We start from the raw sequence: 115,544 nt of genomic DNA, 5'->3' as shown, positions 1-115,544 counted from the left end.
TTCGCGCTTCCGACTACGCTAGGTGGTATCAAAGCCCTGCTACGTTCCATAATTGGCTTCCCACGGAGAACGACAAAATCAATCAACCGTGATGGTGGAGATGTTTAACACTCTTCTCTCTACCGTTAATCAAATAACGGAGCAATTGGCACGGTTGAATCCTATTGAGCGCGAGCAACCCCAAATCGGCGACGGTGATCGGCAACGGGACACTCAAGCTCTAAATTGAGTTCAACGTCCCCGCACAAGAGTTTCATATTTTTCCGATGATGATTACCCTAGCGAGAAGGAATTCGAAGACGTCATCCATCCGAGGCTTACCCGTGGTCGTGTTCCGCAAACCGCGGCTCATGATCGCGAATACCGTATTAAGGTGGATTTGCCCGAATTTAATGGCCAACTCCATTTCCATTTTCTTGATTGGCTTGCGGCGGTCGAGAGATTTTTCGACCACATGGAAGTTCCTGAGGAGAAAAAGAAAAAAATATGGCGATCAAACTTAAGGGAGGTGCTTCGGCATGATGGGAACAACTACAACTTTCTCGTACAAGGATGCGAAAGAGACTAATCCGGACGTGGGCACGGATGGGTCAAACCCTTCGTGAGAGATTCCTTCCTATTGATTATGATCAGGTACTCTTTCAACAGTATCAGAATTGTCGCCAAGGTGGTAGATCGGTTCGAGATTATACGGAAGAATTCTACCGGCTATCGTCTAGAAACGATATTTTGAAGATCGAGGCACAACGAGTAGCACGTTACAGAGGAGGCCTTCATCAAGCGATCTATGATCAAATCCTCTCCACCCGATTTGGACATTGTTTGAGGCAGTAAAAATGACGGAACAAGTTGAGACCATGTTCTACCGTTCGCCTCAAAGGGATTTTTACATGAGTCAAACCGTGCTAGAGACATCACAGACGACGATTCCGACAGCAAAAGAGAAGGCGGTTTTAGATCTTCCTGTTGGGGTGGGTAAATCTGCTTAAGCATTCCCGACATGGGGAAGAGGATGTGGGGATGTCCTTAGTACTTCGACGGCGACCAACAACGGATCATATGCTATAAGTGCAACCAAGTGGGTCACAAATCCAATCAGTGTCCCCAAGGTGGCCGGCGTACGACAAATCTAGTCGTTGGTGACGAACATGAAGAAAATGAAAAAGAGCATGAAGAGGAAGAAAATACGGACGATCCCATTCCTACTACTTGTGCTCCTGGGCAATCCTTGGTGATACATCGTGTGATGTGCACATCAAAAGTAGAGGAATTTACGCAACGCAACAATCTCTTTAGATGCAAATGTATGGTCAAAGAAAGGGTTTGCAACGTCATCATTGATGGAGGTAGCATGGATAATTATGTGTCAAATGACATGGTGAAGAAACTCAAGTTAAAGATAGAAAAACACAGTACTCCCTACAAGCTCGGTTGGATTTCAAAGGGTAACGAAAAGAAGTTAAGCGAACGTTGTCGTATGCCTTTTCAAATTGATGCTTTTAAAGATGAAGTTCGTTGTGATGTTATCAATATGGATACATGTCATCTTTTGTTGGGGAGGCCTTGGCAATTTGACAGGGATTCAATGCATAAGGGAAGAGATAACGTCTTTGTTGTTCGTTATGACAACAAGAGTTATGCGCTTCAACCTTTAACGGACGAGAATGACACCAAAGCTTCTCAAGTGGAGGGGCAATCATGTTTGATGGTAAAGGAATCCTCTACCAAATCCACGAAGAAAGTGATGTGTGATGGTGTCAAAAAGAAGCAAAAGAAGCCTACTCCGCCTACAGCTAAGTACAAGGCGGAAAGAGAAAAGCATCGAGGTGCCAAAGTTTTTAAAGTTGGAAAAGCTATGGAGACAACACCATTGAACTCGATGTCGAGTTCTCCTCAAGTGGAAGGGAATGACGCAGCACACGTCTCTATTGAGGACACGACTTTTAAATTGGATAAATCATATACAAAGCCTCATGCAACACCTCTGTTACTTGTTAAGCCATTCCCAAAAATCAGAAAAAAAACAACACGTTTCTACTTTGTTGTTAATCCAATATGCATAGTAGTTGAGTCCAAGTATGCCTAGGTTGTTTAGGAGTTTAATCTCTATCATTAGATTAGATCTATGGTCAAAGAGGAGTCTTACTTAGAGTAAAAATATTGCATTCTTTTATTTTAGGCAATGAAACAAGGCGACTGATACTCGCACTACCATGTTTTGATATTACCTTTCTTTTTATAATTTAATTGGCCGCTGAGAGCATTTTGGGAATTGTAATAGGTTTTGGCAGCTGGTTAAATAATAAAAGACAAGGTCAGTTAGTCCCATTATCAAAATATGATTGTGCAAATACTAGTAGCCCAAAACAATCTAAAGACTAAAATGGCCATTTTAGAAACTAGGCTGGTCAACCATGAGCTAGAGGAAACACAGTGTAGAAGAGATGCTGCTTTTACACGACTTACTGTGGAGAACATATTGCTAATGACTACCTGGAAGGACTGAATCAGATTAGGAAATATCATCATTCGTATGGTGGAAGTTTTTAGTATCTTTTTCTATTACTTAATATAAAAATTCAGTAATATAAGATATAAGAGACTACTTTATTAGGAAACACTGTTCAAAGTACATGTAGGCAAACATTAATGATGTCAATAGTACATGCTCTATGCAAGGTTTCAAATTTCGGTTTCGGAAAGCGTTTCGTTCCTCACCAGAACTGAAATTTCAGCCGGAATTTCAAAATTTCGGACGAAATCTAAAGAAATCAAATTAAAATAATATTTTATCTCGTACAAAATTTAAAATGAAATTACTGAAATTTCGGGAAAATATTAATTAAAGAATAAAATCCAAATTTTTTTGGAGATTTTCCTTAAATTCTAGACCGAAAATTTTGGTCAAAATTTTGTAACGTTTTGAGTTTACCCAATTTCGGTTTCGGGGTTGACTGAAACTCGAAATTTAAAACCTTAGCTCTATGCGAGTATATAGGAAGATTCTTCACTCTTTAGTGGAATCTGTTGTGGTGGTCGCAATAGCTAAGGACTCTGGCGTGGCAATGACAGTGACACCAATGGAAGCTGCAGGCATGGAGGAAGTACCACGTGACTAGGGCTACGGGGAGAGGATGTTGGACAATACTTATCTGACAATTAATACTTTCTAATACCTGATATAAAATGAAGCGGCCAACAATATTAATTATTAGAGCTCCAACTGTATTGTTCCCGGTCATCACCGCCCATTGCTGTTGCAACACAGTCCTCCTTGGTTTCTTTTTTTTTAGTCTTTATGGTCTATTTCCACAAATCTCTCAACGCAATCTCCCCCCCCCCCCCCCCCCCCCACACACACACACACACACACAAACAAATCCTTTCAGGGCCTTCAATATCTATCATGCAAGAGTGTAGAGAGGAAGAGAAAGGGGAAGGGGGTTTGATCCCTTCCATTTATCTTTTTTGGTAGGTAAGCTGGGATTGAACCCCCGGGGCTTAAAAACAAAGTCTTGACCATTGAACTAAGGAGGGTAGGGGATTTGAATTTCTAACCTCCTTCCCTTCCAATCTCTTTTTTTGTAGGTAAGTTGGGATTGAACCTTCAACCTCCAGGTTGAAAAATAAAGTCTTTGACTCTTCACCATTGAGCCAAAGGCTCAATCCATACGCCGAACAATGTATTAACTCTTCCATTCTTGTCACCGCCCTCCCTGTGTGACAAGGTATCACACATTGCTCCAAGTATGGTTATCCATTGGCCGAACAATGTCAACATATTCAAAACACTTCTTACCCTTATTTAATATAGAAAACTTTTCTTTGACGAGTTTACTCTTTGAAAAGCTAAGTGAGCATTGTGATTGGACCCACCGACATCATTTCAACATGATATGCCCCACATTGGGAGATGCCGTAGCTTGAAAAACTCATTTGACAATTCTGATCATGGTGTGGGGTGGACCAAGGTTTTATTTTTTGTCACCATCAATCAGACAGGGTCATGTCATGTGATTAGTGGGAATCATTTTCACAGCGGTCCCCACAAATGAATGGTCTAGATCATGCTTATGTCACATGGGTGAATCTCACCATAGGTTGATCTAACCGTCCATCAAATGGGGCCCACCACTAACATGACCAAAACATTGCTTGATCAGGTAATCCCGATTGTCCATATCAATGGGTTGTGCCAGTTGAACAAGGAGTATGCTGGTTTCTGTCTTTACAGTATGGATTGGATGGTCAAGATTGTTTGAAATATTCCATTTTGGGGTATGGCCCATCATGGTGAAGCCCACATGATCTACAAAATTTGAATGACCGTAGAAGGGAAATGTTATCAGCACTAGTGTATTTTGATAAGGGCACTCCTCACTTTATTAAAAGTACAGTATGGCCCGCACCATAGGATGATCCAAACCGTCCATTAGATGGGCCACACCCTAAATAGGTTGTGTCCCAAATCTTATTTCCATAGGTTGATCCTGGTCCTCATCAAAATACACTAGTGCTGATAACATTTCTCCATTAGAAATGTTGATGACTCTGCGTTTGACAAAGACATGTCCAACGCGTTGGATTCAAATCATTCAGCAATTAAGAGCGAGCCAAAAATCGAAAAATTCGTCGCCCGCCTTAATAAAAATATGTGGGATTCCTACAACGGATGGATGCTGAGCAGGATCCGGTCATATGGAGTGAAATTACGTAATGCTCCTTATCCGATTGACTTCATGTTTCGATTATTTAGTCCTCATATCGAGGGGTGAAATTGTAATTTCATGAGATGATTCCACCGGTTGCACCGGTGTATTCCGGTAACTATATGGGAGCGGTGTGCTCTAACGGTTGAAAAGGTGAAATTACAGAATTATCCCCAATTCTTTAGAAAAGTAAGAAATGAAAAATAACAAAAACACCCTTCTTATTGAAGGTTCTTAAAGATGATCACCATCTAGCCTTAAGATCACTCCTCTGCCCTACATATGCCACGTGGAAATGATTGCTCATGATAGGTCACCAGATCAACGGTCTTGATTAGATATATGACTCCATGTGGGAACCAATATGATAGGCTGCGATTTATTGTAAGTTTCCAGTCATTCATGAACTGACCAAAACGCCCCTAATTAACACATTTTATATCAGAAAGCTCAGTATAACCCGAGGAGGGCATTGTGGTAATATTAACAGACGTTTCATCTTTTTGAAAGAGTAAGTAATCTTCTCACGCAAGTATAACCAGACCGACAGGGGGTTTAGGGTTTAATTTTGTGAAGGTTTTTAGTAAAGATAATCTTTCAAAGGTCTCCGATTTTTTCCCGATTATTCCACTTATAGCAAGCAGTATTTCTAATTTCTTGGCGGAAGGAGTTTAGGGTTTAATATTCATTCCGATCCGTAAGGTAATAATCGCCGATTATCTTCTTTTTTTTTATTTTTTATTCTCTTCTTTTTTTATACCCCGAAAATCATGCGATTTTCCGTTACTTTGCATTTTGAAAACCCAGAATTTTCTCACAGTTAACGGTAATTTTTTTTTGTTTGATCATTCAATTGAAAGTAATTTATTGACGTAGTAATTCAAGATTTGGAGGCTTTTCTAAAGGTTTTGATTTTCTCTATAGTTGAAAAAACAGAGGAGATTTCAGAGCCTGGTTCATGCCAAAAAGAGCAGAGGTATGCTTCATTTTCCTCTTTTCAAAATTTCTATACTCATTTTTTTGTGTACCGGATTTTCTTTTCCAATTTATTTGTATTTCCTTGTTCATTTCACATTTTTGGGTTTCTGATTTTGGTGAAATTCAGGGGTTTTACTTGATTTCTTAGAGTGTTCTTGGTTTTTTACTTCTTGGTATTAAATCTTTCTTTTTCTGGTTTTTTTGTTTTTGTTTCGGACTTTCATTTGAGTAGTAGAAATGTTTGTGGAGTTGATTTTAACTGGAATCCCAATTTTCTTTGGTTACTGAGATTTTTCCTTTGAATTTTTTGAGGAAATTTTCAAGAGCGGGCTGTTTTTCTTTTCCGGTTAACATCGATTTTGAAAAAATTGGTATCTTTGAAATTTGTGCAAATTACAATTCTACATACTCTAGTTTTGAAAAGCTTTTTTAAAAAATTTCCATGGATTCTTAGGAGTTTCATGAGTTTTGATGAATATCCCAATACTTGTTTTCTTCCATGTTAGAAGCCATTGTTTTGTATGTCATTTGTTTATGAGAATCTGTCAGAGCCCAGATTCGCCCTTTTTCTTCTTGTCAGAATAATTTATCCATTTTCCTTGTTTTCTTTCTGGAAAGTAAAGTTGCTGAAATTTATGTAGTACTTCTCATTTAGATTTCTCACTATTCTGGTAAATCTTATTCATGCAAATCTTCTTCTATTTTTTCAATAGGGTTACAGTGTGAAGATTTTCTTCTATTTTGAGCTCTTTCTTGAGATTTTGAAGATCTTTGTGAGAACTGAAAAGATTCTTTTTAGGGAGCAGTTTCCGAATTTATATAGTTCCTTTTCCAATTCAGGTTTTGAAGATCTTTTCCTTTTATACTTAATCTCAAAGGTCTAATACACGATTTTGAGTTCTAAAAAAACCCATGTTTTCTTTTGACCTTTGGAGGTTGTGAAGGTTTTTATGAAGACATAAAGAACATCGAGGTCTAATACAACTCATTTTTGAGTTCTGAAACCCTTTTTATTTTATGAGCTTTTTGAACTTCTGTTCTTATTTCGTGTGAGTTTATGTTATTTCTAGCAACCATAATAATGTATATATTATAGGCCTTATTAGCCTTATTCGTTTTGGTCTTGAAGGTATTCTAAATCTATGAGAGGATTTATAATTAGAATAGCTCCTGAAGTTGTATGTTTTGTTCTTTAGTATGTGTTTCTCTTCTACTAGTCCTATCTGTTAAAGTATAAAAGATTAAATAACACCATCTCTAACAGCTTAAACTTTCGGGGTAACTGGTAGTTTCACACTATCCATCATCAATCATCTTTTGCTTCACGCATCCAAAACACATTTATGTTCCTCACGTTTGAAGTTTGTAGTGAGCTGATTCATGTATATATCTGTTTCTCAAGTTACATTGTTCTTTTCAGCATTCGGGTTCTCTTATTCCATCATTATGTTTATGCATCTCCTTGTTCTGAATCATAAGTTTACATGATTTTTCTGTTTTGAGCTTTGCATTTTGGTCTTAAACTTTCATGTGAAAATTTATGGAATATAACAGAATCATGAGTTATACTCTTTTCTTTTCTTTTCTTTTTTTCTTTTCTGATATCAATATTAATTTATTAGATGATTTATCTATCATATAATGGTTTTGAAGAAAAGGTCGAAAATCCCCAATTCGTTTGAAGTTACTCATGCATCTTTTTTTTATCCGTAGCAGAGGTCTAAAATCAAGCATTTGTTCTTTTCTGTCCATACTCAGGAGCTATACTCCTTCATGTTGGAGCTTGAGTTTAAGTGAGGTGTTCAAGAGTAGATCGATAGGTATCTTGGCATTCAATTGTAATCGAGAATTTTCGCATGAGGAAGCTATTTTTCTTTAGATCTTCTGCATCTAGCAGTGGAAATAGTAATCCAGTTCCTCCACCACCCAATAATGAGAAGCTTTATTGGGAGAACCCTTGGGAAAGTGGTGCAAAAAATCAAGAAAATGACAAGGTTCGAGATAGCTCCCAAAGCCCCAAGGACTTGGTTTTCGTACCAGAAAAGCAGTGCCCAGAAAGACAGGGATTTGTTTCAGGTCTCAGGAGAAGCCGTTCATTTTCATCTTCAGCCTTCTTCAGTGACCCAAGTGGATCTCCTTCTACCAGTAGTAATGCTCCACATCAATCAGCTGATTACCCAATTTGGTAAGTTCTTTGAATCTGCTACATGTTTACTTGCTTTTTTTATCCTTGAGTTTCACTTGAGTTCAGTGATTAAGTGGCATGTGGTTTTATCCTACTAGAGGCTTGTAATCCTTTGGTTCATAAATGTGCCTTTTTTCTCTAACCGGTTACTCTTTGGATTTTTGTGGTTTTCTGTGTATTTATCATGATTTTCATTTCTTTGTTTGCTGCTTTGTCTGCACTGATTGTCGCCAATGTGTTTTGCGGAAATTTTTGTATTTGCAGACACAACTTTTGTTTTTCTTTCTAAGCCTACGCACCCACACAACTTCCAGAAAGAACAAAATTGTTTTGATATTCAAAACTGTTAGCTGCACTAATCTTTGAACCTCTGTTGAAGTTCTACAGAAGTGTGCTATGCATCTAATATTTATTGTCTTTCTTCTTATCCTTTCTCTATAGCCTCCATTCTCTGACTCCAGAAAGGTGCCGCAAGCCCAAAAGAGGCGACCGAACAGCAATTCGAAAACCACATGGAGTAGAGAAGCTCGATTCTCCTATTTCATCAAGAGGTTATGTTGATTCGTCGGGTAACTCACCTTGCAGTTCTCCAGTCCCATTAAAATGTAGAGCTACTCGCTTAGCGCAAGCCTCAAGCAAAGTCCTAGACCTGTACATTGATGGGGAACAACAAGAAGAGAATTTACGGCCCAAAAGTGATTCTCAAAGAATTTCTCCCTCTACTGGAAATGATGGTTGTTTTATGGAGAACAGAAAACTGCCAAATTCAAGGCGGCCCCCACGAGTGCAGAATACAGCACCTTCTTCGCCAACCTATAAGAAAGAGTGTCTAAGATCCTCTTCATTTAAGGATGTTAGAAATGCAAATCCTGGCCATTCAACCAGAGATTGGACAGGAGATGATGTCAGGCCTGCTACACCACAAAAGCTTGCGAAGAACGTTGTTGAGAGATTATCCCAAGTATTTCCTCGAGGGCTTAAAATGAAATCCCAAGATTTGGACTGTGAAACCACTACCACGGTCGAAGATATCTTCGAGGATTACTCGGAGCCACAACCCAGCTTGAGTTCAAATGGCACCGTCCAGAAAGGTTTTTTATCTGAGCGTATGTCTCTTTATGATGCCCCTTGTGAAATTTCGAACGATTATGGCTTGAAGGAAATCCCAGGTTTCCAAACGCACGGTTATTTCCATGGTGATGATCCAGTGGGCATTAAGCATGAAAGTTCTCTGTACTCGAGGAGAAAGGAAGAGGATCTAGATGCCGAGTTACGTAGAAAAGGAAGGGAGGCTGAGGAGAGGGCCATGCTACTCTCAGAAGAGCTTGAACAGGTGAAACTTCAGAATAGCAGTTTTAGCGTATCTGCCTTGCTTCAAACGATTAGAAATATAACTGATGATCGGAGAAATTTAGCTGTTGAAGTGTCTTCTCAGATACAAAGCCGAATTGCTGAGAGGTCTTCTGCAAGTGAAGCACTTAAACTTGCAAAAATAGAATTAGACTCGCGAACGACGAGGCTGGAGAGGGAAAAGAATGAATTGCAGATGAGTTTGGAAAAAGAGTTGGATAGACGGTCAAGCGATTGGTCATTCAAGCTCAAAAAATACCAATCAGAAGAGCAGAGACTAAGAGAACGGGTAAGAGAACTAGCAGAGCAAAATGTCTCACTTCAAAGAGAAGTCTCTTCCTTTAACAGCAGAGAAGTGGAGGCTAGAAGTAGAATAATGCAGTCGGAGCTACAATTGAATGATTTGAGAGAGAGAATGGGGGAAGCAAAGGGGGATAATCACACTCTTCAACAGGCCATATCAAAGCTTCAAGAGCACACTAAAGGTTTAGAAGCAGATCTAGATTGCATCAAAAGTAACTACAAAGAGAAGGAGAATGAAAATAAGGAATTGCATAAAGCTATTGCGAGACTTCTAAGGATCTGTGGCGAGCAAGAGAAGACAATTAGTGGGCTACGACAAGGACTTAGTGAAGAAATCGGAAAGCAGTCTTTGGAGAAAGGTGATCTTGTGGTTAAATTGCAAATGGAGCATGTGAGATTGACTGGTGTGGAGCAGGTGCTAAGAAGGGAGATGGAATCTTACAGACTCGAAGTCGACTCCCTTAGGCACGAGAACATTAATCTCTTGAGTCGCTTGCAGGGTTCTGGAAATGGTGTGAGGTTTTCATCATTCAAACTTGACCATGAGCTCCGTGCTCGAGTTGAATGCCTACAAAATCAGTGTTTTTCATTGGTCGATGAGATTAGCCAGCTTTCTGGCAACTTGATAGATTTTGTAAAAACATGCCACATTCCTGAAATTCCTGGTTCAGAACTGGGAAAAGAAATTATTAGTAATGGGTTTGATGGGTATTCAATTGTTGAATACGATATGAAATTCCAGAGTTTTAAGAGGGGTTTTCATAATCTTAGGCAAAGTTTACAGATGACATTCGATATATTGCAAGAAAAGTCAGAACTTGATGCTTCTGAATCTCAGTCAGAGAGTACAGATGGTGGCATGTCAGGACATCCAAAGGTTCGTCCATTAAAGGTAAACCCTCAATTATAGTCACAAATGTCATCCTTAAGAATATCTAAGCAAAAGTTTTATTTGGGTAGTTTTAAATTTTGTACTTTCTTCTATTTTTCCCCAAAAATTACCAGAAAAAAATTATATAAAATATAAGATATTAGAACAAAATATGATATAGGCTTACTATTTTAATTTCTTTATAAATTTTTAATCTTTTTTAATAATTTTTAGATTTTTGTTTTTATAGTAATTTGTGAAAAAATTAAATAGAGAATATGGTGAGAATTTTTGACAATATTCTTGTGATAGAAAATATGGTGAGAATTTTTTTATTCTTGTGAGTAAAAATGTAGATCTCATGAGCTTTTCAAGATTGTGCAAACTTCTAGTTTTATTGTTAGTATTATTCTCGGTCTCTATGATATTATTCTCTCCTGTTTTTGCATCTACGTCATCACTCGAAGCATTTTCCATCATAGAGTGGCTTTTCCTTAAGAATAGATAATGTTAAAATAATTTTGGCATTATCTTGTTGATAAGAATCCATGTGCTGATTTTTATTATATTATAATAGCCTACTCTGTGAACAATGAGTTATTGATGTCTGATGATAGCTGGGTCAATGTTGTGAAGTTTCCATATTAATAGCCTTGATATTTCTTTTATTTGGATATTTGAACTTTACCATTAAAAAAAAAGATATTTGATTTTTGAGCTTGATGTTGTATTTTTGTTTATCTAGGAGAGTGATGCAGAATTTGACCTCAAGGCTGAAATCCTACTCACAAAAGTGTTACGTGAAAAGTTGTATTTTAAAGAGGTGGAACTTGAGCAACTGCAAGCTGAGCTGGCAACATCAGTCAGGGGTCACGACATCCTCAGATTTGAAATCCAACGGTCACAAGATTCAGTTTCCTGCCTGACACATAAGGTGAAGGATCTTGAACTTCAGGTGAGCACCTTAACTTTTATATAATAATTGAAATAATTTCCGATCCATCAAGATCATTTAATTTCGTTTTAAACACTTTTTAGTATTTTATTTTAATATTCAATTAGATTTTTAATTTACAGTTGCCTAATGCAAATCTTTGGTAAGAGGACTTTCTTATAAGTTTTTTGTAAATGAGTTTTTTATCTCAATCATCCATCAAGTAAGTCCACACGTATGGTATAGAGGTGGTCCACCAGATCGTTAGTGTCGATCCCCTCATGGACATGCCATGCGTACATAAGAGATAATGTCATTTGTGGTAACTTAAATGTTGATGGTTATTATTCAAAATTTAGGGGGATTTATCATTATTCAAAATTTAGGGGGATTTTACAAGTTGAGAGCAAGGGTTGTTTTTTTGTGCTTTTCCCTTGCTGTTATTTGCTGCATACTTTTTCCTTAATTTCCATATACTTTATCACTGATGTAATTCAGAAAATATAATTGTTGATTTGTCGTGATGAGTTCTCAGTTTATCTGTTTTGGATATTTTTCTCATTGTTTTCTCTTGTGGGCGTAAGTTTCTGAATAATTTATTGCTTTTATAGTCCAATTCTACTAGCTGCGTTCTTCTTCACCCATCTGCAACAAAATGTTTGATGACACAAGCCTAGTAATTGTATAACAATGCATTTATTTGGGCGATGGCATTACTGTATATGTCGTGACTGTATGATGTGATTCAATTTTTATAACATTTATTTTCAAGTAAGGATGTCGGCTGACATAACAATTGCTTGGTAAGGAAAAGAAATGGGCCTGAGTCTGGGCCTAAATGATTACGCCCGAGTCTCAGCCGGAATGATTACATGGTAAAATTGTATCCTATTAGCTGTGGACAGGCCTATGAAAGTAGCCTAAATCTCAATGGATGCATTAACTCCTTAGTTGTTTTCTCTATATCATGTGGCATAAAACAAAAGACGAGAAAACGTATATGAAATGTAATAGTAGAAAAGAAGTGAATGCAAATTTGAACCAAATAGTTAAAGCAGACCAAAGATGAGATTCAAGGAATACTAGCTCAACATTTCCATGGATGCTTGATTCCTTTGTTAGTTGTTTTCTCTTAATGAATGTGGCATAAATCAAACAATGAAAAAATGGTATATAAAGTGTAATAGTAGATAAGAAGTAGTCCATTTCAAAAAAAGTAGATAAGTAGTAAATGTAATAGTTGAAAAGAAATGAATGCATATCTGAACCAGGTATTCAAAGTTTTAAACCAGACCAAATTAATTCTGTGTGTGTTGTGTGTGAAGATTGGACTGCTTGATTTCATTTTTATTAGTGTGCACATTCTACATGATTTAGAAGAATTATGATGACTCCTGAATTCCCAATTAGTAATTATCCAGAATCATTAATTTGGTTTCTGTTGAAATAGATTTTATTTTCCTCTATGTATCACCATTATAATGGTTGGAACGGATTTAATTACTAACAGATGATGAGGAAAGATGAGAAGATAAATCAACTTCAAAATGATTTACAAGAGTGTATGAAGGAACTGACAATCACAAGGGGGATACTGCCAAAAGTTTCGGATGAGAGAGACTTGATGTGGGAGGAAGTAAAACAATACAGTGAGAAGAACATGTTACTCAACTGTGAAGTGAATTCATTGAAAAAGAAAATTGAATCTCTTGATGAAGACATACTTATCAAGGAGGGACAAATCACAATCCTAAAGGACAGCATTGACAAAAAGCCATTCGAAATTCTGTACAGTCCCCGTGCAATGAAAGAATTCACTCTAGACTGAACTACAGAGCAGGCAGGAAACCTGCATTTTTTTGGCAGACTTTGTTCATAGTCTTGTTTTTGTGATTTGTTTTGCTTTCTGCTTTGTGAGGTGGGGTTGAAGTTGTAAATCATCACATCAATATTCTTTGTAATAATCTCAATTTGTCTTTCCTTTGTTGATCTGGTTTGGAAGGCTTCATTTCCCATGTGGGGTGCTGCTGTGCTGGGGGTCTAATACACATGAACAAATATATTTTCTGCATTATTTTGAAATGGAATTGTGAATGGTTTGCACTGCTACCTGTTGGGTTTGACCTTAAAAACTTTTTTAAGACCTCAAAAAGACTTTGAAATAATATACATAGGTTCCTCTTGGATAGTGCACTGTTTGTTTGAATTACAATGGCAGCTTTATTGCAATTGCTAATTCGTTTGCCAATCTCAGTTTCTGATGAATTGCTGGTTAATCTTGAAGCAAAAGTAGTCTGCAATGACACCAGCTAATCTCCATGGCCCTTCTTCTACTTTCCTATTTGCCCAAGAAATTACATTGATTGAATCTGCTTCTATGATTAAATGTTCACAAAGTGAGGAGACAAAAATCTTCAACACATGTATTAGTTCCCTTGCTCCTGCTTCTTCAGAATCGCTGGTTTTGAAAACGCCAACCCAATGTGCCCATTTGGATAATTCTCTGTTGGGTTTTTATGTTTAGATTGAAGCTGGAAGTCTTAAAATTTGATTGAAATTAGTGTGAGTGATTCTCTGATTCTTACAGGTAGCTCCATAATTGGTGCTGTAAGTACGGAATTCTCCTCAAATTTTGACTGAATTTGGTCTTCATTGACGTTGAAACTCTAGGACCTTTTTTTTTATGCCACCTACATTGTTCCTTATTTGCAAATAAGTTGATATGAAGTTAATCTGACTTGAAAATGGGATATTAAGGCCTCTTTGGAAGTTGGTCATTGCGTGATTCCTCCGAAGCGGAAGTTAGGGACTGATTGTGAAGATGTTAACTCTGGATATCTTGGCTGATGCCAATAGACAGAGGGTGGCCAATTTTTGCAAGGGCGGCCGTCAGTTTAGCATTCCTCAAATTATTATAACATGTAGATGCAAATAATCATAGTTAACTTAAAAGCCATTTGAATATAAGATTCAGAGCAAATAATTCTTTGGGGCATATAGAAAGGCCCTAAAGATTTTTGGTCTTATTATTTCATTATTACAAGTTACAAAGACTTGAATGCAAAGCTTTTCTAATGGCTTAACAGACTTTAAAAAAAGAAGAAGCTGTGATAATTTCTCCAATATTTTTAAACTAATTTTAATGCACAAATGAAGGTTGCAATCAGAGGAGACGACACCAACATTTGAGGTTATTATCAGGGCCATAGTATGGAAATACAGATTTGCATATTGTTTAGTTTTTTCCCCCTAATGTTGAGTCCAATAATCAATTTTGGAGTCAAAACCAATTCTCAAAATCCAAAGCAAACAGGGCCTTGGAATTAGATAATCAATTCCTACAATGTTTGTTTACTGTAGTTTTTACATGAACCAATATTCCTTTTGCTTTCCTTGCACACCATTGCTCGCTCTTTTCTCTTCTTTCCACTCTCCCGTTTGGGACTCACTCATTTAAAAAATTCTTCGCTCATGACTAGTTAAAACTTAAAACACGCCATCCAACATATTTTCTCTTATATATATAAAAAGTGTGTAGCATTTTTGCACCAACATATACGTGTGCATGTGTACTTGGCTTCAATAAGGGCCCACAATTGGTGCATTTCTGGCATGTGGCCCTTCTACAGTGGGTCTCAACTCTTGAACGGTTTGGATCAAGAGGAAGGCCACAATCTCAGGAGGTCCCATGTTACTAAATCAAAAACCTTAAAATTGTGAGAGGATCAATACTGATTCCACTTACAGAGCCAAAAACGTAAAAACAGTTTTCAATCTGTGACTGCTACACAATTACTTACTAGAGATTAGAGTTCCAAAACACCAGTGTTTTCCATTTTACTGTTTGCATATAAATTGATCTACTAAGATAGTGATAAAGAAAGCCCAAGCGGCGGGACAAATCGCTATCCAGGGGTCATCCAAAAGCTGATGGGGGAGCTACCATCGGTGAATGGCGATGGCGGCGGTGGGTCATATTCTCTCATCAAACGCGGCATTCGGCGTGAATAGAGTTGATCCTTCCGTGCTCCTACATGGCGTTAATACAGACATAATTACACTTAGAAATTCTTCCTTCTACAATTGACACCGATTAGTAAGATGATCTGAAATTGATGAAAAAAATGATTATGATCCAATGCAGACATAACATATGTGTTTGGTGATCGCGATGATTGATTTGATGTGCTGACAAAGAGCGACCTGTGAGCCTAGGTTTGATGTCAAATGTTGGGGGTTCCATGCAAAAGCAAAGATCCCACATCGGAGATGTGGATGGGCTTATAAGGGCTTCGCACCCTCCACCTTAACTGCTAGCTTTTTAAGGGTGAGTTCTACCAGGGTCCCAACACCAAACAGGCCCCATTTGCAAGATTTGAGGCATAAAAAAATCAACGGCTTGAAGATATCTTTAAGATTTTTTTTTTTTCATCATGCCTGGTCAAAAGTCTAGAATCATCCGATGAGGATGGGATCAAGGGCAATTATAATGATATTCATAGACCAGATTGCGATAGACATGGTCATTTTTCTTAAGGGTCCGGTTTCTTTTGATGTAAAATGGGCAAAAAACAAATTTTGCATCCATTTTAAGGAGAGAAAGGGTATAAAATTTGTTTTAGACCTATTTTTTGTCGAAAGATAAGGAGATTAAGGGAGTGAAAAATAAAGGCTTCTTTAGATAGCTCAAGAAATTATTTGCATGTACCCATATATGCTAATATGCTAATGGTTTTGAAGTTAAATATGAATTATGGGATTTGCTAGGTCCATTGCAAAAGGCATTTCGCAGATAGTCAGTTGCATCTGACAGCAGCCACCTCGTGAATGAAGACAAAATCTGCTGAAAAGTGAGCCTGTGTGGCTGCTTTCACATGCAACAGACCATCTACGAACTGCCTTTTGCGATGGACGCTAGCAAATCTCTATGATTATTTGCAAATAATAATTTATAAAGGTTTTAGAAATGGTACAGGTAGTAATGGGTTCCAAAGAGGCCTTAATGACCCATTTGCAAATAAAATTAAATTACAATAATCAAATTTGACAATAAGTAGCAATTTTATTAGCATCCAAAGAGGCCCTAAAATAGCAGAATTTTCAGTAATACAGAGCAAAATTGAATGGTGCTTACCTGCTAAAGCCATAGCTTCTGTTAGCAGCATGACAATGAGGAGCAAGAGGAGGAAAGGGAGAAGGATAGAGTATTTCATTGCAACATCTAGCTTGCACTTTGTTTTAGATTCATACATGTAAAGGAGAGAATATGGCCTTCTCTGCTGCAAGTGTATGCATTGCTTTAGTAATTGATGATGAATGGCAGTTTTGAGAGGTGTTTTTCTTAGTGGGCTGTGGACTTTGGCCATGGACTTGGGGGTTTTAAATTTGGGAATGGACCCGTAGTAAGTTTCTTTTGTCTCATTCTCTTCAACTTATTTGACTTTCAGAGCATTTTCTTTGACTTTTTTTGAAGGGGATTGCCAATGGAAATTTGGTAAAATGGAGGACACCCCCCTTTATCCCATGATTGGGCCCACTTGATGAAATCATTCTTATGACACAATGAGGGTTGCATACTGGTAGTGGCCCACCATATGAACAACCCTAATCACTGTACATGTCTCATGTTTGCAACCACTAGCGTGGCAATCTTCAATACTTTATATGGTGTCTGTAAAGAATGGAAATGATATAATCACCCTTTTCCTTCTTTGGGAAAACCCCCTTGTAGTATAAAGGGAAGTCATAAATATACTACGGGGGTATGAAAAGGGGGCGAGCACATCACTTCCCTTTTAAAAAATACAGTGGGGCCCACATTGTTCTTAGATCCAAATCATTCATTTGTTGGCCCCCATGTAAATAGCATGTCCCCAAAATCACCTCTGTAGGATGATCCTAGCCATCCGATCTATTGAGGGACAGCATTACAGATCAGAGGGCTAGGATCATCCTACGGAGATGATTTTGCGGCACGGGTTATTTATATATAATTCTCTAATTACTTGGACCAACCATCGAATGAAGATCATAGAAAAAAAAATTAAAAATTCCACTTGGTGGTTGTTACTACACAATGACTAGAATTCCAAAACACCAAACAAAATCACCTCCGACAGTTACCTTTCAATCCATTTCCTTAGATAATAGTAAATATAAATCAAGTGCCTTAAAAGTGCTAGGCCCCTGCCCTCCCTAAAGCCCAAATTCCACATTAGCAGAATAATAGTTCTTTCAGAGCTCCTACTTAAGTAACAGATACAGACATAAACAGCTGTCTAAATCTAAGAATCATATTGTGTCCCATTCAGTGGTGACATGGGTCCCAGAGGTTGGGTTTCTGGCGATGGAGGAGGTGGTGATCTATCCCTTAATGAACGCCGAATTCCCCATGAAAGAAATACTTCCTTCTGTGCTCCTACATGTTCAGCAAATACTGATATAGGAACATATGGAGAAATCTAATAAATACAGATAGATATAGGCACATATGTAGGAATCTAACAATCCTTTTTCTGCTAACCCTTTTTGGAGGCACATATGTGCCTTAAGAGTAAACAATTGTAAAGCTGCTCTCAGTAGGGATTGAAATCCTAGGATAAACTGTTCCTGGGATTGGCTACCTTCACTGTATAATTTTATCTTGAATAAATCCATTGGATTGGCTACCCTGCCTGCATAGTATACTACGATTGGAGTATATCAAGCCTGCTTATTAAGCAGACCCACGTCATTTTTTTTTTTGGAAAGGTAACAATTTACTTCATTTGTTCTGTTAAGGGGTAATTAAAGGACGTGGGTCTGCTTAAAACATTCGGGTTGCAGAGGAATGCCTTGGTAGGATGTCAAATGTGAACCCAGGGGCCCACTAGCTACGGCGCTATGATTTGAACTGGCCACTTGATGGACCTTGCCTTTGACCTCCTATGCCCCAGAAATCAAGCCAATCATACATCCAATGAACATGATTGTGAAAAACTACATATAGCAAAGACTGGTGTTCATCATGTAAGAAATGCACATTGGATGTTAGATTTGCATGATTAATGTAAATTTTCTGCCAAGAGAGATCTAAAGGAAGGCCTATCCAATGGACGGTTCAGATCAATCAAATATAGTACCCACCGTGCCTTTGTGAGCATACCTCTTATAGTCTTATGACAAAGAGGTCGCGCCCTACTGAAGGATTCCTCTTAGTTGCATGATGTTGTTTGGTGGTTAGCTCTGTGGTAAGCATATAGAATTTCTTACCTGTATAAGCCATGGTTTGAGTTAGCAGCAAGACACCCAATAGGAGGTGGAGAGAGATTGAGTATTTCATCATGTAAGATCTGGCTTTTATAGATTTAGATTCAGACGGGTAAAGGAGAGGCCTACCCTTCGTCTATTTATAGGGTGTCTGCAGCTTTCTTTGCATCAGTAGTTGAAGAAGAACGGCAGCTTTGGAAAAATCCATGTAAGAGTCTTTAACAAGGACCACACAGTTTTGAAAACAGGGCTCAACTACCCCGCTTGTTTTCTTATGCCATGAACTTCCAAGTTTCAAATGACTATTTAACAAGCAATTGGACTTGACTATAGCCTTCTTATCAACGTCTGATCTTAACGAGACAATGACAATGCATTTCTGTGAAGAATTTTACAGGTAGGACGTCCACATTGGATTATAACCTTTTCTTATGCCATGAATTTCTAAGTTTTAAATGACTTTTTAACAAGTGATTGGATTGAATATGGCCCACTTATCACTGTCTGATCTTTAATGAGAAGATGATAAGCAATTTCTACAAAGACTTTTACTTGTAAGAGTTCCACATTGTCTTATAACCCTTTGTTTTCTTATGCCATCAATTTCTAATTTTCTAGTGATCAGTTCTGTTTTCTATTGATACCATAAAATTTCCATGTTTCCAAATGACTGGATGGTTAATGCCTTTTGGCAAGCCTAGACTTGCACCACATTCTTTCAGAAGTCCTAAAAAATTATTTAAAAGGTTCAGCTGCCTACCATGTGGGCTTCCATTGGTAGAAATGATAGGATCCACCTGTATACAATTGGGGATCCATGCAATAGTGCCTTCCTCTTCCCAAATTGTGGTTTGATTGCCTAAACGTTTTAGTTAGCAATGTCGGTCTCAACATGTCAAAGTGGTGGTTTGAATTGTATTTCTTTGGTGGATGATTTTAGGAAATGATACTATGAGATGCACCTAAGCTAGATGCGCATGAAACACAGTGACTGGCATACTCTACGAAGTTATGCTTGATCCAAATTCATTTAGTAGGTCCCACTGGAGATGCTGTAGACCTTTAACCATGCTCATTGGGCAATCCTAACCATCCAATTGGAGGACTTGAATGTGGTCCAATGCTCAGTTTCTTCCATCTATTTGGAGCCCAAAAGTGGAAGGTTGATCATCTGATAAGTGTCACTCTTTAGTCTTACGACATCTCCATGGTGGGCCCACTGGATAAGCTATCCAAATCATCCGGACTTAATGTGGATGGAACACTCAAAAAGTGTCTCATACAGATGATTCTCATAATGTCATCGCCATGGTTTTAAATTTCGACCGAAATTCGACTTAGCCCCGAAACCGAAACGTTACAATTTTTCGGCCGAAATTTCGTTTTCCTGAAATTTTAGGAAATTCAGCCGAAAGCATTTTTTAATTAAATAATATTTTCCCAAAATTTCTGCCTGCCGAAATTTTGTATTACACAAAGAGTAAAAAGACAATCCCTGAACCAAAATTCAACCTTCTGATTCAGCAAAGATTTAAAAAGAACAAAATAATAATCATGCCTTACCTTTTATCATTGAGAGATCCGAACTGGTCTATGAGGCTTTGGAGCTGAAATACATAGAAGCTAAAGTCTAAGGAAACATTTACCGAGTAAAAAAATATGCAGTAATGAAAATAAATTGCGTCTTAAACCGTGTATAAGGTGGTCATGGTATTCTGCTCACACCATTGACAAAGTCAAGCCACATATTCTAGCCTTCTATACAGACAGAGAAAGTAAATGAACAAGCGACATGAAAAATATCACCCATGTTTCTCAACTCAAGTCAACTAAGCCTTTGTCCCAAACTAGTTGGGGTCGGCTAAATGAATCCTTTAGAAAATTTTCATGAAGGTGAAAAGACCTACCCGGCATAAAAATATCACCCATGTTTGAGTTTTTTTTCTTCATGAAATTTTTTTAAAGGATTCATTAGCCGACCCCAACTAGTTTGGGACAAAGGCTTAGTTGAGTTGAGTTGAGTTGAGTTTGTGTTATTCTGTTTTTTGAAGATCTTTTTGCATGACACATGCCACCCTTGTTCATTTTCGTTCTTGTAAACTCATTCTTCCTGTGACATGTCGCCTAAAATGATGATACGTCATACGTGGCATGAGCAAGGTGCCATGACAAGAGAAAAGGAAAGAAATTTTTGTAAACTCTGATCATTCTCATGTAGGCAAACATCCAATATACCAATGCACAGCTAACAAAACTTAAGAAAACCTTAAATACAGCTACGCTAGCATATAGCTGGAGCAAAGTAAATAAAATATATTCAGAAAATGATAGAAATACCATTGTACAAACATGGAATCAATAAGGGGCACATTTTTACATCGTATGGCACTGAATAGCATGCTATGCCAAAAACCTCCTTTTGGCTCAAGGAATGCTTGCTTGGTCCACACCATGCACCACAGCACAATGCGATCCCTTGGAACAGGATTGTGAATATAACATACAAGTGTAGTATAACATTTTTAATGGACAATTGCCCCTATCGAGGCATGCATGCAGACTTCATGGGTGAGTGAGAACTCATGCTTTTTTTTTTTTTTTAGTTGGGTAACTTACACTGGATGGTAATGACATTAAAAATAGAGAAGTGCTATATGGATGCCGCAGGGAGGGATGACAGGCTAGGATGCCTCTGACTGTGGGCCCTGCACATGGGCCAGATTGCCAGCACGTGCAGGTTGTATGGTCCACACGCAGGGCATGTAGCTAGAGGCCGCCCTGTCTTGGCATCCCCTTATGGTGTCCTCAAATCATTTTCCTTAATAATACTGTTGTATCGAACTAGGGTGAACACAGATCAGGCTTTTGGAAATGATGGGTTCAGTTATGAATCCTTCAACTGTGGTGAATATCTCATTTGAATAATGACTGAAGTGTCTGAAAGAGCAGTAATATCTGTTCTGACATTATGACAGGTGTTTCCTTTCCTTTCTTTTCTCTTTTTGGTGCACTTTTGAAATGGAATTTCTTAAGCCTGTCAGTGATGCAGGCTAGGGAGAGAAGAATAAGAGAAGAGAAGGAGAAGAGTAGAAGAAGAAGAAGAATGGGAAGAAGAAGAGAAGAGGAAGAATAGAGGAAAACCAGAAGCAGGAGAAATTTCAAAAGCTGTAACTCAAATCAAATCATCAAAAGTGACTATAAAGTCTACAACTGGCCTACATATAGGCATCATCAAATAAAAAAAAGACTAAAATGTCCCTAAAATCAGTAAAAGACCAAAATATCAATACCCCACATCTCCATCAGTCAACCAACCTTGTGGTATCACCAGTCATCAATTGCTGCTAGGAGCAACCCTCTATAAAGTTCCCATGTAGAGATTCGAGCTTTCAATCATGCTCTGATAACATAGTTATTCCTCATCCATCAGACTTGGATGCATGTTCTTAGAATTCTAGAATGCATAAGAATGAGCAACAAAACAGACCTGTTTCAGCAGGATCATAAGATGCTTTTGATCAAGCTTAGCTTGACTTAAAAGGGAGTGTATGTAGTATTTAATGGTCCTTATAGGGTTGGAATCATTGTGCCACCATTTCCCTGTTGGAGTTCAGTATGTCCTGATATACATTGTCTATTGTACTCCAGTCGGCTTTGTGGGGTGCATGATTGTGGCTTACTTAAGGTCAGAGTTCCCTCTGGTTTAGCTGTTTTTTTTTCTTATTTTACATAACCATTTAGACATTTGTAAAATAAAAAAGGCATGAACACTAGACAACAGAACTGAGCTTTTTAATTGGGTACAAGAATCTGGAAAGCCCATTGTGGAGGATAGAAGTTGAAAAATTACTCTACTCAATGTTGCTCTACTTCTGACTGGTTTCATAGGCTTAGAGAACCAAGTTAAAGTTGACTCCAAACACCACCAGATAGGTCAACTCTCAATCCATCAAATCAGTAGACAACCTTGTCTGGAATTCACCCCTCAAAAGGCTATATTTGAGTATAGTAGTGGACTCATGAAGATGAAGTATGTGTATACCTACCGGGACATTTAATCACTAAACTTTACTGAAATGGTGTAAGGACATGTTTTTTGTGAAGCGCTTGACGACATCTTTGATATTCTAAAAGGACAAAACACAAGTTGATTTTTTTCAGAATCTAACTTACTTCCAGTTCCTGAACTGGATTCAATATGGACAGTGGTAGTATCAATAAAAATATGCACTTGTTGGCATGTGAAGCAGTATATGCATTGCTAGTGTATGGACGTAACTTAAATATAAACAATTAAGTTGTGACTAACACCATTCGTCGTAGAAGAGAGACAGCCTCCAATGCCATGATTCCACCAGTACATTTGAAGCCCTTCCCCTGAAAAACTTTGCTGTTGACACAAAAAGAGAATTTTAAGTTAATTATAGTGGAAGCTAGATGATTAAGGTTTCATGAAATAACATGTTTATGCAAACTATTGCATATATGATATACCATCTATTAAAGAATAAGCATAAGAGGAAAACATTTTCAAGCTAGGGTCATGAAATCCGAAAAGATATATTACACATGTTCCAGAATCTTAGAACCAAGCATGACAGCACACCGGTAGTGGGTTTGCCAAGCCACGGCCAACTTGCAAAGGTAAAGGAGATATAAAATCAGATATTAACTGTTGGAGAATCTAGTTGTTAACAGAACTCAGAAATGAAACCTGTGATTAAGTTTTATGATTTGAACTTTTGATATAGAAATTAATTCAGTAACTTTTAACTCGTACTACCTCATATATATGTTTTTTTTTTTGGAAGATGACAATTTTCATTAATTCTCAAACTGCATTCGGGACCAGAAGTCCCAGCCTGCAATACAAGAGATTAACATGTTTTGGCATGGGCATACCCAATACCTATTTGAAATAAACCATACAAATATAAAAGACAACCATAAAATCCCATTTCCTTCTTTTCTAACCTGCTTACTTTGACCTCATATATATGTGAGAAGACACTCCATATTTCAAAATGTTGTTCCAGACACGTAGTTGGATGTGTGATGCGTCTCAAGACAACGATTAAGAAAAAAAAAATCTATTTAACTTATCCTTTTCTTGTTTATGTGCTACCAATATACTTTTAACATATTTTATAAGTACATTTTCTTTTATATCTCATGCCTTTACTGATTAATAATTATATAATGAATTAATGATACAATTCTATACAATCACAAAACCGTAAAGATTTATCAGCATGTTGGAATTAACAAGGCACCATGCCTAAGATGTGTCATGTCTGACACCAACAAATATGTTCACATAACAAAGTTTTGTAGATTCAATATAAGTCGAACCTCGGCTAAGTACTTCTAGAGGATACTTGGAATGAAATGAAGGTTACACAGAAAGAAGGAAAATAGAATTTCACAACTGTTGGGGAAGGGAGATTCTCTCTAGTGGTGAAATTCAAATCTGTTAATGACGGTTTTATTTGGATTTCTACGACTGGCCCAAATGATATTTGATCTAGAGAAGGTATTATGGCCGGAGTTAGATGCGATGAGAGAACATTGGGTGTTCCTTCGTGCTTACGTGGCGACTTTAATGCCACAACATTTAGTGAGGAAAAAATGGTTGAGCTAGAATTGCTGAGTACGTGAGATTTTTAAGATTTTTTTGGAGAAATGCCTTGGTGGATTTGCCATCAGGAAGGGGTGATTTCACCTCATCGAATGATTTTATTCAGATGCCGTTTGATTGGTGATCTAAATATAATTCGATGGGCCATCGGTTTATAATGAAGGTTAAGCACTTAAGGCTAAGGAAAAGGAGTGGAAGAAAACTCCTTCGAGGATGTTGAAGTGAGAAAGATTGTACTTTGTAGTGAGCATTTATTTACAGGAGGGGGGCCTCTAGATGAAAATGACAGAATGAAGGGAGCATCTAAAGGAGGAGTATAAGAGGCAAGTAAACAGAAAGGACACACGCTAGCGACAAAGGTCAAGGATAAAGTGACTGAAAGAAGAAGACAATAACAAAGGCTTTTTCATAACATTGCAAAATGTTTAGAGAAGGCATAATTGTATAAGCTAAGATGAAGTTGGATGGCTCTAGGGTCGAGGAACTGGAGGCAATCTTTTCTTCTATTGTCAATTTCACAATAATTTATACATTAAGGAGATCTGGTGGAAACTGATGTTAGATGGGGTCATAGTTTATAGGTTAGATGAGCAGGATAAAGGTAAAGGCCTTTTAATGGAGGATGAAATGGAAAATGTTATTTTTTCCACGAGTAATGAAATGGCTGTGGGACCTGATGGCTTTTCATTGTGTTCCATCAAAGGTGTTTGGAGGCTTTCAAAGTTTGTTCATGTTCATTGGTTTCGAAAACCATAATTGGCTTCTTACCAGTGTTCGATGTGCTTCTTCGTTGAAGTGACAGTGAACTATTTATTGATCTCTTACCCTTTCACTGCCAACCTGGGGGGCCTTGTCTTTTGTTTGTTTGGTATAAGTTGACGATGCCAGATTGGGTAGGGCTAGGTTGGCTTTCTATAGGTCGATCCATGTAAGAGATTCTAGAGAAGCAATGATTCTAACTTTGCTCTAGGGGTTGAGATTAATTCCCTCTATGATCCAGGGTTCATTAGTGATGGAAGGTGATTTACATAATGTGATTATAGGTGGATGTCTAATGGACTCAGATACTGATGGATGCTTGCAAATCAGCTTGAAGAGGCATTTGATTTATGTTCTTCTATGAATATCGCCTTGAATCACCATTATGTGGATGTCGAAAGGCCAAATAAATTACAGATCCCTTAGCTAAGGAAGGAGTGGGATGTGAGCATTTGGTTGTTGGGTCCAAGTTTCCATTATAATCTTATGCTAGTTGGTGAGCTTGTTTTTTCTTTTTCTTTTTGACCATTTCAGCCAGCTACCTTGTATCTTTCTTTTGTCTTCTAATAAATTTATTATTGCTCAAAAACAGGGAAAAAAAAAACGAAAGAAAGGAGGAGACTCTAGCAGCTATACCTCAATTAAAACATCATCACTTATTTACATAATTATTCTAGAAGGGATGGAAATAGCAAAATCTCCTCTCTCTTTTTAAAAATATCATATTAGGTAGTAAGACAACCAATTTGCAAGACAAAAATGATAACATACAACATTCGAATAAGGTAAAATGATAGTGAAATTAATTCAATATATGGTACGCAGTTCTGGAAGCAAACCTAGGGAACTGCTCAGAACTACTCGTATGCAGTGACAAACCGACTGATGTTGAAGAATCAGCGGATGAGTTGTGGTTAGGGGTGAAATGCCACTCGAACCCAGAGCGATTGATCCACATCCTCCAAATTTATCACTAGCGCAGCCATAATAAACTGCTCTTATTCCTTCCAAAAGCATATAAACAAATAAAAAAAGGAAGGAAGTGATTCCAAAATGTAAATTAGTTTCATAACCAAATTAGGTTGAATGAGCAAACCAAGAATAGATAAGGCTGTTGCACACATTATACACGGTTCACATGTAACATAAATATCACATCTTGAGAATTTCTCTGCAACATCTAAATGTGAGAGTCCATTTCTCAGCCACTGCTCAAGTAGAACATCAATGGCTTCCATTTCTGCATGTCTGGTAGCCTGCATATATATGATCAATTGATTGAAAATAAGCAATTAGCTCACCCAAAAGTGAAATTTAAGTATTTGACAGAGGACTTCTGATTAGTTTAGTATCTATGATGCCATTCAAAAAATAAAAAAGTTTAGTATCTATGACATTCATAATTGGGTGTATACTGTTACCAAGTGCTGCTTTATTCCACACTAGACATATATCTTATGTATTGTGTAAGGCTCTAAAACATTAATATTATCCATTACCATTCAAAAAATAATAATAAATGTATAGTACATGGAAGAGAAACTATCCGCGTTACTTCAAATAAATGCTATCAGAGGGCGAGCCTCGGCGCAATGGTAAGGTTACTCCATTGTGACCTGGTGGTGACGGGTTCAAATCACGGAAACAGCCTCTCAGCAAAGCAGGGGTAAGGCTGCATACATCTAGCCCACGCCAGACCCCGCAATGGCGGGACCTTGTGCACTGGGCCACCCTTTTTTATAGGATATATGCACAGACATAATACATGAAAGTGCAACTCTTAATCAATTCTGAAATTATTTGGGCAAATAAGACAATTTTGTATCATTATCTCTCTTGACTTTAGGACAAAATTAAGTCTGCTAGTTATGGTGGCAAAGCATTTAAATCTGCACACAATATGATTTAACTAACAAAATCATGAAAGCAGAAAAATGGAAGAAGGGAAACTATGTAATAAATAAAAATAAAATTATATTCATATATAATTCCAAATTCGTTATAAATATGCAAGGCATATAGTTGATTTCTATCATAAGTTCTGAAACAATGATATTGATGGTCAAAATAAAAGCATACGCAGGGAAAAAAACCTTGTAAATGCTGCTAAAGTAGGTTATAAGGAAACAAATATGAACTGGAAAAACCTTATTGCAGGAAAATCCAGGCATCATTTTCATGAAGCATCAAAACGTGAATAACATTATTAACTGGGCATCAACATGCAGTCAATTGATACACCAATTCATAGGTGTGGAGAAAATAGCAATTAGATTTTCAGACTTTTAAAAGAACATATAGAGCATTATAATTGATTAATATGTGCATATTTCTGAAAATTAAAAAATAAAAAATAAAAAAAATAGAAGAGTAAATACTCGCATCTCTAACATCATGGAAAAACACAACAAAGAGATGAACATGTAAAGCTGAACCCAAACAATTAGCTAGAGAATGCCCTAGTTTATCAATTGCCTGAGTAATATTTCTTGAAGAGGTAACAAGGTTGAAACTCATACATTTCGTGACTCAGTGGTTCGGTTACACCCAGAGGAAATGACCTTTCCTTCCTCCACAATCACACAACTGGTGAAGAAATTCAACGCTGGAAACATGAGCATAAAAAGCATAAGCATCCTCTCACATGGAGGCTATGGAGCTAGAGGGAGAAAACATCATCGAGAAAAGTTTTGATATCAATGGATCATATTAGTTCAGAGAAAAGAAAAGAAAACTCAAAAGAACCATGAGCAAACTGAAATGAAAATATACATGATCTAGGCTTCCGATATTTTCTCACCAAGGGCTTATATTGAAAAAGACAGCACCCACTGTAAACAAGTTAAACTCCCAAATCCGAACTAATAGTCACATATGGAACCACTATATATATTAGATCGTGCGATAAGAGGAAGCCTAATGACATCAATAGGTGCAATATTAGATTAACAGGACGTAGTTGCCGAGATGAAAATGTACAGCATCAACCAATAAAGACGGAAACATAGTTTAGCATCTTAGCATATACTGCTGCATGACTAGTTACTTGCTCCAGTTCATATTTTCCATTTTGCAATTCATATTAATAAAGGCAATCTTTTCTTTATGATTTTTTTAATGGCTTTTTTCTTTATGAAAATAAATGGAAAAAAATGTGTTAGCATCATGTTATGGTAGTGACTCTCCTTTTAATTCAAAAAATAATAATGTCAGTGACTCTCCAAGGATTTCAATTTTACCTGATCGATAAATCCACTTTCAAAAAGTTTCATTTCTTCAACTGGTGCTTTCCCTCAGTTTCCCTCACTGTCATTTTCTTTAGATGCCTTTCAGTTTTAATCTCGAACAATGGGCCTAACGAATCTAATTTCAAGTCAATGATTTTGCCCGAAGCTGAGGAAATCTCTTTTGAACCATTGACATGTCTTAACTACTAAATATACATTGACAGACCAAGTCATGGACCATAGGCCATGCAAACAGCACTGGACGAAATGGCCCCGTGACACATGTTACATTTGGTTGCAAAAAGGAGCCAAAACCTCGGAAGATTACTTACCCACTACACTACCTGTCAGCCCCTTATATGATGAGGTGACACCATTTAACTCTACTACTAAAAATCCTTTAAAAATGTAGTTTTTTGGTAGTAGAGTTATGGGATTTATGCCTCTCGTTTCTTTCTCTTTCTCTATTCCACAAGGAGACTACTAACCCACACTCGAAAACCAACCACACCTTGGGATTCACCACCACTCCACGAGGATACTACTACTACACTACTCTTCCAGTTGACTACTTTACCCACTACTCCACTAGAATAATGGCAGTGAATCCGAACAGAACAACTACATAACTCAACTCAACTAAGCCTTTGTCCCAAACTAGTTGGGGTCGGCTAAAAGGGCAGCCCAGTGAACGAGGCTCCCGCCATTGTGGGGTCTGGGGAGGGCTAGATGTACGCAGCCTTACCCCTTCTTTGCAGGGAGGCTGTTTCCGTGACTCGAACCCGTGACCACCAGGTCACAATGGAGCAACCTTACCGTTGCGCCAAGGCTCGCCTTATAGTTTATTTTTCATCTCTTGCTTTCTCTTCTGTTTGTTTGGACCCTTCTTATGGACTTTGTAATCTTGATTGTATTCCTCCTTTTATGTTAAAAAAATGATTCTCCTTTCAATAAATTTTCCTTCTCATTCCAAGAAAAAAAAAAAGAATTGTCTTGCCCATCTCCAAAATTAGGCACCCAATGATGGGCCAAAAAAAGTGCCACGTGCGTTAAATATAATGAGTCCTCAAGGAGGTGTTATTTTGAACTCATACAGAGCATTTATTTCTAGATAATTGTACCTAAAAGCTCACATGAGGCGCCAAGGATGGAAATGCCTTTCTAGGCTGTAAATATGTTCATGCTTTTAAATTTCCACCGAAACCGAGACGAAACAACCGAAACGTTTATGTTTCCATCCCCACCGAAACTAAAACCAAAATGACCAAAATGCATAAACAAAAATCATAAATGTAATAGTAGTATACTATATTAGTATGTATTTATAATCATATTTATATGAAGGCTATCGATATTGGCACTACCCAACTCAACTCAATTCAACAAAGCCTTTGACCCAAACTAGTTGGGGTTGGATTTCACTAAATCACCTTGTCTTTTATAATTTAACCAGTTGTCAAACTTTATTACAATTCCCAAAAAACTGTCAGAGGCCAATTAAAGAAGAGACAGAGTGAGTTAGTGCAATTATCAAAACACAATAGTGCAAATATCAGTTGCCTTATATGAATTGTATGCAAGATGCAGTGCATGTATTATGTGTAAATATTTAAATGAATTACATGTGAAATTCGGTATATCCTAAATTATAAGGCATGCACGACGTCACTAGGTTTTCAATGTTTTTAAACCATTATGGATGATTCTCTTGCTTATGTGTTGGTTTCTAAGTGTGTATTTGTGCTTGTTCTAGCATTTCCTGAGGTTTCTTCTTTAAATTCTATCATTTTCTAAGTTTCCATATGTTTTCGTGATTTTACAAGATTTCCACCGATTTTTTGAAACGAAACCGTAACGTTTCCATTTACGTGGTGACCAAAACTAAAATTTAAAACCTCGAGTATGTTTCATTGCAAACATAACAAGCCAAGCCACCATAACTAGAAAAGGATCGTTTGATCCTTACCACAAGTTTTACGAGTACCCCATATACAATAAATATCCGTACTATGGGCAAAATATGAGATGAAGTTTTGCAGACTAACTTGCATTTCCCACGTGTAATAAAGAGCTTCAAATGCTCACACTTCGGAAGTATGCCACAATTTGTAGATGGATATAATCAAAACCAAATTATGTAGACTCTCATCCATTGTGCTCATGAATCTTTTCATGAAAAGTAGAGATCAAATCTAAAATTGAGTATCCAATGTTATTATTGCATGTAGATTTGTAAAATTGAGCATCCTATGCTATTATTTAGCAAATTGAAAAGAAATGATAAAATAATAACATGCTAGGTATATCAGAACTCATCACAATTACCATATAGAAATGCCTTCAATGGATCAAAAAATACATAATTAGAAGTGATAGATGGAAGAGAATGATGATAAACTCACCCGATCGGGACTTCTCGGTTGTCCAGGGCAAACTTAGCCTGTGAAAAGTAAGAAAGAAGCAAACATCAGGACTGAAGGAAACAATGTCACCTTGAAGGGGTCAACATGAAGACTTTTAAGTAAAAATGTCTAAAAAATAATACAGGACATTGAAAAGATCAGATTAAACTTGGAATGGCTTGAATCGACAAGTTGTGGCTTGAACATATAAAGCTGAGCCTCAACTGTTTAACAAATTTTTTGAGGAAGTCTAATAGATTCACCAAATCTCTAGATCAAATACTTTCACCAAAGTGCAAAGTCAGAAACAGACTTGAAGGTGCAAGCTTTGACTCGGAGATGAATAAAACTTAGTTTGCAACTTTTAAAATAATCTATTCCTATACAGAACACAATTTCCTAAAGACAGAAGTAAGCCACAATATTAACACTTTTAGGCTGCCATTCAAAAATAAATAAATAGATTAACCCGTTCTGACTAGGTGGTTACTTCAAATGATACAATACAGTACTGGACATGGAAGTATATACAACAGGAAATATACATATATCATATAACACAGATGATGCTAGAAAGGAAACAAATATATGCTTATAAGGAAAGTCATTCCTTCTTACATCAAAGTTGAGCTTCTTATTTGATACGAGAATTTATAAAATACCTGCACTAAGGCAAGCTCCATAAATGCAACCGCTGATTGTGAATCTGCTCCTGTCATAGAGGCCATCTGAAAAGTAGTCAACGAGAACCCATTTGATGGTTAGAGAAAAATATGAAAAATAAATACAAAAGGATAAATCCAAGGAAAAATTAAGTCGTTCCATGACCATATACCATGTGAACCATGATGAATAAGTACGTTCTTTTTGTATTTTTCTTTTTTGAGCAATTAAGAAGCATTTTATTAAAGGAAAAAAAAAAGCAACCTAGACAATATGGCTCCATGAAAAAAAGGAAACAGAATTCACAAAAGGAAAAGATAGAAAAAAAAGAAGACTCCTGACACTGAAATAAACAACAGCCATTGTTTATCACACATGGGGTTGGGACCTATCAAAAATGATTTAGCCTACCCTATGAATTTATTGTTGACACACGTGTAGTGTTGTGTCGACATGTGTCAACATCTTTCGACACTAGTAAATGTATGGCTGGAAGTGACAGACTTAATTTGGGTGTTTCAACATGTTTTTATACCATGTCAGGTGTGACATTCTGTTTTATTATCAATTATTGTATTTACACTCTTTTATTATTAACTCTTCTTTAACTAATATTTGTTATTATATCCACTTTCCTAAATCTAAAATCCTAAACAAACACTTATTCCAATATGATATCCAGTTTATCCTATCGTGTCCACATTCTGATTTAGACTTGCCCCAGTTTCTAAATTTTGGAGGTTTGCCGTGTCGGACACTCCATGTCCGTGTCCACAAATTGTAGCCTATCAACCTCCTAGCATCAAAGCTATGTTGGACAGCAATAGCCAAGAAATTGAATGAATAGGCATCTAGTGTTACCATATGAATAAATATATTATCTGGGTCAGAGGATTGTAATTCCTGAGACTACCAAATTAGCTAGTCATATGAGATTCCCATTTTTTGAAACGATGGATCCACGCCTATATTGAGCCAGTTTCCAACTGAACGCAGGTAGGCCCCATTGTTTCCACCATTGAGAACTTGTATATAATCTTATCAGATGAGCTTCAACCATTATGACTCATCCAAGTATCCATCAATCAGTGGTACTGAGCATTTAAAACAAAACGAGTTTGACTGCATGGTTCCTACATCATTGATTAAAATGGCATCAAGGTGAAGGTAGCCCCCTCTATCTCTTGAAATGCTCAAAAGCTCACCACTAAATACAAAACTCATCCAAGTCTACATGGTTTGACATATTTCTAAGAACACAGTTTAAATTCTTTCATAAAAAAAATAGGACAGATATGCGATTTTTATTTTTTTTACAAAATCAGCAAGATTACCATTTAAAAAACAAATCAGTAAGATTCTTATTAGAACCATTCAAAAAAAAAAAAAAGTGAGATTCTTATAAGACCAGCAGAGTCAATTCAGAAATTAAAAAAAAAAGCTGATATATTTTAACTAAGGGAATGTGAGTATAAGTTTTGCGAGTATCATAAAACATATATCAGAGATTCAAATGTGAATCTGATGATAAATCAATGCAGCAGTCCGACTTCATAAGAAATGAAAAAGGAAACCCTAAAATGGCAAATAATTAAAGATGCCGTGGCTAAATCCAGTGCATAAACGGTGATTAATTTGGAAAAATTAGTGAATATTTCAATAAGTAAAACAGAAAGTCACAATGATTCAACAGAATAACAAGCAAAAACAAAAATCGAAGGGAACTGAATTCATGAATTTCTCACCTGAGAAATGAAGGATTCTTTTGTTTTTATTGTTTCCTCTTTTTGCAGTTTAGTCTTTGAATGATTCTTGTACTTTGAGTCTTTCGGGTAAAGAGAGTAATGCTCAGTTCTCTCGTAGGGAAAGGAAAGGAAACGGAAGTGAAGGGAAAGATACTGATGTGGCAGAAAGGAAAGTGAAGGAAAAGAAACCTGACAGAAAACCTATCAGATGAGCGTTTCGTTGCACAGAAACCTCACAGAAACCTCATAGAAACTACAAAAATATGTGTTTCGTTGCAGGAAAACTCAATAGAAACCTGTTAAATAGAAACTGTGACAAACTGACATGCAGAATTATGCCAACATAGAATCTAGTCTAAAATAAGTGGGTCCAACCCTCTGAAGTCAATCAAAATAAGAAAAACCATGACAAACAGAAGTTGAACAATAACAATGCCAATCAAATTGTCACAAATATAGAGTTGCCAAGATATAAATCAAGCAACCAACATAGACTTGACATAAAATTGTCAAAAATATAGAGTTACCAAGATATAAATCAGGCAACCAACATAGACTTGACACGATATGGAATGGCGTTAGTACTCAAAAAGAAGAAGAACTAGCCTCCGATTAAACAACCAACATCCTCGATTCTAAGTCTCTGATCGTCCATCTAACAACAAATGGTTAGTACTCAACAAGAAGAAGAACAAGCCTCAAATTCGCACCAACTGCTGAACATAACAAGCAATAACACGAAACGAATAAAAGAAACCCCAAACACGACATGGAATGGGGCTTACAATACATAATAACCAACAACACATAACAAATAAAAGAAGCCCAAAAGACGACATGGAATGGGGCTTACAACACATTAAACGCAATATCACGCAAAGTAAGAACAAACCTCAAGAAGGTTAGGAAGGAAATCGACAGTAGGATGGTTACCTGCAAAAGAATAAATCAAACAAATCATGACTTAATAAATTCTGAGTAACTAATACATTAAACCCAAATTCTGTGTTAAAAAAATCAGAAATGTGAATCTCACTACCATAAACCACTAAACCCCTAAAAACACCGAGTTGCACTAAAAAAGTTAAAAAAAAATCCATATCAAATTCCGGTCAGGTTGAGCTTTTGCTGAAAAACCATATCAAATAAGCAAAAAATAACAAAAAATATGTAAAAAGAAAAAACCAACACATGGAGAGAAAGATAGAGGGAGAGAGAGAAAGTTTGAATTAAAAAATCCGTAAAAACAACCAAAACCCCCAATAAAAAAAATCCCTAAATCTAAAAAAAACCAACAAACCTAGAGCTTGGATTATCGGTTCTTAGACTCGGAAAAGAGGGAGAAATGAAACTTTATTTCAATTTTATGAAACCCGAAATAGGGTCTCTGTAAATATTCTCAAATAGGGTTTCTCAAAAACACGAAATAGGATTTCTCAAATCAATTTTAGCTATTTATAGAAACCCTATTTCAGATTTACTAAATCAGGTTTATAGAAACCCTATTTCAGATTGGAGAAGATGAGCAGGGATTTCAAAAAAAAAAAAAAAAAAAAAGAATGGGGAAGAGAGACAAGAAACAGAGAAGAGAGAGTGAGAGGACGTACCGTGAGCGAGGTCGGAGATGAGGCGAGGTCGAAGACGAGGAGAGGATGGAGACGACGAAGTTGTTTGTGTCTTTTTTTTTCTCCACACACAGCTACGATCGCGGAAACTTGAGAGAAAGTAGGTTTTCCGATAGTCTGTATATCGGAAATGGGATGGAGAAAAGTCGCGGAAAAGTCTTTTCCACGTCATTTATTTCATTTTTCATGTTTGATAAAATAGTTTCCGAGGAAACTAAAAGAACACCACAAATATCAGTTTCCGCGGAAAAATACAGGGGTTTCCCCGGAAACCCAACGGGAAAGGAAACAAGAGAACACAGCATAAGTGACGATCTCTGTTTTCGGCAAGAGTATGCTTTCTCCAAAAATGGGGGACGAAAACGTAAGAAAAATTAGGGCAAATTTATCGTCGAAAAGATACTAAACTACCCTCCGTTTTTAACCCTATTCTATTGCAAAACAAAACCTCCGTAATTTCCATGCGCAAATTTAGAGAAAGGATTAGTTGGAACTTGGAATTGGGAAAGAAGAAGAGCCACCGAAACTTTGTTCTCTTGGTGCTTGGGGTGCGCCGTATCCACGTAGGTGTTAAGGTCCTAAGTGGGGGCCCGGCTAGGTATGGACTGGGTGGGACCCAGCTTAGTATGTGACAAGTTTAAAAGGCCTTGCCTAACGTGTTCCATCAGCTCTGGAGTTTTTAGCGTATCGGTAAGGTACCTAACAGCATGGTTTAAAATTTCGACCGAAATTTCGGATACCGGTCGGGACCGAAACCGAAAAATTCTGAAATTCAATTTTTTGCCATTTACCAAATTTCGGTTTAATGACATTATTTATTAAAAAAAAGTGTTACAAAATTTTGAAATTTCGGAATTTTGGAACCAAATTACCAAATTTCGGTGGTGGGGTCCGAAACAGTTACCGAAACCGAAATTTTAAACCTTGCCTAACAGTAGGTTAGCGAAATTCATATTATCATACACGGCATTATCATTTTCCAGTAGTAAGGGCAATTTGAGTTGGGAAACCCAAACCGGACGGATTCAACCCAATTTTTGCTCGGATTGGGTTGGCATTTCCTTGGGTTGGGTTTGGAAAAGAGCAAACCCGATTTAATTTCAGGTTGGATTAGGGTTGAGGCCTGGGCAACCCCCACCTTACCTCCGTCCTCTAATTTTATGTTGGTTTTCTTTGGGTTATGTTATTTTTCTTTTGGGCTAGGTGAACCTGGACCCGATCTGGAAAAAACACAGTTTAGATAGGTTGTATTAGGGTTGAGAGATTTAAGGCCAGGTTGGGCTTAGGGTTGACAATTCTCGACCCAAAGCTCGGGTTGGGCTATTGTTTGGCCTCAACCCCATCCAACCCGACCCGAGTTGGACCCCTACTTCCCACAAGAAGAAAGTAACGGTCAGTGCCATTATCCTTTTCCACAAGAAGAAATCGAAGATTGCAAAGGTCAGTAGAATTTTTGATCGGTTGTGAGTGGGGATTATACTTTCATTTGACAGGGTTTTGGGATTTTATCATTGTCCTTGTTCGCACCTCGTAACCACCTCCGTTTTACTGTCTTTGCCAACCACAAACACTAGGTATGTCCCTCTCCCTCAATCCTCCTAATCTATTTTCTTTCCATCTTCTCACTATAACATGGTTTTCTTCTGTCTTCTCATACTAGCACCAATTCCTTTATTTCAACTTTGGTTTTATTTTTTCTTCTTAAACATCATAGTTTCGTTCTTCATGGTAAATCAGCCGTGATACTGTGTCATTGGGATTCAGTCAATGCAATTCTCTTGTTAATATTGTTTTCTTCAAGCGTTTTTTTTATAGTGAATGGATTTAGAAGATGAAATCTTCTTCTTAGAGAGGTTCAGCTATTTGCATTAAAGAATGGCTTTTTTCCTTTTTAAAATTTACCAACCCAGATGACTGTTTTCAAGTCCTTGAAGCTCCAAATCATAACTATGGTGGGCGAACACTGATCTTGCAAATGTGGACAGTGGATACTCCCCTTGAACAGTTGAAGCTCAATACCATCATTTGATTCCAGCGTCACAGAAGGAGGAATCTGGCGTAAGGTTCCAAGCAAAAAAACTTACTTCCCGAAACGTGCCCAAATTGCTCAAGCAGACATGAAGAAAGGCTAGCAAGAATTTCGATTTTTGTGCAAAATTGATACTAGGTAGATGATCTTTACGCGTATAAGATTCGAGTAACCTCATAGTTCATTGGTGAAAAAGAGTTGGCAGAATCATTCTTGAAAGCATTTTGAATTGATGCCATATTTGTGTCCATGTCTGAAGATAACCACGCTTATTGAAAAGATGTCGTTTACATTAAAGGGTGGAAATACTGAAATGGTTTCTAGAGCAAAGTGACTTGACCATGGTTGCATATTGTGAGGATTCAGAACTACTACTGATGATTTACCTCTTTTCTGATATAAAGTTCTACAAAAAATTTAACTCTTGGAGAATTTCTCATCTATGGCGAGAAGGAGATGCTGCTGCTGACATTCTCTCAAAGCAAGATTATCCCCACAAGGGTGGTTACCTCTCCCCTCTCTGTTTCAATCAACAGCTCCTTGAGGTTATCAACACTGACAGAGAGGGAAAAGTTTACGAAAGATTGTTGTGATGCCTGGTGCCCTGTTGATCGTTCTCTCATTGATGTCGGTAGTCCTTTTTTCGCACCTCTTTTGGCTGTAAAATGAGCTCCTATCTAGGTCTTGGTGCTCTTGTTTATTTCCTGCTTTTATGCTTGTTCTGCCTTTGTGGCCTCCCTATGTAATTCCCTTTTCTTCTTCAATATATATCTTGTCGGGGTCTAGCCTAACCCCAGCTTACCAATAAAAAAAACAAAAAAAAAAAAGTTCTACAAAGTTCTGTCCTCTATTATTAGGGCACCGATGGGGTTATTACTTATGGTAGGCTTGGTCTTTGACATAATTGACTAATGGTCAGGTTTTCAAGTTGATAATAGAATTCTTAAAAAAAAACAAAGTAGAAGTAAATAACATTGTAGATGCACGCAGATCATGGGGTGAAGGCAGTGACTCGGCTATGGTTACATACGGTAAAGATTTGAAGCTACTTATGATGATTTTTCTCTTTTATGAGATAAACTTGATGGAAACTGTCTCTTCTATTATTGAGGGGAATGGTTAGTATTATTAGTTATCATAGGATTCTTTGATTGTTGATTAATAATATTAAGTTTTTCGCGGAAATAATAGAGGGCTAAACAAAGTATAGGTAAAGTTATACCCATATAGGAATCTTTGTCATTTTTATTTAGTCAGGTTTTCAAGGAGATAATAGAGTCCTTACAATGGCACTAAGTAAAGGTTTGGATATCTGACGTACTGCTATTCACTATTCAGGATTAAACTGGTTTACGTGCCCAAGACACTGCCCTACATGTATTGGATGGATGTTGACGAAGAGATGATAACTTTGGAATGAATGGCTAGTGCTTTTTCTGCTCTTTCTGTAATTTCCCTACATCACATTATCTATTTGCATGCAGATTCATTTCATTGACACTCTAGAGAGGGAGTTTTTTGGCTGGCTTTTCTATGGGGAAAGCTCTACCTGTTTTGCCTTTCTAATAAAGCCCTCATTATCGATAAAGAAGTTAATCATGTGAACTGATGTGGTAATGCAGATTACAAGGTCTCCTGGACTGATTTTACTTCTTCAATAATTTTCTAGCACAATGACTTCACTGACTGGAAACATATTTTTCCTCCCTTTACAGGATCAGAAGACAATTAACCTGCTTTACCCTTTCTTTTCTTTTATATAGTCAGAGTTCCAATATTTTCATCAAATTTGTGTCAGAATATTTTTTTACTTATCCTAATACCTCCCTTTTCATTGCAGCCACTTCTTACATTCTGAGAACCATAAAACCTTTCTAGACACATGCAATACTTGCTGTTGTCATTGCAATCAAATGGTTTTTCTTTCATCGTGAAAGGATAGTGAGTAGCAAGTATACACGTGTCTGTGTGTCAGAGAGAATGTTGATTATCCACACAACACCACAGGCAACTTGAATTTATTTTTGGATTACTGATGATATAACAAATCTAGAAGGTTAACCGTGTTATGGTTTTCCAGGAATGAGACTACAGCGGAGCATAGAGATATGGAAGATGGGAACTGTCAACTACTTAGATGCACTAAAGCTTCAAGAGAAGCTCGTCTCTGATAGAAAAATGGGTAAAATTCCAAACACTCTATTGTCCCTACAACATCCACCCACATATACACTTGGAAAAAGGCGAACAGATCACAATTTGCTAGTGCCCGAGGCCGACCTCCAAACCATGGGAGCTGAACTTCACCACACAGAGAGAGGAGGAGACATAACATTTCACGGCCCACATCAAGCTATTCTATATCCCATAATTTCTCTGAGGGATACTGGTCTAGGTGCTCGGAAGTATGTCGAGAATCTCGAGAAGACAATGATTGAATTGGCTTCTCTATATGGCGTGCAAGCTCAAGCTGGACAAACGGGTCAGACAGGGGTCTGGGTCAGAGACAAAAAGATCGGTGCCATTGGTGTTCGAATTTCATCGGGTATCACTTCTCATGGATTGGCTTTTAACATTGATCCAGATCTGACCTATTTTAGGCATATCGTCCCTTGTGGGATTGCTGATAAAGGAGTGACATCTTTGAGGAGAGAGACAGAGGTGGTGCTTCCATCTGATGAAGTTATTCATGATCAACTGGTAGGGTGTTTCGCGAGATCGTTTGGTTTCAGTACACTTTCGTGGAAAGAAAATGTGTCAATTTTGTTAGAAAATGGAGGGTGGAGGGAGAGGTAGTCATGATTATGTGCATTGATCTTCTTATGGAGAGGGTCAGTTGTCTACTTGTACATTTAATTTAGTTTCTTCCTTTTATAAATTATTTTATGGAAATCAAAGCAAATTGTGCCAAATTTTGTGGTTAAAAGCAAGACTAGGTCCTTAGTCTCAGAAATAGTGTCTGCTAATTTCCAAGATCCAGCAGTTCTGTTACTCATAATCAGCAGTCTAGTACAATACTCGGCAAACCATCTCAAAGTCCATAGGAGTCGCATACACCTGCATATCCTTAAAAAGATAATATTACACTTCTATTTGAATTGCGAAATAGACCCGTCTACACCCACGTGCCCTGGATTGCCTTTGAGCTGCCATCAAAGTTAAGTTTGACCCATCTGATAGGTGTAGAGCTCCACCATAGAACCACTTCGACCCTCTTATTTCTTTCAAGCATTATCATCTTCCAATTTATTACAATCCCGGCTACTATAGCATGGCGCATCCTTGCCACTCTTACTCGAAGATATAATGTAGGTCTTAATATCTAGCATGATTTTCCCCTTCTCGCTTTTTGTCATTGAACTTGCACTTGTTTCTTTATTTACTAAGTTTGGTGAAACGGACCACCACTCCAATTCAATAATATCCTCTTGATAGATTTTTTGTAGTGACCAAGGGAGGCCAAAACTTTTGATGATACACATTCAAACAACAATGGACCATAAGGTGCTCTAGAGACTCATCTGTCCTACATAGAACATGCCAGCTAGCCGTATGGAAACTCCTTTTGAGGCGATCACAACAATCACATGGATAGTGAGTACTCCAAAGACAATGAATGACAGCAAGTTTGGTGCATGTACATGGAAATAAAGGGATCTATATGTATTCTCTTACAAGTAGGTAATACGGTAATAGTAATACACATCTATTTACTCTGGTATTTTTCAAGCTAGGAAAATCTGGAACTGTTTTATTCATATCAGTACTCGGTAGCCCAACATGAGTACAACTGAAGAAACTAAGAGACATAGCACGGAATAATAACTAAGAAAATCAAATCTGAAGCAAAGTGTCCATACCAGTATTACAGATCTTCTATCTGACAAATCTAGCTCAATCTGCGAAAAAGATGCGGCTGAGGATTCTCTCAATGACAGATGTAAAGACCATTATGATTTGTGTTTACATGTGTTTTCTCATTGGTGTTTTTGCAAATCAATCATACAGAAACATAATAAACAAAATAAAGAATCCCCCATCCCCATGTGAGTTGAATCTTACTACCATGAAAAACTCCAAAATGATAATCCACAATCTTCATTCAAGAACAACTTTCCAGCAGGTAAATGCAATGATCAGATGTTGTAAATTTGTTTTCCTTGGGATCCATCCCTTAGTTCACAGAAAGGTAGTGGGAGATTAATGTAAACAAATAGCAAACCCCAAGTCTACAAAAACAAATAAAGATAAACTCATTAGTCACACTAAGTTACAGAACAAACAGAGGAGAACCCAGTATTTTAGGGAAATTTCCTTTCAATATTTCTTTCTAGTGATGGCTGATGGGTTTGGGCAAGTGGGTTTCTTATAAAAAAGCTTTCAAGTTGCTGAAACCCATGTTTTATATTCAAACCAATATTTGAATCTTGGAATAACGAGCAGCGCTACGTTGGAAAAATCACATTTCAACAGTCAAATGAGAATCCAATGTATGCAAATTAGCATAATCCTGCCAAATTTAGATTGAAGAAAGGTGGTAGATGTATAGAAGAATGCTACTTTCAACATTGGATATATGTGATTTTATGAGGCACATGATATGCTGAATTTTTTATATATGTTCTTGGAATTAGCAGTTAGCTTTTTTAAAGTCATTCTGATATTTTTTTGGTGGTAGGAAAGCATTTACGTAGGTGTTGATTTGTGATTATAATGCAATGGAAAGATGGCTGGCTCAGCTAACTTTAGAGGGCGAATTTTATATCTGGTGCCTGGTCACATTTAGTCCTATAATTTAATACCACAGGATTGAAACAAGGTAAGAGAAATAGATTAGTCAAATGAAATTCACATGATCAGCTGCTTCCAAGTTCCAACATACTAGAAAAAAGGGGAGATTAAGTTATCATTTTCTTTCAATTTCACTTTTTAATTATGGTAATAAAAAAATGTAAATATGAACAAGCCTACCCTCTAAGACTTTATTTTGTTAAGAACTACGATATAGCCATCTTACCAGCATGTTGCCATATCTCACTGTATGTACACCAAAGCTTCGAATTATGGATACAAAATGTTGTGTCTTCACCTATACTTTGATTCAGAGTTTTGGGTCCAATATAATTCATTTTTTGCCACCCCCCCCAAACCAAAGAAAAAAACCCCGACCCTACCGAACCCAAGTTGCACCCGTAGCCCGAAACCATCTTCAGACCACCTTTAAGTGGATCTGTTGTAGACTGGTAGTGTTTTTAATTTCTAATAATAAACTAATCTCTTAAGAGAATCATTTTGATTTCTTCTATAATTTTCTTCCAGTTTTTTCTTTCTTTTTCCAACCTTTCTTCAAGGTGGTGACATGATTGTAATATTTCCACTGAACAATGTACTAAAGACAGCCTATGTTTTAATAATAGAACATAAACCATCTAGTCAAAAAAGTAAGCCGCGTACGACCATGCATATATTATTCATATCTCACTTAGAATGAGCTCCCAACGATCTCATATAAATGAACAACACCTCATCCTTTTAACCATCTCCATCACTCTCTTTTCACCCAAACACCATGAAAATCTGTTCCAAAGCTTTGGTTGCTCTCTTTGCATTATTTCTCATTCACTTTCTCATATGTTCTCTATCATCTCTTCCCCATGAAAGAAAGAGTATAAGAGAAAGAAACCACCCAAGGAGATTATTAGTGTCTGTGGTTTCAATTCCTGCAAGCCTCAAGAATCAACATTCAGAAATGAAAGAACCCAAAAAAGCGATAGAAGCGAGCTTACGAAATGTGCCACCAAGTGTACCAAATCCTACGCAGAACAAGTAACTTTGCCAGCTTTATGTTCTTCTCATTATGGATTTTCTTTCTCCTTGCTTCAAATTGAAAGGAAGGAGCTGATCACAAAAGGGGTGTTAACAAGAAAGACTGAAAGAGCATGATAATAGTCTCTTTCTTTAATTTTGTAGTGATTTTTTTTAAGTTTTTATCTTGGACTGAGTAGTAGGAATTGGGTGTATGGATTTTTCCTTTTGGTTTTAGCTTTTGTAATTGATGGTAGGAAATGAGAGAGGCATGTAATCATAACAGTCACACAAAAGTGTGATAATATTTTCTTTTTTCATATGTAGATGATATCTACACTCTCAATGTTTTGATATTGGCACTTCTTTCTTTTGCACTTTTCCTGTGGACTGGTCCAATCCTCAACAAGTTATCTACATCCAATTGGAAAGAGAGGAGTGGCAAGTATCAAAACAAGGCACTGCGGCTATCATCACCCTTCTTAATTTTTGGAGTCATAGAATAGCTATTTTTCTCCTCTGTTTTTTTATAAGAAAACGCAACCACATATTCTTGGCTTATACATATTCCACTGTCATTAGTAGATAAAGATTTGTTTAAGGGAAAGTAACACCATATTAAACACTTCTTTTAATTTTCCGTACGAGGGATTGTGATCTGGTACACGTGAGCACGTGCATGAGATCTGAAATATAGTAGGGTCTACATTATTTGATGATCCAACAAATCACTCATTTATTTGCTAAGCAATTTCGCAGAAAGCCATTTTGCAGCTAACTTTTGCATAAGAGAACAGCCACGTATAAGACAAAATCTGCTAAAAAGTGAGCCTGGGTGCCTGTTCTCTATGGCAAAAGTGGGCCTAGAAATGGCTTTCTGCAGAATTACCAAGCAAATCCCATGATCATACAGAAATTGTACCGCGGCTCGGTCTTTAAAACTTGAGGACAATGAATACTACGAGAGGGATTAACATAGTGAAGCGATGATGAGGCTTCATTCAGGCCATCCGACTTAACATCAACGTCATCTGAACCCTTCATCTTGGTGGCTCCACCTTGTAGAGGCTATACAAAAAGATTTGTGCAGGTTAACATAGAGAAGCAACAGATGGGGTTAAACTATCCAATGCAGTGACCCTCAAGCTGAAGCTTTTAGAAGATTTTATAAGATACGAAGGCGTGTATTTAAGCGCAAAAACGTACAGTAGTGCCCACTGATTTGGACAATCTAACCCCATTAATCTTTGTGGTATGATCCTAACCCTCCGATTTGTGCAGGTTCCTAGCCTATCTTTTTTAGCTTTCTGAGCCATGCATTTTACACCAAATATATCCGAGGGTTGGGTCATCCCGTGGAGAGGATTTTTGGGGAATGGCCTATCCATGTCAAGGACCACCAAAAAAATGGTTCAGATCATCCAAATAGGTGTGCCCCAACTGCCCAATTACAAAATCACACGTTACATGCGTACTACGAGACAATATGAAACCGCAGATTTCTCAACGATGAAGATAGTTCTATAATGGAAGATCTACATAGAAGTTAACCCATCCCGCATTTAACTAAGTATAAAGACTGTCTTACTATTAAAACCACGCCCTTTTGGGTTGAGTTTTCATACCCACAGGCCTGGTTCTGCTTCCTTAACCATAGCTAACTAATCCAAAAAAGGGAAACGGATAAGTTACAAAAGATAAAAGAAAAAACAAGAATTAAATTAATTTACAGACGGGCAAAGCAGGGCCTGATAAAAGACACATTGCTGGCTGAAGGTATCTGAAGGAAGAGTTCACTGGCGAGGTACCGGCGGAGTCGGCGGCTGATGGTTCTGCGCATAGAATCCGATCCCTGGGGACTGGTAATAGCCGGTTGAAACTTGATGCTGCTGTGGTTGTGGCTGCTGTTGTGGCTGAGGAGCAGGTCTTGCTAAACCCATCAAAACATGAGTTGGGAGAGGAGGTGGAGGGGGTAAGCCATTGCCCCCATAGCTAAATGGCACCACGGGCACCATCATTCCGCTAGATTGTACATACTGTTGCACTGGCACTGGTGGTGGTGGGAGAGGTGGTGGAGGTGGTGGAAATGGTGGCTGTGGCTGGTTGTTTTGGGACATGGGTTGCATATTCGAGGCTGAAGGAAGAGAGGCCAGTTGTTGGTTTTGCACATGGGCGAAGTAAGAATTGCCCATGTCGGAAACTGGCAATGGTTTTTCGAGTTTGGGTCGTTTCTCCGATGGGAAGATGGGTAAAGTGGTTGAGAAGCTTCCGTTTTTAGATGCGGCTTCCTCGGCAGCCAGAGATGAGAGAATAGAGGATAGGACTTGAGCTGAGGATGTTGAGGCGGCCAGCTTGGCGGCTACGGCTGCAGCTGCTTTCTTATTTTGTTCATCTGTTACTGATTTTGAATTTGCGAAAGAAGTTATGGGTTGGGGGAGAGGAGGTTGAGGGATGCTGAACATTTGGATTGGAGATGGGTTGGGTTCGGCTTGAGTTGGTGTTTCTGATGTTAGGGCTGTTGACGTTGAGGTTAGTTTTTGCCTCATGTTGCTTGCTTGCTCGATCTGAGCATGAGCAACCTGTCATAGATGTAAATGATTGTTCAGATAGTGGAGACCTAAAACAAACTGTAATTTAATTTAGATAGACTTATTAGTAGAAAAAGCACACGGCCACAGTTGCACGAAGTCGAGCCGAAAATCAAAGCAAAACCAATTGGAAAGCAATGATCATATGATGGATACAATCTCTTACCAGACAGGAAGAAGATTCTCAGTGGATAAAATTTAGTTAATCAGCACCAATTAAAAATAACCAGAAATCATAACATAGTAGGTTTAGTAGTAGGACCATCATCTCATTGTGACTAGCGATGATCTGAAAATTGGAAAAGGTGTTGGCTTAATATGACCCATCAATTGTTGTAAACTCACGACAAGTTTATTTTGGTTTCTGTTTAAAAAAGAAATAGGATCCTACTCCCAAATACTTGACAAGGGGCTCAGCAGAATGACGATAATATATGATTTTAGTTGCTGGTAAATAGTTATTTAAAAAATAAATAGGATCCCTCAAATGCAGCTAAGAATAGTGTTTGCGAGTCTTAATCATTTGGGTCTCTTGTCATGATTACATATGGACCGTGCCTGCTTTATAGTCATTGAGTGCTGTTTCTGAGAGGAGTTTGGCCCCTAAACATTCTGAGAAGAAAGTAGCATCTCCTCAAGAAAATGGCATGCTATAATGGTGTTTCCAGAGGAATCTCAAGTTCGCTGAATTTAATTACAGCAGCGATGATAAGAGTAAAGGCTAAGGTTTAGAGGTCTAGAAAAGCAGTACAGATTCAAGGAATATATAATCGGCTTACAGAGGCTTAGGAAATTGGAGAGAAAGAGAGAGGGTTGGCAGGCAATACAGTAAGAAGCAAGGGTGTTATGAGAGCTAGAAGGACCATATGACTGGATTAGGTGGAAAGTAGGGAGCATTTAAACAGGACTGTTGTGACTGTGGAATGGGACTGCAGTAAACGGATCCCAGCGACAGTCCAAAAGGATTGATTGTGATGGTCAATGGGAAAAAAGAAATCAAGTCTAAGGCGATCTATGGGATGGGAATAGGTCGGACAGATAGGAACTGGAGGTCTGAATTAGGACTATTGAATATGTGAACAGACTGGTCTTGGGTTATGACAAAGAAAAGAGGGACTGGTTTACGATTCTTGAACCAGTAGAGAAGTAAAGTGTTCCGTAGGTGAGGAATAGGATTTAAGGAAATTGGTCCAAGGATAGCAATTATAAATATAATTTGGACTGTTCTTGAGAAAGGGGACTGATGTATTATGGGTTGTTTCTTCAATGTTAAGGGACTGCTGGGTGCTTGAAGGAATAGCCGAATAGCAATTTTTGGTTTATGGTTGTTGGTAGGGAGTAGGGACCTCAGGGAGTGTGGGTAGGTACTTAGGAATGAGAGAAGGTTTTAGAACTGCTTATTGAATCTGTGAACAGATCAAGAACAGCATTAAAAAGAGATAAAGGGTGGCTGCTGGCTGTGCAAAAATAAGGAAAACAGTTTGGGAAAAGAGTGGGAAAAGTCCGGATGGTGAACAGCTGGTTGGTGGTGATGAGAAGCTAACTTCTTGAACAGCAAACACATCTCAGAAAACAGGATTCAAGAACAGAAAGTCAAGGAAATAAATTAAAGAAGAAATGAGGAAGAAACAAGACTAGAATCACTCTAGGGTTCCTACAAGTCGCATCTAGGGTTGAAGCATCACACTCTAAGAGCTAGCAAGGGATGCAAACCTGCAATCTTATTCATCATAATATGCACAAAAATGGGCCAAAGGCCTTACATTAATAGAACCTTGGACTAAGACTAACTGGGAATTTTTGTAGCCTAAAACTTGGATTCTTTAATTGACTAAGCATATCAAATAAACTCAAAATAACAATAGCGAAGAAAACTAGATATTTTAGCTCTAATACCAAATTGATGCAATATCAAAAGGGAAGAAAACTAGATATTGTAACAATTTAATAACATGGGCTATTATTTAATTGAGACATGGACACTTGATAACTTAAAATTTTCGTCTTACTTAGTGAAGGATGTTCACCATCATTCTCCCCTAGTTAAAAAAAATATTCAACTCCGTCGAGTATGGGAATCGGGGTTAACACGCCAAACTCTTTAGTTGTGATCTTCGTAGGAGTATACAATGGTTGTTGTCCTTTCCACCTAACATGATACTTCCATCCAACAAGATGCTTTTGGCATTCGTTTCTTCTAGTAGATTTAATTTTATCATTAGAAGCGCCTTCAATGTATTTTAAGTTTCGAGAGTGATAGTAGACAAAAAGTTCACTCATCTGTCTCTATAGTAGTATTGGATTCATCTTTGTCGTTCTCGATCTTGTAGTAGAGATTCAAAAATTGCTCTTCTAACTTCACATACAGTAATATTGGCAATTCCTTAGACACGTTTTGTGCACGATATGAATGGTATCTCAGACCTGTTCTGCCCTCCTTTTTGCAAGCTCTCGTATATTTATCAGCAATGCTTTAATTTCCTAGAACCGAAACTGCATCTCAAGTAAAGCAGATTGAAGCCTACATTTTGTTGTGTTAAAGCTTTCTCCATATCAATCCGTATTTGTTTCTCTTGCTGTAATTGCCAAGTTCTTCACCTTGTGTTTCCATTTTAATTTTGGCAACTTGTAGATCACTAGCATCTTTTGCCGCCATCTGAAGTTTTTCGCAACTTCCTTCTAGCCATAGTTACCTGCATGGTTTCAAATATTGGTTTCAGAATGCGTTTCAGTCCGAAACTGAAATCGAAATTTCAAAATTCGGCTGAAATCCAACGAAACCATTAAAAATAATATTTTATTTAACACAAAATTTTGGCTGAAATATCGGTAATTTCGGTCGAAATTTCAGAAAAAAAAATTATTTAATTAAAAAAATCGAGATTTTTGGGTTGACTTTCCTTAAATTTCAGCCGAAAACCTATAACGTTTCGGGTATTGCCCATTTCGGGCTTACCGAAATCCGAAATTGATTTCGGATTTCAGTCGAAATTTAAAACCATGGTTACTGGAAACACATGGTGAAGGCGGGAAACGTGTTCCACAGAAACATGTTTCCGAAACGGAAACGAAACGTTTTGAAAAATGGGTGAAACGCTTGGGAAACATGGGGGAAATGTAGAGGAAACGTGGGGAAACGCTTGGGAAACGAGGAGGAAACGCGGGGGATACGTTGGGGAAACGTGTTTCCGTTTTTGGGAAACGCATTTCCAAGAAAGCGGAAACGCATTTCTTTCTCTTGGAAACAAGATTTCTAGAATTTTTTAAATTGAAATGTTTTCTACTTTATAAAGGGCAATGATATATTTGCCCCATTGTTTACACGAGACAGTCCCCTCCAGTGTAAAACAGAAGTGACAAATACACTAGAGGGGGTTGTTCCTAGAATCCAGTGCTCCATGAGGCTGTTTTGGATACATGGATTTTATATTCACGATTGTAAAATCCTGGATTTTGCAAGCTAAACCTAGATTTTAGACCTAAACTTGGATTTCTAAGCTAATAATGAGGTTTTAGCCTGTAAAATCCATTTATCCAAATGGCACAAATGTGCTTTAGTTTGATACTTTGTGATCTTAATAAGCCAAAATCCCTTAGGTTTCGTGTATGTTCCCCTCGCATTTCCCAAACATTTCCCATGCGTTTGTCTATCATTTCCCGTTTCTCGCTTCCCCTATAATTTTTTTCACGAATTTCATGTTTCCGTTTCACATTCCGCTTCAAGCATCCATTTCCCGACCCGGCAACTATGCTTCTAGCAACTCCTTTCCAAGCAAATTGAATAGTTATTGTCTCCTTCGTTATACGTAAATAATATAAGCGAGTCAGGTATTAGCGGATTCAACTTTGAATAGCAATTGCCGCTTTTTGTATGCAGCTTGAAGTCAAGCTCTTTACAGTTCAATCATTCCAAACAAGATTGAATAGTAGTAGCATTTCACTCTCCGCTTCCAGCATCCATTTCCCGACCCGGAAACTATGCTTCTATGAATAGTTATTATCTCCTTCATTATACGTAAATAATATAAGCGAGTCAGGTATTAGCGATTCAACTTTGAATAGCGATTGCCACTTTTTCTATGTAGCTTGAAGTCAAGCTCTTTACAGTTCAATCATTCCAGACAAGACTGAATAGTAGTAGCCGAAGAAAGCAGATTTCTGTAAGCTTTTTTTGCAAGATACACCTGCACATTTTTATATCTTCAGATAGGCATCCTTTCTTTTCATACAGTCATGATGTTCATGTGCAAGATTTTCCCTGTGGTCCATTAATTCTAATTTGTTCTTTCTATGACTCGAGGTCTTTAGCTGACATTCCTTAGAACAATTCATTTCTCCAAGAATATGAAATAGTAGGTATTGAATTTCTCACAATGATACTGACATAGGACAACCAACTGAGAAGGGGTTCTTAATAGGTTTAAAGTGGACTTCAGATGATTATAATTTATGAAAGGAATTTATTAAAATCTGTAAATAAGGTTTTTGGACTGCTAATGGGTGTAAGAGGGACCGGTATAGGTTGAAAGTAGGCTGTAACAGGTTCTGCAGGATGATTAAGAGCAGGTTTGAGATTCTAGACAGACCCAGGAAAGGAGTTTATGTGAGGGTTAAACAGTTAGGCACTGTTCAGGAAGTTAATTAGAATCCCTGGGACTGAACGGCGGGTTTTAAGGACTGTTTCAGACTGAAACAATCAAAAGTATCTGTATTGAAGGGTGGTTTGTGGAGCTATAGGTCTGTGGACTATAGGTAAGGACTGGTTTATGTGACTGTAGCAGGAACTAGTGCTGATTTTGGGCACTGATTTTGGATCTGGACTGATCAAAATTCAAATCTGGATGGGCAAAACTGTTCAGCAGGTTTGGGATTTATTATGGGCGGTTGCAAGGTTGATATGCAATAGGGAAAAGGAATTGGTGCTAGTTAGCAGGAAGAAGCAGTCATGGGTTGCAAGGAAATAGGAGCAGCAGGGTAAAGGTTGACAGGTTCAGGTTGCAGGTTTCAGATTTGCAGGTAGCAGGTTAGAGAGAGAGAGAAAAAAAAAGAAAGAAGCAAAGAGACAGAGGAGAGGAGGGAGCACACTTACTCTTTAGGGTCTTCTCCTAAGCAAGGTAACACCGATGCTCGGGGTAAAAATCTTCAGTCTTCTATTCAATCTATTGTATCTCAAGAGGCCAATGGCCTTTAAATTTATTGACGAGAGAAACCTCCTACTTCTAAAAAAAACTTGGACTCCTAATCCTATTATGACTAAACTAACAACTGAACTCAAATTAAAACTCCTAATTAAAGCTTACTATTTTTAGTAACTCGCATTTACTATTTTAAGTAAAACCAGACTCTCCTTGTATTTACTATTTTTATTGTTTTTTCTTTTCCTCTCCTTGTATTTCTCTTTGTGGACCATCTCGGTTCCTTTTTAATATATTGCCATTTCAAAAAAAAGTAAAACCAGACTCAAAACTTATTATTTTTAGTAAATACAAATTTATTATATTTAGTAAATTTGATAGGACATCCCAAAATTACTGTAATGCTCCCCCTTAATTTGATAACGGCATCCCTACTTCAATAAAATGTTCCTTCGTCTTCATCTCCATGCCAAACGTGCACGACCTTTCTGGAACTCGATCCTTTAGACCTCCACTGGTAAGCCTTTAGTGCCTTTTGATCCCTAGTCATACATCCAAGGACGTCCAAGAAGAATATAACATACAAGGGTATTGTATCACACCAGATTGAATCTTTGTAACTACCATAGAAAACAGTAATTGGAGTATGTTGAGTTACAGGGAGAGTAGTAATGTCCACCAAAACAATCCTGTATGGATGTGAATGTGGCTGAGTGATCAACCGTAGCTTGTGATTGCAGGTTTATGTTGCAGCCCCCATCAATAATAAGCTTGCAAAACTTATCCCCCACTCCTGAACAGTGTGGAAAATAGCAGCATGAAGCCAACCCTCCTTGGCCTCCTCCTTTGGTGGGGTTAGTATTGACCAAGGTTTTAAATTTCGGCCGAAATCCGAAATTTTGGATTTCGGTGAGGAACGAAACCGAAATTTCTGAAATTTGGAAATTTTCGGCGAAATTTTTGCTAAAATATTAATTTTTTATTCCTTTACCAAACTTCAGCCGAAATTACCAAAATTTCGGATTTTGGCTAAAAAAAAGGACATTTCGTGAGCCTTTACCGAATTTCAGCAGAAATTTCGGGATTTCGGGTAAAATTTTGGTTTCGGTTCACCCCGAAATTACCTCCGAAACTGAAATTTAAAACCTTGGTATTGACCTCACCAGATAAGCAAACAAAGGATCCATATCATCCCATGACTCATCATCATCTCTTTGCCCATTGAAATCCCCAAGCTCTTCAGTTGCTACGTTCCCTTGAGTACAAGTGCACTTGTAATCCTTCTTTTTTCTTTAAATTAGCCATCCCTTGTTTAGAAGAGTTTCTTCCTTCCCTCAAGTGAATCTCAATGACTTCCAATTACTTTATTAGCTTAAGGAGTCACTTATATCTTACTCTTCCCTCAAGTGAATCTCAATAACGTCCAATTACTCTATTAGCTGAAGGAGTCACTCATACTTTTGGCTATCAGTGAATTTCCACATGTAAGCCCTTCTGATTCGAGTTGTTACAGGAGAAACCTATACTCGGATATCATTTGATACATGACCAAAAGGGAAGAAAACTAGATATTGTAGGTCTGGTACACCAAATTGAAGTAGGACCAAAAGGGAAGAACACTAGACATTGTAGCTCTTTAATACCATGGACTCTTATTTACTTGAGACAGAGACTCTAAATCACTTAAAATTTTAATACTTGATGGGGCCCACTTTTATGACGTATTCACATAAGTGATTTTATAACAAAGAGAATAAAGTACACTTTTGTAACTTAAAAAGACTCAAATAACACTTAAGAATAAATAAAATATGTTTAACCCTCTTGATGGGCCCCAACTTCCCAGTTAGGTGAAGGATGGTCCACATCAAGTGGCTTACATATAATCCTGCCCGAATTGGTGAAAAGCACAACCAAATCCATACTTTGCATTATATGTACCAACTCAAAGCACTAAAATCTTTAAAAGAGACTTGAGAATAAAGTGATGAACAGTCAAAAGAAACTTCGTAACCTACTAAGAAATATGAAGTATTTTATGTCAGGGCTAGAATTTGATGATTGAGAGTGTACAGAGAAAGATTTGTCCGTTCATGTTGCTATGCAGCAACTGCTAGTCGAAAATTAAGGTCATTCTCATAATGGAGGTAGAAGTATAACCTGTCAACACATGGTACTTAAATGGCATTACCTTATCCATAGAATGAATAGAAAGAACAAAATCCTGATACTTACTTGCAATTGTGTCCGAATAAGCTCCAGCTTTGATTCCTGAAAAATTATATTTCAGTAAGAGACTTGATTTTGCAAATCTTAAATGGCATGAAAATAGTTGGTGTGACGTAAATTTGGAAGATGGTGCATGCAAAATTAGTCTAAATTTAAACCTGCTCTTGAAGCGCTTCTTTTAGCTGAGAAACCAAGGCCACCCTAGTTGCTTCAACATTTTCAAGTTGCCCAATGCATTGCTTAAGATTGTTTTCCTCCTCTTGGAGTTCATTAACCAACGTCGGTCCTTGCTGATTCCCTAAACAAAGTAAAGATCACAAAATAAAGTCACATTCATTGGACAGTGAATTGTGTCAAACTACAAAAGAGTGTCAAAGATCTAGTGAAAATGGAAATGGACATCTAAAGTCAACATATAAGTTGGGATTGTACACTCTGGAGGTTCAAAATTCAGTGATTTAGGCAAGTTGTCAACTTGAGACTCGGGATTACAAATCCCACATCTATAACTTTCATAGGTAGGATTGGTAGTTCATTCTGCCCCAAGTTGAGCAAGCAAAGACCCCAATTTTTCTTTGATGGTTAACTCAGTTTGATGCCAATAAGCCTACACTGATTGGAAAAGTACACGCTGAGATTCTCCTTTTTATTGTTTTTTTTTTTGGCAGGATCCTTTTTTATTGATATAGACTGACTGAGAGTTGAAACGACAAGCCAACCTAATGAGGCAGCTTATGCCGACAAGCTGAATTCTGACATTGAGCTTTGAATTGCCTCACATCAGATGCAAGGAACTAAAAATTTACAATGATTTATGGCTTTTGGAGAGTCCGGACATGTTTAATGAAGAAATACATTGAGAATTTTACACTGGCACATAATGTAGAGACAAATATCACGACCAAAAGAAATTGGGATTCGGTCATATAACCTACACAATTCAAATTTAAGCATGAGACAATTTAAGTTTCACAAATAAGCAGGCCAAAGTCTTGAAATTTCAAGCACCTATAAAGATGAAACCAAATTATGCCATCTGATGTATGTTGAGACAGAACTTGAAGCTAAGGTGAATGAGGTTACGATTATTGAAGGTGTATCATTGAGGAGAAAGCTCATGAAGAAGTCAGATTTGGATCTTTTTAAGAACTAGCAATTTAAAGATTGCTTCTCACACAACATAGGTTGTCTCATGTCAAGGTGTCTAACTAGACTTTGCACTAGGTGTATGGTGTGACTATTTAAGAATGAAGCAACTTGATCAATGAGCCAATCCATTGATCGAGGGACCTAGTTATCGATCAAGAGATTTGCCCATCGATCAATAATTTGATGGGATAGCAACGGAAAATGCAGTTAAGTTGTGTTTTTCTTTCTTTTTTGGGATAAATTCATGTTAGTTTAAGGTTTGGCAGCATGTAAGTGCTTCTATGTAAATGCAAATATGGTTTTAAGTCAGTTTTGCCGAATACTCCTTTGAATAAAAGTACAGAAAGAACACTTCTTTTTCTTTTTTGAGTTCTTGTGTCCATCTTTGATTTATAAGTTGCAAGTCGGATTTCTAGATCCAATTTTAGGGTTCATCAACCACAACGCATCAGATTGGTATCAGAGCAAGGGTTCCTTTTGTGGAGATCAATCATGGCACCCACAAAAGGCATCAGTGCAAGAAGCAGCCGACAAAGGATGGAGAGGGGAAGTGGTTGTATAACGTCATCAGGTTGAATCCCTTATGCAACGATTATCGTGCCAGCGTCACTTACCTTCGGATAGTGAGAACGAGGTGAATGAAAATATGGAAAACCCATTCCATGAGGTAGTGTCTCAACGACAAGATCGTGACTGTGGATTCGATTTTGAGTCAATTCTGAAAATCACCGACGGGAAATCAGATTAAGACTAACAATCACAAATTTTCCAGAGCATTATCAGCAAAGGAGTTTATGAATTGGTTGACCGTTGTAGAAGACGTGTTGGAATTCAAAGAAATTCCCAAGCACATGAGTTCCTCTTGTCGCTACATGATTGAGAGGTAGAGCTTCACCATGGTGGCATCAATTGAAACTCACATGTGTTAGAAAAGAAACATCCAAGATTACCGTTGGGGAATCCATGAAGAAGAAGATGAGAGGAGAGTTCTTGCCATACAATTATATGTGTATGGTGCTTCAAAGGTTTCAAAATCTCATACAAGGATATAGATCCAAGGATGCCCACGCAAAAGAATTCGACCTTTATCGTAGTGAGTTCACCCAGTTGAATGAATAAAGTGGTTCTTCGATATATTGGTAGGCTAAGACAATAGTTCCAAGATATTGCCAGACAATCATGTGTATGGTGCTTCAAAGGTTTCAAAATCTCATACAAGGATCTAGAACCAAGGATGCCCACGCAAAAGAATTCTACCTTTCTCGTAGTGAGTTGACCCAATTGAATGGATAAAGTGGTTGTTCGATTTATTGGTAGGCTAAGACAATAGTTCCAAGATATTTCACTAAATCATGTCCTTCAACTAGTGTACAACGAGTTCCTTTAACATCTATAAGAAAAACCGCATTACAAGGACAACAAAGGTCCAATCCCATGCCCAAACCGAAGTGTTTCAACTTTCAAGTGTGCTGAATCCGAACATCGAGTCGTAGCGTGTCCCAAGAACACTAGCCGACCAGGAAAACAACTTCCCCTGAGGAGTTAGATAAGTCCTAGAAAAGAAGATTAATCCAATCTTTGATATTTGAGTAAAATGACTAGAGGATGAGGAAATCATACATGCACATGTGGGAGAAAAACTCATGTAAGAAAGACGCTTCTTACACTTCGAGTGAATTCGAAAGAGGATTGGCTTCACACCAACATCTTCAATACGAAAAGTACGACTGGTGAAAAAGTATTATCGTTGGTAATCAATAGCAGGAGTTGAGAGAATGTTGTCTTGGAGGAAGTTATCACAAAATTATATATGGAAATTGAAAAGCATCATCAGCAATACAAGCTCTCTTGGTTCAAGAGAGGCGATCAGATAATTGTTTTCAAACGATGTTTAGTCTCCTTTCTATTGGAAACTGTGGTCAAGATTCAGTATGGTGTGAAGTGGGAATATGACTGAAGTGTGATTCATGGTGGTCAATGGAATAGCTATTCCTTTGCTAAAACCGACTTGAAACTCATTATAAACCAGTTGAAAGAGGTTGGACCAAAACCAAAGAATGGTGGTGACTGGTGGTATCACCCTGCTTTCAATGGATAAATTTGATGAAGCCATTAGAGAACCCGGAGATGTACTTGTTGTCATCTCAAAACTGTATGCATCATCGATCAACATGTGAAAACCATCGATCAGCAGACCTGTTTCTCAATCGAGGGTTTAGCAAGGTTTTAAATTTCGACCGAAATCTGAAATTCAGACCGAAATTTCGGATTTCGGGCAATACCGAAATTGATATTACCCGAAACGTTACATTATTCCGATCGAAATTCAAAATTTCGACCGAAATTTCATTTTCCTAAATAGGGATTTCACCAAAGAATCTGGAATTTTATCATTATTTAATATTTTCCAGAAATTTCAGTAATTTCAGCCGAAATTGTATACGATATAAAATAATACTTTATTTGATTTCGTTGGATTTCGTCTGAAATTTCGGTTTCGGTGAGCTCTCTCTCTCTCTCTCTCTCTCTCTCTCTCTCTCTCTCTCTCTCACACACACACACACACACACACACACACACACACACACACATAGAGATACAACGTAAAATTGATTTGGTCCATAATACGATCTTACCAAATCACCCTCGCTATTGAATCAGCCCAAAAGAGCATAATGAATTATGTCGACAAGGAGTGAACGGTTAGGATGGGGCTTCATCAAAGAAAGATTTGAGTCTGTGTTGTTCCATCCTTTTTTCTTTCTTTTTTTGAATTGTAGAATTTTAATTAAAAATGGAGAGGATCGAGATGGTCGAACTCCGAGAGTACAATAGAAGAACACAACAATAAGAAAAAAAAGAACACTTATGGAGGGACGAAATCAAAAAGTTCCACATTAGCCCGCCCCACTCCTTGACAAGCAAGACCATCTGCCACATTGTTTGCCGACCTCCGGATATGCTTGAATAAGATAGAGGAATCCCCAATAATGTCTTGTATTTCATCAAAAGGGGGAGCAAAGCACCATGGGGGAACAATGACACCTTTCAACCACCGGATAACGTTCATCGAGTCGCCTTCTACAATCGTCTTATCCAGGAGCTCTCCACTTAAACTTTTTATGTCATGGTAAGCTGTCCTTACTCCCGCTTCACTAGCATCTGCCTGACCAATCGGACCCGAGAAAGCCCAAATGGTCTCACTACTAGAACCCCTCAAAACTCCCCCAATTCTAGCCGGTCCAGGATTACCCATACTAGAGCCATCAAAATTAAGTTTAAACCACCCTTCCGGTGGAGTTTCCCAAGCTTGAACGATTGGATCTCTCCTTTCCATACTATAACACACCTCCCGCCACCCCTCACATAGATCAAAAGCAGAGGTGAAACGAAATAGGGGAAGAGTCTCCACCCAAGAAATAACCATAGCAATAACTTTTATGAACAAAAAAGTAAGGAGATTTTGACATTCCCTCAAACACCCTGGAATTTCTTTCTTTCCAAAGAACCCATAATACAGCTAAGAGGCATACCTTCCATAGCACCTTTCCTCTTTTCTTCCATGGACCAACCTCCCACTCTACCAAAAGCTCTTTGAGTGATGATGGAAAGACCCACGCCATACCAAAGCGGGATAATATACAACTCCATACCTCTCTGGCTACCTTGCAATGGATGAAAATATGATCTATAGATTCCCCAGCTTCAATGCAAAAAGGACAGTGATGCACCAAAAACATCCCCCTATTGTGAAGAAAATCAACCGTCTGGATCCGACCTCTAAGAGTCGTCCAAGCAAAAAAAACACTCTAGGGGAGCTTGGATTTTCCACACCTTCGCTCCAATGGTAGGTTCAGATTTAACAGAAAAAATACCATTAGAATCCCAAATTCATATCCTTTTGTCCACCCCAGAACCATAACACACATAGAGCACCTCAAAGAGTCTCTATACCTCATCAATTTCCTAGTCGAAGAAGCACCTTCTGAAACTTGGGGCCCAAACCACACTGTTCCTGTGCTTTTCGTAGCAATCCTTAACTAGAATATCTTTTCGATCTGCCACTACATATAGTGAAGGAAACAAACATTTCAATGGAGTTATTGAGCACCAAGCATCCTCTCAGAAACTAATGCAATTGCCAGAATAGAGCCTAAACCTCGTTCCCAAATTAAATCGATAAGACATCAGTAATATATCGCGCCAAACAGTACAACCTTTTTTACCAGACTGGTTTTCTGACTCCCAAAGGCCCGGCTTCACCCTCTATAACTTTTACCCACAATTGAGATCGTTCTTCCCCAAATCTCCACAGCCACTTACCCAACAAAGCCATTTTGTCTCTTTAATTATACGAATTCCCAAACCTCCCCAAACAGAAGGTTTACAAACTTTTTTCCACTTCACCAAAGGTATTCCCGTCCTTTCATTAGAGCCCCCCTCAAAGAAAACTCTGTTGTATCTTCTCAATCCGTCTGACAACACTCATCGGGCACCTAAATAAAGACAATTGATAAATTGGGATGTTTGCCAAAACAGCCTTAATCAAAATTAACCTTCCGCCTTGAGACACTAACTTTCTTTTCCACGAGTCTAGCCTTTTCTGTATTCTCTCCACAATTGCATCCCATGACTGCTTTTTAGGTCTACCTCTACCAACTGGTAAGCCCAAATATGAACAAGGAAGGGCATCCAGCTGACACCCCATGATTGCAGCTAGATCTCTAGCCTACCAAGTTGTTCCATCCTTGTTGATCCTCAAGTAGTATTGGTTCATCCTGGATGTGCATAGATAGACGAGCAATTAAAAAGATCACGGAGAAATACATCTTTCTGATAACTCAGTTAGATGATATGCTAGATCAACTCTTGGCACTATGGGAGCGACTATTTTCTCTAAACATGATATAAACGCCATCTGAGTGCCAATCCTTGTGATACAGCAGAATGCCATTTGAACAACCATACAATGCCAAGAACACCATCAAAACGCCAATCCTTTTATGTTCCAATGGATCACGATCATTGGGAAACTGCTATCTAAAGATCACTCCCTTCTGTCCCTCGACTATTGCTTCTAGACCTTCCTCTAGAAGCCCACTATTCGAGGCATTCTCGTCATAGTTGACATTTAATTCAACTCGAATCATGTTTTTCCTTTTGATTTCACCTTAGCTGCAAAAGTTTTTAGGTTGATGATCCCTCATCTCAAACGCGGTAAAAAACGCCCCTGCTCATCTTTCCAATAAAGTGGTCCCAAACATTTTATTTACCCTACCTTGCGCCACCAACTGAGCCTCATCAACCAGATAAAAAGCCACATCTCCCCAGACACTCTCCACATCCACTTACCTCTGCTTCTCAACGTATAGAACAGGTGTATAGAAAACCTCTCTACCCTCCGCTCCCCACCTTCTTGGATTCTATAACTACTAGAAGCAAGCCGAGATGGACCAAAAATGCTGAAGAAACCCTCTATCGAAAAACAGAAAGGGCCGTCACCTTTTATATAAAAAAATGTATATTTAAATAATTTAAATATAAGTTGGATACGTGAATCCTACATTTTGGGTTCACCATGTCAGACTCAATACAATTGTCTAATTACAACACTGCCATCTCCATGCAGCATAGATCACAATAAATAGTTCAAAATAGGAAAATATCCCCTTAGAAAGATCAAGCTTGCAAATCCCAATACCATCACCTTGAAGTTGAATCATTAATGCCCACATTGCTACTAGGAATCATCGTAGAAAGGACCACAAATCCTTTATCGTGCCATCTCCCTAAAGAAGATATTTAATAATTAAACAGATTACCATCGAAAAATGATCTAGAGATTTGCTCATCTTGTATTTTCTGCATGCAACGTGAATTCTCCAAAAATTTAAAAAAAACTGAACTGAGGGACGGAGAACTCCATGGAGGATTCATATTCTTTATTAGAACTTAAAACCTAGATCTAGTAGCATCAGCTGGATTATGAATATCACCATTTTGCATAGGAAAGGGATTTGAATGGTTAACATACTGATGCAGGGGAGGATATTAAAATGAATTGGAGTGCAGAAGTGAGATGCGATGATAGATGTCGCAAATTTGGACAGATCTGTAATATACGGTAATCGGGGTTGATCCAACCATTGGATTGGTTTGAATATTAGATAGATGGTAGAAAAACACCTAAGAATGATGATACCTCAATTTAGTGGCGATCGGATAACACAATCTCAAATCTGGATAGGTTTACTTTTCTGCAGTGCCTCTAAAAACAGATCTGAAAAGAGGTTGTATGGTTCAATCCAACTGTTGGATCGTATCGATTTTTTGATATGTAGAGAATATGACAGAAATCAACATATCCAATTTTGATGCCAATCAGATCGTCAGATCTTCGATCTGGGCAGAAATACAGAATCTGCAATTCTTGGGAAATAGTTGGTCTGATCGCAGATTCAGATCTAGCCGTTGCATATGACAGATATCTGCAGATTCAGATCTAGCCGCTGGATCACTCATGGTTTTGGATAGGTGATAGCAGTTAATAAGTAGGAACCAACCCCAAAGTTTGGTCTAGATCAGACTGTTGGATCAATGGCAACGAGGGTATGATGAGGGCTAGCTGCAGAAATTAGCTTGACGAGGTTTATTGTAAGTTTTTTTTTTAAGATGGGCCTGCCTGCACCAATCCTTGAAACCTCAACCTCGAAGATTTTGAAAACACTCACAACCATCATGGCAAAGGAGAGATTTGAAGATGGTAATTAGTTCACTTTCTCCAAAGCAACATCACAAGCAAGATTATGATAAGATACTTTGACCTGCCAATAAGCTATCTAGAAGGTAGCACCAACTCAGTTTTAAGAAGAAGATTGAGTAGCCTGGTACAATAATGGTACCGAGTCAATAACCATTAAGAATCCTAGGTAACCCTTCTTTCCAGGTTGTGCACTCTCCTATCCTCTACTTTGGATGGAATTGTTTCTCTTCCTAAGCCTAACATAACCTGACAGACACCTCTACCGAACAAATTTCCAATTCCATCTTCTCAATGTAACCACACCCCATGCTAGTGGCATATACAACCAACAAGAGAATCCAGCAGGAAAAGAAGACCAGACTAAAAGAAAATGCAGCATAAATTGCAGTCACCGCTAACCCTCTTGTTCCACTCTTCACACCCCTCCCTTTATTAGAATTTTTTTGATTGGCCGTTTGCAGCTTCTTGGAAATTGTAACAACAAGCAAACAATGAGAACTTTAAGACAAGATAGGAGTGCAAATATCAAATTAAGGATGTGAAAAGAATTTTCCTATTGAAAACAACTTCAAATGTAAGAGTAGCATTACAAGTTTCACTTCATCTTGTATAGAGCAAACAAGGTTCTAAAAGCATGCTCTTACCATGAGTACAGGCATCATCAACAACTTTCTCCATCTTTCCCACGCGACGAACAGAAGCCTTAAATTTGTTTAAAGCAGTGTCTTCTTTCAGATGTTCATCATGTGCAGATTGAAATGCAGTTAATATTTTTTCTGGCATACCTCCAACAGCCAATTTCTGAATTGATGATGAACATTTGGTAAGGCCAAAATGACATTCAACATCACGATTACTGAAATTAATCAAATGAATTTGGTATGTCCAAAAACATTACATGTAAGTGAAGATAATGAAATGAATTTGAAAGGAGAAACTCTTACTACTCTTATTGAATGAGCATCCTTCCTCACTATTTTGATGGAATGCGAACTCTTTCCATTGTTCTCCAACAAAGGAGGAGGGTCTTTAGCAAGCATTTCATCTTTAAGGCTCCGGCCACGAGACCCAAAGACTTTTCTTTCGTCCCATATATCTACCTGAAGAATTTAGTGCCATATAATAACTGAAATTATTCAAACATGTTATGCTCGTAATTCTGCTAAGAATTTTGATTTATCATTGTCAATGCTTTTATACAGTTACCGAAACCAAATTATACAGAAAGCAGAAAGCTTTGAGAGGGTAACCAGTATTGTTGTTGGACAAATTTCTTTTCACATTCATAACTAAACAACGACAAGGAAGCAATTTTAGAATCATCGAGATCTAAATGATAGGGCTTAATCTCAAGTCGATTCAAATGCATCACTTTTTACAGCCAACTGAACGGCATCCTAAAAATCCAAAAAAGTTGCAACTCCACTTGGTTTTGAAAGGGCAACTGTGACCTGTAGATATATAGAACAATAATTTGGGCTATCAATTTAACAAAGGTGTTGTGCGTTCTAACTCACACTAAGATCGGCTCAAAGCGCAGAGCACAATCTGGGTGGGATTTTGTGGTGCTCTTTGCTTTCTGACAATGTCATCACAAACAAACATTCCCATATGGTCCAATCCTTGAATTAATATATCCAACACCGATTGTAGAACTTCGCCTTGTCGTGCTCCTTGCTATTTTACATCTCTTGCGAAAGCATTAGAATCATCTTGGGAGGTAGAACCACTAGTTCTTCCTCCCACCATTGAATCAATAAACGCTCAGATTGCTAGGTTTAGCAATGAATTTAAACCATGCTGGATTTTGGAGCCAATTTCGTAAGCCGCATGGAACAAGAACTTGTTCGGAAAGCAAATAATGTGGGTGATATGAAAAAAAAATCAAACCAATACAAAACGTAAAACAAGAAGCAAGAAAACACCTGGTAGAGCTGTTTGTACGTCACTATAAAATAAATAAAAAAGGCTATAAAGTGAATAGTAAGAAGTGTCATATAAATGAGAAAAATGATCTTATATAGAAAAAGCAAAATAAAAGGCTTTTAACCATAATCCCCTACTAACTTTAGGCGACTTTTCCCAAGCCAAAACTGCTTACTAAACTCAAATGCCAGCAACTAAAGAGGCTTAATTACAACCAAGGTTTTAAATTTCAGTTTTCGTCTCGGTCTTGGTCGCCACAAAAACAAAAAAGTTTCAGTTTCGAGTGAAAATTTAGGTGCAAATCCTTTAAAATCATGGGGACGTATAGAAAAATTTGCAAATGACAGAATTTTAATATGAAACTTCAAGAAATGCTAGAATCAGCACAAATACACACTTAGAAATCATCACATAAGCAAGGCAGTCATCTACAATGGTTTAACAACATCAAATACATAGTGAGATGTGTTGCCGTGCTGCCCGTGCATGTCTGATAATTCAGTACATATCTTATTTCATATGTAATTCATATAAATGTGTATACGTAATACAAGATCACCAAAAGAGCAAAGGAGGCGATGGTCCCATTTCCCATCCGACTCTTCCAAACTCATCTTGTTACACTTTAACCTATTTAAATAATAATAACAATACATACACAACATTTCAAATGCAACTTATATAACTATAATTGTGTAACATATACTGACGAGGAAAGTGTTTCTAGTCGGTCGGCTAGAGAACCTTCTCTAGTCCGCCGACCAAAAACACAGTGGGTCCACGTTGTTTGGATGATCCAAAGCATTCATTTGATGGGGCCTGACATAGATGGGGTGTGCCTAAAAATTAGCTCCATTGCATCATCCTAACCCTTTGATTTGTGGAGGTTAAAATGGACAGATTTGTGGAGGTTTATACACGTCCATTTTAACATCCACAAATCGATGGGTTTAGGATGATCCTATGGAGATGATTTTTTGGGCACACCCTATCTATGTCGGGGCCCATCAAATAAATGCTTTGGATCATCCAAACAACGTGGGCCCACTGTGTTTTAACCTACACTGTCCATTTTTAACGTGCACAAATCGAAGGGTTAGGATTATCCTATGGAGATGATTTTTTGGGCACACCCTATCTATGTCAGGGCCCATCAAATGAATGCTTTGGATCATCCCAACAACGTGGGCCCACTGTGTTTTTGGCCGACGGACTAGAGAAGGTTCTCTAGCCGACCGACTAGAAACACTTTCCTCTATACTGATATAATATACCGCTAATCATGGTTTTAAATTTCGACCAAAATTTAGGATTTCAGTCACACCGAAACCGAAACGACCGAAATCCGAGATTACCGAAACTAACCAAATTTCGGTCAAAATTTCTGAAATTTCGGGAATTTCGGCAAAATTTCAACAAAACAAATATTAATTTTTTATTCCTTTACAAAATTTCAGCTGAAATTTCGGTCGTTTCAGAGGAAACTTTGGCCCAAAAAACCAACATTTCGCATCTTTACCGAATTTAGGCCGAAATTTCGGGATTTCGGCTGAAATTTTGGTTTCGGCTAGGTCCGAAATATATGCCGAAACCAAAATTTCAAACCATGCTGCTGATACACTTAGGATTTTGCCTCCGATGTGCATTTGGGTTTCTTCTGTGTTTCGGTTCAGATGGAAACGAAAACATTTGGATCATTTCATATCGGTTTCGGGGAAATTTAAAACCACGATTACAGTAACCTACAAAATAAGAAATCTCTTAAACTTTTTCTCTAAAATCCAATCTAGACACAATAAAAATTCCTGAAAATGATCATAACCATCCTCACTAACTACCGTTACAAACAGACAACTAGTAAGCCCTCTGCATATTTACATCATCCTTGTAAAAGCCTCTCTAGACTAGACCAAGAATCTCTAAATCATTGTGTCTTTGAGTGAGGAGATTACCAATAAATCACAATCTTTGGGATCAACTTGGATGGAAGTGTTCATTATGGTTAAGGTAGACTTTATCAACTACAAGAGGAGGCCCTAGTAGTTTTTGGTTTTTCATTTTTTTTTCCTTTTTTATTAAGGTTTATTTTCTGCTTTTTTTTGTTTCCTCTTGCTGAGTTGAGTTGAGTTGAGTTGTGTTTCCTCTTGCTGCATGAACAGACTTTGTGCTGCTCTGGTTTGTTTTATTCTTCCTTTCTCTGCGCTATTTCTGCTGGAAAATTTCTCCTTTTATCTTTTGAGGCAGCAACATCCACAAACCTTGGAGTCCTAATCAGGATAGGATTTTCTCATTCACACACCAGCTTCTGCACCATTAAGATGTATTTAAAGAAATTCAAATATACAGCAGTTTGTTCTACATTCAAATTAACAAAGCTTCCCAAACAATTTTTGCTTAATTTTTTTAACAAAATTTGGAAATTTTAAAAGAGTAAATGAACGCTTCAAAACTATTAGCAGGCCAAATTCATAAATAATATACCATTCAAAAAAAATCATAGGAAAACTCACTAAAAGGGCAATATATAAGTGCACAAAGGCAATCCAAATACAGATTACCTTCAAATGATAAGTCTTAATTAACAAGTATGCATAGAAAATGCCATGAAAGTTCTTTTAAGACAGAAAAAGTTACCAGTCTGAAGACGACATTCTTTCCATGGTCATCACCATTCTCAGAAACATCCTTGAGAGCTCCAGGAAGGACCTTCCAAAACTCATTTACAAACTCACTTCCTTTACGCCTACTGTTCTGTAAGATGTCATTCGCCAAATATAAAAAAGGAACGCGTTGCTCCCTTTCGGAGCTATTGAACAGTTTATACCATGTTTCAACGACCTGTTTGGCTTTCTTCCGGTGAAAAATACACCAATGTGATAATGCTGGTGCCAAGTTAAGAGAAACAAACATAAACATGCAGAATGATTCATAATAGTTTATTTCAGTGATATCAGGCATATCAGCATATGTAAGGAGAAAAAAGACAAGTGAATTATGGAAGTGCCATGTCAAAACCGATGCCTTCTGAATATTCTACTGGCAGATATATCTATCTATCGATAATATATACTAAGCACGTAAGTTTACATTTTGTCATTTGCCTTTTCCAAGAAGTGATATTTCTAATAAAAAAGATAATGATTTGGTGATAATGGATTTGCACATATCTGTGTATCGGTATTCTACTTACTGCACCTTCCATTGCATTTGGGATTAGGAAACTCAGCCTTTCACCACATCACCTTTCCTTTAATTTTTCGTTGTTTCTGGCATTAGATGCTGTAGTGACTACAGTCTGATATTTTTAGCATTAGATAATGTGAACATCTTTTCTTGCTGCAAGCTGCTGGACAATCAGTATGTTAACTTACCAGCTTCTCCAAAAGCTTAAGCTGTTGGAGAAAGGCGTTATTTATCTTTTCTACTTTAACACTCCCCCACACGTGTGGCCCACTTGGCGAACACCTGGCACATGTGGTCCCACTTTGGGCCGACCATTGCATGTGGATTTTTGCTATCCGGGAGGTTTGAACTCGAGACCCTTGGCTCTGATACCATGTTAACTTACCAGCTTCTCCAAAAGCTTAAGCTGTTGGAGAAGGTCGTTACTTATCTTTTATACTTTAACACAGTATATTGTATAAGCCAGTTTCAAAGTGTAATATTGGATCATGGGAGATTTACATTTGTTCCAGTTATATCCCAGCCAATGGTAGGTTAATATTTGCACAACCAATTCAACAAATAGAAACTTTCTTAAAACAATAATGGAAGCGGGTTTTCGCCAGGGTTCACGGGATACTATCCTCACCGGAAGATGGAAGCGGATTTCTTCGGTGATTTTCGAGTGGGTCGTAAGTTGCTTGAAGGATCTCTGAGTTGGACGATAGCGGAGTGGGGTTTCGCGGCCGAAGAGGCCCTCTCGAGGTGGTGGTGTTTGGATCCTCTTCTCTGGGTGTTTCTCCCAGTTCAGCCATTATTTCTTCCCATTCAGAATCGGTTCCTGAAGTTTCTGTTGCAGAGTCTTCTACTTCGTAAACATTAGGTTCATCGAGGTCATCTTCTGTTTCTTCGCTATTTTCTTCGGATTCGTTCTCTATCTCTGAGTCTTCACTGGTTTCGGTGCTGGATTCTGTTGGGTTTTCACAAAGGAGTGGCCTGCACATTTTTCTGGATTGGGTTTGGGTGGATATCTTCTTGAAATAAGAAGGATGGTTGATGGAGGGGTGTTAGAGTTTTTACCCGGAAGGTCTAGAGCTGCGGATGGGACTCTTTTGGTGTGGCGACCGGTCCTAATAGGATCCCCTTAGGAGGAGATCATGTCAATAGATGTCTTCCTAAAAATTCTTGGGCTATTGTTGAGAACAAGTGGTCCAAACGAGTTGCTAGGATATCCAGGCGTCGTTCGGAGGGATGTTTGGGAGATTGGAGGTGCTGTAGATGTGGGTTTAGAAATTTCCAAAGAAGGAAGTTTTGTTGGGAGTGTAAGAATATATGGTCAAGTCTGGATTTTAATTTTCCACCTTACCAGAGTAGAGTTGCCCAGAAAGGAGGCCGACAGAATGAGGTCAATCTGGTGGAGGAAATCCAGGATGAGGCCACCCTAATATTGAGAGATCAACCTTTTGAGCCTCAGACATCTGAGGGAGTGAGTTTCAATTTGGAAGTCGTTCCCTTACAATCTATTAGTAATGCTGAGTTAGGTATTTGGGGTAGAGTTACTCCTAGGTGGCTAGGGGACTTAAAGGGTATGGAACGGTGGTTGAGAAGTAGGAAGGGTATTAACTGTGAAGTTATTGTGTACAAAATTGCAGAGTTGGAGATTCTGATTTCTTCTCAGATGGGGGTGGATAGACATAAGCTTATGAATGTCTGGAACAATGCAATAAATTCTCCTTTTATGGAGCTTTCATTATGGGGTCAGAAGTTCAGCTCTGAGGGTCGTATCTATTGGTGGAGCATAGAAGGTGTGCCACCTCAGGCGTGGTGTGAGGAGAATTTTCGACGGATTGGGGAAAAAATCGGCAAAGTGGTGGAAATGGGTCAATCATGTCAAGCTGGAAAGGGTTACTCCATTGCATGGGTGCAAATTTCTGTAGTAGGAAGTATAGGAAAGGAGTTGCCTATCCAAGTTTCTCTGGATGGAGCCGTCAGATGGGTGCGAGCTTGGAAGGAGGAGGAAAAGGCGAGGATGGATCTTGATGAGCTTAGTTCTGGTAGCGAGGGTGTAGACGAAGATGAGGATCTTGTGGGGGATGTCTCGGAGGATGTGAGAAATTATGTTCGTAGGTTCTCTGGGGAAGAGGAGGAGACCTTGATCGGAGAGGAGATTCCCGTTACTGAGGCGGTCCCGGTGGAAGAGATGGCTTACGATAGAGCAATGGGCTATCCTGTGCTGCATGAGGTGCAAGATAGAGCAGAGACACATGGCTAAATTTTTGAAATTCAAAATGGTCTATCTCCTGTAGGTTACAGATGGCAAAGCGTCTGTGGAGGGAGTAATGTTAGCTCTGAATTGGTGGACCCCATCTGTCATGTGAACAGCTTCTTTGATATTATCGAAGCTCTCTCTCCAAGTCCTTCACAAAAGGCTGATTTGATTTCCCATCGGGAACCGGTTCTCGATTATTTTTCTGGAGAGGCTTGGGATCTGGGATTTTTGTCACCTGTCGTGGATTCTGGCCTTTGGGCTGAGGCCCATATATTTGAAGATGGGATCTGTGGGTCCATTCATAATGGGCTTGGGTTAGAAAGCAGCAATAAAGAATGGTGTGATTCAGACTCTCCTGTTTGCTATTCAGGTCTGGAGAAATCTAGATCAGAATCTATCAGATTCAGTCGGGATTTCTTGGAAGTTGGAGGTGGGGATTTCTTATCTTTTTTCTTGCTCTTCGTTCTCACCGGAGGTCAGGACTCTGAGACTAGAGGTTCTTTCCGATGGTTGGAGCACGGAGGCTGGTGTTTCGAGAGCTGCTCTGGCAGAAGTTGCTTCGCATCTTAATTTCGATTTGGATCCAGAGGATGATAGCATCTTGTCGGTAGAAAAGAGAAAGGTCGAGAGAAGATCCCAAGGGGGTCGTGGCTTGTCTGTGGAAGTAGTAAAGAAGGTTGGTGATCAGGCTAACCAGGTTGTTCCTAACTTTTGCGTGCGTTGCTGAGCTTGGGTCCCAGTGATCGAGGGGTGTGTCGGTTTTTGGGCTAACCAGAAAAAAGGGAAGCCAGATTTGGTTATCAGAGTGGATAGTCTTGGTAATTCTGAGCTGGAGTTCCTTTATTAACGTGCCCATAGAAGCGAAGATTCGTTTGCCTCGTCCATCTGATGGTGTGGAGTTGCAGGGTTTCGGGAGAGGGTCCAAGGAAAAATATCCAAGTTATTCTAGTCAGACGAAGCTCTGTCAAGGGGAAACCTTTCCATTTCCTCAAGTTTTGGCAAAGGAAGTAAATTCTGATCTATTTGGTAAGGGGATGAGATCCATGAGGGCTCCCTTGGAGATATCTGAAGATCCTCCGGGTGAACCTGTAGGAGTCAAATTTCTTGAGGAAGTTGATGTTTTTGTCAGTCATATTCTGGGGGTTAGTAAGGACCTAGGTGTGGTTTATGCCGGACCTGAGGAAGATTTTATTTCTGAAATTCAATCAGCTGAGATGAGAGATTCAGTGAATAAGGAGTATTTGCGCAAGGGGGCCGGAGTGTCTTCAAGAAGGAAAGATAGAGAATTACAGAAGTTAAGGATGGATTTAAACTATGCTAGAGAAGTGGAATTGGATGGGGGTCTGTTGATCAGAAGAGAAGAAAACCTAGTGGTAGGAGGGGGAAGCGGTCAGCAAAATCTGGTGTGTGATGAAGATTCTTTCATGGAATGTCAATGGCCCGAATCATCAGGATAAGCGAATTCACGTTAAGGAGTTGGTTCGAAAGCTAAAACCGGATTTTATTTGCTTGCAGGAAACAAAAATGGAGGTTGTAAATAAAGTGTTGTGCGAGGGTTGGGAGTGCAAGCGGACTGGGACTTCTCTTTTGTGGGAGCATCTAGAGCTTCGGGTGGGATTTTAGTAACATGGAATGAAAATGTCTGGAGAAAACAGGATGTATGGAGGGGTAGGTTCTCTCTGTCGGTGGTCTTAAAAAAGGAGGAGGACAAATCGATGTGGTTGTTTTCAGGGGTTTATAGGCCGGTCCTTAGAGCTGAGAAAAGTCTGTTCTAGGAGGAATTGGAGAAAGGGAGTTTTGGTCCATTCCTTGGTGTATTGGGGGGGGATTTCAATGAGGTTAAAGAAGTGGGAGAAAGACTGGGTTGTGGGAGATCTACCATAAACATAAAAGCGTTTGCTGATTTCATTGCAAAATTTGAGCTGTTTGATCTTCCTCTAGCGGGAGCTTCTTTTACATGATCTAGGGACCCTAGCAGAAGTCGGCTGGATAGATTCCTTGTCAGTGCTGAGTGGATGGTTCTGGTCCCTGAAAGTTTTTCTAGGGCTCTGGTGCATTCGGTCTCGGATCATTGCCCTCTTCTTCTTGATCCGCGTCTAGAGTCTTGGGGACCTCCTCCCTTTAGATTCGAAATGACTTGGCTTAAATATTCAAACATGGAGGACCGATTGGGAAATTGGTGGTCTTCGTGTAGTGTGGAGGGTCCTGCAGATGTGGTGATTGGGAAAAAACTCAGATTTGTCAAGAATAAATTAAAAGCTTGGTCCAAGGAACAAAATCATCTGGATCAAGGTAGGAAGTTGTGGTTAGAAAGCCGACTAAAAGAACTGTTAGCTCTGGAGGAATGTGGGTTGCTCAGAGGTAGAATGGGAAGAGTTGGGAAAAGCCAAGCAGGAACATAAAGGGTTGTTGTTGCGGGAAGAGATTTCTTAGAGACAAAAATCAAGGGTGAAATGGCTGAAGGAGGGAGATAAGAATACGGCTTACTTTCATGCGATGGCTAGTGCTAGAAGAAGGTCGAATAGGATCGAGTCTATCTCAGTGAATGGAATTATGTTGAATTCTAAGGAAGAGGTTTCCTCGGCTATTGTCGAATTTTATGCTAAGTTATATGCTTCAGAAGGAAGTTTGCATCCTATTCCTAAGGGAGTGGAGTTCAATAGCTTAAATCTGGAGGCCAGCGCGAAGTTGGAACAACCTTTTGAGGAAGAGGAAATTGAGAAAGGCTTGTTCTCGATTCCCAAAGACAAAGCTCCTGGTCCGGATGGTTTCTGCTTAGCGTTCTTCCAAGCTTGTTGGCCGGCTGTTAAAAGTGATATCCTTCGTTTCTTCAAGGAGTTCTTTGACGGTATGGGTCTTGATAGGAGCACAGGGGCCACCTTTATAACTTTAATTCCCAAGGTTAAAGGAGCCTCCAGGGTGTCTGATTTTCGTCCAATCAGCCTGGTTGGATGCCTGTACAAGGTGTTGGCCAAGGTGTTAGCTGACAGGATTAAAGTTGTGCTTCCTTTTGTAATTTCAGATAGTCAGAGTGCTTTTGTTAGTAAGAGGCAAATTCTGGACTGTTCTCTAATTGCGAATGAAGTCATTGAATCATATTCAAGAAGTGGATCCGATGGCGTGTTATGTAAGCTAGACATGGAGAAAGCCTATGATAGAGTGGACTGGGATTGTCTGGATTATCTTCTGGGGAGGATGGGCTTCGGAAATCGATGGAGAGGTTGGATGAGGCAATGCATTTCCTCGACATGGTTTTCTGTCCTGGTTAATGGGTCGCCAAAAGGTTTCTTCAAGTCTTCCAGGGGGCTAAGGCAAGGGGATCCTCTCTCTCCCTTTCTTTTTGTAATTATTGCGGAAACCCTCAATCGATTGATGGCAAAAGGAAGAGTAGGGGGCTGTTGGAGGCCTTTATCATTGGTCGTAACAGAGTCGAAGTGTCGCTCTTACAATTTGCTGACGACACCATTTTGTTCTGTGCTCCTGACAGGGTGAAGATTTTAAATTTGAAGGCTTCGCTAAGATGTTATGAGCTGATTACTGGTCAACGATCAAATTTCCAGAAATCCAGCTTGTTTGCTATCAATATTCCTTTCTCAGAAGCTCTCGATTTTGCAAATGTGATGGGTTGCAGGTTAGAGACTCTACCTTCATCTTATCTTGGGCTCCCTTTGGGGGTTGGAAAGCCGAGAAAAGAGCTCTGGACACCTATTGTAGAAAGAATAGAAAGAAGGTTGGAATCCTGGAAAAGAAACCTTGTTTCGAAGGGTGGAAGATTGGTGTTAGTCAAGGCGGTTTTGGTTAACATACCCATATACTATCTGTCTTTATTTAGCTGTCTGGTAAGTGTAATTTTGAGAATTGAAAAGATTCAAAGAAGATTTTTGTGGGGTGGGTCAAATAATAAAGGAGGAATCCCTTTAGTAAAGTGGGATAAGGTTTGTGTTCCTATCAAGAATGGAAGGCTGGGGATCCGGCGATTGAAAGAGTTCGATCGTGCTCTTTTGGGCAAATGGTTATGGCATTTTGGTGTGGAACAATCTTCGTTATGGGTAAAAGTTATTGGGAGCAAGTATGGTTTCTTACAGGGTAACTGGTGTTCGGATGACAAGTATGGTAAGAAAGGAGGAACCATTTGGCGTAATATTTTGAGGTTCAAGCAAAGTTTTGAGGCAGGAATTCGGTTTAAAGTATACATAGGAGATCGTATCAAATTTTGGTTGGACTCATGGTGTTCTGCCTAACCTTTGGCGGTGCTTTTCCCTGTTTTGTTCTCGGTGGCCTTGGACAAAGAAGTGAAGGTATCTAATTGCTTCGAGAGAATTCAAAATAAGGTGGTTTGGAACCCGTGTTTCAGAAGAAATTTCATTGAGCGAGAATTACCGGTTATCTCTCAGTTGCTTCAACTCATTGAGGGGTGCTATATAAAAAGAAGTGGGGTGGACAAACGGATCTGGATATGGGATTCATCTGGCTTCTTTTCCGTGAAATCCTTTTATTATTAATTGCTGCCTGCTTTTGGATCCCCTATTTCTGCTGTTGTTTGGAAGTTTCTGGGGCCCCCATCGATATCCTTTTTCAGTTGGGCAGTGTGTAACGGGAGGATTCAGACCATTGATTTTCTAAGAAAAAGGGGTATGTGCCTGGTGGACCATTGCTCGCTCTGTCTAGAGGATGGGGAATCAAAGGATGGGGAATCAATTGACCACCTCTTTATTCATTGCAAGGTAACAAGGGAGATTTGGGGCTTCATTCTGGACAGGTTTGGCATTTTTTGGGTTTTCCCAAGATCTATAGCAGATTTATTTTCGAGTTGGGATTTTGTGCCCTGGAAGAAGAAAGGTAAGGTGCTCTAGAAGTTATGTTTAATAGCCTTGTGGTGGGTCATTTCGAAGGAAAGAAACTCGAGAGTTTTCGAAGGAGCGACAAAGTCATCGTATTGGTTATATAATAAAATCATAGCGTTAGTTATTTTTTGGGTAAAATGCATCCCTCTATTCACTTTCGTATCAGCATTCGATCTTTGGGAGGGGTGGCGCATTGTGTGCTCTGAAGGTTTGAGGAGAGAGAAGAGAAGTCAGAAATGGGAAGCCCCCCTAAAGGTTTTCTTAAATTAAATTTTGATGGGTCCTGTCTGGGTAATCCGGGTCCAGCTGGGATTGGAGGTCTTTGTAGGGACTCCCGAGGGGGAGTATCGTGGGCTTTTGCAGGTCCAATTGAAATGACTGATTCATCTGAAGCAAAAGTAAGGGCTGCATATCAGGGGATTAAGCGACTAAGTGATGATTCTTATGATAGAGTAATTGTGGAAGGAGATTCTTCAAATGTAATCGGTTGGTTAACGGGGAGAGTGGCTCCCCCGTGGAGATTTTTGAGTTACTTTGAAGAAATTTCTGATCTCATTGCAAAGTCATCTATGGTTTGTAAGCATATTAGACGCGAAGCAAATTGGGAGGCGGATTCCCTCGCTAGATCTGGTGTTCTCAAAGAGGGGCTGGAGTGGTTCGATTTCCTTCCCCCGTGAGAAGTGGGTGATGTCTTTTTCCCTTTGTGTTTTGTTGTTATTTATGTTTTCTCTCTATATGTATCTCTGGTGGACCACCTTGGCTCTCCTTTTTAATATATTACCATTTCAAAAAAAAATTGTATAGGCTAAGCCAAAGACAGGTTATTACCATTCTTTTAACGTATGTTTTTCCTTCCATTGTCAATTTGTTTTGTTTCGTTGGAAATTTTTTATTGGAAAACTTCTTGATGCATAGGGTAGCGTCTCACCATTTTATACATGTTTTTGATGCGTAGGGGAACACCATTTTACACCATGCATAGCATGGGCCGGAATACTAGAGAGAGCTACACGATCGAGTAGATAAGTTGTCTACTCTGTCGGCTTAAAATTTAGTGGGGGCCCACATTGTTTGGGTGTTGCAAACGATTCATTTGATGGGCCCTCACATAGATAGGGTGTGACCAAATAATCAGTTCCATAGGATCATCCCAACCCCTCAATTTGTGGAGGTTGTGGAGGTTAAAATGGGCGGGCATAAACCTTCACAAATCTGCCCAGTTTTTACCTCCACAGTTTGAAGCAATGTTTAAAAACGCGGATGTGACGCGGAACGCGGCCAAGAAAAATCCTTGTCGACTCGGCACGGATATAGCCAAGAACGCGACTGATGCGGTTGAGTACTCGGTTGATGCGGTCATAACTCGGGAGAATCAAAGGAGTTTCTATTGACTCTGTAGGGCAACATGCGGAACGCGGATGCGGTGCAACACGGACGCGGCCAAGGTAAAAAGGAGTTGACTCGGGGGAGTCAATGCGGACGCGGGGGAGTTTTAAAACACTGGTTTGAAGGGTTAGGATGATCCTATGGAGCTGATTTTTTGGGCACACCCTATCTATGTGAGGACCTATCAAATGAATGGTTCGGATCACCCAAACAATGTGGGCCCACTGTGTTTTAAGCCGACGGAATAGATAACTTATCTACACGATCGTGTAGAACACTTGAAGCTCATATAGCTTATATGAGCTTGAGGGCCCAAACACATGGGTCCCACATTTTTTGTGGTGATCCAAACCATTCATTTGTAAGGCCCCATCATAGATAGGGTGTGTACTAAAAATCAGCTCCATTGGATCATCCTAACCCCTCCAAAAGCGGAGGGCAAAAATGGGCAAATTTGTGGCCAACGGTGTCTGTCCATTTTGCCCTCCACTTTTCGATGGGTTTCGATGATCCTATGGAGCTGATTTTTTGTACACACCCTATCTATGTAAGGGCCTTTCAAATGAATGCTTTGGACCATCCTAACAATATGGGCCCACATGTGTTTGGGCCCTCAAGCTCATATAAGCTATATGAGCTTCAAGCTCACAATCATTTTCCTCATATATAATATATATATATATATATGAGGAAACTGTTGGTGCGCTTAAGCACCCAATCACATGGGGGCCCACTTTGTTAGGATGATCCAAAGCATTCATTTGAAAGGCCCTTACATAGATGGGATGTGTACCAAAAATCAGTTCCATAGGATCATCCTAACCCATCCATTTGTGGAGGTCAAAATGGGCAGACATTGTTTGTCCACAAATCTGCCCATTTTTGTCCTCCACAAATGGAGGGGTTAGGATGATCCTATGGAGCTGATTTTTGGTACACACCCTATCTATGATAGGGCCTTGCAAATGAATGGTTTGGATCACCACAGAAAATGTGGGACCCATGTGATTGGGCGCTAAAGCGCACCATAAGTTTGGTGTGCTTAAGCGCACCAACAGTTTCCTCTCTCTCTCTCTCTCTCTCTCTCTCTCTCTCTCTCTCTATATATATATATATATATATATATATATATATAGAGAGAGAGAGAGAGAGAAGTGTTGCTACTCAGTCGGGATAAATACAGTCGGGGCCCACATTGTTTGGGTGATCCAAACCATTCATTTGAAAGCCCCTTACCTAGATTGGGTGTCCACAAAAAATCAGATACGTAGGATCATCCTAACCATCCAACAGTGGAGGGAAAGATGGGAAAAAAATGGACAGACACAGCTTCTCCATAAATCTGCCCATTTTTCCCTCCACCGTTGGATGGGTTAGGATCATCCTATGGGTCTGATTTTTTGTGGACACCCTATCTAGGTAAGGGGCTTTCAAATGAATGGTTTGGATCACCCAAACAATGTAGGCCCCCACGATATTTAACCCGACTGAGTAGATAAGCTTAGCTACAAGACCGAGTAGCAACACTTTTCCGATATATATATATATATATATATATATATATATATATATATATATATATATATGAGAAAAGTGTTCCTGCGCAGCTGCTCAGATAGCTTATCTGAGCAGCTACTTCAAAAACTCATGTGGCCCACATTTTTTGGGTGATCCAAAGCATTCATTTGAAAGGCCCTTCCATGAATAGGGTGTCTACCAAAAATCAGCCATATAGGATCATCCTAACCCAATCAAAGGAGGAGGGGAAAATGGACAGACACTGTTTCTGACCATTTTTCCCTCCACAAATGGCAGGGTTAGGATGATCCTAAAGGGCTAATTTTTTGTAAGCACCCTATCCATGGAAGGGCCTTCCAAATGAATGCTTTGGATCACCCCAAAAATGTGGGGCCACATGAGCTTTTGAAGCAGTTGCTCAGATAAGCTATCTGAGCAGCTGCGCAGGAACACTTTTCTCATACACACACACACACACACACACACACACGAATATTTGAATCAAATAAGCACCTTTTCTTGAAGAAAAAGAAGCAAATAACCACCTGAATATACATAAAATTCAAAACAATGAGTTTATAGTAGGACCAAATTCAATAGATAACACATACGTCAGTAGTTTTAGAATTAAAAATCCTATGTAATTTAGTATATATTTGTGCATCATACAGAAAATAATTTCCATCTGATTTATCAATATGATCCAGTTTTTGAAGCCATGATCACTGAAACATGGAGTTGAGTCTAAATTATTGACATAGAAAATGGGTAAGGGATGCCGAAGCATATAATTATAGGAAACCCAAAGAAAGAGGCATAAACAGCATCACAAAAGCTTTGAACAACTAAGGACGCCATGACATTGATATTCATGCAATCAATGTTGGAAGAAAAGGCGAAAACTACTTACAAAATCATTCACGCCCTCTGAAGTAGGGGAAAAGTAACATTAGGAGAGTTAGACAAGACTCACGAGAAATCAAAACGCTTTCCACTTTCCATTCTTTCTTTTTTTTCGAACGATAACTTTCTGTTCTATTTTCTCACCAAAATAAAGCAGTTTACAGATTTTTATAGTACGTAAAGCATGAGATTTAATAGCAAGATATAAGAGATCTTACACCCATGGTTTTAAATTTCGACCGGATTTCGGATTTTGGTCAATACCGAAACTGAAATGCACCAAAACCGAAATTCCTGAAACTTACCAAATTTGGGCCAAAATTTCATTAAAATATTAATTTATTATTATTTTACCAAATTTCGGCTTCGGCCCAAAGAAGGACATTTTTTAGCTTTTTACCGGACTTCGGCCAAAATTTGTACCGAAACCGAAATTTAAAACCATGCTTACACCCAACAATTTGGAAAATAAATACCATAAATTAAGCAACGCTTTAGGACTGGTCAGAAAATGACCATCTATAGATTCAGCATCTTTTAGGTACTAGATATTTGTGTTTTGTTTTTTTTTTTTTCTGAATGGCAGGTACTAGAAATTTGGTTTCCATAAAAAACAAAAACAATCTACTTTGCTGAGTACCAAACCTGACTACCAAGTTTTTAAAATATCTCAAAAATATCTGACGCCAGCTCTTATGTAGGTGCTGATATTGATATTATGATAAGTAGCATTCCCTTCCCAAACAGGCCTACTATTTCTAACAGAAAGGCTGGTTGTGAGGGCATAAATGCCACTTTTATACATGCGAAGCTCATTACTACTGGCACTGCAGTCAAGGTGGCCTTTCTCCTTCCGATTCAAAATATATCTTCTTCATCAAAACCTTGCTTCAACTTCTCAACCAAATCCTTACATATTCGTCAGACTGTAACATGTCTAATCTTGTTCTAACATACTCTATAGAAAATGGAAAAAATAATTCTCTATTGTGTTCAGACTTTCTTGCTCATCAAATAAAACCCATTTAACCTGATATTCAAAACATAGTACCTACCGGCGTTAGCAAGTATATGGAAAAAATAATATCCGTACTCCCTTTCCGCAACCATCTCACTTTCAAGTTTTTCATCTCCTTTACTTTCTCCTGAGATGCTTTGTAAAATTTACTATTTCCCTGACTATTACGTTCACTGCTCTCACTTTTGATAAATATCTGTGATTTCATGAAGGGCGGCACATGTCCAAGAGATTATAGCACACCACATTAGAATTCTAGATCAGTATCATCACCAACTCAAGTTTCATCACAAATTTATATCCCACCCAAACTCCTGGAATGAATTCCACCATTCCCTAATCAAATCAAGGAAATTAGGAACACTTAAAAATTTTGAGTTTAGCCGTGAAGGCCCCAAAATCCAAAATTTGATTTCAATAGAACAGCAAAATGATTAAAAGTGGTCTAAGCCAAGCCCTCAGAACATCTCACAAGTTTCTGCTTATCAATCACTAGAAATAAGGATCTAACTCAAGGAGTCATCACAGGCCCCCAGGATTGGCCCCCAGGATTGTTGCACCACAACAGTGGCAACCCTACATGAAGGACAAGCGACTTATTCATGAACTCTAGTCTACTCAGACTCATAGAAGCAGTGAAATGGAAAACGAAAACTCTAAAAGATCACTTATTGCACACCATGTGATGCTCCGGGTAACACGAACTGCATCATACTCTACCCAGAGCGGCTCCAAACTTCCCGATCATGAGGACAAACCATAGTTTTAAAACTCCCTTGCACCATCGTGGACTCCCCCGAGTGGCCGAGTCAACTCCCATTTACCTTGGCTGTGTTCCGCGTTTTGCAGCCGCGTTCCGCATTTTGCCCTACAGAGTCAATAAAAACTCCTTGACACTCTCAAGTTATGACCGCATCAATCGAGTACTCAGCTGCGTCAAACCCATTCTTGGCAGTGTCCGCACCGAGTCAACAAGGATTTTTCTTGGCCGCATTTTGACTCGCATCCGCATTTTTACCATCGTTAAAAATCTCCCTGCATCACTCGTCGACTCTCCCCAATCGACCCCCTTTTACCTTGGATGAGTTCTCATACAAGTCTAAGGTTTGAAACACTAGGACAAACAAACCATAAACTGCAGTCAGTATCCAATGTTGTTTATATTGTCAGATCAGGAGAGACATAAAGATATCAAGAACCCATGTTTTTTTTTTTGAACTGGTAATATATTAATAGAAAGGGAAAAATACAAAAACCAACGAATAAGGAAAGGTAAGAGGAATAAAATAAAATGGGGGACACGCCACTCCAAAATCAAAAGTGGCATCTCATGCCAAATTAACAACTAAGAACAAGAGACTCTATAGTTTGTAATGTGCCGGCATGTGAGTTTCCTTAATGGAAATGGGCCCTATTGTAAGCAATATCAATATCAATATCATAAACCATAAAACTAACCACTAAAACATAAAATAAACAATTAAAACACACATCCGAATATCAGCAGCAGTAAAACTTAAAATATAAAAGCAAAGAAAAAGTACAAAGAGGCAGCAAAAATAATTCTGGTGCAATATGCCAAAATAACGGTTTTCGGTGCCAGCTAATCAAGAAAAATTTCTCCTTTTCTGTTGTTATCTGAACAGACCTCACAAATCCACGGTACACCATTTTTATTGTTTAATCGCCAAGAACAGGTCATTCATTAAGTCAACGAGTTTTAGAATATTCATATTGACATATATCAATACAAATAAGATGCAATCAAAATAAAGGATACTTTCAATGCTTTGCTGCGAATTGTTGAGCTTAGAAAGCTTCTCAGCTAATATCTGGCCATTGAAATCGTTATTCATCCCTCCCTTTTAGCAAGTCCTCATGAAAATACAAGATCCCTGATGCAATTTAACTGTGAACAAGTTAGCATTCTAGAAATAAAGACATCTGACATTTTAAAAAAAACAAAAGACTGCAAAAATGTCCATTGGAGCATTAAAGTGAACAACAAAATGGAGGAAGTAACCTATACAACAAAACCTATGCAGTAAAATTCTTCGAAATAGGCCAAGTATCCTGTATCCCTACTGGGACCTCAGATTCCCATGGAAATTTCTGTTTTCTTTTCAGTACTTTTAGAATTGCAGACAACAGAAGGTTACATTTATCATAGGTTTTCATTTCTGATTGACTTTCCACTCATCTCGATAGGTTTTCTCATATCTGATTGACTTTCCATTTCTGATTAACTTTCTGATTACATTTATCATAGGTTTTCATTTCCACTCATTTCGATAAGGTTTTTTATATGGAATGAAAAACACTACATTTGCATAAACGAGTAAAGCTCCAATCATACAAAGTTATTATAACAGGGTTTCAAAATGCAGATGCAGGTCAGAACGCAGCCAAAACAAATCCCAGTCGACTCAGCACGCCGCGGTTGAGTACTCCACTGACGCGGCCATAAGCCCATAACTCAGGAGAGCCAAAGGAGTTCTGATTGACTTTGTAGGGCAAAACGCGGACTCGGACAAGAACGCGGCCAAGGTAAAACTGGAGTCAACTTGAGGGAGTCTACAATGACAAGAGGGAGATTTGAAACTACGATTATAAACCTGTTACTTTATAAAATATGGTCTTTAAATAATATATATATATATATATATATATATATATATATATGAACCCACAAATCCTAATTTTGGGGGTTTATTTCGACACTTAGTACCCATGTTGAATTCCAAAACTGAGACCAATATAAGTGCAACATAGTATAAAGCACATCATCTGATCAGTGGTCTACAGAATTCGCTGATTGGATAAACATGAGGCAAGAGTGTGTGCAAGTCATCTAACATCAAGCAATGGATGGTTGGGATTATCAAAATCAGCAAGAATGTAAAGCCAAAAAAACCTCACAACTGATTTCTGGTCCATCACATGATTTAACAATGGATGGAATCTTGTTCTTCTTAGGGCGCGTTTGGATTGCGGGAACAGAAAGAAAGAATCGGAGTGTGATTCTCGCTGGGACAATTCGGATGTTTGGTTTGACAATGCTTTCGGAAAAGGAAAGGGGAGGCAGAAATATCCCGGGAATACAGACGGGGTATCGTTTCCCTACAAATTTGGTGACATTCCGATTCCTAGAATCAACAAAAACGACGCGTACGCGCTTTCTCGCGTTACAACCACATTTCCAAAAAAAGAAAACAGACTTTCGACCCGCCTGCTCTATTTTTGATTTTTTCTCCCATAATCACAAAAAGCTTGATATCTCTTCTGCTATTTTGGGCTGCATCTCAAGAGAACTTTGATTTTGCCCTAGACCTAAAAATCCCTCTCACTTTGCTAGCAGACTTCGGCAGCTTCCATCTTTGTGCATCTAACGGAACAAGGTCTCTCTCCCTCTCTCCCTATGTTGTGATTTATGCCATGTCTGGCAATCAAAAAAAATTTCTCATGTATTAGTATCTGTAAGTGGTGAGAGTGGGTAGGGTCTCTCTCTCTCTCTCTCTCTCTCTCTCTCTCTCTCTCTCTCTCTCTCTCTCTCTCTCTCTCTCTCTCTCTCTCTCTCTCTCTTGTGCTCGACGTGTTTCGCAACCAAATTTTTTTTTCATGATAAATTAGTCTGGAAGTGGTGAGAGAGGGTAGCATGGGTGGGAAGAAGGAACAGTTCTTAAATACATTTCTACTCAATTTGTGGGGCTATTGATGATGCATGGATACTGTTTCGTAGAATTCCCCACAGAAATGTTGTATTTTGCAGTGTTTAAAAATGCGGATGCGACACGGAATGCGGATGAAGAAAATCCTTGTCCACTCGGCGCGGACGCGGGCAAGAACGCGGTTGACGCGGCCAAGTTAGATGAGTCTTAATTTTTATAAAGCCACCCCCTTGTAGTGTAAAAGAGTAATCATAAATGCACTAGAGGTGGCTGTCCCAAGGAAGAAAAGGAGGCCAGTAAATCACTTTCCTACCTCTATCAATGAACATAGACGGTGAAAAATATATGTTGGAAATGATGTACATGGAACCACAAAATATTATGTGTGAGCTTGTGCTATAAATATCATTGGCCAAAAATAATAAACAATTAATAAAAAATTTAGGGAAATGATATATTCTCCCCTTTTCCTTCTCCGGGCCACTCCTTGTAGTGTAAAAGGATAGTCATAAATACTCTAAAAGTGGCTGGCTCAAGAAGAAAAGGGGACAAATACACACATCCCATTATTTAATATTTAATGGATGTTAAAAATAGTTGGTAAGGGATATGATGAGACAAAACATGCCAAGTGTGCTCACTCTACTGAGGCTTACAGAGGAAGACAAGGATCACATTTATTGAGGAATAAATAGCGTATAGAGGAAGGAAACAGGGAAGTGATATCTTCACTCCTTGTTTTTACTTGGGACAACCCCTTGTTTATCTTTGACTACTCTTTTACACTACTGGGGCTGTCCCAAGTAAAAGAAGGGCAAATATATTATCTTCCATCACCAACACTTAGTTACTTTTGGGTAAATAAGAAGAGGTTTTTCCTGGCCGACGGATTTTCTGCGATGCATCCAGCTGCAGAAGGGCTTTGTGCGAGCAACCAAAGGCGTTCGAGCTTTTCATGGCGATGAAGGAGAACCACAACTCAACCCAAATTTATAGGTATTTGGTAGTTGAACAGATCTTGCTTTTTATCCATTTTAATCCTTAAATATGGGGAAAAAAGCTTGTTACGCTTGCCAGACTCGGCTCACTCGGCCCGGACTCGCCGAGTCTGTGACTCCAAAATGCGGCTGCCGCTATTCCGAGTCGACTCGGCCGAGTTCCGAGCCGAGTCAACGAGTTTTGAAACACTGGTATTTTGGAGCTCTATGATTTATGGGTTTGTTCATGGTGGTTGATTCAAAAAGGCATTGGATTTGTTTGGTGAATTTCAAATTGTGGATTTGGGTTTGGATCTGAACAAATCAATCATGGTTAGCAAAAAAGCAAAAAATAAGATTTATTTATTAGGATTATTTGAAAATTTTCTTGAAAATTTGTTTCCGTTCCTATGTTGGTCTAGACACTACCAAACGCTGGAATTGGAATCACAATTGATTCCCTTGTGGAATTCCAATGCTTATCCAAACATTAGAATCGGAATTGCTATTCCGTTTACAGAGGGAATTGGAATGGGATTGGAATGTGATATCGATACCAATTCTTTATTCCAACAATCCAAACGCACCCTTAGAGATATAGACAAAGGAAGAGAAAATAGTCAATAGTTCAGTCCAAGGTTACCTGGAACGCGGTTCGTTCCCATACGTGGTACGGGAACGGGTACGGGGTACGATGGCAGCCCGGTACGTGGTACGATGAGGGTAGGCTAAGTCGGTTGGCTATTTCAGCTCGCTGATCAATTTGGAGCGCAAATCTAGGTCGCACTGGTACTCTTTATATATAATTTCATTTGTTTTTACAAGAATATCATTCTATAGTCTATACTACATATATTTAATAAACAAAACCAAAAGCCTTGTGTATGCCATTCATATATATATTCAAAATAAAAATTCCAGTTCCAATCCAATCCATAATATATAAAATTTGAGGATCTTCAAATATCACTAAATTAAGTACCAACATATATTGCATTCTCAATCTTAAATGAAAGCAAATAGAAAATAACTACCCAGTTCTAAAATAAGAACATAAAAATATGAACAAACTAATAATTGTGGGACTCTCTTTTCTTAGTCCACCGAAGTGTTCCCTCTCTCTATGTATCTCTCCCTTTCACGCGGGTCACCCGGGTCGCCATTTTTGGTGATCTGGGTCGCAAACGACCCACGTTTCTGGTCGGCGACCCCAGATCGCAGGTCGGAGGGTGGGATGGCAATCCCGGTAACTTTGGTTCAGTCAAAGTTTTTTTTTTTAAATGCCAGTGATGAGACACTTTAGTGCTAAAGTTATGTTATGGCAATAGTTCATTCATCAATGATGAGAAACTAGCCAGTAGTTCAGTCATCAATGATGAAAAAATAGCCAATAGTTCAGTCATCAACCGTTTCTTGGATGCTACAACTTCCTTGATTGAGGATGGGGGCCAAGGAGTTCCAACCAGCGTTGCACATACGGATCAGTGCTAAAGCTATGTTATGGCATCTTTAGCACTATGGTACTTCTTGTGGGCTAGGTCAGATGACAAGGCATGAGCGTATCGAGGTGGCTTCAGTTACCCTCGCAAGATGGGAGTCTTGCATAGTAGTCCATGGTGCATGCTTACACCTTCTAAGACCTAGCCAGAGGGCTGGCTGGATTGGGATGTGGCACGGTCATGCCTCATGCCATGGAAGACATTAGCTATCTGATTGGGAAATGTGGACTAGTGCTGAAATCTTGCATATTGGCCCTTGGTGCGGTCATGTACCTTGAGCGCATAAGTCAAAGGGGCTTGGCAGAACAGAGCATGGTAAGGACTTAACTCGCCTCCAATTGGATTAAGATGTCATGAGGGGCCTTCAGTCCTACAGATTGGTTCATAGCATGCGTTGCTGCCTTGGATAGCCGAGTTGCAAGACTTGGCTTATTGGTGCATGGCATGAACATACCTCACACCAGGATATAATTCCACAGGGCTAGAGTGCTTTGTGTTCAGATGGCTCGTGATGCATAGATGTGGCTTAAAATGTGCACAATGAGGTCAAGCAAGTAGCATGGGAGTGCTTGAGTGGTTCATATTTCATGAGCCTCAAAATGAAGGCACGGGAGGTTTTGAGGGCCTTCAGCACCATTGGAGTAGGATGGCCTTGACATAAACAAGGTTCAGGTGCCGCACGGGACTGTGGTCAAGGATGAACTGAAGTCCCATGACATTTTTAATTTTTTTTTTTTTTTTTTTTGAACAGCATGTCCTGTGACATTAATGAGGTGAAGATGCCCATTTGAAGCATATATAATTCCTGACCAAGGGAACCTTTAACATACCACAGAATCCTAGGAAACATAGATTCAAAACACCCCCACATCATTGTAGACTCACGAGGCTGTGTGAGTGCAAGTTCTTGTCCAAGTCTGCGTTATTTCCCTACAAAGTCGATCAAAACCCCTTTGACCCTCCTGATGGATATGAGTGATCTTGCACTCACACGACCTCGTGATCATATCACTCATTTCCAAAAAGAAACGACGGAGCTTCCAAGGGGAAGGATTCAAGTCCTTAAGCCAACGAATGATGCTGAGACCGTCGCCTTCTATCCACAACTTTTGGATATTGCACTACTTCATTAGCTTTTGCCAGTTCCATATTGACAATACCTCCACCTCGACGGCGTTGCACTGTCCATAGGGATCTACAAAGGCAAGATCAATGTTACCAGCCACTATGATAAGAGCTTTGTTCAGAATTGCTAATTTAATGCTGCCAGCAAAATTACGCTTGAGCCACCCAAGGAAAGGGGGACTCCATGCGTTAAGAAGATGGGATGGAGACACGTAACTTTGACCATCAAGATTTTGATTGGGTGAACAAGAATTGGCATCTATCCATAGTTTCCTTGGATTAATTGTGATCGCATAGGCCTGCATCTCTAGCTCGAAGAGGAGAAAAGGTGCTCCCCTGTATGCGGGCCCATAATCGTAGGCATCAACCTATTTCCCTTGCATAAGCTAGGATAGTTCAGGTTAGGAGGAGGGGAGTAGTCATCGATCTGTCTAGCCGGAATCTCGTTGAGCAAGATATGGACCAAGTTGAAAACCCACGGGCCAGGTATGTATAAGGGAAATAAGTTGGGCCCGGATTGATGGACCTACCCAGTGGCTGGGCCAGCATCAGACCCTAAGACATACTTTGGGGTCCAGATATCAGGTACAGGCCACCTCGAGACCATGAACATGGACTGTGATGTCTCCTTCTTGCCTTTTGTCCCGAGGAGGCAGGTTGTGCCTGGGACCTCACTTTTGTCCTGAAGAATTTCTCTTCTGGATATGTGTGTGTGTGTGTGTGTGGGACCTCACTTTTGTCCCGAAGAATTTCTCTTCTGGATATGTGTGTGTGTGTGTGTGTGTGTGTGTGTGTGTGTGTGAGAGAGAGAGAGAGAGAGAGAGAGATTTCGTTATTTTCTAGGAGTTTAAATTTTGATTACCTTTGTTATTTTCTAGGAGTTTAAATTTCCAAACTTCGAGAGGTTATTTTTCAGTCATCAAGAGAAAGCTAAAAATGCTTGGATGACAAATCGTAGAACGACCATTTCAAAAAAAAAAGAAGGTGTAGAACAAATAAAATAACACTGGAACTCAATGTCAAATCATCTTCAAGAGACTATTTTACTCTTCCACCTCTCCATTAGATCCAACAACAAATATATATTCAGTTTGATCTAGATACATTTTGTATAATAATAAGGAAGGATGGTTTCACTGTTCACGCTGACGTGGACAGGCCATCCTTCCCCCAACTCAGCTTCAAGTGCCTATGTGGCACTTTGACTTCAAAATGACAATTTGATTTCGAAAGGTCAATCTTCCCAAAAACGTTAGGTTGCTAACATTTAATGGGTCAATATTTGCTAAAGACAAGTAAATATTATTAATGGACTGTCTTAAATATCCTTAAATATCTCGAATTCAATATTAGAAATGAATCCGTTTCCTATTCCAAGTAATCTTCCTGTCTCTGGCTGATTTACTCCTAAAAACTTCATTTCTATTTCCTAATTTGCCGATTTGCCTTCTATCACATCCAACATACCTTCCCTCTCCACACACGCACGCTGATGGTTCAGTTTCACTGTGCACGCTGATGTGGCACAGCCCTCCTTCCTCCCTCAAAACTACGTGGCAGAGAATTTCCTACCTGCAATTTTGCTTTGCAAAAAATCTTTTATGATTTTCCTCATACTGAAATCTAGGCCATACTGAAAATACCTAAAATAAATGTTCCCCGTATGACCATCCCATCTCGCCCATCCCTTACCTAATCAAAACCGATTTTTCGCCGAAAATCTAGCAGAACTGACAAAATCAAAATTCCCTAAACTCAAATCCCGCAAATCCCTCCCGAAAATCCTCCCAGAGTAATCTAGAAGCCGCATGACAAAACAAATAAATGACCTCTCTGAAACGTCAAAAACCCCTCAAATTCTCCCACTGTTTCTCTCCCCCTCACAATGACCATCTTTGCAGATCCATAAGACGACCCATTTTCAAGCAGAGTTCATGCTTTTTCTGTTTCAGTCTCTCTGTATTCTTCCAACCAAAGACCAAATCCATGGCCGACTAAGGTTATGGAAATGGGGCTGCAGTGAGCAATGACACACATAGGTCGCCGAAGGTTATGGAAATGGGGCTGCCTTTCTTTCTCCTGCTCGATTGCATTTCCTTCTTTCCATTCAAATCCCCAAAATCTTGACTGCACTTCTTCTTCCCCTTCTTTGTTTGTTCAGAGGAGATAAAAATGGTATTTGTTTCTCTTCTTATTATCATCATTTCCATCATGTCTAGCCTTAGAATCAACTGAAGATTCAATGTGATCGTCTCCAAATTTGGACCAAATATGCTAGAATCTTTGGTCTACAAGAATATATTATGTGTCATTGAAGTGTATCATTTTTCATTTGTAAATATGGAAGTATTTCCTAATTGGGTACTGTCATTTCTATAAAATACAAAAATTTAATTTACTTATTGTTATGTGAAGCTTTGTAAGCACCTCTTGGTTCTACCTTCTCTTTCAAAGTGATAAACTTTTGTTACTTTTTTCCACTTGCCGTTGTAGGGAATCAAATTGGTTGACATTTCTTCAGTAACTCTTCTTTGTAAAAACAACTACTATATTTTAGTTACTAAGTTTTCTCTCTCTTTTCACTTTTTTTTAGTAATTGATGTCTTTGTTTCTTGATCATTTATTTATTAATTTAGGGTTTCTTATCAAGACCGCCTCTCCACATTTTTACCCCTATTACAGCCCTTTTTTTCCTTCTGAATAATCTGCTTTCATTATCTACATTTTTACTATCCAATCTCATTTTTCTAATGCATCCTTTTTTGCTCGACCCTTCTCAATTTTGCAATGCGTGCTTATTTGGTCGACCCGTTCTCAATTTTGCAATGCATACTTTTTTGGTCGACATGGTTGTCCCACTAGTATGTATATGTATGTATGTAGATACATATAGTAGATTTCTAATGAAGGGTTTTGGCTTTTTTCTTTACTCAGTCTCTCATATCCTAGATGACCAAGAAGAAAACATCATTACCAAGCGGAATTAAAAACCATATATTTCGTTGTCCAGATTATAGGTCTAAGTGTGGGCAAGGGAATCCGTTCATCCTCACTGTTAGGATCATGCAACATATCTAGGGAAATGATATCCCCACCCCCATCCTCCCCCCCCCCCCCCTCTCTAACGGTTTCTGTGAGAATGATTCACAGCTTGAGGATAAATTCACCCCCTTTAACGTTTTTCTTTTCCATTAAAACTTCAAGGATAACGTTAAAGGGGGGGGATTTTATCCGTCAGAGGGAGGGAAATATCACTTCCCTATATCTAATCTTATCATATTTAAATTGAAAGACAGTTCATTCATGAAAAAAATAATAATACTAAACAGCCTTTTCCCTACCACACATATATGGTTCCCCATGGATTATTACAGTGTTCATAAGATCACTCCCCTTCACAAACAAATATTGGAATTTCCCTACACTGCACTCAATATTTCCTTCATTCGAACGTTGTAGATAAACAGATAAGACCAAAACTGAATTACCCTACCGAATTCCACAAAATAACTAAATGGAACCAAAAAAAAACAAAAAACATGGCAATCTCTCTAGTCAATGTTGAAAAATAAATCGTAAAAACTAACCTGATTTCCATCTGAAACACCATTATGCCTCCGATACTGTTTCCAAAGGAAGGAATTTGGTAATTCAAAGGAGAAAAACTTATATTGAATAGAAAAAAAATATACCGATACTGTTGGGAAGATTAAACAGGGATGGAAAGGGTGCCGATTTTGGTGGTGGAAACCCTAGGTTTTTGGGGGAATTGCAGCGAGATGGATAGGTGGAAGAGAGAAACGGAAACCCTAGATTTTTCAGATGTTAGAACCGGAGGAGAACATCTGAAGAATTTATTTTTTTATTTTTTTTCCTTTTTAAGCGGAGGAGAGAGAGTGTGTGAACCGGAGGGTAAAGAGATCGACCGGACAAGAAAAACCGGTTTCATACTTTTTGGTGGTTTCCGCCCCGTGTTTTAGCAGAGTGAGATACTTTTGGTATAAAAGGCCGTGATTTTGAGAAAATTAACTATATTGCCACTAATAAAATGTGTTTGATGACGTAAATGCCCTTGGGGTGCTTCTCAGGGAAATTAAAGTTAAGGTGGTCTAAGTGCATCTTTGCACCAAGATCGACCGTACACCTCTTGGGTGAAAAAAATAACCTAAACAATGATCATAAATTTTGAAACATAAATAAAATTCAAATCTTAATTTTAGGTAATTTATAAGTCACCTAAATTTCTAGGTGATCATGGCTGCATATCGCTATATAGAAGGGGGTGACCAGAGGTAGAAGAGGGGGGCAATATATCATTTCTCTTTTTGAATTTGTTCACGATGTGGTTTTCTATCTTCACGTAGATGTTGAAGTTGTGTTCTAATATCGAGTGTATGATAATAATGTTACATGTTGGCCTTGCTATCGTTTAAAGGGATGACATTTATTCGTAATGGGTAAAAGGGTATAATGGGAATAAAAAGTTTTAAGATAAAAGTTTAAGCATGGATAGGGGTGTGCATTATTCGGTTTAAACCGAAATAACCAACCGAACCAAATCGGATTTGTTATTTCGGTTCGGTTAGTAACTAAAATGGTTCGGTTTCAGTTATGAAAAGTTAAAAATTTCGGATATCGGTTTCGGTTACAAGCGAGAACTTATTCGGTTTAACCGAATAACCGAGCTGATTCACCCCCTTTTCTTACTTCAAGCAGTTGTAATTCATAAATCCTAATTTAAAGGGGTTGTCCCGAGTAATAAAAGGGGGTGGTTAACTTAAAAGTTAAAACGTAAAGTCGTAAAGCCTGAGTCTCAAAGAGGCTACCAAAAGGCAAAAGCTAGGGTTTTCTTTTATTCCACCATTTCCAGTTTTGCTTAGGTTTAAGAGAGAACAAAAGCTAGGGTTTTCTTTTCATTCCAGTTTCCACCATTTCACAGAGGCAAAAGTTAGGGTTTTCTTTTCATTCCACCATTTCCACCAAAACCAGTTCTTGACTTCTTGTGTTTGAGAGAATAATCAACGATTTCCACCAAAATCAATTCTTTTTAATTGTTTAAGAGGGAAAGAAGAGAGTGAAGAGACATCGGAGATTCAGAGAACCGGCGCCCATCTTTGCCGAGCACATCCGCGGTTCTGCCTCCTGCCACCCCTCACCTCCGACCACCACTAAACTCCAGCCAGTTTCGGTGAGTTTTCTTCTCTGTTTTTTAAACTTGGTTTCATGTGTTTTGATTTTTGCGTGGGTTTTCTTCTCTGTTTCTGGAACTCGGTTGTTTTTGGAAGTTGGGTTTTCTTCTTTGTTTCTGTAACTTGGTTGTAATTCGGTTATAACCGAACAACCGAAATCAATTTTCGGTTCGGTTATCAAACTTAAAATATAAATTCGGTTTACGTTTCGGTTATATATTTTAAGTAACCAACAAAATTCGGCTCGGGTAGTAATGGTAAATTCGGTTCGGTTAAAACTGATTGCACACCCCTGCATGGAAGGGATGAAGTTGAAATGGCTTTGAGAGATATGGAATTTGCAATTGAAGTTAAAATGGCTTTAAGAGGAGAAAAACATGGCATGCATATAAGGATTGCAAACACACACTTATCCCCGTGGAGGAAAAAAGACCCTATTGCACTTCCCGACACTATAAAAGTTCAGATAGCCTCCTTGAATTTGTTGCACAAGACTACACCTCAACGCATAGCTCGCCTCTATAAGAGAGACGTTGTCGTTCATAGAATGAGAAAAATGTTGGTTTGACTACCTTAATAGATGATGGTTCGATTAGTGGATATAAAGGTTCAAGTGAGGAAAACGTTGGCAGTATGATTAATAAGGTTGTCATTTCTGATTGTGACAATCGACCCCCTCAATCAACGATGGTTTGATTACTTGATATAACGGTACGAGTGGTAAAAAAATGCTGGGGGTATATTTAATAACGCTGTTGTTTCTAATTGAGGAGATCGACTACCTCAATCAACGATGGTTTGATTAGTAGATATAACGATTCAAGTGGAAAAAAGGTCAGCGGTGTATTTAATAGCTTTCTCATTACTAATTTGGGCGATCAATTAATCAATGACGTATTAGTTTGGGATCTTTACCCGCATGCCTTGTTTTTATCCTTTAAGAGGCATGGAATTTGTAATTTAACGTTGATGACAGTGTACTTCCTTTACCCGATCATCTTGCAAAAACCCTAAAAATAACGACCTAAATAAGTTGATGATGTCACACACCAAAAAGTAGATGGCATTGTGTGTTTCTTGAGCAATGGAGCTTCTGCTACCTAAATAAATTTAGAATTGGTAAGTGTCAGGTAGCTTGTGGTCCCAGTAGATTGTGGGTTGTCTCAAGGGAAGTGATATATTCGCCCCTCTTTTCACTTGGGACAGCCCCCTTGGTGTATTTATGACTATTTTACACCAGAGGTGACTGTACCAATTAAAAAGGGGGCGAATATATCATTTCCATTGTCTCAACATTCAACAGGTGGGCCCCACTATGAACATTAATGTGAAAAATTCAAGCTAGCTAATCATCTTAACTGGATGAGAATCCTCTGCCAATTTACTTTCAGCTCTGGATTTGACCAGTTGGAGTAGCATCATTATATGCTAATGACATTTTTCTTCGATGCAGAATATGCTAATAGATAGTTAATTGTGACAATCAAACAATTAAAAAAATGACGGTGTTCATTTAAAATGTTGAATGTTGCCTTGAGTGTTGTGCTTTAGACAGGTCCTGCACAAGTCAAATCATACTAGTGTAGACACCCCCATTTTGCTACACTTTAAAAATCAAAAGATTCGGTAGTATCATCGAGTTTTGAATCCGTATCCAGCATTAGATTAGGCATCCATACATTTTAGGGTAGATTTCATTTCATTATGGGAGTTTTGAAGTTGATTCGCGATCCTGAAGGTCTCTAGGGGGTTCCTTTGGCCTCTGGAAGATGAAAGTTCAAGTTTCCAAGCAAATGAAAAAAACCTGCTATTTTTAGAATTTTCAGGATTTTCCTCATTTTTGCCTATTTTGCACTGCAGGGGTATTTTGGTCATTCCCGATATGTCTCGTTTCACCCCCGAGTTATATTTGAGAAATCTTGAGTGATTTTACAAATTTTGAAAAAGCTGTTATTCTTAGAAACTCATGAGGCTTCCACATATTCATCATCTTATGGATATTTCAATCATTTCTCATATGTCCAAAACCATCTCGAGGGTACGGTTGATGGATTAGGAGTAATTTCATAAGATTTGGGAAACCTGCTAAATTTAGATCCCTCAAGATTTTCTCTTAGTCTTGCACTTCGGGGGTATTTTAGACATTTCCAAACATATCATATTTGGTCCCTAAGTTATATTTACACCCCTTTTGATCACCAGGGACACCCAGAGCAAGTGAACGTGGCAATCAAGGCCATTGGATTTTTTTGACGTCAAGTACATGAGCCCCATTTAGACATTGATACACTGGCGGCAGGTGTCCTTGGTGATGAAAAGGGGCGTAAGTATCACTTCCCTAACATAATCCAATTAAGAGATTTGCTAGGGACAATCACAGAAGGCATTTCACAGAACGACTGTTGCATGAGAGTGCAACCGTGCAGGCACCTTGGATGAATTAAATGAATAAGACAAAATCTGAACCTATGTGGCTGCACTCTCATGCAACAACAGTTCCTCAAAATGCCTTCTGCAATGGTCCCTAGCAATCCCTCCAATGACCTGGACTAAGACCTGAATTACTACATGCAAACCATTAGTCCTTAGATTTCAATCAATTTGGTTTTGTGACCAATCAAAACATGAGTGATCTTTGAACCGTCGGGCTTACATTTGCCACTTCTCCGGCAATGTGAAACAACCAATTACTCCAAAAGGTTATCATGAAAATATCAGAATTACTTTTTTTTTTTCCTGTTTTTTAGCCACTTCTCATGCTAACTCAAAATGGGTGTTAAATATCATTTCCAATGCACTTAATAGGTACCCCAAGGGCACTCGTTAGCAAAACCCTTTCATCATTTATACTTCATCGTCGGGTCACAAAATCGTTTGGTGCCATTAGTATATAGAAAACAAGACGTGAATTTACATGTTGAAAAGAGATCTAATTTTACAGCCGAGGTACAAAAGGCATCTTCATATGGGAAAGTTATTTCTGAACAGGATAACCAATTGGCTGCTAATGAATTGCAGATTAAAGGGGCCCACCACAGATCGAGCCTAGACATTACAGCCTGGATAAATAGCGACAAGAAATGAAGGTCAACAATGACCAACTCCAATTATTTATCCCTGGAAAGAAGTTCTGAAGAAAGAACATTAGCAGCTTCTCAGAAATTTCCATCTCAGACAAACAAAGATTTTCCACTGAATTTGAGGATCATTTCTTCTACACAATCATCCCTTTTAGTTGTGGGCAAATTCTATTGAATCAGAAGATGGCTGAACTTGTTCTTTCTGGCCTAGTGAAATCAATCTTGGGTCAGTTGAATTCTTTAGCTGCTGAAGAGTTTTGGTTGGCTTGGGGTGTCAAGACAGAACTGCAAAATCTCGGAAGCACGTTATCTGCAATTCAATGTGTGCTTCAAGATGCAGAGGACCAGCAAGCAAAGAGCAAGGCGTTACGAGACTGGTTAAAAAAGCTTAAAGATGCAGCTTATGATGCAGATGATATAATAGATGATTATGCAACTTTGGCTCTACAGCAGAAAGTGGGAGGGATTTGGAACAATCAGGTAAGCAATTTCTTTTCTCTCTCAAACCCACTTTTATTTCGCCCTTAAGATGGGGCATAGGATAAAGGATGTTAGAGAGAGATTAGATAGAATTACGCAAGAGAGGTCTATGTTCCATCCAAGAGAGGTAGGAAAGAGAACAGAAAGTAGAGAACAAGAACAGACTGGTGCATTTGTAATTGAATCCGAAGTTTATGGAAGAGAAGAAGATAGAGAGAAGATAGTGAACCTTTTGATTGGTGGAGGTGATGAAGAGGATTTATCGATCATTCCCATAGTGGGGATGGGAGGGCTTGGGAAAACAACCCTTGCTCAATTAGCTTATAATGATAAGAGGGTAGAGAAGAATTTCTCACTAAAAGCGTGGGTTTGTGTCGCGGATGATTTTGATGTGAGGAGGCTTATAAAAGGAATTATAGAATCTGCAAATAGGAATAAATGTGATCTCTTGGACATGGATCCAATGCAGCGTCGGCTTCGAGAAATGTTAGATGGGAGAAAATATTTACTTGTTTTAGATGATGTCTGGAATGAGGATCCTGAGAAGTGGGATGGATTGAAACATTTGTTAAGGGGTGGTACGAGGGGAAGCAAAGTTATAGTAACTACTCGCAGCGAGAAAGTTGCATCAATAATGGATCCAACTGCTCTGCATCATTTGGAGGGTTTGTCAGAGGATCATTGCTGGTCTTTGTTCAAGCAAAGGGCATTTGAGATTGGGATAGACAAAGAAGACAATCCGAAATTTACAAAAATTGGAAAGGAGATTGTCAAAAAGTGTGGAGGCGTCCCTCTAGCAGCAAAGGCTCTTGGAGGCATGATGCGCTTTAAAAGAACAGAAGATGAATGGTTGTTTGTGAAAGGAAGTGAAATTTGGAATTTACAGGACGAGGAAGGAATTTTACCGGCATTAAGATTGAGCTATAATCATATGCCATCACATCTGAAGCAATGCTTTGCCTACTGCTCGTTGTTTGTAAAAAATTATGAAATTGAGAAGAAAGACTTGATCCACTTATGGATGGCAGAAGGCTTCATTCCCATATCTGAAGGAAGTAGGCAGATGGAAGATATTGGTTTTGAGTATTTCAACGATTTATTGTGGAGGTCTTTCTTCCAAGTGGTGGAAAAAGATGGCGATGGTAAAGTAGTAAAGTGCAAAATTCATGACCTCATCCATGATCTTGCACAGTCTGTTGCACGGGATGAATACTCAATTGCGGAGGCTAGCAAGGAAGATAGTATTCCAAGAAGGGCCCGTCATTTAGCCTTAAGGACATCATCCACAATTCCAGAAGTACTGTACAAAGCAAACAACTTACGTACTTTCATTTTATGGGTTATACACGGAAGCACGATAAAGATCTCTCACACCATGTTCTCACATTTTAGTTGCCTACGTGTGTTAGATATAAGTTTCAGTGATGTTAGAAAATTGCCAACTTCGATAGGCAAGTTGAAACACCTAAGGTACCTCGAACTCTCGCGAACTCAAATTAAAAGGTTACCTAAAACTATAAGTAGCCTCCAAAATTTGCAAACATTGAAACTCTTGGGTTGCAGTAATCTCCGGGCGTTACCCAAAGACATGAAGAAATTGATTAGCCTCAGACATCTTGAAATCGATTCATCCGGGTCATTGACTCGAATGCCAACTGGCATTGGACGGCTAAGCTGCCTTCAAACGTTGCCTATATTCATTGTGGGCAAGAAGAGAGGGTGTGGGGTAGGAGAGCTACACAGCCTAATTAACCTTCGAGGGGAACTGCACATTCAAAACCTGGAGAATGTTGGGACTACAGCAGAGGCTGAGAAAGCACATTTGAAGGAGAAGCAAAACCTTCACTCACTGAAATTATCATGGGGACATGAAGGTGATGCTGAAAATGCTATGTGTGTGCTTGAAGTCCTTCAACCACACTCAAATATAAAAAAGCTATCCATTGAGAACTACAGTGGTACAAATCTTCCAAGCTGGATGGCTGATTTGTCTCTCCCATATTTGGTTGAAATTTCACTAATCAGCTGCAGAAAATCTGAACATCTCTCACCAATTGGGCAGCTACTTTTCCTTAAGGTTCTCATCATAGACGGTATGGATAGTGTGAAGTACATCGAGGACGTGGACTGCAATGATATATTCAGAAGGTTTCCATCATTAAAAGAAATAACCCTCAAAGATATGCTTAATTTGGAGAAATGGTCTACAGTGGAGAGAAGAGAAGCGCCCCTTTCTGTCAGCCAATTGATCATTGAGAAATGCCCCAAGTTGACAACCCTGCCATGCCTTCCATCTCTTCAACATTTGGAATTGCGTAGTAGCAATACAATGCTATTAAGTTCACTGGAAAACTTCACCTCACTTTCGTCCCTTGATATTGGTGGATTTCCAGAGCTGATATCTCTACCGAAAGGGTTGCTACAAAATCTTATACATCTCCACTCTCTAAAATTTGAGGGCTTTCCCAAGCTTGAATCTCTGCCGGGAGAGCTGAAAAACCTTGTGTCTCTAGAATCTTTGTCAATCCATGGGTGCAGCAGTATACTGTCTTTGCCGGCGGGTGGCATTCGAGGCTTAAGCTCTCTTCAAGAATTGTCAATCTGGTACTGTCAGAACCTAAAGTCATTGCCCGAGGAGCTGCGATACATGGCCGCCCTTCAGAGGCTGAGTCTTAATGCATGTCCGGAGTTGGATAGCTTGCCAGAGGGTATGGAGCATCTCACTGCGCTTCAAGAGTTGACTATTAATAGTTGTGATAAACTGGTGTCTTTGCCAGGCAAGTTAGAAAACCTCACAATGCTAAGGAGGTTGTGGATCTGGAATTGTTGTAACCTGATATCTTTGCCCGAAGGGCTGCAACACATCACCACACTAAAACAACTAGTGATCATAAGATGTCCCCATTTGGAGACGCGATGCGAGAAGAATAAAGGTGAGGACTGGTACAAGATAGCACGCATTCCAAGCATCATCTTTAACTTCCAATCCATACAAGATAAAGACAATTAATGTCCCATGCCCCTTGCCCTCAGGTATGTAGTTTTCAGTCTATTTTATCTCTTTAAAGTCTTTTTTTGAACCAGCAAAAGAAGATAAATTATTAACAGAAACAAAAAAATAATTTCACCTCTATAATGTCAATATGCGATTTTCTTTTTTTCTTTTTATAGTTTGATATTGATTTCCCGCTCAAAAAAAAAGTTTGATATTGATTTTCTTCATGTTGTGTAATCTATGATAGAATGAAACAAGGAGGAAATCAGATCAGCTTGGTTTGTGCATGTAGAAACAACCACAGAAGTAACGAATTACCTAAAGAAATGCTTAAAAATAAGAAACATTTTATGTCTAAAATCATGAAATCTCTTTACAGGAACACAGGCAAAGTTAGAAATGTGCATCGGGGACATTCATTGCTAAACAGGTACGTTTCAAGCCCATCTCATAAATCCCTCATCTCTACCTTACTTAGAAAACACAACGGTTAAAGACTACCAATTGCATGTGTTGAGAATGCATACAACTTTTTGTTGCAGTTCGTGGGGATGGCTTTTGTATCCATATCTTATTATTGAATTGCAATTTTCATGTTATGTAACACAGTGGGTTTTGATTTTGTACTTGAATTATGTGATATGGACTTAAAACCCAACTCTTCCTGTTGGGCTTGAATTTTATCATAGGTCAGCCGTCAGCTAGGATCATCCAATTGGCAAGGATTTTGCCCCACGTCCCGCACGCCGTGGGTCCACTTGATGAAAAGTTCCAATAAATAATACAATGTCACATATAAAGGGGAGATTGGGGCAGAATACCGACATTTCTAGCCTCAGGACTACCAAACCAGGCCTCAGTGCAGCATGTTAGTTACAACTTACAACACATAACAAGTACTACAGACACATCATTCTCTTTTAAAATGGGAATCCTGTGTATTTTCTCTTTAAACACATTTTCTTCCTAACTTTTTTTTTATATAAAAGCACAACACGTCTTCTCTTAATAAAAAAAACCCTAATGCTTCAACCCTCTACCGTCGAACATCGACGCTCCTTTCCCCTTCTTCTTCGACTCTCTTAATAAAAACTCTACGCCTTGACCCTCTACCCTCAAAATTTTCATGAATATATCTATATATACACCTCGAATCCGTGTCGGATCCCGACACACGAATCCGAATCCATGCAACACAGTCAAGAAGAAGCTTCAAAGAACAGAAGGATGAATGAAGATATTTCCTTGTTTTCAAATCTGCCACATGGCCGGTCTATAGAAGGCCTACATCAAAGAAGAAGATGGTAGGGCCCATGCCGTCAACGAGAGAAGACATAAGGCCCACCTCAACTATAGCGAACCATCAACCTATTAGGACCTTTTGAGGACATTAAACAACCTTTAGATGGGACAAATCCCTGCTACTTTGCCATCAAACACAAGGGATCATGCTCAAGCTAAGAAGATCAAGAGTTTAGGCTAGAATCCAAATGGGAAATAGTCCTATAGCCTGATCAAATTCATTCTGAACCCCATGCCCATCTGATGGAGGATCATCACAATGAATCTGAACCATACAAAAGGTCATCCATCTGATCGAGCCTTGATGTGAGTGATCTACTATGAACAAGCATAATCCTATCTTCCTAAAACATGACACCAGGAGATCTGTTACAGGCCTCTGTGTTTTTGTAAACAATTGCTTGATTTCGTGGAGTAGTAAGAAAGGGCAGCCCAGTGCACGAGGCTCCCGCCATTGCGGGGTCTGGGGAGGGCTAGATGTACGCAGCATTACCCCTGCTTTTCAGCCTGCTTTTCAGAGAGGCTGTTTCCGTGACTCGAACCCGTGAGTCGTGACCACCAGGTCACAATGGAGAAAACTTACTGTTGCGCCAAGGCTTGCAACGGTAGTAAGAAGCATAATATTGTTGAAAGGTCCAGTGATCTGATTGAGTTGTACATGTTCACAGGGACACATCAGCATAAGAGAGAATCTTAGTTGTAAAAAGCAAAATCAATGTTTTTATATCATCTGTAATCAACCAAATGGCCAGTACAAATTATATCAAGTACCAAAGCTATAAATATATTTCCAACTATTACTTTGAAGTCTTTTCTTTTTACAGTCATGACAAACCAACATATCTGATGAGGTAAGTTGTATTCCTACTCATCTTTCAACTGGTCCTTATATTAGCCTCAGATGACACCAAAATCAATGTTTTTATATCATCTGTAATCAGTCAGTACCAATCATATCCTGTACCAAGCTATATATATTTCCAACTATTACTTCAGAGTCTTTTCTTTTTACAGCCAAGACAGACCGACATATCTGATGATGTCAGTTGTATTCTTACTCATCTTTCAATTGGTCATTCTAATCAATGTTCAAAACCGATTCTTTTATTAATTAGGTATATATGATTAGAACTAAGTAAATCAATTGAGTTTTTGATGATTGCGGAGATTGTGTTATTAAAAGTTAACTGATTATAAGTGGATTGGTTTGATTTGAAGTAGGAAGTGGCAAGAATTGGGAAGTCTACTCAATTCATACCACTTTTCATTCATGTGAGATCATTTAGACAATTGGGTATGTTGTCATGAGAAGAAAGAGAGCTATGAGTAATAGACTAGATTTTCGATAAAATTTATAAAGACAGGTGACAAACTGCTAGAAAAACAAGATTCTTAACGGTTGTTTATATGTGTTATTGATGACCAGTTCCTAACTCAATTGTCCATTTGGAAGGAAATATGGCTAAAAAGCATGCTAGACAAGTGATAACCATTAAAACAATAAAAGAGGATAAGAGACATCCAAGTTATTGGCGGATGGCATAAATCAGGAGATTGCAATGTGATGGCATCCATGATCAGATGACATTCATGATCATCATGTGATATCTGTTATTTTATTTTATTTTGATGGGTAAGCTGGGGTTAGGCAGGACCCCGACCAGATTCATTAAATAAAGCAGAAAGATACATATTAAGGGGGCTTAAAAGCCAGCCAAAGGGGAACACACTCCCTCATGACAACAAATATGAGCAAGATAGAGATGACCATTACATTCTAGGATATAGCGCTCCCAAGGAATCGGCTATGACAATACTCATAAGCTCAGGGGGAAGATCAGAAGAAGGAATAGCCTCTCCCTTGATACAACAGTCAATTTTGGATAAAAAGTCTGCTGCAGAGTTGGCTTCCCGCCAGGTATGAGATATCTTCCAACTCTGAAATTCACTTAGAAGAGCTTTGATCTTGGTTAGAATTGGGATTTGCTTCCGTAAGCATTTGGTTTATCCAGTGGTTGCTTTAACGGAGAAGAGGGAATCGGATTCGATCCAAAGATGATTGAGGTTCAACCTTCTGGCGGAGGCAGTGCCTTCGTAGATCGCTTGCATTTCCAGCTCTTGGATGGATTGCGGAGGCTTGTTAATGGAGAAGGCAGTGATGATATTACTGTTGTGGTCTCTAATTAGCCCTCCAATGGCAGCTTCAGAATAGCAGAGGGAAGCGTCAGTATTCAGTTTGAGGCTGCCTTCTTCTGGCGGGGGCCCAGCTGCAAGATTTGATAGTTTCAGGTTTGCTGAACTTTGGAAGTCTCAACCAGAAAGAAAATCTTCCTTTGCGTCTTAAGTCCCATCCAATCTGAGGAAAAGAATTTTAGATCTTATTATTTGGATGATTTCCCAGAGGATCCTCTGTTTGTGGCGTTTGCGGTTATCGAAAATCCTTCTGTTCCTTTCAGTCCAGATGCAGTAGATAGCAGCACAAAATGCAATACGAAGAGCCACTGCATATCTGCTTCTAGGTTGAGTGTTATTCCGGATCCAGTTTTCTTCTTCGAGCAGAGTTTCTTTGGCTTTCTTCTAATGGAGAACCTCCATAATACGGATCTCCATATCCAGGCGGTGAAAGAGCATTTGAAAAAGAGGTGATCCGAGTCTTCTCTTCCCGAGGCGCAAAGAGTGCAGGAGGTTTCCCTGGTGATCCCTAAAGACAGCAGTTTAGCCTTGGTGCTAAGTTTACAATGAAGCGCTTCCCAGGCAAGCAGGCTATGCCTCGGGTTATGGCCCTTGAACCAGACCGAAGAGAACCAATGGACTTTAGGATGGTGGGTTCTGATACTTTGCCAGGCGCTGGTCAATGTAAAATTACCATTTGGGTGGGGTTTCCATATTGCCTGGTTTTGGATACCTGGGGTGATAAGAGCTGAGTTTAGGATGGGGAGAAGTCTGGGTAAGGTGTGCTGAATAGTGTGGTCCCATTCACCGTTTCTGAGAAGGTTTTCAACAGAGACAGTTTGGGGAAGGGTATTGAGAATGAATCCTTCTGGGTAGAGGTGGGAAATATGGCCCTGCCAGGGCTGCTTCCAAAAATCAATTCCTTTACCATCTCCAATAACATAACAGATGAGACGGTTAGCTTCTTCCCTTGCTTTGAAGATGCTTCTGGCTCCCCAGGAAGGCTTGGATGGCATGGTCCTGGTCCAAAAATTTTTCCTTTTCAAGTACTTGAGATTGAACCAATCAGACCACAGCGAGTTTCTTCCATTAATAACATTCCACAAGTTTTTCAGCTGGCAGGCAGAGTTAATATCATGAAGCCTTCTAATGCCCAGACCCCCTTCATCTTTTGGCGTGCAGATAGTGTTCCAGGAAAGAGGGTGGATGACTTTAAGTACCTGGTTGGTCGAACATATATAGGTTTTTACTTGTAAACCAAATATCTTAGTCTTTAAGTACTTTGAAACAAGCTACAATGTACTCGCCACAAATCTACACCATTCCTCCAGAGTTAAAGTCGTCATTTCCCCCTGAAAAGGAAGAAGAGTTGTAAGCTTGGAGAGAGAGAGAGAGAGAGAGAGAGAGGGAGGGAGAGAGTTTAAGTTAACTCACGTGCTCATCAGCAATGTGATGTTGTCTCCTTTTAATAGAATCCTACCTGAACAAATCATAGCCAGAATTTAAGAACAAATTCAAGAATTAAAAAAAAAAACTAGAAAATGGGGTAACATATTTTGGGTCCCACCCAAAGGCTTTCTAGTTTTTTTCTTGATGTTGAACTCCTCTGCATCATCTAGTACCAAATTCATGTATTCATCAAACCCCTATCAAATCCACAATAAACAATTATATTAACATCAAAAGGATTCAAAAATGGAAAAAAGATATAAAAGAACACTGTATACTTTTGATACATGCCAGAGATGTTCAAAACTAAGCATTTATATAAAGAGGAAACTGTTGGTGAGCTTAACCAAACTTATGGTGAGCTAGCTTGCCCAATCACATGGGTCCCACATTTTGGGGAGTGATCCAAACCATTCATTTGCAAGGCCTTATCATAGATAGGGGGTGTACCAAAAATCAGCTCCATAGGATCATCCTAACCCCTCCATTTGTGGACGACAAAAATGGGGCAGTTTTGTGTCTGTCCATTTTTGTCCTCCACAAATGGAGGGGTTAGGATGATCCTATGGAGCTGATTTTTGGTACACCCCCCATCTATGTAAGGGACTTTCAAATGAATGGTTTGGATCATCCTAACAAAGTGGGCCCCCATGTGATTGGGCAAGCTAGCTCACCATAAGTCAACAGTTTCCTCTTATATAAATATATTTCACGTGTGTATGTGAATATGTGATGCAAAAAGATCTTCCAATTCTTATCAGTTCTTACAAAGGCCATTTCATTGTAAAGAATATGGCGCTGAAGTTTGACCAGATACGCCATAGCCATTTTACTGTGAAGAATATGGAGCTGAAATTTGACAAAATAAACCTTTCTTTGAGAGAAAACAAATAGAATTCCTTTGGCATGTAGTCTCCTCCATTCGTTAAGTTCTTAATTTAACTCTCTAAGTTGATTTTCTACTTCCACTTCTATGAGACTATGATGACTCTGGACAAGGCTTCGGATTAAGTTTTATGGCAAAAAGTTTAGTTGGTTTGTTCAATACATCTGCCTTTTCTCAACACATTTCTTTAGACAAAGACTCCGTTTTTACTTCTTCCCATATGGCAAATATTTCTCAGAACATCAAGTGTGAATCAAACCCATATTTGAATTGAAACTGAGATACTGATGCAAATTCTCCCCTTTCGAATAACTTTTTTCAAAATTGACTATTTCTTTATCCGTTCGAGGTGTTCCAGAAATGTCAACGATCAAGTAAATAGCTCTACAAACGAATGGATCGGATCAAAATGGAAAATGAAAAGATTTGTACAATTTTTATGTTTCGCCACCATTTTGTGGAAATCGTTAGTTATGAATAAGTCAGATTTGTTATAGTATTTAGAAATAAAAATAGATTAAATAGATCTAGAAGTGTTGTGGTGAATCCTACAGTATTAGAATTTGACACCTTTTCGACCGGATGATTCACCTGTTCATAAGAATCCATATAATATACTCCATGGGCAAGATCCTAAAGAAGAAGATGAAAGAAGGACTGAGTGGGAGAAGAGGGAAGAAAAGGGGCTCTAATAGGCCACTAAAGTGATTTAAGCAGGCCCAGTCCATGTGCGGCTGGGCTGAAATCTTCTAGTATTCGTTGTTATAATGTCAGAGATTTTTACTAACTTTCAATGGGATGTTGGGATAGGCTTAAGTAGGATCTTGCGGGCCCTATTAAATAAAAACCTGAATAGGATTTTTCTTGGGGCGAAACTGGAAAATTTTTAATTGAGGTTTTAATATCTTAAAATAGGTGTCTTTTGATTATCATGGACAAGTTACGATAAATCTGAAGTACAGAAAGCTAATTAAGAGAGTAAGTATTTTGAAAATTTACGTAAAACAAATTTTGCGTCCACTTTTATGTCAAAAGAAACAGAGCCTTACAGAGAAGGTACAGGGTAATATTTCCAGGCAGTAACATCAATTTTATTTTACTTTGAGCGGCTTTAAAAAAGAAATTAATGTTTTCTAAGTTGATCTAAGAGCTGAAATCGATCCAGAACCGATGATTAAGATTGGATTTATGCTTATATATGAGGCTATGAGGAAATTATTGGGGAGTTTGTGAAGGATTAAAAATTTTATTTTCCATTTGCTTGTGACACTCACAAATCTCTTTTCAAATAATGCAGTGATGCTTTTTTTTTTTTTTTTGAAATGGCAGAGAAATTTCATTAAAGAGAATAGGATGTGGACCGAGAAGGACCACTACAAGAGAAAAAGAAACACAAAAGAAAAAGAAAAAGAAAGAACAGAAGAAATACAGCTCTCACGGAGGAAAGAAATCAAATGACTCCAAACCCATACTGCTAACCCCTCCCCTATCCAAAGCATCCGCCTCCCCATTAGCCGATCGCCACACATGATTGAACACTGTAGCGGAGCCCGAGATTAGATCTTCTATTTCATCAAAAATAGAGGAAAATCTTCGGAAAATGATAAATGTGCCCCTTTTCATTACTTAGGACACCCAGGTGCACTTTATCTATGACTGCAAAGAGGCAGTTGTACAGATTGAAGGGACCTGATTGCATCGTACACTGCACCGGGGTGTCCCAAGTAATGAAAATGGGCGCATTTATCATTTCCCAAATCTCCATGGGAACCACTGCCCCCTTCAACCATCGAATATAATGCAGTGATGCTACAATCTTAGTGGTGTGAAGCTAACATAATAATTAAGTTCCCTTGTTCTTTGTTGCAAGGCTTTTAGGCTAAGTAGATATGCAAGGGGATTGAACAGATGATTACTGGTAATTTTATGACTCCTGGCAGAGATTATATTTCTTTTTGCTGAAAATCTTTCCATGTCAGTTTGCTACCAAAGCGTACTAAAATCGAGAATCTTTCTTATGCCAAATATAAAGCTCAGACAAAAGCAATGGTGATAGTTATTGAACAACAAACAACAGTAATAAAAAGAGAGGGAAGGACAGAAATATATGCAAATAGTAATCCTTGAAAGGTTAAACATGTACAAAAACTAGTAAATGCTGCTTTCAAACACACTGATAAATGCCATCAGCATGCTTAAAAGATTGTGGTTTCACAAACTAATACTCCATTTCTCTACCGTTAATGTAATTTTCATTTCTGTTTAGCAATAAAGTTTTCTGTTACTTTTTTAAACCCTGGATAAACCTTGGAAATATTACAAATATAGGCAGAAATCCAACCCAAAGCTTAATCACATGAACGATGCGAGATGGCCTAGAGTTGAACAAAGAGAAGGGAACTTGAAAAAATAAAAACAAGTGCGAAAATTCAACTTGAGAGCTAGATAGATTGTACAATGGGCTGGGTCATATAATCCTATGCACTCTGGTGCTCGCCAATGCTGCAAGTATCTTTCCTCTCTCAAATAGGAAATAGCCAAATATTAAAATTTACATTTGGGGCCCAGTTTGTGGCAACAACATCGACGATCACAATTTAAAGATAGGACTGCACTTAAGTTGCCGGTCAAACCAACGATCCTGATCACAACATACTTGTGACAAGCGGGCAGGGTCTTTTTCCGGTTTATATTCGTCTTAATTGAGGGGAGGTTTTCTTTTTTAAATAAGGCTCTGTTTGGATTGCAAGAAAAATATTTCCTAGGAATTTTTTGCTACGACAATTTAGAGGCAAATAATAAAGGGAATGATTTCTGCACTCGACTGTTTTGATAAACATGCGCTCCAGTTTTTGTCCTATAGTATTTAAAGGGCTGTCAGATGAATATTACGGTTCTCAAAAAGCTCTTAAAGCCCTTTAAATACTACACAATAAACATGTGGAGCGCATGTTTATCAAAACATTGGAGCGCTGAAATCATTTCCCATAATAAATTTTAGGGTTACCACTATAAGTGAAATAATATCAGCACAACAATGTTTTAATAATTGCACAAACTGAGCTTGTCTTTTCTTTTTTAATTGGTATGTGAGAGCTTTTTCGGAACTGTAATATAATCTTTGAGAGCTGTTTAATAAATACTAAAAGACAGCATGAGTTTGTGAAAATATCAAAACATGGCTGTGCTGGTATCATTTCCCTAAATTAAAGGTCCGCTGGCACTAAATAAAACTTGTATTGGAGTGGTTCAAGTTACTTTTTGTTTCATATGTAATCAAACAATGGAAAATCATGAAAATTTCAAACAGTTTTTCAACTTTTTTCCAAAAAAAATCCTGCAACCCAAACTGAAAGGGCGGAATGCTCATCTGAAGCGAAAATATTATTAGAAATATAAATATATGATATCTCAAAAGAGATCTTGATCTGGGTTGAAGAGAATTTATTTTCTTTTTTATTTTTCAAAACAACTATGCCTAATCTGAAGCAAAGCTGATTTTTTTTTTATTGAAAATAAAACTAAATATGGTTCCCTTTGGTTTATCCCAATTGTATTTGTGATAAGAGGCTCAATCCCAACTAGCTGCCTTTTTAGTATGGCCACTTCGTAAACAAACATGGATAGGGATTTACGAGGCCACTTCAGTTGAATTAAATGAATAAGACAAAATCTACTAAACAGTGAGCCACGAAATAGCTTTATGCGAAATTGCACGGCAAATCCCTCGTGAATAATATGAGAACTACAGAATTGATAGGCCCCGTTACGTAATATAAAGCACTCTCATCTCTCTCGTTGAGATGCCTCAAAATATGTATAGCGACATTCCAATGTGAGAAATGGAGAGATTACATAAATTGAATAGCCACGATCACAACCAAATAGATATCTAATCGTATGATAGTTAAATATATTACTTACTAACCAATATGTGATTTCTTTCGTGACAAAAGACAAAAATGATTTGATTCATTTTGTTGTCTCATGAACAATCATTGCTCCACTGAACTTTTTGAAACAAAACACATGGATATCGAAAGCAAAACAGAGTTTTTATGCTAGGTACCTTACTGATACCGCCAAAATCTCCAGATCTTATGGAACGCGTTAGGCAAGGCCAATTTAAACCAGTCCCATTTTAAAGAAGGATCATGTTCTTGTAGTGATTACTGGTAGTGGTTATTCAATCTCAGCCTGTGTCTAACAAAACTTTGTTATAATTGTAAGATTGAAATTAAAAAAAAGAAGAGTTAAAACAGGGGGAGGAAATGAAAATCACAACACAACAACAACAAAAATGCAAGAACAGAAAAGTGAAGAGATAAAAACTTTTGGGTTATCAAACATATCATTCTACAACATGTTTCTTGGATTGTGGTTTTCTGCAGATGACCATATCTGTTCTAGATCCCTTGTAAAATCCTTCTCTCTACCTATGATTATGGTTTTATGGTCAGCTTTAGAGATGATTTTAACCTCTGCGAGGGGTACCTTCAACTTTACATTGCAGCAACATTCCAAAGGAACCACTTGGTCCTTGTCTCCTTGGATCAATGTGACTAAAGCCCTTGATCTATTTACAGCTTGCAAGTAATTATCCATCATTTTAGCCCCTCCACATATAACATTGTGCATGCTATGCCAAGCTGAATGATGGGTGTGTCTAGTGAAGTCCATTATCCTGAAGTGAAGATCCCTGAAACAGAAATCCTAAATTAATCCACAACTTTGTAACTGTAATTAAACAAACAAAAGCGGTGGAAATATCGTATATTTGTATATGTATGTATACCTCCCAACCTTTCCATCCTCAGCCTGAATTAATTTATTTATGTTCTGTTTCTTTCCGCATAAAATGGATGTAAAACAAATTTTGCGACCATTTTTACACTTAGAGATCAGTATAAAATTTGTATTATGCCCATTTCACATCAAAAGAAACAAAGCCTTAGTAAAATTAACTTCTAATTGCTGAAAAATATTTGGATATTGCAAGAATCTTAGCTGGGTGTGTATTTTATGCAAGAAGCATGTAATCAAGCAAATGTGCATTTCTATGTATATGTACATAGGCATGGATGAAGGCACTAATGAATATGTGAAAGCATATATGTGTTCAAACTTGTTACCTTTTTAGAGTTAGTAGCTTGAGCATCCGTTCCCATTTCTTGTGGTTTCTGCAAATAATGAAGCACACAGTTCTTCCCAAATGTTCATAACATGCCATAATTGAAGCACCAAACAACAATGGCGGCCACAACCTCCTTTGAGCCAGTCTGTTGAGTGCAGTGTGACTTGCATTCTCTTTGGTTGAAGGGAAGTATGGCTGAAAGGTAAAGTTTTTCATCAGAAAAAGGACTTCATTGGCTTATCTAATGTAATATTGAGAGGTTAAATAATTAATCATGGTTAAAAATGACACGGAGCTAAGTAACAAACTTAAACATGAACCACATAAAACATTTATGTTCTGAATTCCATCCCATGTAGATTACAATGGTTCTGTGTAGTCTCCATCTTTGAGACAAATTGTTATACTGGGATTAGGTTAGGGTACTAAATAAATTCTTGTTTGTAGACCTTTTGGGTATCCTGTACTTTGTAATCTTCACCTATAGTAAAAGCTCTTGGATCACCTTCAGTGGTGAATGTAGTCACACATGACAAGCCACGTAAATCTTTTGTGTTTCATCTGTTTAATTTCTCTGTATTGTTTTGTTTTGCATTTCCATCATTTCGAGATTGATTGGTTTCACAACAAAACTAGAACAAAAATAAGATGGAGGGTAAGTATGGGTATAGAGAAAGACGGATTTCACAACACCGGAGAATCCTCTTCTCAAATAGCGAAACCAAAGTTTACACTAGCCCAAGAACAACAACCAAAGTAGAAGAACAATGCCCAAAAGAGATGTGCTTCAATATATGAGTGAAGAACAAAACATACAAGACACAACAACAAAAAGAGGGAAGGAAGCTTCAATAAGAAATCTTCAAAACTATGGAGAAAATATGGGAAAGCTTCAAACACTAGCTTGCACACAAGAGCTTCAATGGAGGTCTAGGATAGTGGAGAATCTCTACAAAAGTGGAGTAAGTGAGAATAGGCTTAGTCAATGGAAAGTAAAGAGAAAATAGCTTAGGTAAGTGGTAGTGGATATGAGAAAGTGGAGTCTTTAATGCTTAGGGAAGTAGTGGGTTTGGAGTTCCAAATAGGGGTTTGAATTTGAAATAGGTGGGTAGTGGGAAAAGATGGAGCAAACATGTGTGGTTCACACATGCGCAAGCTAGGCAAAAAGACCAAGATGCCCATGGACACAAAAGTACATATTTGCACTCACTATATCTCTCAAAATAAAAATAAAAATAAAATAAAGCAACCCAAAAAATACACTTTAAAAATTAACAATGGGATGAAACCAATTAAGTGTGAGCATGAAAAAACATTGTAGGCAGATCAAAAGTAGATGATATCCTAAAAAACTATTATTGTAGTCAAATGATTGCATATACTTACTGTCGCTATTAGTGTGATTGATTTCACAGAATTCAAATGCTTGGTAGCTAAGGCCAATGCGATTATACATCCCATCGAATGAGCAACTAAATGGAACGACGCCAATCGTAATGGTTCAAGAACAGATCTCTCAATCATTTCTACATGTTCATTCAATCTGTACTTTGAATCCGATGGCTTTGGACTTCTACCGAAACCCAAAAGATCAACTGCAAACAACCTGTAATTGAGCTTTGCGTTTTCAGACAGGTTGGGGAACACTGTTTCTGTCCAGAAGGATGAAGAAGAAAGAAACCCATGTAAAAAAATCACATTTTCCGCTGAACTTCCTCTGCAATCTTCATCCATGGCTGTTAAACATTCACAGACAACATCAAGACCACAATTAAATAATGGAAATATAACTGCATTTTATCTTCTTTTTATATTTCTACAGTGAAAGTAGCATTGGTTTTTAAAGGAAAAAATGCTCAGTGGTGGAGGATTTAGATTATAATTATTCACATGGGTCAAACTACAGATAAATTAGACAGCCTTATTTTTAATTGCTTTTTCTTCATTAACACAGAACCCCGAATGTCAAAAACTATAAAAAAAAAAAAACTGATGTGATTTCATAAACATCCTTTCTCTGCTCCCTAGAGATAAACTGTTGTTAGTTTTCCAAAAAGAACAACTCTGGAAAATTTACATATATCTCATTCCAAGACTACAATGGCACTAAAACATAAACAAAGAAAAAAAATGAAATTTTCACGAAGAAATAAAAGGCCACAGCCCCTACTCAAAAAGATTAATTTACTTGTATCATATATGATGATACATAGAAATGAATGTAGAGACTTCTCAGCTAATCCACATAAACCCAAATTATAAGAATAATGATATAAACACTTAATCTCTTTATATACCTTTTGATGGTTCCATGACAATCAAATGAAGCCCCTGATCTCTCTTTCCCTGCCAAGAAACACATGATTCACACCTACAGTCAGACCACCTGTGTGCTAGTAAAGCACCCTTTTCTTCACCATCTTCTCCTTTTCCTCTCAATTTTAGAAAACCCAACTCCCTGAAAATATTTTTTCTCTCATACAAAGTCTCTGAAATTTCATGCCCTCCATCACATACTCTTGCTCTATTATAACAGTAGCATGTGTGGCTATTTCCTTCCATGATATAATCAAAGAACCTATAAAAAATGCATAGAACAATATCTAGCAGATCCAAAAAGGCAAAAACGAGAAAGCTAAGTGCTGAGATTAGAGTATCTAGAGCTTTCTCCGGCCATTTCTTGGCAGAAATGGACGAAATTCTGAGCATTTTGGGGCTTGGATGAATGAGAAGGAATATGGGTCAATAAGAAGAGGAGACTGGTTGTTGTATTTTGTGAGGTTTTGGCAGTTTAGATAGGGGGAAGTTACGTTTGCTATTAATTAAGCCACGTAGTAGTTCCCTGAAACGAACACAATTAGGAAACGCCCAAAAGGTACAATCTATTAAATGAACTTGTCATTTAATGAGAATCTATCCTTTTTCCTCACGTGTACATCGAAAATTGTTAGTTTGTTACATAGGGTTTTTGCCAAGGCAGTCTTATACTCTGCTTATATTATGTGTACATAGAGTCTGAAATACCAACCAAAGTATACTTGACAGTCAATGACAAGTTTTGAATCAAGGGTGTGGGAATATTATTTCTACATGCACTGGCTATCTTATGCAGGGTGTAAAAAAATGGGCCCACCCCATCAAACACGTGATGTGTAAAACTGGGCCCTGCCATACACATGGGCTCAGGTGGAGATTGTGGGAGGCAAAATGGTGGGCCCCACCGGATGCATGTGTTTGAATTGAGTGGGTGGGATCCACCCTAGCAAAACATATCATTGAGCATCAAGGTTATTTTGGTCTTTTAAAAGGCAATTTTTATTTTTTTCACATATGAGGATTTTTTGGTCTTTTGCGAGTCAAAAAAATCTAACATGGGTATTTTGGTCACAAATTGATGGCATAACCTGATTTGCAATTTCATTCAAATGTGTGATTAGAAGCAAAGTAGAAGACTTCTTTTGCAAAAACCCTTTCTTATTTTCCCGAACATGATTCATGCAAGAGTTTAAGTGTTTATGGCTTTTCCACTAGGTAATAATTGAAACAATAAAAATAAGGAAATGCTATATTCACCCCCTTTACTTCCCTGGCCCACCTCATTCTAGTGTGAAAACTGAGAGGGTCATATAAAACCAGGGGTTTTTACAAAAAGAAGTCTTCTAATTTGTCTGAGGGCTGTGATAAATCGACCCCCTATGTGTCTTTCTCTCTCCTCTGGGGTCGATTTAAGAGAGACAGACACATAGGGGTCGATTTATCACTCCCCTTTGTCTTATTGAAAAGAAGTCTTCTGCATTAGCTTATTTGGAAAATGTGCCTAACGGTTTGACCATTTATAAAAGGAGTCATTACATTTGTCTGAATCCAAGTCACGCGGTTAGCTTTTTGGGCAGATTATGTTTTTACTCAGACAAAGACAAAAACACCCTTTAAGTCATATTTTAGATTTATCACACACTACATCTAATCAAGTAAAAGTCATATTTGAAGAAAACTTATTTCTGAATTTGATTAAAGTGATTCGAACTCACTTAATGATCTGGGTTTGTTGGAAGAATGAAATTAAATGAGTTCTGTAATAGTTGTTTTTTGTGGTAGAGTCTTCATTGTTTTTCTCCTTGGTGTCCATATTTTAAACGCCAAAAAGATCTGCATTTCAAAAGCTGGTTTTAGGTAATAGATTGTAACTCGGACATGGGTAGATACAATCAGAATTGGGTTTGTTGTACTAGCTGTAGTGTTTTTGTTTACAGGTGTAAAATTTCAGTATAGCTAAAAAGACAGAGACTTGTGGCTTGAAAAGTAAGAGTCCGATTATGACGTACACCATTAGGATCGATCAATTCTAACATCAACAATGAGTTCTAGTAAGCCATTATGTTGGGTCCATGTGATTCTCGATTCCATGGTGAACAGACATCTCATCTTTAAGATTAAGGCCCTGTTTGTTTTGGCTTTTGAGAACCGATAGTGAGCCCAAAACTAATTATGGGACTCAAAATTAAACATAAATTTGAGTCCAATGGTCAGTTTCGGGCTCACAATCTCACATAAACAGGGCCTAAGACTTTTCAAGTCCGATGACAGACTTCTACAGTTAACAACACTAGACGATCCTTTGCCAAAAAAAAGAGGGAAGAGAAATAGAGATTAAAAAACACTTCACAGTATCAAATAATAATCGTTGGAACTAAACATCTTACGCTATAATAAACCCCAAATAGACAAACTATCGAAACATCTAATCCAAATAACAATAACAGTTCAAACTACCGCACCACTTCAAATCTAATTAGAAAATCAAACAAACTTAACTAGTGAACTAAAAACAGCAAAAAATATTATAAGTATTTAAAATGAAAAAGTAGGGTATATCAAGTGAATTTGATTGGTGGTCTTCTTAATTACTAGTCGGACACGCAAGGGTTGCTAGGAAATAATAAAAAACGTGTGAAGTTGGAAATGTATAAGAATACGTAAATGTTAAAATAAGGGAAATGATTTTTGCGCTCCAATGTTTTGATGAACACACACACCATTTTTTATCGTGTAGTATTTAAAGGGCTGTTAGAGGAGTATTACGGTTCTCAAAAAGCTCTTAAAGCCCTTTAAATACTACATGACAAACATGTGGAGCACCTGTTTATCAAAACATTGGAGAGCTGAAATCATTTCCCTAAAATAAATATGTTACGAAAATTATCTTGGACTACATGGTTAATGGAATTTGGGCAATAATGAAATCATATATTCGTTAATTGAATTTAAAGCAAAAGAATAAGTTACATCCATAACTATAAAAGTGATCTTGATTCATTAGTATTAAAAAAATTTGGATTGAATCTGATAATCTTGTACTTGTAAATATCATCAATAGTAAAGACGTCTGCCCTCTAAAAGAGATAAAAGATATATTATCTAGTAGGGATTTGCTAGGGTCCATCTTAGAAGGCATTTCGCAGATGGCCTGTTGCATCTGACAGCAGCCACACCAGCTCACTTTTCAGTAGGTTTTGTCTTCATTTATGATGTGGCTGCTATCAAATCCAACAGGCCATCTGTGAAATGCCTTTTACGACGGACGCTAGCAAATCCCTATCTACTATGGTTTTTATTATTACTCATATTTCTAGGGAAGGTAATCATGTTGAAGACAACTTGATCAATCATGTGACATCAACATTAATGCAGTTTTTTGGGGAATGGGGTACCCTCCCAAGAACTCTAGAGGAGCTTTTAGATGCGACCAATTAGGGATTCTTATATTCGCACTAAATAAATGTTGGTTGTTTATTTGTAGAGGAATGATAGATGCAAGGCCCTCTTTATGCAAGGGCTAAAGAAGGGCCCTTGAATAGATCCACGTCATTAAGTGCAACTGAATTCAGTTTCTCAACCGACTTTAAAAACAACGTGAATCTATTCAAGGGCCCTTCTCTAGCCCTTGCATAAAGAGATCCCCTGTATCTATCATTCCTTTTATTTGTAAAGGGGTAAAGGGGTTTCATTTTTCCTCTTCTTCTATCTTGTTGGGTTAGAGGCAAGGCTTTATGTCCTCTTCTTACTAATTTTTTCTTATTAATAAAATTTAAGGTTCCGTCGTGGGTCCCTAGATATATTCCGGGTTAAAAAAGTGATCTTAATTCATAAATAAAATAAGGGAAGTGATATTTATGCCCCTTTTCATCACCAGGGACACCCGATGGCAATGTATCAATGACTAAAGGGGTGCTAATGTACTTGACGTCAGAAGAATCCAGTGGGTTTGATTGCCACGTACAGTCGTACACTGGGGGGTGTCGTGGTGATGAAAAGGGGCGTAAATATCACTTCCCATAAAATAAATATCTAAAATGTTTTTAAAATAAATAATGTTTGAGAATGTATAAAATTTAAGAAAGTATAAGCAAATAAATTAAGGACATTGGAGTGCCCTTAATTTTTTTCCTTTTCTTTTGAGTGATAAGGTGAAAATACCATAAAGGTAGGTGGAGGTAGGTGGATTGCTGGTAAAAAAGGGAAAAAGATTTTTACATAAAATTTAGAGTTTTTAAAAACAATGGTTTTGGGTAAACTTTAGCATTTGAATTTGTTTCTATGTACGTGCGCCCACACACATGCATTTAAATGTTGGCATTATTGCTATGCATAGATAATTAAGTTTAGGTGTTTACACAAAAATCTAATTTTATTATGATTAAACATGTAAACACTAAACACACATCTAATCTAACCATGGTGCTTTCTGTAAAGCAATTGTCGGAACCAGTGAGCAGACATCTTAGGGACTCTTCTCAGGCCGTTGTTGTAGTCAATGTAGTGCAACCCGAACCTGGAAGTGTAACCTGATAACCATTCGAAATTATCGATCAATGACCATGCGAAGTATCCAACCACATTAGCTCCATCATCAATAGCCTTCTTAAGGTTTTTTAGATAGCCTCTGTAAAAATTGATTCTGGTCCAGTCATGCAAACTCTCCTTTAGGCTGAGGTTAGCTGCAGTATCCATTCCTGTCAAACCCATTAATTGAAAAGTAAGCACATATTACATATATATGCGTAAAAGAGTCTAATTATGCAAACATATACATACATGCATTCATGTATAAGAAATGATATCTCTGCCCCTTTTGGTCTCTTTTCTTGAAACTAAAATCATTTTCAAGAAAAGCCATTTGAATGGGGTGGAAATATCATTTTCCCTTATATATATATAGAGAGAGAGGGAGAGAGAGAGAGAGAGAGAGAGAGAGAGAGAGAGAGAGAGAGAGAGAGAGAGTTGGGGGGGGGGGGGGGGGGGGGCAGATTGCGGTTCATACCGTTTTCTGTTATGATTATGGTTGGGTTATCATATTTCTCTTTCACATAGTTTACAGCTTTGTGCATACCCCAAGGTACAATATAAAGCCAATCTGAGTGGGCCTGCAATGTTATTTCCATTAGTAAAAGCAAAACAACTTATATGGACATTCAGGCATGTTTGGCTAACATTAAAATTCATATAAAATCATTTTATTTTTTTTGCAAAACCAAAATTTCCCCGAGGTTTGATAACCTCATGTTTAGGTCAAAGTTTTCATAAAAAAAACTTTGAGAAAACTAGTCTGCCTAAGGATATTGAAGAAGGGATAAAATGTTCATAATTTTTTTTTCAGGATAGCTAAACATACCCACATAATGGTAAATAAGCTATGAAATAAGATGATAAGATTGGACTGATGAACCTCTAAGAGTTCACAAACGAAAAATAAGCTAAGCTCCAATATAAAGCCATGAAATAAGATGATGAATGTAAAACCCTTTCAACCATTTTACGTCAACAAATGGGCGTGCAATTTGTTTTACGCCCATTTTACGCCGAAAGAAATAGAGTACACCTAACAAATCCTCTAATAAAAGTAATTTTCTGATAAATCTTACTTTCGGTCCAATTGGCACTCCATTGCGTTCATCTGCGAATTGCAAAATATATCAAGAAGGGAATATAATGGCAGTAAATTAGCTTAAATCATCTAAGAGTTAACTTGAACACAACTTGAAAGAGATAATAAAATGCAATACTTACACACAATTCCTACATTCCAATCCCCGATATAATCAGTAGGAATCTGATTTTCTCTGTGATCGTAAGCATAGTATGTAGTATAATGGTTAATGCCAACAAAGTCTATGGAGCCCTTCAGAATCTTAATCTCTCTCTTTGTGAACTTTGGGAGCCTCTCTCT

At 38.4% G+C, this 115,544-nt stretch overlaps 6 protein-coding genes and 1 pseudogene across 16 annotated transcripts in view; 3 read left to right on the top strand and 4 right to left on the bottom strand.

The window, feature by feature from the left end:
* The first annotated feature begins 5,242 nt into the window (after positions 1–5,242).
* Positions 5,243–13,317, top strand: LOC143877677 (uncharacterized). Of its 2 annotated transcripts, none has more exons than XM_077379865.1 (6): positions 5,243–5,411; positions 5,634–5,685; positions 7,446–7,872; positions 8,314–10,417; positions 11,142–11,351; positions 12,841–13,317. In XM_077379865.1, the coding sequence occupies exons 3-6, from the start codon at positions 7,544–7,546 to the stop codon at positions 13,156–13,158; spliced, it is 2,961 nt and encodes a 986-aa protein (XP_077235980.1). In that variant the 5' UTR covers positions 5,243–5,411; positions 5,634–5,685; positions 7,446–7,543; the 3' UTR covers positions 13,159–13,317. The 2 variants fall into 2 exon arrangements, with proteins under 2 accessions (XP_077235980.1, XP_077235982.1); XM_077379867.1 differs by lacking the exon at positions 5,243–5,411 and adding an exon at positions 5,469–5,535.
* Positions 13,318–17,436: 4,119 nt separating this feature from the next.
* On the bottom strand, positions 17,437–34,850 carry LOC143877676 (uncharacterized). 3 transcript variants are annotated; one of them, XR_013250709.1, is made up of 13 exons: positions 34,620–34,850; positions 33,905–33,945; positions 33,013–33,201; positions 31,223–31,332; positions 30,605–30,642; positions 27,495–27,580; positions 26,072–26,231; positions 25,921–25,979; positions 25,815–25,852; positions 22,890–22,968; positions 20,142–20,185; positions 18,475–18,581; positions 17,437–17,748 (listed from the first exon to the last, which is right to left on the bottom strand). XR_013250709.1 is itself a non-coding variant. In XM_077379863.1 (12 exons), the coding sequence occupies exons 1-12, from the start codon at positions 34,807–34,809 to the stop codon at positions 17,694–17,696; spliced, it is 1,089 nt and encodes a 362-aa protein (XP_077235978.1). In that variant the 5' UTR covers positions 34,810–34,824; the 3' UTR covers positions 17,437–17,693. The 3 variants fall into 3 exon arrangements, 2 of the variants coding, with proteins under 2 accessions (XP_077235978.1, XP_077235979.1); XM_077379863.1 differs by lacking the exon at positions 18,475–18,581 and having other exon boundaries at positions 34,620–34,824; XM_077379864.1 differs by lacking the exons at positions 18,475–18,581; positions 33,013–33,201 and having other exon boundaries at positions 34,620–34,824.
* Positions 34,851–35,689: 839 nt separating this feature from the next.
* LOC143876700 (octanoyltransferase LIP2, mitochondrial-like) lies at positions 35,690–40,261 on the top strand. Of its 6 annotated transcripts, XM_077378388.1 has the most exons (4): positions 35,793–36,211; positions 38,507–38,607; positions 38,747–39,497; positions 40,113–40,261. In XM_077378388.1, exon 3 carries the CDS (start codon positions 38,749–38,751, stop codon positions 39,460–39,462), a length of 714 nt encoding a protein of 237 aa, XP_077234503.1. In that variant the 5' UTR covers positions 35,793–36,211; positions 38,507–38,607; positions 38,747–38,748; the 3' UTR covers positions 39,463–39,497; positions 40,113–40,261. The 6 variants fall into 6 exon arrangements, 5 of the variants coding, with proteins under 5 accessions (XP_077234505.1, XP_077234506.1, XP_077234503.1 ...); XM_077378390.1 differs by lacking the exon at positions 40,113–40,261 and having other exon boundaries at positions 35,792–36,211; positions 38,507–38,618; positions 38,747–39,568; XM_077378387.1 differs by lacking the exon at positions 40,113–40,261 and having other exon boundaries at positions 38,747–39,568.
* Positions 40,262–43,953: 3,692 nt separating this feature from the next.
* Positions 43,954–88,590, bottom strand: LOC143877675 (uncharacterized). Of its 2 annotated transcripts, none has more exons than XM_077379861.1 (8): positions 88,218–88,590; positions 79,142–79,270; positions 64,896–65,143; positions 61,280–61,435; positions 60,980–61,136; positions 52,582–52,721; positions 52,430–52,465; positions 43,954–45,050 (listed from the first exon to the last, which is right to left on the bottom strand). In XM_077379861.1, the coding sequence occupies exons 2-8, from the start codon at positions 79,215–79,217 to the stop codon at positions 44,265–44,267; spliced, it is 1,599 nt and encodes a 532-aa protein (XP_077235976.1). In that variant the 5' UTR covers positions 79,218–79,270; positions 88,218–88,590; the 3' UTR covers positions 43,954–44,264. The 2 variants fall into 2 exon arrangements, with proteins under 2 accessions (XP_077235976.1, XP_077235977.1); XM_077379862.1 differs by having other exon boundaries at positions 79,142–79,256.
* A 4,335-nt stretch (positions 88,591–92,925) lies between these two features.
* LOC143877674 (putative disease resistance protein RGA3 pseudogene) lies at positions 92,926–97,000 on the top strand (annotated as a pseudogene). The gene is made up of 2 exons (XR_013250708.1): positions 92,926–96,412; positions 96,754–97,000. The product of XR_013250708.1 is annotated as a putative disease resistance protein RGA3 pseudogene (transcript).
* Positions 97,001–106,498: 9,498 nt separating this feature from the next.
* LOC143876699 (putative lysophospholipase BODYGUARD 4) lies at positions 106,499–110,091 on the bottom strand. The gene is made up of 4 exons (XM_077378386.1): positions 109,615–110,091; positions 108,704–109,053; positions 107,316–107,512; positions 106,499–106,882 (listed from the first exon to the last, which is right to left on the bottom strand). The coding sequence occupies exons 1-4, from the start codon at positions 110,024–110,026 to the stop codon at positions 106,540–106,542; spliced, it is 1,302 nt and encodes a 433-aa protein (XP_077234501.1). The 5' UTR covers positions 110,027–110,091; the 3' UTR covers positions 106,499–106,539.
* Positions 110,092–114,046: 3,955 nt separating this feature from the next.
* LOC143876386 (beta-glucosidase 44-like) overlaps positions 114,047–115,544 on the bottom strand; it is a 6,444-nt gene continuing 4,946 nt past the window's right edge. Inside the window, exons 8-11 of the mRNA XM_077378092.1 lie at positions 115,385–115,544; positions 115,240–115,271; positions 114,639–114,741; positions 114,047–114,330 (exon numbers count right to left, since the gene is read on the bottom strand). The exon at positions 115,385–115,544 is cut by the window's right edge and continues 55 nt beyond it. Coding sequence (XP_077234207.1) covers positions 114,047–114,330; positions 114,639–114,741; positions 115,240–115,271; positions 115,385–115,544 — 579 coding nt within the window. The remainder of the gene's footprint in view (positions 114,331–114,638; positions 114,742–115,239; positions 115,272–115,384) is intronic.

The sequence above is a fragment of the Tasmannia lanceolata genome, unplaced genomic scaffold, assembly GCF_043159265.1.
Source record: "Tasmannia lanceolata isolate RefF3 unplaced genomic scaffold, GAP_Taslan_0.1 ptg000005l, whole genome shotgun sequence".
NCBI lineage: Eukaryota > Viridiplantae > Streptophyta > Magnoliopsida > Canellales > Winteraceae > Tasmannia > Tasmannia lanceolata.
The sequence above is the reverse complement of the archived record's forward strand: the minus strand, read 5'-3'. Positions and strand labels throughout refer to the sequence as shown.

Bases quoted from the DNA above. Each gene is read 5' to 3' on its own strand.
- LOC143877677 (XM_077379865.1), top strand. From the start codon at position 7,544: ATGAGGAAGCTATTTTTCTTTAGATCTTCTGCATCTAGCAGTGGAAAT. The intron at 7,873-8,313 runs GTAAGTTCTTTG...CTTTCTCTATAG, and splicing joins TCAGCTGATTACCCAATTTG to CCTCCATTCTCTGACTCCAG. The intron at 11,352-12,840 runs GTGAGCACCTTA...AATTACTAACAG, and splicing joins TGAAGGATCTTGAACTTCAG to ATGATGAGGAAAGATGAGAA.
- LOC143877675 (XM_077379861.1), bottom strand. From the start codon at position 79,217: ATGAATAACGATTTCAATGGCCAGATATTAGCTGAGAAGCTTTCTAAG. The intron at 52,722-60,979 runs GTAAGAGCATGC...TACTTTGTTTAG, and splicing joins TGATGATGCCTGTACTCATG to GGAATCAGCAAGGACCGACG. The intron at 52,466-52,581 runs GTTTAAATTTAG...ATAATTTTTCAG, and splicing joins AAGAAGCGCTTCAAGAGCAG to GAATCAAAGCTGGAGCTTAT.
- LOC143876700 (XM_077378388.1), top strand. From the start codon at position 38,749: ATGAGACTACAGCGGAGCATAGAGATATGGAAGATGGGAACTGTCAAC.
- LOC143877676 (XM_077379863.1), bottom strand. From the start codon at position 34,809: ATGACGTGGAAAAGACTTTTCCGCGACTTTTCTCCATCCCATTTCCGA. The intron at 31,333-33,012 runs GTGAGAAATTCA...ACTACTTTTCAG, and splicing joins AAGAATCCTTCATTTCTCAG to ATGGCCTCTATGACAGGAGC. The intron at 17,749-20,141 runs GTAAGGCATGAT...CTGAACATGTAG, and splicing joins GGATCTCTCAATGATAAAAG to GAGCACAGAAGGAAGTATTT.
- LOC143876699 (XM_077378386.1), bottom strand. From the start codon at position 110,026: ATGCTCAGAATTTCGTCCATTTCTGCCAAGAAATGGCCGGAGAAAGCT. The intron at 107,513-108,703 runs GTAAGTATATGC...TTTACCTTTCAG, and splicing joins CAATCACACTAATAGCGACA to CCATACTTCCCTTCAACCAA. The intron at 106,883-107,315 runs GTAACAAGTTTG...TTTCTGTTTCAG, and splicing joins AAGCTACTAACTCTAAAAAG to GGATCTTCACTTCAGGATAA.